The 124,074-nt window shown below is 47.5% G+C and overlaps 1 protein-coding gene and 2 long non-coding RNA genes across 3 annotated transcripts; 2 read left to right on the top strand and 1 right to left on the bottom strand.

Annotated features, from left to right (window-relative positions):
* The first annotated feature begins 3,930 nt into the window (after positions 1 to 3,930).
* Positions 3,931 to 100,452, top strand: LOC144120381 (potassium channel subfamily K member 18-like). Its single transcript, XM_077652734.1, has 4 exons — positions 3,931 to 4,127; positions 67,524 to 67,627; positions 69,792 to 70,099; positions 98,208 to 100,452. The coding sequence occupies exons 1-4, from the start codon at positions 3,931 to 3,933 to the stop codon at positions 98,619 to 98,621; spliced, it is 1,023 nt and encodes a 340-aa protein (XP_077508860.1). The 3' UTR covers positions 98,622 to 100,452.
* On the top strand, positions 80,091 to 90,823 carry LOC144122184 (uncharacterized). Its single transcript, XR_013312834.1, has 4 exons — positions 80,091 to 83,781; positions 83,845 to 83,948; positions 85,694 to 85,816; positions 90,695 to 90,823. It is a non-coding gene; the product is annotated as an uncharacterized LOC144122184 (long non-coding RNA).
* Positions 87,477 to 88,758, bottom strand: LOC144122183 (uncharacterized). The gene is made up of 3 exons (XR_013312833.1): positions 88,373 to 88,758; positions 87,903 to 88,268; positions 87,477 to 87,630 (listed from the first exon to the last, which is right to left on the bottom strand). It is a non-coding gene; the product is annotated as an uncharacterized LOC144122183 (long non-coding RNA).
* Positions 100,453 to 124,074: the final 23,622 nt, after the last annotated feature.

Raw genomic sequence — 124,074 nt, 5'->3', positions numbered from 1 at the left:
ACATAACACTATAAAACACAGAGAAATACATGAACATAAATTTAATTGAATAATCAGCAGCGATAAAAGAGCGTAAATGTTGTTTTGAAAAAATAACGCAATGGTTGCTTATTATGGTCTTGCAGTGAAATGAAAGCCTGTTTTCGAAAGGTGGTTTTATATGTTATATGAGTGGAAACTTGTTGCTGACGTAATCCTATTTTGGCAACTTGTTCCATAAATGTGACGTTACAGATGAAAATGATTCGTAGTTTGTTCTGATGCTGGGTACAGTCAAATTTGTGGTAGATATTTTTCGCATTGAGCACTTGCTGGTGCTGTTTGCTATTATTACTGAAGGACAAGCAGTGACATTGTGGATGGTCTTGTGAAGTATTTCTAATACACAGTACTTTATAAGAATGTTCAAAGGTGGCACACTGAGTAAAGGACAAGCAGATTTAACTGATGCTTGCCTGTTGAGGAATAAGATTATCCGAAGAGCAGTGTTCTGAGCGACTTCTATGGGGCAAAGGGTGCCATGATATGTTAAACCGTAAACGCTTATTGCATATGTAATATGAGAGTGAATGAAGGTATCGTAGAGGGTGAAAAGGGGTTTCGTGGCAAACAGGTAGCGTAGTTTGCAACGAAGTGGAATTTTTCGATAGATACTTAAAGTTATTTCTTGAACCTGTTTGTGGCACTGAAGTTTGCTGTCCAAGTATACTCTTAAAAACTTTTTGTGGTTAACACTTTCTAGCCTGTATGTTGCAAACCACACGCTTGCATTACTAGCTAGGGGTGTATTTTTTGTTGCAAAAATAATATATTTACTTTTGTAGGTTGGCTAATAGATAGTTCTGTTCTGACCAGGTTGAAAGCTCAGCTAAGATATCATGTACTTTAGTGTAGAGATCTTGTTCATTATTGGCTGTTACAAAAAATGTTAGTGTCCTCTGCGTATAAGATACAGTCTTCCGATAAGAAGGTTTACAGATCGTTGATATAACATAAAAAGAGGACACCATAGTTGGTTGCCAATTTTGAACACTGATTGTTGTTCACGCTGACATATTGCGCGCGATTCAGTCAATAGTTTTTATTAGTTTTAACGGTGCGCCTCGAATTCTGCAGTTATTTACTGATTAATATGTCATGATTGAGCAAATCAGACGCTTTGGTCGAATCTGTAAATATGCTCATGGTGAGTAACCTTTTTTCTCAGATATCTTGCTTTATTTTCTCGACTATATATACTAAGCAGCATTAACACCTCTTTTTGGGCTAGTTCGTGCATACTTGATTTAGAGAAAAACTAGCGCCAAACCTTGCACACCACAAGAAAAGTGTGGCCTCTACCCTTTGCGAAATTTTCTGAACAAAGGTTATCAATCATTAGATAATCTTTTGTCGAGGGGGGGGGGGGGGGGGTTAAAGGTTTTCAGGTATGTGGGCAATTTTTAGTGCTTTTAAAAAGCAGACGTCCTTCGCCTACCCCTCTACAGTAGGTGAAGTTTTAAATGCTTTTGACAAACATGGACTTGGGCTCACTTTTACCCATGAGCTACAGAGGTGGGCAACCTCATGAGGTTTCAACCTCACGCGGTCGACCTCAACCTCATGGCGTGAGATGAGGTCGGCGACGGCTCGAAATTTTATGAATGAGGTCAGCAAATCAGACCTCACCCTCACGCGTGAGTTTGAGGTTGAGTGAGGTCGAAATTTGGAGGTCGAGACTTTTTGCAGTTGCCACGTCTTAATCCGACGAGTGCCGCTTCCGAAGCGGAGTTGCAGCGCATCACCGCAGTGCTCATGCAATGACGCTTGGTGTTCGGTTTCCCCTTTTTGGACAACCGGATGCCACAGTTCCCTCTTAGCTTTCGGTGCTGTGTCGTAATGTCCGTTCAGTCCGAGCCTACAGCAAGACACACCCCTCTGCTCTGGTCTTCCCGGAAGGAGTGTTACTGTCACAGCACGCCACTCTCCCTCCCTTTTGCCCCGCTGGCGTAGCACCCGGCTGCCTGCCGGTCGGCTCAAACTCCCGGGAGCGCGCAAAGCACGTAATTCACTTAAGCGAAAATAGCGCAAAAGACGAGGAGAACACGGAAAGAAAACAACAAGACCAGCGCTAACTCACAACTAAAGGTTTATTTACAGGAAGCAAGGAATATAAAGACTGCAAACAAACAAGATACCAAAGCAAACAGACGTCTAGCTACGTGGAGTTAGTGCTAGTCCTGCTGTTTTCTTTCCTTGTTGTCCTCGTCTTTTGCGCTATTTTCGCTTAAGTATGTATCACCAACTCGCCCGTCTTGCCATCGTGTTGGACGTAACTCACGTTGACCCGCGGTAGGTTTGTACGATGCCGAAAACAAATAAGTTCTGTCCAACAAGCACGCAATCAATTCGTCGCAGCGCGGATGACCTCAAGCAAGACTGCTTCGTGTTCATGCTTGTTGCCGGCGCTGACGTCATGGCTCCTGTTTTGCAGCCGAATAAAGGGTATACTGCTGTACATTACAAGCTGACGTAACAGAAACTGGAGCAGTCGGCACAGGAGGGAGAATGTGATTCAGGCGGTTCCTAACGAAGACACCTGCTGATTGGATTAAAAAAGCACGAAGCCAGAAAAACCTGTATAACACCGTCGAAGCTTTTGATCGGTGACTTCTCGAATCTCGCTCTAATTCTGTATATTTCCGTTCCGTAATGCAAGCAGATGCAACTATAATTTCACTTTTTTATCCTTCTGAATTACCTCTCTTTTGGTATCCGGTTCCTTGTTTCTTCTCGGAAATTCGCTTATTATGCCGAACACCGCATCACGAGGCGAACGCACCAGCATATTGGTGTTACAGCGGCGAAAAAATGCAAAACTATTATCAATGTATGGTGATGGGGTAGCTGATTCCTTTTCCTTTTTTTTTAATGAAGGTGGGGAAGAGAATTGATCACAAGCTCGCGCTGTGCTGCTGAGTCGCTGTTTCGAACCTTCTAATATGACGTTTAAAGGCGCTCTGGAACGCCTTCCGAGAAGAGCACATTAACTCATTTAATCACTGCACTGTGTTTCCATGAAACCAGAGTGAAATAATACTTTTCTACACGCAGCAGACGAGACACAATCAGGCGTCAAAGTTGGCGAGCCCTTCCCGGCGACTTTTTCATGCTCGCACTCTCCTCCGTACCCCGACGTATAAGATAGCGCAACAGCAGACAAAGACAAGAAAGAACACACACGAGCGCTAACTTGCAACAGTTTATTGCGTAAGAGAGCCTGTAGATATTGACGCCATCGCTCGGGAAGACGAACGCGCCGATCAAGAAGCGAACGAAGTGTTGAGGAAGCGCTCTCGTCCAGGGCTACGCCGCTACTGACTCTCGGTCGCTTAACGACGTTGCTGATTCTACGCCAACGCCAACGTGACATCTGGTGGAGGCGCTGGGATCGTTGTTCATGCACCGTACGCCCCCTTCAAGCCGCAGTTCAAGTCCCGGAGAAATACCTAAGGTAGACACACCAGTCCACCAGGGCAGTCGCCTATTGCAAGGCCTATCTCCCGAATTTGGACTACTCCCTTCTAATCCACCCCGAAGGGCTCCCACAATGAATGCCAACCCAGCTACAGTTCCGCCGGTTCTGCTCCACCACCAGCGTGAGCCACCGCATTTCCACGGCCAACCCCACGAGGACGCCGAAGACTGGCTGGACCAGTACGATCGGGTGGCCATCTACAATGGCTGGGGCGCTGACTGCAAGATGTGTCATGTTTATTTCGCCCTCGAAGACTACGCGAGGATCTGGTTTATCACAACGAATCTGGCCTTCGAACGTGGGATACGTTCAAATCCGAGTTTCTCCAAGTGTTCAAGGACAGCACATTACGCAAGGAGAAGGCTGACCAGCTTTTGCGTGCCCGACATCAACTCCCCAATGAGAGTGTGACGATGTACGTCGAAGAAATGAAGCGACTCTTCCGACGTGTGGACCCAAGCATATCGGAGGAGAGGAAGGTAAGCTTCCTGATGAAAGGGGTTAAGGAGGAGCTGTTCGCCGGCCTGGTTCGAAGTCCTCCAGTGACTGGAACTGACTTCATAAAGGAGGCGAGCTCCATCGAGAAGTCTCTTGACATGAAGGCCCGACAGTACGACCGCCCAAAAGCATCGATGCACACGGCCACTGTGGAGGGAGGCACGATGAACTCGGCAGAATCTCTACGTGAGATAATTCGATCCATTGTGCGCGAAGAACTTTCAGGTTGCCACACTTGCTGATGTTGTTCGCGAGGAGGTGCAACACGCTTTAAGCACGAGCACACCACTACCTCTCCCAGACCCGGTACAGCCGCAGCACCCTGATCTCAGCTACTCCGCCGTCACACGTCGTTTTATTCCGTCCCAGCCGACCCACGTTACGATGCACCTGCCTCCGCCGCTATGCGGAGTCAACCTCTCCTGCCGAATTCTCCACAGCGCCTAGGACGACGCAGAACGGATATCTGGAGAGCACCAGACAATCAGCCGCTGTGCTACCATTGCGGTGAGGCTGGACATGTTTGGCGCCGCTGCCCATACAAGGAGATGGGTCTTCGAGGATTCCCCGTCGGCTGTCCTCGTCCGACGTGTGGAGAACGACCGCAGGAGATCGCGGACATCTCGCAAGCGGGCTCAGCACAGCGTCGCTTCTCTCGATCACCATCTCCTCGTCGCTACACTTTTCCAAGACGAGACCAGTCTCGGAGTTCCCTCAGGGGAAACTAGATGCAGCAGCCTCTGGAGGTGCGGCTGCTCAACGACAAAATGTGCAAGATCCTCCATCGCCGCAAGACAGTTCCAGTTCACACACAACGCCGAATTCCCTAGCCGTACCGACGACTCATCAAACTGCCTAAAGACAAGCCGATGTCCTCACGTACCCCTCCGTGGCCACGACGCCTTTCCTCAATGCCGGACTCCTTCGACGCACTGCAGCCGAGACCGAATGCCTCGACATCCTCAAAGTAAGACGCTAGCAACCGCCGACTTAGAGATTTCGGTCGATGACGCCGATGTAACCGCGCTGGAGGATACTGGCGCCGATTATTGTGCTCAGTGGAAAATTTGCGGCGGCACTGAAAAAGGTCACAACCGCATGGGACGGCCCACAGAATCGTACTGCAGGGGGCCATTTGATCACGCCAACGGGAACATGCACGTCGCGGGTAACCGTGCAAGGCCAGACATTTCTGGCAACGTTCGTAGTGCTAGCCGAGTGCTCTCGGGACGTCATCCTCGGCATGGGCTTTCTGACTGAAAACGGTGCCGTCACTGATCTGCAATCGCAGTCCGTCAAATTCTTGACCGAGAAGGCCATATCCGTCGATGGTGTTCTCCCAGCGGCGCTGCACATTTTAGACGAACACGTGATCGTGCCTCCACGTTCCAGTGTAATGATAACCGTCGGCTCAAAGAACATACGGCAAATTGAGGGTGTCGTGGAAAGCAAGGAATTGTTGCTTCTGAACAGAGGACTTTCCGTCGCCAGGGCGGTTGTCTTCCTCGAAGATAGCAAGGTGAACGTTCTTCTCACAAATTTCAGCAACGAACACCAGCACCTTAACAAGGGGACGACTGTGGCATATATTGACGCTCTTAGTGAAACTAGGTGGGTGCACAGTTTAACGACTGCTTCAACGACTGAGCCTGATATACCTCCTGGTGTTCAGTACGACATTAACCCAACCCTGCCGCTCGAGCAGCGCGACAAAGTGCGCGAACTGCTCGATCGCTACCGTGGTGCCTTCGCGTCGTCGTCACGCGTCGGGCGGACGCATCTTGCGAAACATCGCATAATTACTGATGAAAATGTTCCACCACTCCGGCAGTCACCTTATCGAGTGTCCACTAAAGAACGTGAGGATATCAGAAATGCTCGCCAACGACGTTATTCGACCTTGGATGGATGGATGGATGGATGGTCTTCCTCTATCATGTTAAGGACTACATAGGACAAACCACTGGATGCATTAACATTCGCTTGTGTGAGCACCTCACTTCTCTCTCAGATTCCACATATTCGCACCTAAAATATCGTTGTCGCCATTTGGGAAAGAAGTAAAGAAAAGAAAAAGTGCCGCCGCTTGGTTACAAAAACGAATGTTTTGTTTTGCCACCGGGATAAGACGACAGGGGAAATAAAGGAGGCTTATTTCATCAGAAAGAAGCAGTCACGGTGTGTCACCCAGCCTTCCTTGTTTTCGGTTGATAAAAAGTTCTAATTTCTAGGTAATTCTTGACTTTTTTTGACTTGGAGTAATCAGGTGCGGTGGGAGGGGGGAAAGGGTAGGGTTTTGATGGGACTTCACCACACGTCAGATGCGTGCCGATTGCTTCACTTTCTTGATTTTGCTTGTCAAAATGCTCAGTGCTCTGTCGTGTCACGTGATTTTCATGTATAAATATTTGATCATCTCAATAAAAAATTTGTTGCGAGTCAGCGCTCGTCTGTGTGGTCTTTTTGCTTTTGTCCTTCGTCTAATTCGCGCTGTACCACTCACAATGAATTGTTACCAACTCGCCCAGCTATCCGTCCTTCTTTACTGTAAACTATTTTCCTTCGCGAGCTCGTAAGATCCAGTCCTTTGTCATGTCGTCTAAAACCAGATAAAACGACCTGCACAGTTTGTGAGTAGGTCAGGGGTGATTCTTTGGTCCATATAATTAAAAAAATTGGCAGTGGCTTAGCTCGGATATGCCAGGATATACGTAACGAAAGGTACGTTTCCCCGGCTGAGCTTGTGGTCATTGCATGTTAAGCAATGAGAGATATTGGGCTCCATCTCGGCGGCTATGCGCCGTCTATTATGCTCGGCACGGTGCACATGTCGAGAGGTGCAATCAGATGACCGCCCGCAGTGCGAACGTGTGTGCCAGCCCATGGCGTGACAACCTTTTTAAGAATGGTGGCGAGCTGGCTGCTTAGAATCCAATAGCACCAGTATTCAATAACGCTCGAACGTGACGACCATCGAGTTTCACGGGTATGTCTAAGGAAAGCCGCTCGCGCGTTGGAGGCTCCGGAGGCGATGATCGGACACAGGCGTCGTTGTCTGCAGGCTTTGCCACCGGTAATTCGTCGGCGTTGCGTGTGCGTTGTAATAGCGTCAGTGCGCCGGAGGGATCGGAGAGCGCGGGCGTCGTAATCGTCGATGCACCGTCATGTGTCAGCGTCGATGTGTTGGAGCGAGCGGGGACTGCAGACCTCGTTACGGTCGAAGCGCCGTTATGTCGAGGGAGTGTCGTTGTGTCGGAGTAAGGACTTTGGAACCGTCGAGGCGTCGTCATGTCGTGTCCGTGTCGATGGGGGGTCCCCCGCACAACGATGTCCAGCGAGCCCACCCGTTAAGGTCGCTGGCTGCAGTTTTTCCGCTGTGGGCTGGGCGACCGGCCCTGCGCCGCCCAGGAAAAACTCACGGTAGATGGTAAAGGACGACCCCTGGGCGATGGGGATCGAGCCTGCTGCCGACGAGACTGAAGCCAACGTTGGTCTTCAAAGAACTCCGCGACGACCCGGGGTCGTTCGCCATTGCGGGGTTGAGGAGAATCGGTGGGAAACCCTTCGAGGCCCAGACGGTGGTAGGGGCAGCGCCAGTACAGGTGACCCGGTTCACCGCACTGAAAGCATAGTGGACGTCGGTCAGGTGTGCGCCACACGTCGGCTTTGCGCGCGGGCGGTCGGGGAGCTTCCACATACTGCAACACGAGTTTAGGCGGCCTCGGCACTTCAGCAGGAGCCGGAACGAAGGACGCCGAAGCCGGAGGAGGGCACCGCAGGTCTTCGGTGTAGGTGAGACGACGGTCATGCGAGACAGGAGGGGGGGGGGGGGGGGGGGGGCTTATTGGCAGGAAAGGACGGCCGGAGCGCTTGCTGCACCTCCTTGCGGACAAAGGTCGCTATGATGCTGGGAGCCGTTGCAGGTGCCCCCGTACACCTGCCGGAGTTCGTCGCGCACAATCGAACGGATGAGATCGCGTAACAGTGAGGCGTCGGTGCCGTGGGATGGTAACTCGGCGGAAACGGAGGCGGCGGACACGGGTCGATCGTACGCGGACGCTCTTTGCTGAAGAACCCTTTCAGGCGTGGAAGATTCAGAGTGAAACTCGGCGACAGTCCTCGGAGGGCTGCGGACAAGGCCACAAAATAGCTGCTCTTTGACGCCACGCATGAGATGGCGCAGCTTTTTGTCCTCGGACATTGCAGGGTCTGCGCGCCTCTTCAGGCGCGTCATGTCCTCTACATACGCTGCAATGTTTTTATTTGGGAGCTGAATGCGAGATTGCAAAGCGCGTTCTGCCCGTTCGCGACGATCCGAGCTGCCGTATGTTTCTAGGAGACGACGCCGGAACTCACTCCAAGAGGACAACTGGTCTTCACGGTTTTCAAATCGTATCCGAGAACCGTCGTCTAGGCTGAAGAAGACGTTTCTGAGCTGGGCGGCGTCATCCCACTGGTTGAACGCGCCAACTCGCTCGTAGTGCTGCAACCAGTCTTCCGCGTCTTCAAGGATGTCGCCATGGAAGGACTTCGGGATGCGGTGGTTCTGCAGAGTGAAGTAGGGTGTGGCCGTCCCAGGCAATGGGGTGGCGCCGAGTGTTTCTGTGGAACTACCCGATGGTGCAGGCTCGGGTGGTAAGCCTCGGATCGGATGACTAGCACGGTGAGCGGTGTCTCGACGGGTGTAGGGCTGGAGCTCCGGCTAACCTTTGGGGTACGGGACATGAGATTGATCCCATATCCACCAGATTTCTCACGGTGACAAGAGAGGTAGCTTCGCAGCTCGCCAGCACGTCCTTCACGAGGGGAAACGGCGAACTTCAACGCCCTTCAATCCGAGCGCCACCAGCGTAAACGTCTTTTTGCCTGAGCGCCACCTGGCAATATGTGTGTGTGTGTGTGTGTGTGTGTGTGTGTGTGTGTGTGTGTGTGTGTGTGTGTGTGTGTGTGTGTGTGTGTGTGTGTGTGTGTGTGTGTGTGTGTGTGTGTGTGTGTGTGTGTGTGTGTGTGTGTGTGTGTGTGTGTGTTAAGCGTTATGCGCCTGCGCTCACCGGGTTTCAAGACTTTATAACAATGAGCCTTTCCTAATAAAAATTCAGTTGATAGCTAGCTATATAGCTATCGCTTCGTTTGTGTGCGTGTTTCTTGCTTAGTCCTGGTTTCTTCGCGCTGTTAAAACTGCTAAACATACACAAGCTCGCCTATTTTTCGGTTTCATTGGAGCTAGAATTGTTTCGCACATACTGCAGCACTAAATAGATGGTCTCTTCTCATACTCGTGTATGCGCAAATGAATGCCTTCGCTGAACGGTGCTTATTGATATCATTTGCTGAGGAATATACTTACTTTTCCTGCCGCTCAAAAGGAGATATGTTTTGTTACGTGCGACCGATGCACTAATAGGCAGGTTCTTTGCTGCATTACACAAGCGGAGAAAGTTCTCATTTTTCCCGCAGGCTCTTCGACTCTCTGTCCGTGGAGGCGGAGTAAAGAGCAGCGCGTGAGAGAGCAGCAGCCGATGGGCTCTCTATAAGAGGGTACTGCACAGCTCAAGGTGTACATGAGCTTGTCTCGCGTCCAGAGGAAAGGTATTTATTTGACATGGATGTAGAGTGTGCTTTTCGCTCCTACAGACGGGTGTAATCACTTTCTGCATTCCTACAATGCGGACCCTTTCATATTGGAGCTGTGCGTACGTGCCATGGCAACTCGAAGCTCATGGAAAGCTCCCCAAAGTGTCCAATGAGCAGACAGCGGCGGACAGTTGAGCGTAGGGAATTGTGCCGACGTAAGCTACCTACGACTCCTCTGTCTGCTGACGGCGCCGAAAGAGTCTCGAGCGGCCTCAGCATTTCGGCGGCGGCCTTTTGAGCGGCCCAAGAGAAGGAGGGAGCTCGAATTTGCGCCGCAAGCACGAGTCGATCTTGTTAGCTGCACCCTCGGGGAGGGCTTCTGAAATCGTGCGTGTTCTGGCGAAGGTCATGTCTGGCGGAGAACGCATCGTCCTAGAGCTCTCCTGGCTTCAGTAGGGACCTTCAGGTTGGTAGGGAATCGCGTCAAACGTTCTTCGTGGTGAGCAAAACGAAAATCATTATTGCACAGCGATTCATGTTAAGAGATGTTTGGAAGACGGAAGCAGTTTCCTCAAAGCAGAGAGCACCTGAGGAGCACATGACGGAAATAATCTCTGCTCTGATGAGAGGAGCACCACATATAGTAAGTGATCACATTCACCTCATATCTCAGTCACACGACAGGAAGCGAATGCTGTAAGAACTTTCACGCTTCTTTGCACTTAATGGTGGCACTCAACTGCGCCTGTGTTGTCGTGCTTGTTCCTGTTATCCTGTCGTGTCTAATTCGCGCAGTACTAACCTTTTCTCGGCAGTAAAATGGCTGAACTTTCTGCCGTTAAAAGCGAATCGTGTGGTCTAAACGCAGAGCTTACGTTCCACAGTGTTTTTTTTTGGGTAGGTATGAAACAGCATTCGAACCCTGCAGGGTTGTTCTCTTTCGAGACCCCGTCAGCTAAGTGAGGCGCGGTACAGCAGCTCTGGACGCCCTGTGCCCCCCTCCGGTCGCGTCCCGGATGGGTTCCTTGGTGCTGCGCTACGCGTACCTCGGCACCATTATAGGTGGCTCAGTGACTCTCGCAATCAAAACCACTCACTCGCACTCATGTCCACTCACAACCACTCTATCACATGTGACTCCTGGTCGCTCGCAGTCACAAACACTCACTCACACTCTGACATCCACTCGCTCACACTCACGTCCGCTCACTCTCAGGAACCACAACCATTGCCCATGTCCACTTACATTCACTCACTGTTTCCGTGTCTGCTGAGAACAGAGGGGATGAGCGATTTTCTGCCATGGCCGACTGCGCTCGTGGCTTCCCTGGCACACCTTGGTCGCAGCGAAGTGGTGGTGAGCCGCGCGGCCAATTTTTCTTTCTTTAGCCAATTTTCACTGTTTCGATTCACTAAGGAAGTGGTAACTTACCACGCACCTTCCATGTCCCGAACGGATGTTACCCACGTATGCTCCCGCGCTTGCTGCTGAGACGATGAGCGCCCGTTTAGCTTCAGACAAGATGCTTAGACACGTTTTTCATCGTTCGGTGCCTATGTAACAATGAAGATTTTCCTTGACACTTGCCTTGGACGGTGTCAAAGTGCCAATTTTAGGTTTTCCTTGACAATAAGGTGACTGTGCGTCTGCATTAACACATTGGAGACAAGTGGGGACTATGGATACTTTTCGCGATGTGGAAAAGGGAGAGTGTTTCTGAATAGATCCAGTGAGGTCGTCACCAAAAGGGAAATGGCTGGAATGGGCGCCAGGTACCGATTTGCCCCGAGGAAAAAGGATCCAAAGGGGAGTAGCCATTATCAATCCCTTTGCAACAGCATCCTGGGCTTACTTTTGGGCGCAGTTATGGCTAAAGAAATAAAAGTTAAAGAAATTAAGCTAGAGCAGGTACGCGTGACAGACCTGCGGACATGCCTGCCATGCAGTACGTTGTCTGCGCTGCACATAATCCCTGTCTGAACGAGGGTTTAGAAACCAACATGATATTTTCGCTTGAGATCGGTACGTGGGGAGACCACATTCGCGTCAGAGTGGGAATACGGGGTGTTGACGCTGCACCTACTTATTGTCCCGTAGTCCGCTGCGTCGTTGGCCGATGAGACGTCGTTCGTGGAAAAATGCTTTATGAAGCTAACTTGTGAGCCACTTTGCAGTGCATGCCATTCTGAAATGGTGGGACGTTTCTGGGAAATAGCCCCATGCAGAAGTTCTCACAAGAAATCCTACTATGCGGTTCAAAGGATTCCTCATGCTATCCAGATATCAATGCGGGCAGAATTGCTGAAATCGGAATGCGCAGTCGGAAGTTATTCCACTGATAGTATTGAAAACACAAAGATAAACAACTGAATTTCGCAAGCCCATTCCACTCGCCCAGACCCGAAGATTGGGACCCACAAATAATAGCCACGCCTTGCACACATGCAGTGGAAGCTTGTATGCAGTTGTTGACTTGCCAAAACAGTCCTCAGCAGCCGAAATTACCGGGGGCGTACTATTTCCGCGTACATAATGCTGAAGGGAGCCTTTTCATAACCCTAAAGATAAAAACGATTTTTTGGACTCTGGGAAAATCGTGGGGACTAAAACCTCAACTCTTTCTTGTTCCACGAGCACAGTCCAGCGTCGAACATGCTAACACCCTTCGACCTGTCTATGAACAGCTCCGTCCATTCCTTTCCCCCCCCCCCCCCCTCCCTCACACACACCTCCCTCCGCCTTCAGTGTCCTGTTTTCTTCTCGCCGCAGTTTCCGTTGGTATGTCCGTAGAACGGTTTTTTTTCTTCGCTGCCTTCTCGGCATCAGCGGTTTGAACAGCAGCACTCGCTTGCACTACGGCGAAATAAAACTGTCGCCCATGGCTTGATTCTAATTAGCTTTCATTCCCTTGTACTGCTTTTATTTTGTAGCTTTTTCTCGCGCGAAAGGTGACAGTACTCAGAGACATTATATTTTAGATTCCTTTCTCTGGCATAAAGGAATTTCCAAGTCTGAACTGTACGTCCAACCGATCAAAAAGGGTGCTACCAATTTGGCTGCTACTTCATATCCACTGCGAAAAAATGTCGATACGTTTCGTCACCATCGGCACGAAACAGTCATTTCTAGAGCAGATCAAAACATTAAATATTACCACTGCGGCTATCTTCTTGGAGTCAAGGCATCACCGTGTCTGATGCTGTGCATACAAAAAAATAAACGCCACATGCTTGATTTGCGACGTGGTGCTTCTTCAAGTAAATGATAGAAACAAGAACCTTTGGCGTTACAGAAAAGCGCGCTTGGTTTTCAGGTTGTTTCCGGGTTTGAGCCGAGCTTGTGCAAGAGCCGGGCCAATTGGGTCGGGTTTTTGTCGTGGGTCCGTTCCAATAAAAGAAATTACGGCGGCCAGAGCAGAGCTCTATAATGCACACACCAAGGCACAGAAAAAACCTAAGCGTCATTTGCAGTACTCGAGATTCCACTTTACGCTAGTTATTGGCGAAAAGCGGACAATCGTTGTTTCAGCAGCAAGTGTCGGAACTCTGCGTATAAGAGCTCAAGCCGTGTAAGAGGCGTGACGAGAGACATCTACCTTTCTAGCAGTGACAAAAATTCAATCAAGGGATCTGAAAACTCGTAATGGCTCACTGCTCCCGCGAAGGGCCTGCGCGCATGCCAACGGTGAACTAATAAGGCGAGCAGCAACTGCAGATTCCCTTTCCCGCACCAGCGGAATCCTGTACTTCGGTCGTCCAAAGACACCAGCACAATGCCTAATGCTGCCTCGATCACCCTCGGTATAGTGAATATTTTCCCCTCAGCTGTCAGCAACATGAAAGTAGGTAAGCGGAGACCGTCGTCGCGAAACACTCAAACTTCGCTGTCGCGTCCACTCGCCACTCACGTCCGCTCACATCTACTCATGTACAGGTCCTTGATAGACTTTGTTGATAGACCGGAAGCGGGCACAGTGAGTGAGGGAACAAACGCGGGTTAATGACATCCTAGTAGAAATCAAGAGGAAGAAATGGGCTTGGGCTTGGGCAGGGCATGTAATGCGAAGGCAAGATAAAAGCTGGTCCTTAAGGGTTACGGAGTGGATTCCAAGAGAAGGCAAGCGTAGCAAGGGGCGGCAGAAGGTTAGATGGGCGGATGAGGTGAAGTTTCCGGGGAGAAGGTGGCCCTGTTGCCACAGCACAGGTTTAAATGGAGAAATATGGGAGAGGCATTTGCCCTGCAGTGGGCGTAGTCAGGCTGATGATGATGGCGACGTCCTTTCGTGTCAGTCCGGCTCTTGAAGCAGGCTGGCTGAAGTGTTGTGATTTTAAACTATGTGTCAGTGATTATATTGCAGCTTTTCGTGCCTCTCTGAACCTAATCGCTAACTCTATATACGCCACAGCCATTATTCTGCATTAAGACTGAAACCGAAATAGCACTAAGAAAAAAAAAGAGATTCACATAAATTCTTTCTCTAAGTGTCGTCGTGTGCAACTTGTATTAGTACATCCGATAATTGTGTCGTTTGGTAGATTTCATCAGTATTTAAGAGTTTGGCTCATATAAGGCTCTGGCGGCCCTCCTCTCGGCGCCACCCCGGTGCGGCGACCACGTCGCCGCGTGATCAACGGCCGCGCCTTATCGCGTCGCGGGCCCATCGACCGGCGGCGGCCCGATCGATGCCGCTGCTGCCGACGCGCGCTCCGTCCGACGCAAACTCCGGCGGGAAACAGTGGCCTCCTCCGACCAAGTAATAATTACCAAGGTGGAGCACCCACGTGATACGTCCTTCTCCGCGGGGGTGTCGGACCGCAACTGAAGAGATGTTTTTCACTGGAGCTGACATTATTTTATAACGATAGCTATACTAGATTTCATTTCATTTTAGAGCCAATGGGATGAGAGAAGGGGAGTGGTGGAAAAGAAATGAGGGACACATTCAGAAAACTTAGGAAACTTAATGCACTGTACAAAATACATACCGTTAGAAAGAACCCGAATATACGATGTTAGCGCGAATATGTTGGCTGTCATTAATATTCACGAGGTCCCCGGGAAGGTTTGTTCGATTCCTGTGCGGTACGGGCGTGAATGATTGAGCAAGAATTTCTGTTCTTGATGATCCAATCGCAACATTATGAGCAAGGTCGATAAGATTCTATATGTATAGAAGGCAATGCATGAGATTAGGGCGCAGTGTGGGATGATGGTAAAATTTGTGACGAAGGCTGAGCCAGAAAATTTTTCAACGTAATGAGAAGGATATAATATCGGGTCCGGATTTCATGTTAGTTGTACTGGCTGCCCTGTCGTATTTTGATAGAATAAAGCGAACAAAATTATTTCGAATAAGTTCAAGTTAACTCATTAGTTTATCATGATCAGAATCCCAAACCGGTGTAAACAGGACTAACGGTGCTAGCACATGATAATTCATGGTTAACCCCAAACGAAACCGCCCGTGATTTTTTTTTTGCTTGCATGTCTACGCCCTACTCAAAAGGTTAGCGCAAATTACCTACCATGCCTGCCAGAAATTTAGTTCATAAAATCAGGCGCGCGATTACGCGGTCACATGTCTTACCAGGGACAGAAATAAACCAAGAGATGCTGTTGTTAATTGGAGAGCAGTAAAACTTTTTCTTTTTTAGCACATCGCACAGTGCAAGGCGGAGCGAGCTATGATTCAGACCAAATGGTTAAAATGTTGCATTTGCATGGTAATTAAGACTACAGCGGTCGCCTTTGCCGACCACAATGCGGCACTGCTTTCCTATACCGCAGTTCCAGAGAAAACAGAATATAGAAAGAAGTTATGACTGTACTGAACCCCAGTGTGAATAAAAAATTTCCACACCAAGCCTACAACAGGCTTTGATTTGACAGTGGAATTTTGCAAAAGCATTTTTTGGCACTGCAGAAAATTCTGTGAAACCTCACTGATCTGAAATCGAACTTTGTTCCGGCAAATAAGGCCTATAACTTGGAATTCAACAGCCGTACTAGGTATAATTTCTACGTGTTTTACTGTACAGTCTGGTCATCCGACAGACTCGGGGCTGATAATGAAAATGTTTACTGCGGTACCATGGTTCCCGTTAGACTGGCAGCCACCCACACGGCCCGCCCTGTGGCCCCTTGTTATCGCACATACTGGGCGTTTCACCGAATACTTTACACAATTAAAAAAAAAGGTTTTCGAGTTAGAAGCGGACCAAGAATTATGCCATGTGGTGGGCCAGAACACGCATCGTAGAACGAAGAGTTAAAGCCATTATCGTTAACAAACTCAGAGCAGTTAGAAAACATTTCCTGCTTGGGCCAAGCATTGGCCTGTAGTATTCTGAAATAAATAAATAAATAAATAAATAAATAAATAAATAAATAAATAAATAAATAAATAAATAAATAAATAAATAAATAAATCCATTTGAGTGTGTTGTGTGGTGTATGTTTTCCCTTTGTCATCGTGTGTTAAGCGCGCAGTTATTTTTCAAAGATCATGAAAAACTAGTTGGTCAAAAAATTTTACTCCATTTCAGTAATTTCAGATCTATTCTTGGATGGTTTAATTTGTGATGCAGTAGTTTATGGCAAACCTTTTCAAATCCTTTGACGAAGTCGAAAAATAGATAGTCAGCATTGGATGCGCGATCCAGAATACGGTGCAATGCGTGTGTGAATGATATGAGTTGGGTCTCACGGGGGTACAATTTGGGGAATGCATGTAGTGCCGGTGCGAAAAATGAGTTACATTCAAGAAATTCAAAGAGGTTAGAAAATATAATATGCTCCAGCATTTTCCGGCTAGTACTTGTAAGTGAAATAGGGCGGTAATTGTAAGGCGGAGTTTTAATACCAGTTTTTTAGATGGAAACCGCGTTCCCGACTTTCCACTCAACGGGGAGAGTTGATGTGTCATTTGATTGCTGAAGAATTAAGTTAGACTTATAGAACTAAAATTTCATGTGTTTTTCAAGAACTTCGAGTTAATAACGTAAAAGCTTGCTGAGTAATGAAAGTTGAGATCGTTGATAAGTTTCGCAATGCCTACCGCATCTACTTTTATCGAAGACATAAAAACATAGATTTACGGCCGTATAGATGGCAGCAATTCATGAGTAGTGTTGATATTTATTAAGTTAATCGCTTATCAGGGCAATCTTACAACCAGCCAAGTGATCAGGCAGGCTTTCGTAAAGCATATTCCACAAGAGACCAAATTCACACTATCAATCTGATGTTAGCGAAATGCGCAGAATATAACCAACCCCTATATATAGCCTTCATTGAGTAGAAGAAAGCATTTGACTCAGTGCAAACCTCGGCAGTCATGCAGGCATTGCGGAGTCAGGGTGTAGAAGAGTCTTATGTCAAAACACTGAAAGATATTGTCGACGACATTCTCCCTTCCTGCTCGACTAAACATAAGCTGACCATCGCCTATCATCCCAAGCCAACGGCCTCACAGAGCGCCTCAGCCGCACTCTCACGGATATGCTCCCCGCACCATCGGGACTGGGATGTCGCCCTTCCATATGTGACTTTCGCCTACAACTCTTCCTTTCATGACACTGCCCGGTTACTCACCGTTCTATCTTTTGTACGGCCGTGAGCCCCAATTACCATTGGACACGCTGGTTCCGACATCTCCTTCATCGCCTTCTGAATATGCACACCACGCAATTGCCCGGGCCAACCATCTTAAAAACCGGAACCACCCGTGAAATTTTCCATTCTAGGGGTTGTATGCCAGACTCTAAGGACCGCTCAGATATTATTGCTAAAAACAGAGCTAAACCTTTAGCGTACGTTTTGAGAAAGAAACTTTAAATATCGCCTGGACCTGGCGTTCTTTTTTTTTTTTTTTTTTACTGGGGTTCAAGATGGCAAAGCAGATTTAGAATATCCTCTCTAGTTATGTTGACATTCATTGCGCTGGTACAAATTTGAGCGATATCCCTAATTTGCCCACGTTTACAAAATACGCTTTGAAATTAGTTATTGAAGCGATTCGATATTTCGTTTTTATCGGTGATAGCGCGGTCGCTAAAACTATTTTATCAAGCTTGTGATTTATCTTTACGGGAAGAAATTTCTCAATTTCCGGGGATTTTCGGCGACAGAACGACCGAGAGTTTCGTTAAAGTATTTTTCTCTGCTTTCACGCAGTTTTGTGGCAAGGGTTGACTTAAGTTGCTGAATAATTGCGGTGTTGTTGGTTTTGTGTCTACGGCAACGCTTAATTTTACGCTTGAAGTGGATTATCTGTCTACTAATGCAATTGCTCGTAATGTTGACCATTTTTCATTTTTTAAGCATGAAGTTCCGTATAGAGAAACTGCAAATAGGGCGGAAATTTCTCCAACGCGTATAAAAATTGTCTGAATCGAATGTGTAGAATGAATTTTGTAAATAATAAGTAATGCTATAGCATATTCAGCTAAAGCGAAGTTTTTTACAGTGACGTATTTCGGAGGGTTTGGTTTAGAAAGTTTTGGAAGAAGGAAACTGAAAAATACTAACTTGTGCTCTGATATTCCATCATGTACCTGAGTGCTATTGTTCTGTATGCTATTGGAACAAAAAAACTAAGTCTAGAATAGACTGCCCGGTTGGACTTATGCGTGAAGATAAGATGACTGTCTGGGTAAGGTCGAAGGCGAAAAGCATATCCAACAAGCTCTCTGCACTTATAGCGTCACAAGTTCCAACAGCTATTGTGTTAACAAGAAAACTCAAACAGCGCTAGACAACTGGACCAGAGAGAGGAGGAGACAAACATGGCGCTAAACTTACAACTGGTTGTAAGTTCAGTGGCGTCTCTGTTTCCTCCTCTTTCTGGTCCAGTGTCTAGCGCTGTTTGAGTTTTCTTGTCACCATGGAACACCAACTCGCCCAATCCGCCGTCCTTTTGCAGCTATTGTGTCCCAGTCGAGGGGCTGGAGAATAAATCGCCAGCGATTACAAGACTCCTTTTTTAAAAGTACTTGAGCTATCATGCACACGGTACACAAAATCTGGTTGAGCTCCAGGTGATCTGTATACTCCCTACAATGATGACACAATTTCCCAAGAAATCGATTTCACAAATGACACTTTCGTGGTTGTCACCAATTATAGGCATCATGCGTGAAGGAATACTGCTTTTTACAAGCATAGCGGCACTCCTTGAACCTCGGTCCTTGCGTTAGCAAGCATACGGAGGCGGGAAGACAGAGTTATCGGGAATGTCTGAGTGCAGCCACGTTTCGCTTATAAGAGCGATATGCAGGTCCTAAAATAAGGTATGTTCGACGTGCTCTTGTTTATTACATACGCTTTGTGCATTTAGACAGATTACACGAAGAAATTTATTGACAGAATTGTCGGAGTTTTGATGACTTCAATTTGGCCCTGCATTTTCTTGGCCGTGTTTAAAGCCATCTCTGAAGTCTCCTGAGACCACCGAGGTTCCGGTTTCTACACGACACAGAGGGGGACAGAGCTGTGTGCCCCTGTGCGTCGTTGTTCTTGCATTTTTGAACTTTTCACTATGAACGTTCACCAACTCGCTCAATTTTCTGTCTTGTTCCGGTCTCTGTATGATGTATGCATTATTAAGAAGACACAGGTGTATGCCATAGTGAACGGTAATTTTCTAACGGATTTTTGGGACACTTGAAAAAGTTGAGGACCGGAACCACAGGTGAAACAGGAGCCAGGCGAAGCGGTCGCGGCGCAGCTCACGAGATTTTCACTCATCCTGTTTGCCGTCGACTCGCACTGAGCAGGCAGTCGAGGGAGCACAAATGACACATATTACACTGCCCCTTTCCCGACGACTAAGGCACCGAAACGTGTGTTGAGCGCTAAGAGTTGGAACACGTGCTCCTAGCTGTCACAGTACGCTCTGAGGCGTACCACACGCGCCCACCCCAACTTATCTGCCCGCGTCTGTCGCCTCTTTCGATTCGAACACCGCGCCGCTCCGTTGCTGCCGCGGTTTCCGCCTGCGTTGGCGCCGCGCCGTACAGGAGGCCGTCTGTGGGAATGAGGCCTTACAACTGGCAGCACCCCGCAGTTTAAGCCGCCTGTTGGGCTAAGCACCTCGTACGGCGCAAAGTAACGTTTCTGGAGTTTCTCGCTAAGACCGCAGTGCCGAACTGCAGTCCACACCCGCACTCGATCACCAGTATGGCAATGAACGTCACGATGCCCCAGGTTGTACCTGCGTGCACAGACGCGCTGGTGGGCTTGTATGCGAAGTTGTGCCAGCTATTCGTCTTCGTCCGCGTGCTGAGCGGTGAGCTGAGCATCGGCGTGAGTGTAGACGTCTGGCTGGTGGGGCAGCACAGCGCCGAGCATGGTAATCACTTCCCGGCCTTGCACCAGGCAGAAACCATGAAAATCCGGTGGTTTCTTGAATCGCGGTGTTGTGCACAGAAGTAACGAACGGTGACACTTGTGCTTTGTGCTTGATGTCGGCCAACATAGAGCTCAGTCTGCCAAGGTCTTGTTCAGGCGCTCGGTGAGCCCGCTTGTTTGCTGGTGTGTGCGGTACTTTTGCGGTGGGCGGTGTGGCTTAAGCTCAAAATCTCTGACATAAGTTGGGATGTAAATACGGCACCACGGTGAGTGTTGAGGACCTCTGGGGCACCGTGTCGGAGAGGGATTGACTGGACGAAAAACTAGATCGCATCCGTAGCTGTTGAAGAGAGCAAAGCTTGCGATTTGGCATAGCGCCTGAGGTCGACGGCCGCGAGAGCGATCCATCGGTTCCCTGATTGCGACGGAAAGAAATGTCCGAGCAGATCCATACCGATTTGGTGGAACGGAGTGGGCAGTCGCATGATGGGGTGAAGACGTCCTGCACGGGCGGAGTCTTTCCGTTTCTGACACTCGCGGCAGGTTCGGTGTAATGGCGAACGGTCTTCGGGCGTGTTCGCAAGAGCATGTTCGCACGGTGTGAGACGCATGGCAAACAACACTGAGCAATAAGCTCGAAAAAAATTCAAAAAAGGGCTGCAAGGTTCGTCCTACGTTGATACTCCAGAGGTGATAGCTGTACTGACATGAAAAGCGAATTAGAGTGGGAAAGTCTTTCTGCTCGAAGAAGAAAATTGCGCCTTAAACTGCTGTATCAAATATTTCATGATAAAACCGGCATTCAAAAGGAAAAATATTTACACAGGCCCGATTATGTCTCTTCTCGTATTGATCGCTGCTTTAAGATTTTGGAATACCGTACCAGAACTAATATGAATGCAAATTCATTTTTGTACGTTCTATCAGTGAATGGAATCGCCTTTCAGGTCAGCAAGTGTGCTGTAAGAATGAAGGTGTGTTTTTTTTTATCATTGTAACCCCCCCACTGTAGCGCCCTCGAGATGAGGTCATCTTGAGCGGCTTCTGTTATTTCCTCGCGTAGATCAGCGCGCACAACAAGAAGCCATCACCTGGGTCTCGAGGCAAAGTGCTTGTAAAGAACGTTATCTCGAGGGCGTAAAGCAGGTAGTACGCGCACAAAGAGACGTGGAACCACGCCTCCTTGACACCCCAAATGTGAGATCTCGTCGCGGAGTTCCAGGTCAAGTTGCTGTCGCGGCGCCATATATACACGGTACTTAGAACATCCCAGGAAGACGTCTTTGTCATCGTCCATGTCTGTAGGTGAGGATTCGACGGGAGAGGAAGTCGGCATCATTGCGGCTGCGACCAGAAGTATAGACGATGGTAGAGTCCACCTCTTGCAGCCGAGGGGCCCTCCATTACTGAGCCGACACAGTGAGTCGTGGTCTGTGACCGTGTGGAACAGGCGTCCGTACAAGTAGTGTCTCAACTTTGTAAGCGGACGAGATGTCCGTGGAACGTGCTTGAAAAAATGACTTCGTCAAGGTAGACAAGGCATTTTTGCCATCTTGTAGCCGGTCAGCACGGTGTCCGCAGCGCGCTAAAAGCTTGCTGGTGCAGTACGTAGTTTGAAAGGCATCACCTTAAACTCATAGAGTCCATCCGGGTGATGAAAGTGGAATTCTCTCTGTCGTGCTTATCGACTTCTATTGAAGATGGATGGTAGAAAAGTGCACGCCGCAAGCGCGTCATCGATGCGCGGCAGAAGATGGGCGTCCCTCTTCTAACTCTGTTGAGGCACCGATAGTTAAAACAAAGAGTTCCATCTTTTTTTCTTCACCAGCACCACCGCAGCAGCCCTGTGAGAGGGTTGAAGAGACTTGACGCGCCTGAAGCCCCGCAGGCCGATGATAATGATCTCTTTCGGTTGCCAGGCCGGGCTTGATGTTGGTCGCCTCCGAAATAAACCCGGCGACAGTTGTCGGCAGATCCCGATCAGGCCGCCGAAAATATCGGTCTTTACTCTCCGCATGCGAACGCGCGCCTGCTTGTCCTCGGCGGTCCGGGGACGGCTCGGGCACCAACGTCAGAACTAGCGACCGTCTGCAGAAGGTCCTCTGCGCGTTCACGTCGATGCTGGATTCCGCAGTCATCACACATGTTAACTAGCGCATGTGCACAGACACGGACAGAGAGAGATGGAACAGGACGCACGCTAGACTTGCAGCTGAATATTTACTGACCGAAGGAAGTATTCCTTTTTTCCACTTGTTCCGCTGGTGCCACCTATCAGCTTCTATCGCGCCATATGAAGAGAATACAATGAAAAAAAAAAACAACAACAGAAAGAATAGGTGACAGTGAAAAAACTATGCCAGATAGAAGTACGCACGGGAAAGGCGGTGAAATATAGCTTGTGAGATGCCCGCAGGCATCTACCAGAAAAAGACATGAATAAACAGGAACCACGCTGGAGATCTAAAGGCCATAAATGCAGTGCGATAGTGGAAATAAATGACGTACATCGCGCGCATGAGAACTAAAATTTAAAAATTAAAAACACCGTAGAAAGTAAAAGACACCTGGAAGGGCACCAGAAAAGCGGCATTGCAACTGAGTAAAAAGCGCCAGAATGCAGATAAAAGGAGGTGTATCAAAAGCCATAGAGAAACGTGTCAAAGAAAGGGGAAGTGCGAAGAAAGATAAAAGATGAAGAAGGCTTTAAAAGAGGCTTAAAATGACTTTACAGAACCTTATGCAATAATGGAAATAAAACCACGCATTGTCTTATATATTAAAAAAGGTACGCGGGTGGATACTAAAAATCCACTTGTCATACATTAAACTAAGTGATTCTCTAAATAATGTCTTTCTTAGATTGTGAGGGCGGCAGAAGGCATGCTCACGCATTTTCCTTCGGCATTTGGCATATGAAAGACCTCAAGGATTTCCCTACCCTCTTGCGTGCTTAGTCTTCCTAGTGCCGCCGTTTCTTTCCATACAGAAGGAATTCGTTACATCTCAGAGATTGCCCCCTGAATAATGTCCCGGATTCTCCCGATAAAAAAATGCGCACTCTTCTTTTCCATGAGACGAAAGTTATTTGCAGGCATAGGGAAAAAACAAGGGAACTTTGTGAGGCATATCACATCCACGTGAATGGTGAAACATGTGTAAGCACAGCTTCGGTGCTTCTGCATGATTGTGAGATTAAGTATCTCGATTCCCATGATTAGATGTGTTTTCGGAAAAGCATGCATCCTGGTTGTTTTTTGGAGTGTATAAATACCTGTGTTTTTTCCAATAAACCTCAGTTGTTCGTAACAGCGCTTGTCCGTCTCCTTTCTTCGTACGTGTACGTCGTCGCCGCGCTGTTTTTTTACCTCGTCCATGATGCACCAACTCGCTCAGTTGTCGGTTCTTCTGCCTTCCATATTGGTACGCATGCTGGCTTGTGTGGGCACAGGTCACAATGTTCGGCCTCGTGTCCTTCTGTGGCAACGGCTGAAACCTTCAGCTGGTGCTCCTGCAGTCGTTCGCTCAGGCAACGGCCAGTCTGTCCCACGTAACGAGTGCAGCAGGGCAAGGAGATGTTGTAGACAACGCACTTTTGACACTTGACAGTTCTATTACGGTGTTTCTAAGTGCAGGCACTGTTATTTCTTTCTCCTTCTTTGATGGTACGGGCTAATCAGCCCAGTTGGTGGGGCGCCATTACCACCGAGACGCGTTTTAAGAGCGGGAGCTCTTAATCATCACGTTTCTCGATTTCTTGGGGTCTGCTACCACCTCCCTTTGACAGTGCCTCTTTGCTGGGCTAGTTGGTGTAACACTGTGTAACAAAAGTAAAAACCGCTAATTTTTACACAAACCACACAGAAAGACGACACAGGACAGCGCCCGGCCTGTCTGGTCTTTCTGTGTGGTTTGTATAAGAACTAGCGCTGTTTTTACTTTTGTTACACAATACCACCTCCCTTCGGCGTGAAATTTTCAAACCCCGAGGAATTCAAGGTGGCGGCCCCTATAGTAAATCCAAGATGTTAAATTCGCATTTCGATTGGTGAGCTTCATTTTAATCTAATTGATATCAATTTTGGTAAACCAAACAGCTAACACTCGTTATTTCAACGTCTTCCAGACGATGGCGGCGTCTTTTTTCTCCACCATCTTCTTGAGCCGGTGAGACAATCCGTGTTTGTACGGAAAAGCTGCTCGCCTTATGTTCACTTCGGACCTAACATCGTCACTTGGGAGATCTCTCTTGTAGACATCTTTTGTGAGGCCCTCGGCTACGTATGCTATAGCACATCCAACGGGTAACCAGACCTACCCATCCGTGCCACCTGCTCATCAAGGCTGCAATAGATTTTGTAAGGGCACGTCTTTTTGAGAGTATATACCTCGCATACAGTTCCTTACCATGCATTTTTAAAATAATTTTGAGTGGGCAGAATGGTAGAGTAAACTTTCTTTTTTGGATCTGGGCCGATGCATCCAGTGTACGTGAGCTTCAAGCAGCAAAAAGACATCAATCGAGGAATTGCAGCGCGCCATCAATGGGAAGCTCATACGTGAACTTCAGCCCCACAGTCCCTTCGCAAAACACGTTGAGGACTCGCTCGACTACCTACACTTCAGTTTCTTCTCTACTCTACATTATCAGAAAATCGTCAACGTATCTACACACCTTGATGAAACGAAATCCTTGTTCCGCAGATCTTATCAAGGCAGCTTTCGTTTGTAATCGCCCCGACAGGGATGCCGTAGGCCTTCCTGGCAAAAATTTTTCCTTTGAATGACCAGACCGATTTCCACTGGTGTTCGTGCTTTCGTTGAACTGCCATTTCGAGCAGTTTTGTAGCGATAGCTACAGTACGGTAGCATTTCGATCCTTCAGCGTGGCAGTGGCGGCGCCGCCACCCTGTGGCTGCGCCGCCACGCTGTCACGTGGTTGGTCACGTGGTGCGGAGCAGCTGCCGGTGCCGTGGCTGATCACGTGGTTCATCACGTGGTTGGTCACGTGACCAAGTTCCACTCGGCCAGCTGTAGCTATCGCGTCACTCCAGGTTTAACCAAAAGCTAAATCACCGCCAATTTTTTTTACTGTTGCACAGAGATGTTCATTGACAAAAAAAAAATAGTTTCATCGTTCAGGTCGAGATAATCGTTTGTAAGGTGTGTCTTTTTGGTCTTTATTGGAACACGTGTTGCGCGTGACCTGAATAGCACAACGATGCTTTTGTTCATTATGAAAAATCCAGGCGCTAACAAACAACGACACAGAGGGGACACAGCGTTTTTGTTATCGTCTTCACGTGTGGGCACGCGATGGCATATATGCGTGTGCGACTCTTGAATTGGTTGCTTAACCAAGCCTTGGATTTCAAGGTTTGCTCTTCTAGAGTACTGCTCGGAAATAACCATGCGGTTTTCAAGGTCTTGTGTCTTATATCCATGCTCAAGTCTTTAGGGCGAAGGAGTTCATTTCGGGTTCTGTAATGGTTTCATCATGAATACCTTCTTCTTAAAACTAGAGAACAGGAAGTGAATCTGGAATTGCCCCAAAGGTAAGAAGAGACTTGTGGGGTTGGTAACGAACCCGTGCCGAAGTGTTGAGTGGCACTTAGCCCACATATCGCGGGTTCGGGACAGAGCAAGATGAGGGCATAATCAGCGTTCGCCGCGCGGCTGCGCTCTCGCTCCGAAGGAAGGAAGGCGCAGTTATTATAGAGCACAAGTGTTTATTACACAGGAAGCTGCATTACACAACACTTCGCTAATCCCCAGACCTCAGTAAAAACCCATGGCCCAGCCGCAGCACCCGAAAGCGGGCCCGCGGAGCCGCGCGCGCAATGCAAAGACTACATACGCGCGTGACGGCACAGCCAAGGGCGACAGCATGCCGCACGGCCAACCAGAGGGTTAAATCGCGCGCGGCACAACACGAGGGAGGATGGGGAATGCGCGGAGCACATCTTGATGACGCAGGTCGCACGTCGATGGCTCAACGCGCGTCGATGGCTCAACCCGAGTAGGTGGCGGTCTCCCCGTTCATTTCCCGCTCGGGCCTCTCGCCGAAACAACACCCCCCGGTTGTCACTGGGAGTGACCCAATGGGGACGCGAGGTAGAAGCGGGAAGAACGGAAGGGAGGGTGATTTACAGCGGTTCTTCAACAGAGCTTCCCTTGGAAAGGAGGACAACCAGCGCGGCCGCCTGCATTCCGCTCGCGGACACCCCACGGGGGGTCTCTAACGAGCAAACGGCAGCAGCGGGCGCGCACTCCGATCACTCAAGAGGCAAGGTGCGTAGATTTCGCCTCCCGGGGGCCCCGGCCTTTGCCGCGGGACCAAGAGCGCGGGTGGTGTAACCTTGCGCACCTAGTATGTACGCTTGAGTTCAGGCCTGAGCCTCCGGAGTCCCGTCGCCCGCCTGTGCGGCGCTCCGGATTCGGGAGGGCCTGATTTGGCTGGTTCTCCGTCATCGCCGCCCATTGCCGGTGACGACGCGCGTTGAGCCATCGACGTGCGACCTGCGTCGTCAAGATGTGCTCCGCGCATTCCCCATCCTCCCTCGTGTTGTGTCGCGCGCGATTTAACCCTCTGGTTGGCCGTGCGGCATGCGCTCGCCCTTGGCTGTGCCGTCACGCGCGTATGTAGTCTTTGCATTGCGCGCGCGGCTCCGCGGGCCCGCTTTCGTGTGCTGCGGCTGGGCCATGGGTTTTTACTGAGGTCTGGGGATTAGTGCAGTGTTGTGTAATGCAGCTTCCTGTGTAATAAACACTTGTGCTCTATAATAACTGCGCCTTCCTTCGGAGCGAGAGCGCAGCCGCGCGGCGAACGCTGGTTATGCCCTCATCTTGCTCTGTCCCGAACCCGCGATATGTGGGCGAAGTGCCACTCCACACTTCCGCACGGGTTCGTTACCAACCCCACAGACTGAAAACGAAATCGACTTAATACCATGCGCTCAACCTGGCGTCGTTCAGAACGTGGACGTCCTCGGAAAGGTGCGGTGTAGCGAACACGGAATGCTAAGGTCTCGATTTAGCTTAGACATGAAAAGGGGGCGGAAGAAGGTAATGAAAAGGAAGTTCATTAACGTGTTCGCGGTAAGAGTTAAAATAGAGGAAATCGGAATATCGCTGCAGAACAGATATTCAGCTTTTACCGAGGAAGACGATCTTAATGTTAGTGCAATTAACGATAATATGACGCTATCATTACGGAGTGCGCACCAGAAGTAGGCGGTAGGACGGTTTGATAGGATACCAGCAAGCTATCTCGGGAGACAAAAGATCTGATTAAGAAACTTCAAAGCATGAGGGTATCTAACCCTGCAGACAGGATGGAACTAGCAGAGCTATCGAAGTTAATATAACGGATGTCCCAGCTAATTGAGCCAAGGGTTAAAAAATCAATTAGTAGAGGCAGACGAGTGAAACCAGTTGCATATTGGTGACAGCCATCTTGCGCACCACAGGCAATTTTTTGTTTCGCACATAATTAATAACTTCGTTAATTTTAATTATCTAATTAGTAAATGTTGACCTTATACAGTAAAGTGCATTTGAATAGTTGTCGAGCACCTTCTGAAACCCCCATTCCATCATTTACAATAAGGAAATCCTCACATGCGTCTTTTTTTCCCAGCTCCGAAGAAAGCTCGCGAAATACAAAATAACCCACGTGATTGACGCACTTGCGCGCCACGATCGTGCTGCTTTCAAGCGTGATATGAGCAAACTAAATCGCCTGCAGCGTGGCCTCCGCGATCAGCTCCGGCGGCGCGCCGTTGCTGCGGCCGTCCTATTCGCACGGAAAGAGCGTAATCGGAGAAAGTGGTGTGACTGCTCCTCTCGCCGCACCGTGGCGCGCGCAACCCAAAGCACGCTTTCCCTGATGCGGACGGGCGCAGAGGACGAAAACGCAGTTTTCGCAGTCTCTGTGCGACGCGCACTAAAAAATTATCGCACAGCACAAGTAGCTGACTGGCGCAATTAGGCAATTGCTTTTTAAAATTATGACGCAGACTTAGGACCGGGGTGAGGCAGATCGTCATGAGAGCGTTCGTTTCACAACACGCAGGCAATTTTCTTCCATTTTCCAATTTTCTGACTGCCATCTGTCATTTCCCCGTCTAGAAGAAGGCTTCTCACGTTTTTTTATAATATGGCACTGGTCAAAGGACAAGAATAGGCTTCTTTCTGGATCACATGGATGACTGACCACTGGCTTGAGGGAGCCATTGCCCAGGTGGCGCATCATTGTGACATTAATCTTGTGGTTATCCGTGATGACGTAGAGGCCACACTTTACAACTTAAGCGATCACTTCTTTTGTCAGCTGATACAGGAGCTTGCCACTTAATCGGTTAGTGAAGAAAACGTCGCAAGGAATTTTGTACGACGTGGACAGGCCTTTTGCAACGAAACACAGCACCTTGTTGGCAAGCACGATGTTGTTTACATTCTCTCCTGTCCCAGCGTCTTCTCTCACAGTTTGCTGACCAAAAAGCAGTCCATTTTACGATCGTACATGTATTTGAAGCTTATAGCCATTTCATCCACAATAATTGAGGAAAACCGCACTTGCTCTTTCAGCTGTCCCACCTCTTGCTTTAGGCGTCCTTTCATTAATGGTGTGATCCCACTTTCACTGTTGGATTTGCCAACATAGCGAAGTAGCGTGATTTTTGAAGGCAATTTCAACAGTCCTCTGTTGCGTATTGAATGGTATGCCTTAGGGGACAAGTAGTACAAAACTACACATTCCTGGACAAAGTCTGGAGACCACACGGGCCGTTGCCTTGACGCATTGGCGATCTCTACCGCTAGGCAGTCTTCTAAGCAGAACTGGGCTGTGCCGACCTTGTCCAAGCACTTTCTCAACGCCGAGTGGAGAGTGTGGTTTTCAAAACCACTGAGCTTCTTTTTTGGGCGGCTGTTTTCTCGTTGCAGTCTCCCGATAGCATCTGCTTTCCTGAACAATTGCACTCTCATTCGGTTTATATTCCTTGAATCCGACTGCTTGCGCGGAAGAAGGTCATCGGTAGTTTGCGTTTTGCAATCAACTGCCTCACTAGACTGCTGTAATTCACCGACTGCATCTTGTGCACTTGGTTTCTCATATCGTGCACCTTTAGCACTTGCTTCTTCATCTCCTAACAAGGGTGCATGAATCAGGCTATCTTCATACACTACAGGAAACGAGCAGGCAGAAGTTGCCGAATGGCCTATGCTTTTTTCGCGACCACAGACTGAACCAGCAGCTTCATCAGGGCCGCTCGATAAATTTGATTCCCTTTCTTGGTTTGGAGTCAAATTCTGCGTCAATCGCTCCAACTTACGTCTTTTTTTTTGTGGCTGTTGTGGCTGCATGTAGCTTGGGTAACCCGCGAACACGCTCGGAACAGCATCCCGTTTCAGGCGCCGCAGCTTTGTGGACCCCAAAGTATATTCCGAATCTAAAAAGTGAAGGCTGCAGACGACACTGCTAGCAGACTTGTCATTTGGGACAAAATCTTTTCTTGATATGACCTTCGGCCATGCTCGGCGGCGATCATCATTCGCGGAAAATTCGTGAAAACTTATTCCAAGATTTTTTTTTCTGTCAGAGTGGCAGAAAGGTACGCAGCAGTACATTTATCTGAAAAAGACAGAAGCAGATAGGATTCTGGTGCGAAGCTCATGACAGAGAACCAATGCAGTTTTCATCACACAGCAAATAATTTAATTGCGGGATCACATTAGCTACACGAAACCACTCGAACCTACCAGGAACACATGCAACATAACAAAACAAAGCCCACTAAAACAGCATGCAAAAGCAATCCGTAACTGCTTAACAACGTACCTCGACTTTGTAGCTGCAAGAAGGAGTCGAAAGAAATTGACTTCGTATTCACTGTTCTTCTGCGTGAAAACGTGCCAACAGGGTTGATGTCGCCGCTGAAATCGCAGGCAGTGCCGGCCAGGCGAGCGCCGCTTGAGCCTTGGACTGAGGTCGCCACCTCGCGGCGTGTTACGGAGTTAGCATAAATTACACTTCTCCGCTGCGCTACGCGCCGAATGGGACGGCCGGAGCTGATCGCGGAGGCCACGCCTGCAGCCTTGACTCGACTTCACTGACGCAGACGAGAAGCCAGCGCCAAGATATCGGCCTGCCGCTGCTGCGGGGCCGTGGAGTGGCATTGTTGTAGTGAGGGGAACCACTGCGCGTGCGCAGCCGTCATCCGGTAAACCGGTATACGTCTTCGTTATGCTAAAAAGGCCTAATGATAAGCGTCACATTAAGAGGCCGGAAGCGGACTGAGTGGGTGAGGGGACAAACATCCTAGTCGAAGTCGAGAGGAAGAAATGGGCTTGGGCAAGATAAGATAACCGCTGGTCTTTAGGAGTAACAGAGTAGATTCCAAGAGAACGCAAGCGTAGCCGGGGGAGCCGGAAGGTTAATTGGGCGGATGAGATTAAGAAGTTTGCCTGCACAGGGTGGGCGCAGCTGGCAAAGGACAGGATTAATTGGAGAGACATGGGAGAGGCCTTTGCCGTGCAGTAGGTGCAGTCAGGATGATGATGGTGGTGAATGGTTCCATCACCAAAGTCAATGATTTGGCCTTAGTCTGTGTTCGGTCCGTTGGTGGCGAATTTCATTTCGCAAATTCCTTTCTGTCGTATAAGCGTATCTTCTTGGGCCAGTTGGTGCATGGTACGAGGTAGAGAAACCAGCGGAACAGGACACAAGAAAAGGAAGCGTCGTCCAGCGTCGTCCTTGTGATTTCCTTTTCTCCGCAGCCCCTGGGGAGCAGCTGCCACAGTCTATGGTTATGTTTGCCAGAGTACATTTAGCTCCACTGTCCTCTACCTTGTGCTGATTGTATATACCCAATATTTCTGACGAAAAGTAGGTGTTCGTTTGTGCATTCCTCCAGGCCATTTCTTTTTTTGGTGAGAGCGATTTGTCTGGGGGTGGTAATTTCATTCTATTCAGTCTGTAGCCTTCCGTGATTTCTAGGTATGTGCTTCTCTTTGGTTTTTGCATGCTCGTTGCTCCATCGTTGCCCGGAGGTAAGTTGCTCGGGCAATGATGTGCGCTGCTTCGGTCCCTCTGACGTTTTGATGGGCCGGTGCCCATATTAATGTCCTGGTTCTCTCCCTATCCAGACCTATCATGATGCGTTCTGCCTCCTTAGAGATACGGCCTTTGCTGTAGCTGCATAGTACTGTTTTGCTGTCGCTGATTATCTCTCTTGCGCGAGTTCCTCGACAGGCTAGCGCTGCTACACCTTCTTCTTCTGCGATTGAGATGTTTTGCGTGTTTATCGATGTGACTGCCCTCCCCGTCTACAACCGCCGCTACGGCAGCTCCGTCCTTGCCTACTGGGACATCCACGTAGGCGACGTCTGCTGGCATTTGCTTTAATCTTTTTTCCTGGGCTCTGGCCCTTTTATTTCCGTCTTTCCTTATTAAATTCTGGGTGCATGTTTTTTGCCATTGGGGGGATCCTGAGTAGCTCCCGCCGTCTAGAGTCCAGGCTGACTTTCTTGTTTTCTCCGACCGGTGCTAGGTCTACCATCCTTAGAATGGTTCTGACTGCTTCGGTGCCAGTCAGCCTCTCCATCTGTACTGTTCTTACTCCTCTAATTTCTGTCCGTCTATTATGGACTCCTAACTCCTCTAGTCTTTGAGTTGATGTTTGCAGCGGGACTTTGAGTCCCTTCTTGGTACAGTCTCTGATTATTACGCCTGGTTTTTGAATTTCTACCAGCGTGAGTTTCATATATGTGGCGACGTAGCTAATTCTGCTCACTACGAAGGCTTGCATGATCCGGAGAATGTTGCTCTCCTTCATGTCATGCCCCTTGAGCGAAATTCTTCTGACTATAGCTGCGACCCTCTTGGTTCCCGCTTCTAGTTTCTTTAGGGTGTATGTGTTTTTCCCTCTTTCCAGAATGAAGAAGCCTAGTATCCTGATTCCACTGACTTTCGGAACCTCCCGTCCACCCACTGTTGTGCTAATCGGCAGGCGTGGGGCGCAGCTCCCTTTGTCGTATATTAGGAGTTCTTACTTGAGTGTTTAGTGCTCTATTCCTCTTTTTTTTTTTTGGCGTATTCGACGAAAGAATTCATATTGGATAACTTTGAGAACAGACGTATAGTATTAGATGCTTTTCTTGACTTCAGCAAGGCTTTTGACCATCAAATAGTACGCCAAAAACTTTACTACGGGATTCGTGGTAAGGTTTCGTCACTATTAACATCGTATCTACAGCCCCGCACACAATTTGTTGATATAAATGGACACTTCTCACATGTTAAAGCGGTGACTACAGGCGTTCCCCAAAATAGTATTCTTGGTCCGTTTCTTTTTACGTTATATATTGCCACGTGGCGCTGAGGCAAAATAGACGATGACGCTGGTGGCGCGCGGATGGAAGGACGTTGAAGTTCGCCGTCTCTCCCACGGAAGGACATGGTGCCGAGCCCTCTCTTGCCGGGTCCCTGTCTTGTCACCAAAACACCGTGAAAAATCTGGTGGAGGTGGGATTGATCTCATGTCCCGATCCCAACGGTTAGCCGGCGCCCCAGTCCTATACCCGTCAAGACGCCCGTCCACCGTGCTCGCCGCCGGATTAGAGGCTTACCACCTGAGCCTGATCCATCGGGTATGTCCTCGGAACAACTTGGCGCCGCCTCAATGCCTGCCGCGACCACCCCAATGCCTGGGGCGCCCACACCCTACTTCACGCTCCAGAACCCCCGCATCCCGAAATCCTTCCACGGCGACATCGTTGAGGACGTGGAGGTAGTGGTTGCAGCACTACGAGCGAGTTGCCGCGTTCAACAACTGGGATGACGCCGCCCAGCTCAGGAACGTCTACTTCAGTCTAGACGACGGCGCTCGGACCTGGCTTGAAAACTGTGAAGACCACTTGTCCTCTTGGAGTGAGTTCCGGCGTCGTCTCCTAGAAACATGCGGCAGAACGGGCAGAACGCGCTCTGCAATCTCGCGTTCAGCTTCCAAATGAAAACGTTGCAGCGTATGTAGAGGACATGACGCGACTCTTCAGACGCGCGGACCCTGCAATGTCCGAAGGCAAAAAGCTACGCCATCTCATGCGTGGCGTCAAGGAGCAACTTTTTGCTGGCCTTGTCCGCAGCCCTCCGAAGACTGTCGCCGAGTTTCTCGCTGAGTATTCCACGATTGGGAGGGTTTTCAGCAAAGAGCGTCCGCGTATCGACCCGTGTCCGCCGCTTCCGTTTCCGGCGAGTAACCATTCCACGGCACCGACGCCTCCCTGCTACGTGATCTCATACGTTCGATTGTGCGCGACGAACTCCGCTATGTTGTGCCCGGACAACCAGCCCGGATTCCACATCTACAAGATGCAAAATTTCTCCTGCGAACGCCCTTGGTGCCCCGCCGCGGTGGCTCAGTGGTTAGGGCGCTCGACTACTGATCCGGAGTTCCCGGGTTCGAACCCGACCGCGGCGGCTGCGTTTTTATGGAGGAAAAACGCTAAGGCGCCCGTGTGCTGTGCGATGTCAGTGCACGTTAAAGATCCCCAGGTGGTCGAAATTATTCCGGAGCCCTCCACTACGGAACCTATTATCCTTTCTTCTTTCACTCCCTCCTTTATCCCTTCCCTTACGGCGCGGTTCAGGTGTCCAACGATATATGAGACAGATACTGCGCCATTTCCTTTCCCCAAAAACCAATTATTATTATTATTATTATTAACGCCCTTGGACAAGCCTGGTGTTGCGCCGCAAGGCAACAGCGCCCGAACGCTTCCTTGACAAGCAAAGATGCTGCGCCGCCAGGCAGCGGCGGCGTATGGAGAAGCATCTGCGTATGGAGAAGCGACATGCCCAAACGTGCAGCAAATTGCTAGACAGCGAGGCGCCGGTTCCCCCTTCCCTCTGGAAGTCACCGCGTGCGGTTGGACCTCTCGGACGGCTGTCAAGTGCTGGCTTTTTATTGGTCCGTTTGAGTTGGTCCTTTCCTACCAATGAGGCTCGTCCATCCCCTCCTCCTTTCTCGCCTGACCGTCGTCTCACCTACGCCGAAGCCCTGCGGTGCCCTCCTCCGGCTTCGGTCGTTCCGGCTCCTGCTGAAGTGCCGGGGCCGCCTGCACCCGTGCTGCAGTGCGTGGAAGCTCCACGACCGTCCGCGCGCAATACCGACGTGTGGCGCACACCCGACCGACGCCCCCTATGCTTTCTCTGCGGCGAACCAGGTCATCTGTATCGGCACTGCCCCTACCGCCGTCTGGGCCTCGAAGGCTTCCCCGCGGATTCTCCTCGACCCCGTTATGGCGAACGACCCCGGGCCGTCGCGGATTTCCTTGAAGACCAACGTTGGCTTCAGTCTCGTAGCCAGCAGGCTCGATCCCCATCGCCCAGGGGTCGTCCTTCACCATCTGTCGCGAGTTTTTCCCGGGCGGCGCAAGGCCTGTCGCCCAGCCCACGGCGGGAAAACTGCAGCCAGCGACCTTAGGGGATGGGCTCGCTGGACATCGTTGTGCGGGGGACCACCCATCGACGTAAACACGACATGCCGACGCCTCGACGGTTCCGAAGTCCTCGATCACCGTTCGCTCCGACACAGCGATGCTCCCTCGACATAACCACGCTTCGACGGTTTCGAGGTCCGCAGTACCCTCTCGCTTCGACACATCGAGACTGATACATGCGGCGCCTGGACGATTACGACGCCCGCGCTCTCCGATCCCTCCGACGCACTGACGCCATCAGAAAGCACACGCCACGCCGACGAATTCCCGGTGGCAAAGCCTGCAGACAACGACGCCTGTGCCCGATCATCCCCTTCGGAGCTTCCAACTCGCGAGCGGCCTTCCTTAGACATACCTGTGATACTGGATAGTCGCCACGTTCGAGCGTTGTTAGATACTGGTGCTGATTATTCGATTCTAAGCAGCCAACTCGCCACCATTCTCAAAAAGGTACTCACGCCATGGGCTGGCACACACATTCGCACTGCGGGCGGCCATCTGACTTCACCTCTCGGCATGTGCACCGCCCGAGTTCAAATAAGGGGGTCCACAGTTGTCTGCTTTCTTGTTCTTAATAACTGTTCGCGCGACTTCATTTTAGGTGTCGATTTTCTGCGTGAATATCGGGCGATAACAAGGTCATGTTTTCAACTCAGAATGCTATCGCCCTCAAGAATGCACCGCGACCAAGCCAGACGCTTCGAGTTTCTACGGACACTGTCACCCTGCCGCCTCGAACCAGCGCCTTCATTGCGGTTGAGTGCGAATCATTTCAGGGCGGTGACGCCATCGCCGAAACCAGCCTTTCATTACTGCTGACGTAAGGCGTGTGCGTGGCCCGCAGTCTTATCCATCTTAATAGTGGCCAGTCACAGGTACTTGCTACCAATTTTACGCATGAGCATCGGCATCTTTTTCGCGGCACTTCCGTAGCCTTTGTCGAACGCATCTCCGATGTTTCCGAGTGCTTCTCTTCAGAACCAGTGCAGCCTCCTTTCTCCCTCGAGAGCCTCGATGTCAACTCCGCGTTCCCATACAAAAATGTCCTATGGCCGGCTATAGAATTTTGGCCCAAATAGCTATAGACCTTTCCTATTTCTGTCTATAGCTGTCTATACAGGCTGATATATTTTTCTATAGAGAGCTTAAGACAATTGTATGGTTCTAAAGCTATAGCTTTAGTGGCATAGATTTTTCAATAGCTGGCAATAAGCACCTCTATGGGTGCTTATAGACGTTCATAAAAGGCCATAGACGGACATAGCTTTTTCCATAGACGCCCATAGGACTTTTTTGTATGGGTTGTCAAACAGCCAACGGGAGCAGCTGTTTGCAGTATTGCTCAAATTCAGAGAGTGTTTCGCCTCCTTGTCGAAAGTGCGTCAAACTATACCTTAGCCAAGCAGCACATCGTGACGTACGATGTCGTACACCCAATCCGTCAACACGTACATGTACCTCTATCGCGTATCTTTTACAGAGCGCGAAGTCATTAAGTCTCAAGTTATGGAGATGTCCGAAGATGACGTTATCCAGCCTTCCAACAGCCCATGGTCCTCACCGGTCGTCCTCGTTAAAAAGTAAGACGGCACTCGCGTTTTTGCGTCGATTACTGGAAGCTGAACGCAGTCACGAAGAAGGATGTTTACCCATTGCCACGTATTGACGACTCTCTAGGCCGCCTTCAGAGCGGTCTTCGTCCATCGACCTAAAAAGTGGCTACTGGCAAATTGAGTTCGATGAACGCGATCGTGAGAAGACGCCCTTTGTCACTCCCGACGGCCTTTATGAATTTAAATTTCTACCTTTCGGTCTTTGTTCGGTGCCTGACACCTTTCAGCGTATGATGGACACTGCCCTTGCCGGACTTAAGTGGCAGTGTTGCTTTGTCTATATCGACGACGCAGTGGTTTTCGCCGACTCGTTTAGTCAACATTTTTGAACGCCTGCGTACGGCCCTCGAAGCCATTCTCTCAGCTAAGCAGGCATTAAATCCCGAAAAGTGCCACTTCGGTTACCAAGAGCTGAAATTTATTTGTCATGTCGTTAGTGCCGCCGCCGTGAAGCCCGACCCCGATAAGCTTGCAGCGGTTGCGGAATTTCCAACCCCACGTGACAGGAAAGCTGTTCGCCGTTTTGTAGGGTTCTGCAGTTACTAACAAGAATAAAAGCGCAATAACACGACACAAAGAAGGAGGAAACCGACAGGACAGGCGCTAACTTGCAACACTTTACTGTCTTCATAAACCACCGCGTATATATCAACCACAGGGGGGGGGGGTAAAGATAGATAGGGGGGATCACAGTTGAAAGCACGTGCGTAGAAAACTCGAATGGCATAACAAGAACAGGAGATTCCGCAGATACTATGCCATATCTAAAAACTGACATTCTTTTTTATACATCCCGATCGACGGGGTGCTAACACATGCACTCCCACTCTTACATATTCTGTGCGCTTCTATCAATTCGCGTGCGATCGTGTCTTTACTTTTGCAGATTACACTTGTTTCCAGAAGTTTTGCTCCACATGCCTTCTTTCTTCTTTCTTCTTTCCAGCAATCCTTACAGTGAATCGGTCGATTTGACCCGGTCCCATTCTTTAATGACAGACTGTGTTCTCTCAAACGGTCATTAATACATCGCCCCGCCTGTTTTAGCTTCTGAATCTGGGCGTAAAAGCTTTCCTGCGCTTTGTGGCAACACGACTTCTTTAGAGAGGATTCCAGGCACATCGTGGCGACGGCGCGCTTTACCGTTTTCGAATGCGTAGATCCGTACGGCAACAGTTCCTTGCGGGCACGGGGGCAATACTTCCAGCATGCGCTTTCGTCAGTAATGGTGATGTCAATATCTAAAAACTGCAAGCTATTTCCCTTCGGAAGCTCATAGGTAAAATCTAAGCATCCAGCGTGATTTTTAAAATCAGCCAAAACTTCTTCCACGACCCGCTGGTAGGACAAAGATGATTGTTTCCTTAATACAATTAAAAAGTCGTCAACGTACCTAAAACTCTTCAAAACACTGCCGTCAACAAAAGCACCTGCCAAGGCTTTGTCAATACCCGCAAGAAAAATGTTGCACAGTACGGGTGCCACACACGAACCAATACATATTCCGTTCTTCTGCAAATAGACCCGATCCTGGAACGAGACAGTCGTGGATCCCAAATAAAATTCTAAAAGTGTCAGGAAGTTATCTACTGAAATGCCCGCGGAATTTTGGAAGGTAATTGGGCCATTTTCCGCAATGCAGAGCGAAACAGCCGCCAGCAATTCTGGTTGTGGAACGGAGTAAAAATGATCAACAACGTCAACTGAAAAGATATATCCGACGAACTCGTTGTTACTCAAAAATTCACTAATATCAAGGCTGTTCCTTACAAAGAACGGATCATCTACTACCAAGGTTTTGAGCTGTTTCAAAAGATAGCGGCTAACCAGGTTCTGCCAGGTGCCTCTTTCACTGACTATGCACCTAAAAGGGAGAAGTTCTTTATGGGTTTTGGCGGTAAAAAATACATCCAAATTATTACTCTTGCAGTCACGAACACCGTTTGCGAGCTTAATCAAACCCAGCTCCTGACACAAAGAAAAGGCTTGACTTTTTACCTTCCCTGGTTTCAGTTTTGTCGCCTTGAAATTTCGGCGAATGGCCTCATTCGCTTTTTCACCGAACATGCCCGCCGGCATGGCGACGAACCCTCCATCTTTGTCGGCCTGCATGAGCCGAAGGTCATTGTTCCGGAAAAAATTCACAACACGCTTCGTTGGCGATCGAGGACGGCGTCCGGCGTTGGGAACGGTCCTGATGAGGCTATCAACACCATCCAAGAGGCATCTTTCTTTGTCCTCTTCATCGGCTTTGTTGGCCAAACTTCTATTCACGGAGAGGAGCTCATGCTGCGAGATCTTGGGCTCTAGGCTGTACTTTGGACCTTTCGTGAGTATCCCCCCCTGTGGTTGATATATACGCGGTGGTTTATGAAGACAGTAAAGTGTTGCAAGTTAGCGCCTGTCCTGTCGGTTTCCTCCTTCTTTGTGTCGTGTTATTGCGCTTTTATTCTTGTTAGCTATGAACCAACATGCCCCGGAGAGTGTTTTTCTGCAGTTACTATCGCCGTTTTATGGAAAATTTCGCTGACCTCGCAGAGCTGCGAACTTTCCTCACCCACGGTGCGACACCATTTTGTTTGGACCCACGAGCAAGACGTGGCTTTCGCCGAGCTACGCCTGCGTCTTCGAATGCCTCCCGGTCTTGCCCATTTTGATGAGAGGTGTGACTATGAAATACACACTGACACCACCAACAGCCTCAGCACGCTTGTCGTGGAGCGAGTCAGGATTGCGTTGAACGAGTCATCGCTTATGCAAGCCGGACCCTGGCGCGCGCAGAGATATATTCCACGACAGAAAAAGAATGCCTCGCTATTATGTGGGCCGCTGCAAAATTTCGCCCCTGTCCTTATGGGCGCCCTTTCAAAGTGGTCACTGACAACCACTCCTTGTGTTGGTTCGCCAACCTGCGTGACCCATCTGGACGCCTAGCGCGATGGAGCCTTCACCCGCAGGAGTTTGACCTCACCATTGTCTATAAGTCCGGACATAAGCATGAAGACGCCGACACCCTCTCTCGTGTGCCTGCCGAACTCGCAACACCCGACACGGACGACGACATCATTTTCCTTGGGACTATCCATTCTTCTGATTTGTCAATCCAGCAGCGCGCCGATCCAATGTTACGACCCCTCATCGATTATCTGGAAGGTCAGCCAGCCACCGTTCCTAAATGTTTTTCTCGACACCTGTCGTTGTTTTCCTTGCAACGAGGCGGACATAAGAAGAACCCTGGTTCCAGTTCGCGGGCGTACTTCCTCGTCGTGCCGACATTTCAAGAGGAAATCCTTTCTGCGTGCCACGACGAACCAACCTCTGGCCACTTGCGATACTCTCGCACGCTTTCCAGAATACGCCAGCTATTCTACTGGCCCAAACTTTCCACTGTTGTTAAACGTTATGTGCAGAGCTGTCAGCAGTGTCAGCGCCGTAAGGCCCCTGCCGCCAAGCCTCCGGGGCTCCTCCAACCTATTGCACCACCACGTGCCTTATTCGATCAGGTCGGCATGGACCTTCTAGGCCCTTTCCCTTTGTCCTCGGGTGGCAACCGGTACATCATCATTGCCGCAGACTACCTCACTCGATACGCCGAGGCCAAAGCCTTACCTCGTGGCACAGCGTCCGAGGTTGCGGATTTCTTCATGAATCAGATCGTACTTCGGCACGGCGCCCCGACAGTCTGAGGGACCTCCTTTACTTCCCAGCTGATGGCCGAAATTTTTCAGCTAAGCGGTACGACCCACCGTAAAACTACTCCTTACCACCCGCCGGCAAATGGGCTGACAGAGCGGCTTAATAAGACCGTGGCGGACATGCTGCGATGTACGTCGATGTGCAACACAGGATTTGGGACATGATCATACCGTATGTGACCTTAGCCTATAACACAGCAGTTCATGAGACGACCCGTTTCACACCGTTCCGCCTCCTCTGCGGCAGGGAGGTTCAGACGATGCTCGACGCAATGGGCCCTTGCGCAACTGTTGACCAACTTTCTGGTGGCGCTGAGATGTTTGCCCACGAAGCCGAGCAGGCTCGTCAGCTAGCACGTATTCACATCACACAGCAACGAGATGATGACTCACGCCGATACAACCCCCGGCACAGACAACTCTTCTATAATCTCGGCGACCAGGTTAGCGTATGGATAACTGTTCGACGGTGAGGCTTGTCCGAAAAACTCTTTTGCCGCTATTTCGGTCCTTATAAGGTCTTGCGGCGCATCAGCGACGTTAATTACGAGGTACTACCGGACGCTCCACATTCACAGCAGAGAAGCCGTCGACTACCCCGTCCAGAGATCGTCCATGTTCTACGCATGAAGCCGTATTTTGCACGGTGACCCCCCAGATACTTCGAGCCTTTCTTGTATGCTTGAGTGTGTTTGTGTGTGCTTGTGTTCAAGAGGGGAGGAATGCCAGGTGGCGCTGAGGCAAAAAAGACGTTGACGCTGGTGGCGCGCGGATTGAAGGACGTTGAAGTTCGCCGACTCTCCCGCCGAAGTGCGTGCTGCCGAGCCCTCTCTTGCAGAGTTCCTGTCTTGTCACCAGCACCGTGACAATATTAACATTTTGCGCATAGGTGAACCTGACAAATACATATTATATGCAGATAATATAGCAATGTTCTTTTCGGGAAGCAAAGGCTCAGACTTAAGTACTCGTGCGAATGGCACCCTTTCGCAAATAAACAACTGGGCATGTAACAACTATTTAAAGTTAAATACCAATAAGTCTAAAGCAGTTATATTTCACACCCGAAACACGAATATTGAACTCCCTCCCCTCCTGCTCAACGATAATGTACTGGAAGTTGTACCCTGTTATAAAACTTTAGGAGTTTACTATGAGATTACTATGAGATTATGAGATTACTTCGGTTACACCTGATTATGAGGTGCTCTCAGTTTGTAGCAATAAGAACCTCTTCACTGTTGTGTATCGCCCCCCGAATGGTTGTGTTGAGAACTTTTTTCACTATATGGAGCATGTTTTTCAATTTGCCACTGAATATAATTACACTGTATATATAGGTGGTGATTTCAATGTCGATATGCATGAAAATACACCCAGAAAGTCACGACTATCATTACTAATGGAATCATATTGTCTTGTAAACGTTGTGGCATTACCTACACGCATAACACCCACTACGGCAACACTTCTTGATTTGCTGATTACAAATAACGCAACAAATGTGCTCTCAACCGGGGTTATTAATTATGCTATTAGTGACCACCTGCCTGTTTACATCGTATGTAATAGTGTGCCTGTATTAAAATCAACCTGTAAACAAACAAATGTAAAAATACAGCAGATCACCCCAACCACGTTAGAAACATTTCGACGCAAAATAATGAACGTCAACTGGGCACCAGTTTTTGCTGCATTGACTGCTGACATAGCGTTTAGTTGTTTTCTGAAGATATTCGCTTGTATATATCGTAACAGTTTTCCGTACAAAGATGTAAAGAAACCAAAACGAGCTCGTAAACCCTGGATTACCTCGCATATTCTTCGAATGATTGCCAGGAAAAATTCCCTCTATCAGAAATTCTTACAAAGTCGCAGTCCAGAATCGTGGGCAACGTTCAAGAGGTACCGAAACAAACTGAACTTAACTTTAAGAAAAGCGAGGAATGCATTTCACCTTAACATGTTCGCTGGTCTGACCGATCAAAAGAAAGTTTGGAATAGGTTGAATCGAGTCTTGAACCCTAACTCTACAAATACAATTGACAGTATTACAATGGAAGGCATTAGTTATAGTGGACTCGCACTCGCAAATAAGTTTAATAGCTATTTCAGTGGACTTGTTGATAGTGAACACAACAATATGGCATTGGATTACATTACGAATCATACAAGTAACAGTATTTTTATAACATGTGACGAAAATGAGGTGCTTAATATATATAAAGGCATGAACAATACAAACAGTGAAGATGCTTTTGGACTGAAAATGAAACCTGTTATGTACGTCTTGGACATTATCTGCCCAATTTTAACTTATATTTATAACTTGTCTTTGACTACCGGCATTTTCCCTTCGGACATGAAAATAGCAAAAGTAGTTGTTCTTTATAAAGGTGGTTCGAAAAACGAGCTTGGTAATTATAGACCAGTGTCTATATTGCCTATTTTTTCTAAGGGCTTGGAAAAAACAATACATTTACGACTTTCCAATTTTCTTGAAAAATACAACGTGATAACTCCAAGACAGTTTGGATTTAGACCTAAGTCCTCTACTGAAATGGCTCTCTTGAAGCAAAAAGAAATAATCTTAAATAACTTTGAATGTAAACAAATAACCCTTGGAATATACATAGATTTCTCCAAAGCCTTCGATAGGATTCATCACGAAACTCTTCTTCTTAAACTTTCTGCATACGGTGTCCGGAACAAAGCACTATCTCTTATCACCAGCTATTTAACTGACCGATATCAGTACGTTTCTATAGATAATCATCGCTCTACTTACAATAAAATAAAGCATGGTGCACCTCAAGGTGCACCATGGTATCCTTGTCCCTTATTATTTAATGTATATATTAATGATTTAGTACAGATTGACTCCGAAACAGAATACGTAATTTACGCTGACGACACTACTTTATTTCTGACCGGCACCAACGCGAATGATATAGTAGAAAAGGCTAATAGCGTGTTGGGAAAACTTAACTCATGGTCTGAAAAGAATTCCCTACTAATAAACACACGGAAAACGAAGGCGATATTTTTTAGAGCTAAAAATGTCAAATGGGCTGTACATACAGATTTAGTATTGGGTGGTAATATAATAGAAATAACTAATGTTGTAAAAACACTTGGCGTTCACTTCAATGAATTTATGTTATGGGACTACCACATCGAGCAAATAGAGAGTAAGCTAGCTCGCGTTGTCGGCATACTCAGAAGGTTAAAGTGCATGATACCTACTAGGACAAAACTTGTTATTTACCATGCCCTCTTTCACTCTCATGTTAAATATTGTCATTTGGTTTGGGGTACAACGACGCAAACTAATATTCAAAAGGTTTTGACATTACAAAAAAATGCAGTCAGAGCAATTGCGGGTGCCACATACTTAGCACATACGAGTGCTCTATTTGCAAAATACCGCATTATGGATGCAAGGGTTATTCATCAGTACCGTGTAATTCAGCAGTACAAATCTCAGGTACATAGTGATAGCACATTTTTTTCTGACCTTGCGAATCTACGGGAAAATACCGCTGTTCACAACACAAGACTACGAATATTGGTATGTACCTTGTCCACGCACAAATTACGGTTTTCAAACACTCAGGTATGTGTTGCCATCTTTCCTTAATAGAAATGCTTTCACTAATAAATCCATTCTTTCCGTTTCATATAACGCTGTCAGAAATATGTTCTTACAAAACAATGAATCATATCCAACGGTAAAATAAACTAAGTATCCATGTGCTGTGATTAAACTATCATTTGCGTGTGTGTAACAGTACCGAGACTATTCTGGTGATCTGTTATGAAGATATTGTACATATTTGTTATTTCATGCATTCTCTTGTTATTGTTTTACTGCTGCCTGTCATCGCCGTGCCAAGCCGCTACGGGAGATGGGAGCTTTGTCAAGCCGCGTGCGCGGCTTTTTTTTCCTTTCTCCTCAGCCATTGTACATGACTGAAATAAATGCAAAATGAAATGAAAACATGTCATGTGATAGACACATTGAACATTTGTCCGGTAAATTATCTAGCACCATCGGCCTTATACGTCGCTACTGCCCGACTTTCCCAACATCCGTTTATACCCTCCTCTTTAAATCGCTCTTCATATCTTTAACTATGGCATCCTAGTGTGGGCCACTACAACTACAGAAAACATGCACAAGTTGGTAGTCTTCCAAAAACGTGTCATTAGAATTATAAGTAAATGCCATACTAATATCCGACACCTGACTTATTCAGAAACTGAACGTTACTCGCGTGGACTCCATGTATGGCTTTAGGTTATGCAAATGTTACAGGTCAAACGTCATAAACAACATCCGAACCCTGGGTGAATTAGCCGAATTAATAGAAACATATTTTCACACCCCACACGTCATCCTGAATTCTGGAAAGTTGCCAAATGCCGTACCGGTTATGGAAAACAGATGCTAAAGTCTGCTTTGCCAACTACCATAAATCAGCTACTACAAAATGACATAGATGTTACGAGATTGTCCATGAAAAAGTTGCGCGATATCTTTTACTTAGATAACGCATGTGTTTTCCACTTGTACTTATTTTATTATCTGGTCATGTTTGTTCTGTATCTTTTTTTTTGCACAAACTACAGTAAGCGTTTTTTGTTTTGATTTTTCTTATAATGTAAACATTGTGTCTACGAGTGGCTCATATATGCTGTGCAATCTTCTATTGCCCTCTCTGTGTATTTTTATCGATGTATATACTCATGTTGTGCAACGTAATATTTTCCACCCCTGCTGTAGAAGAATGGTTGCACTGGCCTAGTCAAGCCTTTCTGGCTTTTTGCCTATGCACCCGACATCACCTGATGTTGAATAAAGATCAAATAAAATCAAATTATGTCTGCCGCCTCTTGTAATTTAGACCTTGCCATAAAGGTGGAAAATTCACTAACCCATTGATTGATATCATCTGCATAGATGCTGTTGTTCAAGTTCTCTATTTCGTCTAGCAGTTTTGGGAGACTCCTCATTGCTATGTTAAACAAGACGGGGGACAGTACTGTCCCGTGCGGGGTGCGTGCTGCTCCTATCGTGATTGGTTCTGATCTTATGTCTTGGAATTTTAGAGTTAGTTCCCTGTCGTCCAAGAAGTTCTTGAGCTATCTGTAGGCATTCTTGCCCAGGCCTGCCTCCCGGATACTCTTCGTAACGGCTTTATGTTTCTCATTGTCGAAGGCCTTTTTTAGCTCTAGTCCTAAAATGACCCTCGCGTTCCCTTTGTGACCTTTGATGATATCGTTTTCCAGTCTTAGCATGGCATCCTGTGTGCTGAGACCTGGGCGAAAACCCACCATCCCGTCTGGCCATTTTCTTTGTTCTTCCATATGTCTGGAAAGCCTGTTGAGCACGACGTGCTCCATGGCCTTCCCGACACAGGATGTAGGTGATATTGGTCTCAAGTTGTCTAGGCTCACGGGTTTACCTGGTTTCGGTATGAAGACAACCTCCGCCCGTTTCCAGGATATCGGCGTTTTCCCGGTTTGTCGTCTAAATTTCTAAGTGTTTTGTTATCGATTCGATCTGGTCCTGCCCTGAGTTGGTTTTCAGGTTGCATAGGACTGCCCTGACCTCGGCCTCTTTGAAGGGTTCATCAAGCTCTATGTTCTCGCTCCCATAGTTTTCTTCTGCTTTTTTTTTTTTTTGGGGGGGGGGGGGCACTGACTGATGTATGTCTCTGCACAGCTCTTCGTCTGTGCCTTTGAAAATATGCCTGGCTTTAGCTCGTCTAATGTTGGCTTCTCCTTTGGTTGACGCTGAGTCAAGCATGTGCCGCGGAATGTTCCATTTTTGTGCTGCCCCCATGCTACCGTTCATTTCGTCGCATGCTGTTAACCAATTTTCTTCCTCTAAGTCCCCTGGTGTATCTTTCCATCTCTGTGCATAATTCTGCCCATTAGCTTACTGTGTTTCTGCGCTGTTTATTCTCTTTTCCTCCAGCTCCTTCTTTTTGTGAGGAGGCGGGAGTCTGAAATACGGGATGCTTTTTTGTCCTGAACTTCCACGGTTGTGGCTTCTATGGGCTCCATTTAGACGAGTTAACTGCTGGGCTAGTTGGTGATCATACATACTAAAAAGATTTTTGCGCCAAAACAACACACACAAGAAAGACGGCGACACCACGGGCGCTCACTTCAACTATTTTGAAAACAGTTGAAGTGAGCGCCCGTGGTGTCGTCGTCTAAAACAGTTGAAAACGAGATTAAAAACAGTTGAAGTGAGCACGCGTGGTGTCGTCTTCGTTCTTGTGTTTATTGTTTTGGCGCGAAAATCGTTTTAGTATCTATGGGCTCCCTTCACGGTTCCGTCCAGGTCTCAATACAGCTGATGCTTTTTGTGCAATCGGATTGCCTGAGTGTTCTGAACAGGTGCCATTCTTGTATTTCAGGGTTTTTTTTTTTATCTTCCTTAGCCTGCAACCTCTACCCAGCGTTGAGCTGATTATGTAGTGATCGCTTCCTAGGTTTTCCCGGGTGTTAGTCCACCTGGTTCCGCCTATGTTCATAGTTATTGTCAGGTCCGGAGAGGTTTCTAAGCTCCCTGAATGTTTGCCCCTGGTGAAGGAGTGCGGGTCGTTATGTAGGGTAAATCCTCGGCTTTGAATGGCGTTCCATAGTTTTTTCCCTTTGGGTCTAGAGTCTGGATAGCCCCATTCCTCGTGTCTCGGGTTGAAGTCTCCCACTATTACTTCTGGGTCCTTATCTGCGATCTTGCTAGCTGTTTTGAAAAGGGGCCCAAAGGCTCCGTTGTCCCAGAGGCAGATGTATATATCGCCGCGAGTCTTTGCAGTGTTTGTTCCTATACGCCGCGCATTAAAAACTGAATTTTCTTTTCCTCGGTCATCCCGGGGTCGGCGCGGCGAAAGAGGCGCTTCATTTCTTCCACGTACCCGCGGACGGGCTAATTTGGAAGCTGGATCGGAAGCTGGCTCATTCGGAAGCCCGAACTCAGGCTCCTCTCCCTGGAGACGTCGGCTGGCTCGCTGAGCTGCTGGCTCGTCCTCGGGTGCGAAGCGCAGAGGGCTGGCGACACGACTTGAAGGGGGCGTCCGGAACATGGAAGTACCCAGCACCTCCGCCAGATCCCACCGATCCTCTCCAGAGCCCACAGATCCTCGCGCATTTTGATGTAACCCCTGATACTGAAGTTCATACCGACGCAAGGAGCGTGGACCTAGGCGCCGTCCTCGTTCAAAGAAGCGACGGGCTGGAGAAAGTCATCGCATACGCTAGCCGTTCCCTTTCCAAGGCCGAGGCTAACTATTCGACGACTGAGAAGCAGTGCCTTGCCTTCATCTGGGCTACGTCGAAATTCCGCCTCTACCTGTACAGACGACCGTTCAAGGTAGTCAGCGGTCACCACGCGCTGTGTTGGCTTGCCAATTTGAAGGACCCCTCTCCCCGCCTAGCTCGATGGAGTCTGCGCCTCCAGGTGTTTGGCATCACCGTCGTTTGCAAGTCCGGACGCAAGCACTCACGAGCCCCTGTAGATGCGCCGCCGCCGGACGACGATGAGGACGCCTTTCTGGGACTCATCAGCTCCAGCTCTTTTGCCCACCAGCAACGCTTGGACCCCGACCTAAAACGCCTCACCGAGTACTTGGAAGGCAAAGTTTCTTCACCCCCCGCCTCATTCAAGCGAGGATTTTCTTCCTTCTGTGTACAGAAAGATGTCCTCGTGAAGCATAGCTTCGCAGCGAACAAAGTAGCCTAACTTTTTGTTGTATCTGCTTGTCTCCGCGAAGATATTCTACAGGCTTCACACGACGAGCCGACAGCTGGACATCTCGGGTTTACTCGCACCCTCCGCCGCATTCAAGACAAGTATTACTGGCCCCGACTGTCTGCCGATGTCGCACATTATGTGAAAACCTGCCGAGGTTTTCAGCGATGAAAGACCCCTGCCACCCGACCAGCAGGATTTCTCAACCCCATTGAACCCCCTTCAAGGCCCTTTTAGCAGATCGGCAATGGACTTGCTTGGTCCTTTCCCAAAGTCAACGTCTGGAAATAAGTGGATCATCATAGCGACCGACTGCCTGACACGCTAAGCCGAGGCAAAAGCCCTACCAAACGGAACAGCAGCAGAAGTCGAGAAATTTTGCGCGGAGTGCATTCTTCTGCGACACGGCGCCCCCGATGTGCTCATCACGGACAGAGGAACATAATTCACGGCGGAACTAGCGCAAGCCATTCTACGTTACAGCCAAACCAGCCACCGGAGTACAACTGCATACCATCCGCAGACCAACTGACTGACCGAGTGCCTGAACAAAACCATCGCCGATATGCTCGCCATGTATGTGGATGCCGAACACAAGACCTGGGACGCCATCCCGCCTTACGTCGTCTTTGCCTACAATGCCGCTGTGCAGGAGACCACTTAGATGACGCCTTTTAGGCTCGTCCATGGCTGGGAGGCAACGACCACGCTAGACGCCATGCTGCCCAACGTTACCGAAGAAGAGAACATCGACTTCGCCGCCTACCTTCAACGCGCAGAAGCTCGAAGGCTTGCCCGATTACGGATCAAAGATCAGCAGCAGACCGACGCCAGACGCTACAACCTACGAAGACGCAACGCGGAATACAAGCCAGGGGACCAAGTCTGGGTTTGGACGCCCATTCACCTCCGTGGAATGAGTGAAAAGGTTTCGCGCCGCTATTTCGGCCCTTACAAGGTTCTTCGTCGGCTAGGTGAGCTGGATTATGAAGTCATTTCTTACGCATTGACTGCATCCCAGCGACGCCGCGTACGACCAGAAGTTGTCCATGTCGTCCGTCTGAAGCCCTATTATGCACGCTAAAGAACGCTGCATTTCCATACTCTGTTTATTTCGCACGATCCGTCTTATCTGTTGCTAGTCGCATTATTAGTTTCATTGCATCGAGTCGATGCTTCTCTGAGAGGGGAGTAATGCCGCGAATCTTTGCAGTGTTTGTTCCTTCTTCAAATCTGCCGGCACGCCGGTTTATAGCTTTGTTTGCGTCGCAAGACGCGACTTGATTTCTCTCGATTGATCGCAGCCAGGCAGAGCTGATTCTACGCTGTTGCGGAATGTTGTAGTAATTTTGCACGCTTTATCTCGAAAGTTCGCTGTCAGCTTTGAATTGGGCACGGCCGACAACGGCGGGCTTTCGGTTCGACGACCGCCGAGCACGCTTGTTGCTACGCAGCCGCCTTGTGGTTCAGTCCATTGCGGGCGCAAGTCAGCTCAAATAAAGAGTTTTGTTTAGACACCATTTTCGCAGCCTTTCTGCTCTCCGGAGTGCAGTCACCACTTCGTGACAATATTGAGTACGAAGAGGCTTTTTGTGTCTTCTGCGATCGAAGGTTGTGACGTCAGTCCAACTGAGAACCAATCTGTGAGGACGTATTCGATGTGTTGGACGGTTCGAGATGTTAGAGAGCACTGCATAGACTGCATTGGATGAATGCGAGAGCATTAGTGTCTGCCGCGACGGTGGCGGCTCCTGGTCGACTTTGGTAGCTCTTGTCCATATGACGTCATATTGAATGTTCCAGAACTATTTGAAAACCTGCATATCATCCCAATTCTCAGGCACCGACATTCAGGGGCTGTTTTTTGCTTTAATTGGGCATAAGCGTGACGTCATTAGACGCATGTGATGACGTCACACCCCTGCGACGTCACACGTTGGCGCTAATTAGTCCATTCATTAGCGTGGTTAATAACATTTGTTAATTACACTTCCTTATCAGTACCATTAATTAACCACATTAATTGGTGCGATTAACCGGTGTTATCATTTCTACTGGCTAATTAGTCACTAGTTAATGACTAATACCAATGACTGATAACTAATGAGTGACTCGACATTCCTTAATCACTAACTTTATATAATTTACCACTGCACTCTTGCTTCCACGTTTTGCCGACACTTCCGGTGCCGACATAGCCTAGTGATGCTTTTGTATTAATAAAAGCCATGCTCGGGTTGTCCGCGCCTCGGTCATTGAAGCGGTTTGAATTGGCTCTCAGACACATTACAATATTGGCAGCCGCAGAGCTTACTTCCCAGTAGTCCGTTGTTTATAGAATCTCTGTTCATTTTTCACGCCGCGGAAGTCTTTCTAAAAACCAATCTGCGTGTGTCTGGCGTGGGCAGCAACGCCGGCACCTCCTTGCGGAGCGGCGGCGTGCCCGCGGGGTCGTGCAAATGCAAAGCGTCCGTGGCAGGGGGCGCTTTCGCAGGAAACCGTCAAGGAGGCGCCCCGTCGCGCGAGGGAGGCGCAGGATTGGGCCACGCACCGCACTGAACAGGGGAGGCAAGGAAGTGGACGGCGGGGATGGCGCGCGGCTTCGTGCGCGCAGGGCGCAGCTTCCGCCGTGCAGCCGCCTTGTGTAGTTTGGCGACGCGCAATATCGAAGGAGGCGGCCTTGCGCTCGCCTCGACACGTCACCGGGCCGTCAATAAATCTTAGGTGCCCGGCTACGCACTCATTAATCAATGACACGGGAGCCCGCGCTGGGCCACGAATATCTGCAGGCGTCTAGCGTTTGTTCTTCGCTGCCACCTCGGCTCCCTCCCGCCGTGTCAGTGGCGCGACAGAGGCTGAGAACGTATGCGTGTCTCAAAGGTGCGAAGATGGGTTGGTGAGCGCGGCTCTTTCAATAGCACTCGGCTATTTAGGGAGGAGCGATTTCCATGGGAGACGAGATGTCAAGCTTAGGGCGGATGCTAAGGATAAAGGTAGACGAAAGATATACCTTAATTAAAGACAAAAATCTTGTTTTTAAACTTTAAAAAGATCTCATTTTTATCAGTTTATAAGTGCAAAAAATGGCATATGCATGGTTCCTGCACTGCTCTTGTTCTCACTGAGATATCGTTAGTTCAGATTGACAAGCTTGTTGCAGCGTGCTTGACCATAGAATATAGCGTTCGTGTTTTATATATGTTGATGATTTTATTGTTTCTGTTAAATGTCGACAAGGGTTGCGAGCTAACCACCAGATCTTTCAAGGGTTATGGAGCGTGCGGAGTACATACATACCCGCGCTCTCGAAGAGCCTGCTACCCTTCCTGTCGGCCCAGTCTCAGTTATGCGCGGGATAGCAAAAATTTGCATGGGAGCCGCTCTGTACAGGACTTGCGTACACAGAACCCAAGCCAGCTTTGATGCGCGCAGTTCACCATGTTTACCACTGCAGGCTACCCGATTATCTTACCGAGCGTAGCAGAGTTAATACTAGCTGAGAGCAGAATTCAGAAGGTTGCCCGGACTGAATAATAACATCGCGTGCATACCGTAAGTTCACAAAGTGTCGCACCAAGTGAAAAAAGAACAGTGGCTTAGCTTGGCTATGCCAGGATGTATGTAGCGAAAGCAGGTGTGAAACTCCCCGGTTGGCCTTGTTCACATATTCCACAACGTATGAAGCACTCGCATAAATGTCCAGTTGACCTGTCGGTCCATGGTTGATTTCAGCACCGAGGCTATCCAAGTATTGAAGGGGTCGCGTCACTCTTACGCCTATACTCCAGGCTAACGGCACGTTGTTCTTCGGTTTGTTGAGCCTGCCGCTGAAGTCTCTTGGTCGCATTCCCTCGTTCATCACGGGCCGTCCTCAGTGAAGCAGGACTCAGGTCTCTCCTCCGGCTGCTGTCTCTGCTGCTAGCGGTCGAGACACCGGACGTTAAACGTGCCCGTCTCGCGGCGGCATCTTCAAGGGGGCGTTTAGCCAGTCGTTCGGCGCGCTGTTTGTTTCCTGGGCGATTCGTTTCATCTCGTTTCGCTGTCGATTCCAGGCCTCCTCCAGCTTATCAGAATTGTCACTGTCCATACTGTCGCTTCAACCGTGGTTGCGGCGCACGCCAGCTCTCCTTTTCATTCCTCTGACATCTTATCACGCATGCGACGCAGCTGTCGGAGCGAGCAGAGGCGAGCGCAACGACGAGGAACGGGGTGCTCGTCCTACAAACGGCGGCGACGGCCAGCGGCGCGGTGTGACGTCATGCCAGATGACGCGGCGAGCCCGCGAAGCACAGTAACCTTCCGCGGCGAGGCGCGCGTTGTGACGTCACGTGCCTCGATGGAGTACCGCCACGGCGAAATCGCGAGTTTGCGGCCAATAAAGCTTTCGCTTTAAAAGACTGTGAGCAAAAGCGGCGAGAAGCTCCATTTTTCCGCCAGGAATAAGTTGGGAAGGCTGTGGAAGAGAGTGAACCAACAAATTCGAAAGAATCGTGTCAGAAGAAGCACCGAAAGAAACTTGTCAACAGTTGTGGTGTTGTTCACAAGATTCTTAAAGAAGGGAATTGCGCTAAAAAAGACATGGACGAGAAAAGACAAGGACGGGCGCAAACTCGCGACTGATTTTATTCAGAAAGAACACAAATATATATATACCTAGATTCTTATCCAATCATTGCCTAAGCGCACATGCCAGGAACGTTTTCTCTTTCTTATACAAATTGATACTAGCATCGCTTACGCATTCATCACCTGACTTATCAATGAAAAAAGCCTCTGCGAGTTCACGTGCTACCTGGTTACGACTGCGTCTTAAGATTTTTGTTCTAGCCAGCAAAGGCTGGCATGCTTTATCAGGCGTAGCCAAAGGGCATGCGCCGCAATGTAAGGGCAAATTTGACCCTTTTCCGTTAACGATAGAAAGCTTATGTTCCCTTAGTCGTTCATTTATACAACGGCCCGTCTGGCCGATGTAAACTTTTCCACATGTCAGGGGAATTTCATACACAGCCCCGACAGAACACCTGACAAACTGGGTGGCGTGACGTTTCGTGCAGTCTCGCACGCATTCCTCGCCGGAGACAATCCGGGGGCACAAAGAGGCCAACTTGCGCGGGGCAGAAAATACCACCGGCACACCGTAGCGATTGGCTACATTCTTTAGGTTGTGGGACACCCTATGAATATAGGGGACAACCGCCGGTCTGGTCTTCGGTTGACCGCCACCTTCTTGAGGTGTTCTAAGTTTCAAGCTTTGCAGAATTGACATCTGAGCTAGTTGGTTTTTCATTTTCAAAAATTATAAAGCACTTAGGACAACAGACAAGAGAGACCAAACCACACAAGCGCTTACTCGCAACTGCGCGTTTATTCGAGAAACACACAAAAGGAAGAACAATCACAAACAAAACAAAAGCCATCGCGCAGGCGTGACAGGAAAAGTGCTCATACAGGTGCGTCAAGATAACAAAACTCTCTTTCATGCAAAACCACCATAGGGTCGGCAACACACGTGTGCTGATTCTTACGGATGTGATAGGCCTCTGAAATCTCTCTGGTTAGCTGATTAGGGTGTCGGAACAAGATTTTAGTTTGGTCAAGCAAAGGCTTGCAGCCGCTGCATTTTGAACAGTGCTTAGCGAGATTAGATGAAGGCGACTTATTCAATGACAAAAAATGCTCTTGCAAGCGCACATTAAGGCAGCGGCCCGTTTGACCGATATAGGTCCGGCCACAAGAAAAGGGAATGTGATACACCACTCCTTTTGAACATCTGACATAGCGGTTCTTGTGATTCACAGTGCAGCACCGCTTTCGTTTATCACATACACCGCTGCTAGAGCGCGCAGCAACCTTCGCACAAACACTACTAACTTTCTGAGGGGCAGAGAAGAGAACATTAACACCATATCTGTTACCCACGTTTTTTAGTTGATGAGAAAACCGATGAACATAAGGTATGACTGCAATATTTTTTCTTTTTCTCCTCAGAACCCTTCAAAAGTGACCTATTGAACTCTTTTACTTTTTTCAGCACCTTGCTAGAAGCTAGAAACAGCACGTCCTCTGGAAATTCAGGCAATCTTAGTCTGTTCACTTGCTCGCAGAAACTTTCCTTCATTTCGTGGGGGCACGACTTGAGCAAAGACGATCCTAGGCAGGATACAGCAATGCCGCACTTCACAATTTTTGAGTAATTTGATTGATAATTTAAGAGTGGTTTATCAGACCTCGGAGAATACCTCCAGCACACATGATCCTGCACGAAATGAAGTTTTGTGTCAAGGAACTGCAGGCAATCGTTTGTAGGAGTTTCAAAGGTGAACTGTAATCCACGCCCATATTCTTTAAAAATCTTAATAATGTCCACCGCCCTCCTTGTAAATTCATGTCGGTCAACAAACACCAGATAATCATCGACATACCTGAAAATCTTTTTTGCAAGGCCACTCTGATTCTTTTCAATATAAGAGTCAACTCGAGACAGGAAGATATCACTGAGGACGGGCGCTACTTTGGATCCGATACAAACACCTGTCTTTTGAATAAACAAATGCCCATTCCAGTCCACAAAAGTAGAAGCCAGATAAAACGACAGCACTTCTAAAAACGAAGGAACAGAAATACCACAGGCATTGACAAAGCATTGTTCATCATTATCCTCGGTAATGCAATCACTAACAAATTTCATCAGTGTGTCATGTGGCAGCGAGTAGAAGAGGTCCTTAACATCAATACTAAATGCAGACGCTCCTTTTGGATTATGATTCTTAAGGTAGTCGACAACAGCCAAAGAATTTGGCGTCTGATATGGGTCCGCTAAGGTAAGGCCTTTTAGGTGCTTTTGCAGGAAGCATGAAACTGCATGTTGCCAAGTCGACCGCTCAGTGACAATAGCACGGAAGGGTATGTCGTCCTTATGCGTTTTGGCTGAAAAGAAGACTTCGAGCCTTAGGCCTTCAGCCTTTTTAACGCTAGAGCGCAAATTCTCTAGGTTTAAACGCGACAAGAGTTTCAGAGCATTTTCCTTGACCTTTGTAGCTTCGACTTTAACAGGTCTAAAATGTGCTTCCATTGCAGGTGACCACATGATTTCTGCAGGGCTTCTTTCAGGCACAGCATAACAATGGCGCGTTTAACCGTCTTAGAATGAGCAGACTCAAATGGCAACAGGTCTTTCCGGGCTCGTGGTGAGTATGTCAAAAGAGACAGTGTAACCTAACATGACATAGAAAACCTGTTCTTTTCTATACCGCACGATGACCTATTTTGTGCAGTTAGGTCTTGCATCGACGAAAATGGTGTAGTAGATTTTCAGAATACTAGTGGCCTAACCGTGGACAGTTTCATGAAGCTACTAGAATTTTATCTTGAGTCCACTTTTGTAACTTTTGACAACCATTTTCATGTTCAACGTCAGGGCATTTGCATCGGGTCTTGTGTGGCACCGGTACTGGCTAACATTTTCTTGGCCAGCATTGATCGTGATCTGGTGTGTTATTTGGACGACAAGATAGTTCTGAGAGTTTTTAGATACATGGACGATTATTTGGTGATTTTTAAGAAGCAACCCGGTTTGACGCACACGGTTACCGTGCAAGAGACCTTATCTGTCTTTAAACGACACGGGAGGGGTCTAACCTTCACCCACGAATTACCTGAACAAGATAGATTGCAGTTTTTTAGATATTAACATCACTTTAACACCAGGTCACACGTGTTGGATATACTCACCACGAGCCCGGAAAGACCTGTTGCCATTTGAGTCTGCTCATTCTAAGACGGTTAAACGCGCCATTGTTATGCTGTGCCTGAAAGAAGCCCTGCAGAAATCATGTGGTCACCTGGTAAAGGACAGCCTCAACAATCAGATTGGCAGGTTACAGAAAGCTGGTTTTCCCATTTCCGTTGTGGTTGCTGTGTCAGAGAAGCTTCTGCGAAGCTTGAAACTTAGAACACCTCAAGAAGGTGGCGGTCAACCGAAGACCAGACCGGCGGTTGTCCCCTATATTCATAGGGTGTCCCACAACCTTAAGAATGTAGCCAATCGCTACGGTGTGCCGGTGGTATTTTCTGCCCCGCGCAAGTTGGCCTCTTTGTGCCCCCGGATTGTCTCCGGCGAGGAATGCGTGCGAGACTGCACGAAACGTCACGCCACCCAGTTTGTCAGGTGTTCTGTCGGGGCTGTGTATGAAATTCCCCTGACATGTGGAAAAGTTTACATCGGCCAGACGGGCCGTTGTATAAATGAACGACTAAGGGAACACAAGCTTTCTATGGTTAACGGAAAAGGGTCAAATTTGCCCTTACATTGCGGCGCATGCCCTTTGGCTACGCCTGATAAAGCATGCCAGCCTTTGCTGGCTAGAACAAAAATCTTAAGGCGCAGTCGTAACCAGGTAGCACGTGAACTCGCAGAGGCCTTTTTCATTGATAAGTCAGGTGATGAATGCGTAAGCGATTCTAGTATCAATTTGTATAAGAAAGAGAAAACGTTCCTGGCATGTGCGCTTAGGCAATGATTGGATAAGAATCTAAGTATATATATATATATTTGTGTTCTTTCTGAATAAAATCAGTCGCGAGTTTGCGCCCGTCCTTGTCTTTTCTCGTCCATGTCTTTTTTAGCGCAATTCCCTTCTTTAAGGATGTACGACCGACTCGCCCAACAAAGTGCTCTCCTGATTCACAAGATTCCACTGTCATGCGGCCATCGGGGAGACCGGATGGTGTATCAATGAGCGACTGCGCGAACACGCGAAAGACAAAGAAAATCATTCACTTCAAAATAACATAGTCATTCATTCCGCTGTTTACAATGACTCTGAGGCGTTTTGGACCAGACCACCATCATAGCCATATATAGAGATCAGACCTCATGCCTAATCTCAAAGGCCTTTCACATACACTAATAAGGTGACCCAATCTGTCTGCGTGTGTCCCGTGAGAGATTCTGGCGCCAAATCACGCAGAAATCTTCTTCCACGAACGAATTCATACTAGACGCTGAATGTGTGCGTAATGAGGCTGTTGTTAATAATTAATAATTGGTTTTGGGAGAAAGGAAATAGCGCAGTATCTGTCTCATATATCGTTGGACGCCTGAAGCGCGCCGTAGATAGGTAGATAAAGAGGAGGAGGGAAAGGCAGGGATGTTAACCAGAAAGGGGTTCCGGTTGGCTACCCTGCACTGGGGAAGAGGGATTAGGGGACTAAAAGGAGGAAGAGAGAAGGGAAAAACGGCATAACACACACACGCACAACGCTTTCACAATTTGTCACTCAATCCAGTCGCTCTCAAGTAGGCAAAGAGTGCCTTGTATGCCTTGAGGGCAGTCGACTGCTGCGGCCACGGTTTTTCCTCCATAAAAACGCAGCCGCCGCGGTCGGGTTCGAACCCGGGAACTCCGGATCAGTAGTCGAGCGCCCTAACCACTGATCCACCGCGGAGGGTTGAGGCTGTTGTTTGTTTTGCGTTCCAGAAATTCTTTCAGTCGGTATTCACGGAGGACAATGGTTGTCTGCCCAACTTTTCTGCAGCACTCCCTGCCATTCCTGGTAATGTAATTTCAGACTAGCGTTTTTAAATTGGTTTCGAACCTTGACGTTGAAAAATCACCAGGTCCCGATAACATACCAAACACTTTTTTGAAACGCTATGCGGAGTGGTGCGCATTATACTTGACAGTAATATTCACCAGATCTCTATATGGGGGTTCTTTACCGGATGACTGGAGGACAGCCGCGAATAAACCTCTGCACAAAACCGAAAAGAAAGCCCACATCTGGAATTACCGACCTATATCTCTAACGTCGGCATCATGTAAAATTTTAGAACATGTAATTCATAAACATATATTAGGTTTCTTGGAAGAGCACAGAGTACTTATCGATTTTCAGCATGATTCCAGACGTGGGTTTTCTACAACTACACAATCGATTTTCAGCATGATTCCAGACGTGGGTTTTCTACAACTGCACAGTTAGCTGAAGCTGTGCATGACTTTGCTCAGTCAGGGAATCAGGGAAAGTAAACAGACGCATTATTCATGGATATCCGCAAAGCATTTGATAAGGTATCACATAACAAACTAATTCATAAATTAAGTTATTATATTAAAAACGACCGTGTACTTACATGGATTACAGCTTGCCTCTCGAACAGGTGTCAATTCGTCACTCTAAATATTTCTTCTAGCAGTGTCCGGCTTATGTCTGGCGTCCCCCTGGGGATCCGTTATGGGACCACTCTTATTTCTATTGTTTAATATTGACATTATGAAAGATAATTCAGTCCTCGTGAAACTGTACGCGGATGACCGTATTTTTGTATCAAGTGGTTCCTTCAGTTGGCTACCAGGTGCGTCTAAATAATGACCTAGCGAAGGTGATTGCATGGCTCAACAAATGGCAGATGTGCATTAATTTTGAAAAAAAAAACCGTCTTTATGAAAATTACACACAAGAATATACCTCTTGATTTTGTGCACTGTACTAACAACATATCATTATTAGTGGTGACAGGGTATAAATATTTGGGCCTATGGATTACTAACAACCTTCCGTGGTGAAAACACATAGACGCTGTCGTAGCAAATTCAATGCGGAAACTTTTTCTTGAGTCACTCACTAAAGTCATCCCCACCTAGTGTTCGTCTGCTGGCGTACAATTCCCTCATTCGTCCGTTACTAGAATATGTTGTAATCATCTGGGATCCTTTCACGATAACAAACATTTAGAAATCAGAACGAATACAGCATAAATTAGTTAGATTTGTTTTTAACTCGTATGGCCGTGCATCTGTGAGAGAGCTCGTGAGGCGAACTGGTTACCCCCAGTCGTTGAGCGCAATCGTGTTTGCAGATTGAATTTTGTCTTGCAGCTTATGAAAGGTCATTATAAAGTTAATACTTCTAATTATTTTGCTTACTTCTCAGATGATAACACGAGACAAAGGCATGCACTAACGATAACCCCTTTAAACGCGCGAAATAAGTGCTTTAAACATTCTTTTTTTTTTCAGGACAATTACTGAATTGAATAAACTTAATAGCGAGACTGTTAATCATAATTATTTTCTGATGTCTGAAAAGTGCCTGCAACTGTTATGAATTTGAGTGTGTTTATATGCTTGTATTTTGTTTGTTTTTTCCCACCCTGCTATGATCTGTACGGAATCGCAGTATCTATAAATAATAAAAGTAATTCTTTCTGTGCCACCATCAAGATCCTTTCTGGCAGCAACGGCTGCATCTGTTTCAGCTTGCACAGCTAGTGCTAGCCGCTCAACGTCACCTCCTGATGCTCCCCAGGCCCCACCCTAACATCTCTGTTCCTAGCATTGCATGTCGCACTGACATCTGCACAACAGATGTCGGAATGTCGCGCCCTACGCAGAAGCGCCGTGCTTCCTCGTCACTATCTAATTCTAGTTCTCCAGAGATGAAAGCTACAAAAGGACTACCCAAAATTGTTCCCAATGTTGATATCTTTAGACAGGTGGTTTCTGCCTCTTCAGTTGGTCAATAATCATGGAAAGTGTTGCAATGGAAATGCCGCTCCGTATTTTCTTCTCTTCCATATCTAGAACTGCTTATTCACAAACACAACCCTGATATTGTGATTTTACAAGAAACGTGTTCATCACCTTATAAATCATTTTCAGTGGGAAACTTTCGAGTTTTCAGGTCAGATCGAAATGTTGGCGGGGGAGGTGGATTGGTAACCATTCTATCTATACATATATGTCATCAGGCATCTAAGAAATTTCTTCTCTCTGACTGTGAGCTTTTAGCTATCAAAATTTTATTTCCACATTGTGCCGATATTACACTTAATAATGTCTATTTTTCGTTAGGTGTACACAGGACAGACGGTTTAGAGAGCTTGGTGAGTGGCACAAGCAGTTTGATCATCGCAGGAGATTTTAATTTTCACCATAGTGACTGGGGAAGTCGTACTGATTCTTTTCTGATCGTGGCTCTCTGCAAATGCTGTACGATGCTGCAATTCCAGAGAAAGAACCTTTATGCGAGGGGTTGCTCGCTCAGCCATTGACAACATTATCAGCAGGTAGGCAAGAGGTGACTGATTGGCCCACAGACGATTCGGGTACATCTAGGGACCACTTTCCTATAACTTTCACTATCCGGTCATCTCCGCTCGAAAATAGTTGTGTAATCCATAAAGTTGTCAGCCACAATATTTATAAAAATATGATGTCCGCCTCACTTATTGTCTCTATAGTTAGTACAAGCCGGGATGACAGAGCTCAGCAGACGGTTTCATTTTTGCAAAATGTACTGGGCCACTCAATATTCACTTTGCCTGCAGCAACCTCTAATAAACAGCTGTCCTCTTGGTGGACAGCAGAATGTGAGAAGGCCTATCGTCGCAGAAAAGCGGCCTACAAGAGGCTATCCTGCAACCAGAGTCCAGCTGATTGGTTAAATTACAATTTCTTCTCTGCATCTTTCAAAATAACATTTGCAAGAACCAAGGAGAAGTATAACCAAAATTTGAACACATCTTTCAGATCCTCGTAATCGGAAGGCCCTCTATACATGCATGGAACGTAGAAAGAGTTCTGCAGTCCCTCACCTCACTACTTCAAATGTGTTATCACCGCAAAAGGCTCAGGAAACTCTAGAGCGTAGTGCTCAGGGATTGGCGTTACGTTTCCAGACGCAGGGAAACGTCCGTTTGTGCACAATCTCACCCTCTTCGGATTATCCCGATGTTGACGCATCAGAGCTCCTCTTATACCCCTGTCACACGGGCACTCTAAAGGCACTTTGAACTAATGCTCCTTTACGCTCCCAAAGGAGCACTACTTCAAGGGAGTTCGTCCGTGCTACACGGTCGCGGAACGACCTTCGCAAGAACTTTTTAGCGCCCTCATCGGCGAAAAGCGTTATTTAAATTGCAAACCTCACTGCACATATAAATACATAAATGTCACATTTTTTTAGTAAATTAGTTTTATAACCGTATTATGTTAAAGCTAGAGTCACTAAATAAAGACTTAGAGTACCATCACTGCAGCACGGCGGTAAGCAGGGGCGGCCATTTTGTTGTTTATCATTGTTGCCAGATTGCCGCTTCGGCGACCTCGCCGCTAACTTTGGCCCGGCCATTTTGTAAACAACGCTGTTAGCCACCCTGCGCTGCGGCGGGGATCGTAGCCGTACGGCATGGAAAGCGGAAAGCGCATGAAGCGTTTTCCATCATTCTGCGAGTTGAAACAGCCAACAACGCAGCAAAACGGCATCCTCGTATGCTCTTGTGCAGTTGAAATGCTGCGAGGCGCGGAATCCCTGGTCACTGAGTCGGTCACCGGCAGCACTCGCAGCACTAGGACTACCACAGTTGCCCGACTGAAAACGCATAAGCCACAAAATGGCAGCCCCCATGAACCGTCGCAGTGTAAACAAATATCACGTGATGCAAACTGACCAATGATCGTGGCGGCGGCACAGAACAATAAGAGAAAAGAGTGCCGGTACTCTAAGTCTTTATTTAGTGACTCTAGTTAAAGCAATGCACTTTTAACTGCAATAATGACATGATTTTCCAAGTACAGAGCATAACATCACAGTGCTGGCCACACTGAGCCCAAATGGCTCGTATATCTGGAACGAGAGTATGGCGTGGTGAGACTGCCACAAAACAAATGATCTTATATTTTAAAACACCACTAATCTTATGAAGTGAATTTATAAAATGAAAATTTAACGTTTCTTTTCTCAATTTATTTATGCTGTTAACTCGCTGGGAGAGAGAGTACTCCCTTGAAGCCTCAAAGGACGAACTCGAGCTGCCTTGTTTCGAAGCTCCTTTGAGCTAGGTGTCCTTTGGCGCGTCCGTGTGGCAGCGCGCGTTCGTCCTTAGAGTAATGGAGCATTAGTTCAAAGTACCTTTACAGTGTCCGTGTGACAAGGTATTAGTCCTGGCAATGTGTCAGTAAAGTTGTAAGGGTCTCTTTGCAGGCCTTACTAGGTTCTTTAGCTTCGCACCAGAGGTGCCCTACCGCCAGAGACGGTTGCTTGATATGATGATCGAAGGCTTTTTTTCGCACCAGGGGTGCCCCGTCATGGACGGTATTGCGGTGAATCAGGATGCAGGTATTAAGGGGGGTATGACTTGACTGTTTTATATACAAATATTTACATTGCAAGCAAGGTGATACACAAGAAACAATTTAAAACGGCAAAAAAAGTTTAACAACAAAAAGGTGGAACTGGCTAACACTAGGGGAGGCCCCTACTCGGCATAGCCAAAGATACATTACATCTGACCTTAGCCCAGAACCCTTTTTCAGGGCTCCGGGCCCTGGTTTTAAAGGCCTGAAGGCCCGGCCCATATTCTGTAGCGTCCAATCACGTTAAAATATAAACGTTATTGGTATAAACGGCCATACACCTGTTTAGGTGTTTGGCCGGCCCTCCAGTGTCCGTGGGGCATATAACCATTTCCCTATGTTAAACAACACAAAAAATGGACATCAAATTCCTTCCAAAAAAAAAAAAAGAAAAACCCATTTTCTCAAAAGGCGCCACAACCCTTGGTCCGCAGGGTTGCCTGCCCGCTCGGTCCCGACATTCCCAGGGGGATTAGCAATTGGTTCCGTCGAAGCTCGTCAACCCGGGCGCCGTTCCGCAATTAGAGCCGTCATCGGACTCCGGCGGCGTGCTTCCGCTTTGTGCGCCTGCCCGCTCGGTCCTGACTTTCCCGGGGGGATTAGCGTTCTCGATGAGCATACGCGGCTTAAATTCCACGCCGATACCCGATGGTTGGGGTTCTCAAATCTGGCCGCCGCTGTCCATCAGTCATTCCCATTGCTCCCCTCCTTGACAAGACTACTATTTTTCAAGGTTTTCCCACGAGATGTTCGTCGCAAGGTCGCGTCGCGTCTGGTGTCTGTCAAGACGACGGGGGCCTCCAGCGTGAAACAGCTCGGAATGCGAGCATTAAGCGCGCGGCCGTCGCGGTCAGGTGTGCTTGACCCAAACACGTGCGCTTCTTTTCAGCGCGTTCCACCGCCGCCCGTTCGCGAGGTGAGGGGTGTTCGAAGACCGGGCGACCAGTCCTAATGGCCCCGCGAATCATCGATCCCTTACAGTGCCCTCTTGCAGCTTCTGGACAAGATGTTGTCACTGTCGGTATGATTAAAATTATAGCCCAGGATTTTACAAGCGACTTCTTAAATATGGTCAATGCTTCGTTTGAAAATGCACGTATTAAGCATTTGGAAGATAGCGAAAATTATTTTACTGACGAAAGATGCAGGGAAAGGATACGTCTTAGATAATGTTCGGCCAACTGCGCTAAATTCAAATTTACTCAAAATAATAGAAAGAATAGTGCACAGTCGCCTCACAAAACATGTTCATGACGTCAACGGTCGCAGCTCAGCCTAGATTGGCTTTCGTCGTGGATGCTCTATGGTCCGCGCATGTGGATCTAGAGAGTAGAGTCCGGCTCTCGCTACGTAAAAGGGAAGTTTCAGCTTTGGTGACTCTTGGTGTAGCAAAGGCCTATGACAGTGTAGAACATACTATTTTACTTAAAGACTTGCTCAGTTACATCTTCCAACCTACATTTATGCGAGGGTATCTGAATTTCTGAAGGACAGGTACTTTTACTGCCCAGAGGGAACCCTATGTTCTAATACATATTATCATTCAAGAGGTGTGCCGCAAGGATCGGTGCTATCCCCGCTTCTTTTTAATATTTTGGTCAGTGGCATCTCCATTCGTCCTGATATAACAGTTTTTGTGTTTACAGATGACAGCTTTTTTCGCCTCGGCCAGGGATATCTATTCCCTTTACCAGATTCGGAAGGGATATTTGGATGCTCTTGGAGTATGGTTGCACGGTATTAATATATCCCTGAATGTTGGCAAATTTGGCGTTTTGGTATTTTCTCGACACATTATTGCACATTTGCAGACACTGGAAACTCGAAGAAAGCTTTTGCGACTCAAAATTCTTTTTTTGTTGAAAAATAAGTTATCAATGAGCCCGGACGCTTACTTAAAACCGCTGGTGACGCGATTAACGAGACATCGTCACGCCCAGTCCTTAACACCTTATCGTGCCCGAACAAACTTGTACAAATATTTTTATTTTCCCCTAACAATAACTGAGTGGAACCAGCTTCCTTTGAGTGGACTGATAAGCACTGAGAGCATTGCCAATTTTTTCTAAAGACTTTTGAATGTTGTACGTCCGGTTCTGGCGAAGAAAAAAAATTGGTGTTCAATTTACCTATTTTTTGTTCGAATCATGCATGTGTTGTCTTTGGCTTGTTTAGCTTTTAATTTGTGTGCTAAATTTTATCATGCCTTGTATCTCTTTCTATTGCCCCTCCTGCCCGGGCCTACCAAGGCTGGCAGTATTGAATAAATGAAAAAATAAATAAATGAAAATAAATGAAACTTCATTACTCTATCACTCTAACCAGATTCCACAAGTGGAGCCCGTTAAATATCTAGGTGCTACTTATCACCCAGCATTAGATTGGAGCCTTCATATAAAGAACAATGTGTTCAATTGAGAGCGCTCTGTAGGCTGGCTGACAAGAATTGCCAAAAATAAAAGTTTGGGATGCGCCGCAACACATTATTGTTACTATACAAGGCCCATGTAAGACCTGTATTTGAGTTTGGTGGCATCCTGTTTTCTGGTAGCGCAAACTACAAGATTCAGCCCTTAATCTTACTGGAAAGGCGCACTCTACATTACTACCGTGGCCTCAAAAAATCTTTTTCAAACGCCCTGCTTTATCTGGAAGCCCATATCCCTGAGCTAAATTCCCGCTTTCAAATACTGACGGTGCGAAGTTTCCTCAGGTTGTTGGACCCGGTGACTGATGTCAGTACTCCTATTTTTGTGTATCAGCCGGCCTTATTGCTTTATCGTTGGTCACGGTATTCCATTGGTTCCTGTTTTCAAATCAGGTAACTGAGACTCTCCACTCAACTATCGCCCCATTTCCCTGACTAGCATCCCTTGTAAACTCATCGAACACGTCATCTACTCCCAGATAATGCAGCATCTAGACTGTATAAATTTTTTCACTCCATCCCAACATGGATTTAGAAAAGGCTTAGCGAGCGAGACAGAGCTTGCCATCTTTCTTCACGATCTTCATTCCAACTTTGATGCTAACTTACAAACGGACTCCATTTTTTAGACTTTGCCAAAGCATATTCGATAAGGTACCTCATCAAAGTCTAGTCTTAAAACTTTTCAGACTAAACTTGCGTCGAGAAAATATTGCATGGTTAAAAGAATTCCTCACACGTCGTTCACAGTCCGTTACTATTAACAACCATTCCTCTAACCGTCTACCGATAACATAGGGCGTTCATCGGGGAACTGTCCTCGGCCCCCTCCTATTCTTAATTTATACTAATGATCTGCCACAAAATTTATCATGTCATGGCCGTCTGCTCGCCGACAATTGCGTTATTTATGCCCCAATTACTAATGACGCTGATCAAGAATCCTTGCCGGACAATCTTAACCGCGTTCAATCATTGTGCAATCACTGGTTGATGACACTTAATCCCAATAAGTGCAACTTATGTCTTGTCATCGTCGTCGCAACCAGAATTTATTTACTTATAAGATTTCTGATTCTCCTGTCGAACTTGTCCCGTCCTATACTTACCTCGGCATCACTATCAGCTATGACTTATCATGACGCGAGCACGTAACGAAGTTAATATCTGCGAATAAAAAACTAGGCTTTCTTAAACGTCATCTTCACGGCGCCGGCCCCTCAAAATGTAAAGCTATATACTTGCCGATAAATCATTAATCAGGCCAAAACTTGAATATGCATCCGCCATCTGGAATCCACAGCAAGCATCCTGATTGATTCATTAGAAGCCGTGCAAAACAGAGCCGCCCGTTTCATTCACCGCTCATACTCATCCTGTATTAGTGTTTCATCTCTCAAGCTACAGTCCCAATTATACAGTCTTTCCCTCCGCCGCTGTATTTCTAGCCTGTGCCTATTTCACAGATTTTATTATTCCCCGCTCAAACAGCAGCCATACATCTGCACACCGCCATCACGCACGTCTCACCGCGTTGGTCATCCGCTCAAAAGTTTCACACCAACGTGCGCGTACGACTATATTTTCCAAGTCATTTTTCCTCCGAACAGCAAGCGACTCGAACGACCTCCCCCATGAAATCGCAGCCATCGCCTGCCCATCAACCTTCCTAGAGAAAGTTGCGTTCCACCTGTCATCATGAAAAAAATGTTTTGCTTTCTCATGTTAACCCCACCTCTTATGTAAAACCCCTTTACAGGGGGTCTTTAAGGAAATAAATATGAAATGAAATTAAATATAACAAATTATGTTAACGAAGAACTTCAACACCGATTGGTGTTGATGTCGGTTCTTTGCAGTGGGTTGATGACACGCCGGCAGCAGTGGAATTCCATTTTGACCACATCTTCCCATCTCCTGCGAAACACATGCCCGCAAACATTTTAAACGGTCTTCTCTGTGATCGCATACAGGAATACCTCCATCGTACGGTGCTTTCTACCGATGCCTCTGTCAGCTGCCAAAAAGCTGCAGTTGGCATCTTTTCGCAGGATTTGGCATGGAGCTATTCTGTCCGCATCCCAGATTATATTCCTATATTCTTTGAAGAATTTTTGAATCTTGGAATAGACATGCACAAAATTCCATGTCATGTGTCACACGTTATTATTTTCTCTGATTGCTTGTCAGTTTTAGTCTACCTTGAAACTTCGCAAAAAGATTTTATGAGCCGTTTCCCTTTTATTTTTTTGTCCCATGCACTTTGAAGCAGGTCCGTTTTGTCTAGGTCCCTGGCCATGCAGGTATTCATTCAAATTATGAGGCTGATTACTTAGCAAGGTTGGCTCTTGACGTTCCGGTGTCACATCCCGTCCCGAATTTTAGTCTGCTGGTAATTTCCAGGTTTCAGCGGTACCAACACATATCAGCCAGGTTACGTGACTCCTTAATAAATACCACGGATTATCAGCAGTTCGCATATAATTGGAACGTCCGTATGTATAAAACCACGCTGTGTGAGGTATCAATGACGTGGTTGCGGAGCAGGATTCCTAGCTTGAATTAATATCTATGCTTGTGTGGGTGGACACCGACAAACCTATGTGACGCTTGCGGGGAAATTTAATCTGTAGACCATTTTCTCCTCTGCTGTTCAAGTTCGCACTTCGGAGAAAGATTTACCTGGAGGTCCCTCTCTCCAGTTAGGGCGCCCGTTATCTCTGCCAGTGTTATTATCGTTCGGTGCGAGCGCCAAAGGATTTGCATTGGGTTCAATTTGTGGGATTCTCCATGATTACATAACTGCAACTGGTAGGTTGATTTGCTGACTTTTTAAAAATTCTTCGAGCTTTTCTTTTTCCACCAGAATGCTCTCGGTTATTTTACTTTAAATATTCTTCTGTCGTTTTTATTGATCTAGTTTTCAAAATTCACGCTTGCTGCGAAATTATTGTGGTAATCTCCTATGGAAATTTCCTTGATCATGCCACTACACCTTGGCCAATCCCACCACGTGGGTATATGCCATGTTTTAAGAGGAAGAAGAAGAAGAAAATGAAGTGTCATGAAGGAAATCTATCTTATGGCGTGTTGGAGTTACTGAAGACGTGCTGATGCACGTGTCAATTGATTTTGCGATGTAATACACGTTTTATTTAGATTGCACTTGAATTGATTATGGTTTGCAAAAAGAACAGTGGTGATCTCAGATTTTAGCGCACATCGTTTGCGTTTTCCTAGCCGGTCACATTCCTGGCATTGGTGAGAGGGGTTAGAGCGGTTTTTGTTAAATGAATTTTTATGCTCCTGAAGGCGTATGTTTAGGCTGCGGCCGGTTTGGCCGATATAAGCATGACCGCAGGCCGTCGGAACTTTGTAGACTACATTTTTACAGCATTCAACATATTTGTTAACATGCTTGCTTGCTTGCTGTTCCTGACAGGAAAAATGAAAAGGAAAGTGCACGGGCCTGCCCGGTGCCTCAGCTTCACTGGCTCAAGCTGAGCCACAATCGCTGCCACGTGTTGAAACTAGGAGAGTTGAAAGGTAGGAGAGCAAAGATTGAAAGAAAAGAGGTATTTGTTAACATGCTTGAGGCCACATACTTTTCTGACGGAACGTTCCGGCTATTGCGTCCACACAGAGGGCATAGATTGGCGGGGGCGGAGAGAAAGACGTCAACATCATAGCGTCCACCTACTTTTTTGAGCCAATGTGATGTTCTGTGAATGTACGGGATTACAGCAACCTTTGACGCTTGCGCCCACTGGGACCTGATAGAACTTGCAAGCCTATCGCATAGGGCCGCTTCAGGGATCCCCGATGCTCTCAGAATGTTCATGAAAAGCTTGTTGAGCATTGTGCTGGTTGCACCATGTTTAGGGGTTTTTGACTGCGCCAAAGAGTAACTCATCAACGGTTTTGAGCTTCTGGGCGCGAAACACCAGCAGACATGGTCAGGCAGAAAGCGCAAGTTTAGAAATTGTGGAAACCTGTTTCCCCCCTCCATTTCGATGCGGCCCATCTTCATCGTCGGCCGCTGCATCCGCGGAGTGGGAGTGGGGCGGAAGGCTGTTTCCCCCGCCGTATTTACACAAAATAAAAACTGAACCTTTTGCTGTTTTGGAGCTTCCAAATTGTAGGAAAGTCCAGAGCTATTTTCTTAGAACACATTTTTAATTTCACCAAAGCGCCTATTGAAGTTGTCTGTTTTTGTGAATACCAAAAAGTTGTCTCCATGTCTATACGAAAGTGAGGTTCGCTTGGGTTTGCTTTTATATTTCTTTCATTACGGCTCAGAAAAATGTCGCAAAGAGTGGAGGCAACCGTGAAGCCAGTACGTACACCAGAACTTTGAAAATAGAACTTAATGCACCAATCTAAAAAGGATTACCGCAAATAATTAAAAAGACAGTAATTCAGCGACGTGTCACAATTGTATCTAAAACTGATTTCATCATTATTCTCAACGATGCAGCGCTGGACGCATTCCAGCAGGGCATTGTGTGGGAGAGAATAAAATACGTCTTCAGTGTCTATGCTAAAGGCGAGACATCCACCAGGGTTTTGATCATTTAGGAACTGTACAACGTGCTCCGAATTCCGCTCAAGAAAGGGGTCATTCCATTTCAGAGAGGAAAGATGCAGCTGAAGGTAGCTGGACGCAGTGTGCTGCCAAGTTCTGCGCTCAAAGACGATGCCGCGAAAAGGTTTTTTTTTTATTTGTGAGTCTTAACAATGAAAAAAATTTCCGCTTTTTTCCGCTCGTTAACCATGAATATGTACCAACTGGCCCAACTTGTCACGTTAAGGCAATCTGTTGACTTTATTTAACAACGGAAGAACGCACGATCATCATCATCATCAGCCTGACTACCCCCACTGCAGGGCAAAGGCTTCTTCCATGTCTCCAATTAACCCTGTCATTTGCCTGCTGCGCCCACTCTATGCCTGCAAACTTCCAAATCTCATTCGCCCACCTAACCTTCTCCCGCCCCCTGCTGCGCTTGCCTTCTCTCGGAATCCACTCCGTTACCCTTAAGGACGAGCGGTTATCTTGCCTTCGCAGTACATGCCCTGCCGAAGCCATTTCTTGCTCTTGATTTCGACTAGGATGTCATTTACACGCGTTTGTTCCCTCACCCACTCTGCCCGCTTCCGGTCTCTTAACGTTACATCTATCATTTTCCTTTCCATGGCTCGCTGTGTTGTCCTTAACTTAAGCTGAACCCTTTTTGTTAGCCTCCACGTTTCTGCCCCGTAGGTGAGTACCGGTAAGATACAGCTGTTGTACACTTTTCTTTTGATGGATATAACACTTAATAAGTGCATTTTAAAACTCCTGTGCGCAAGGTCTTGTTCGTTATAAAATCGCATGAAATGTGTGTCCTTACTTTTGCATGTTTTACGCATGACAATAAAAAGGTTATTTTGCGAATGTGCATGTAACTGAGTAGCCCTTTTGCGCATCGAATAAATGAGCTCTCAGCGGGCTCCAATTACACTCCACGCGTGGAGCACACTTGTCTGGTGCATGTATAAAGAAAAGAACGCCGACCAAAAGTTCTTGTTAAAACGAAGACGTTTCGGCTTCCATACGGAAGCCTTGATCACTGGGCGGAAAGCCAGACGAGCTTTTGTCAGACTTTAGACTTCACTTGGCTGGTGCAGTTTTTCGTCGGCCTCACGGCTACTTGTGTTGCGTGCGCAGGGTACGGGAACATAGCGCCGCGCACCAACTGGGGCAAGATCGTGACCATCCTGTACGCCATCGTGGGCATCCCGCTCATGCTACTCTACCTGACCAACATCGGCGACATCCTGGCCAAGGCCTTCCGCTACGTGTACGGCAAGCTGTGCACGTGCCGGCCCAGCGGGGCACAGCGCCGCCGCCGGCCACCTCTGCAGGCAAACCACCTGCAGCGAAACTCGGTAGCCGAAAACTACCGCGTCCACCACATCGTTTCTTCGCACAACGCCATCGACGGACAGGAGAAGCTGCGCGCATGCGACGAGCAGGTAAAGGGCATCCTATTGTGCTCACTAAATATCCTCATGACGTGAACAGCCCACACACAGTGGGACGGAGAAAGAGAACCAACGCAGTGCTGACTATCAAATGAAGTATTTATTCCCGCAACAACGAATGTAAATACACAGATCACGCGAAAATAATTGAGAGCGTCGGGGTCAAGGATAAAACAACCAAACCAGATGTTCAGTATAAAATCATTGCAATGATTATGCTTCCCCCACAAGTGACAGTTCGGTGTCCAACAGTGCAATTGAAAGTGTTCTGACACACGAATACCCCAGGTTTTCAATCTTCAGAGCCTCGGTGATTTCTCGCATGCATTTGTGACGATAACTTGTAACCACTGCGGTATCTGGCGGAAGAGGCCTCAACAAGTCAAAGGCTGCCTGCCAGCCTCTAATCCGCCGGCGCATGACTCCTTATCTTCCCAGGCCTGCGGGTCTGGGGCGGGGAGGGAGGCGCCCTTTTTCTGAAGGAAATAAAAGTTGTTTCAATCAATCATGGCGGTCCCACTTGTGGGGTTCTAATTCGAGAGATAAATACTTTATTTTTTATTTTTATTTAGTAATACTGCAGGCCAATACTTTGGCCCAAGCAGGAGGGGCATATCACAAACAAGAAAACACAGAAAAGCGTATACAATGCAACATGAAATGAGCATAATGCACTAAAAGAAGCACAAATGATAACGTCAACATCGCTAACTTGCACAAAAATGATTTTGCAATGCAGCCATGAAGTCGTTAGACCGAAATACACTAATGGGAAGTGAATTCGAATCGTTCACCGTTCGAGGGAAAAAACTGTACTTGTAAGCGTTTGTTTTCGCGAAGATCGGTGCAAGCAAATACTCATGACTGTGTCGTGTTCTCCTCGTAGAAGCTCGACATACGGAAGCTGGTAGCGTCATATTATTTTTTCCAGAAAGAATGTTGTGTAGTAGTACAAGACGATTAATTTTTCTGCGTATTTTGAGTCTCTGTATTCTATTTTGTAACATTATTGAGGACGGCGAATCCTTCCTGGCATATTTCCCGTAAATAAATCTCACTGCTTTTCTCTCTGTACTCGCTCAAGTTCTTTTGTGTCTTTCATGGTATGCGGGTCCCAGAGTTCGGAAGCATATTCTAACTTTGATCTCACTATTGCATTGTAGGCTAACATTTTAGTCCTTACAGGCGCGTTTTTAAGCTTTCTTTTTATGAACCACAATTTTTTTAGCGCAGCTGAGCAAACATCCGAGATATGAGTTGACCATGTAAGCTTATTGTTGAGGGTAACGCCAAGGTATTTGTATTTGTCGACTTCGAGGACAGTTCTATTTCCAAGTTGGTACGGAAAAATGCTAGCAGATTTTTTTCTTGTTACGCGTAAAAGTAGTTTTTTCCGCATTGAGCTCCATTCCCCAATGGAACACCAGTCAGTGATTTCAGCAAGGCATCTTTGCAACACATAATGATCATCATAGGACACAATTTCCTTGAAGATAACACAATCATCCGCGTATAACCGAATGGACACATTACCAGGAATAACATCAATCAAGTCATTAACATAAATTAAAAATAACAATGGTCCTAGCACACTGCCCTGAGGGACTCCTGAGGTGACCTGACGAGCACTGGAAGTACAATTCCTAATATCAACAAACTGTTCTCTGTTTTTGAGATAAGCACATATCCACTGTATGATACCAAATGGGAGTCCAATTTTATCTAATTTATGTAATAGCTTTGCATGGGGAACTTTATCAGAAGCTTTGCTGAAGTCCAGAAAGAGCACATCTATTTGTCCAGATAAATCAAGTATGCGGGATAGCTCATGTACGGTTGTTACGAGTTGAGTTACAGTGGAGAGTCCTTTCCTGAAACCATGCTGAAAAGGTGATAGTATGCTATGATCTTTCAAAAACTCTTGTATAAAACCAGCGACAATATGTTCCAATAGCTTACAACACGAGCTAGTAATAGATATAGGACGGTAATTTGAAACAGTTTGGCGGTCTCCTTTCTTGTGTACCTGCACAACACGTGCTTTACTCCAGACTGGTGGTATTGCACCTAACTTTAAGGATAACTGAGAAAGATTAGAAATGAATTCAGATAATTGCTCAGAATATCGCCTCAAGAAAGCATTAGGAATGTTATCGGGCCCAGCTGACTTCTTAGTATTTATATTGAATCGCGGCTGACACAGTTCAAACCCGCCAGACCCCACCCCGTGATCGCGTACGCTACCTAGCGCACGGCGACTACGGCGGGCCTTCCTCTGAGGGAACAAAGGAAGGACACTTTGACTCATACAAAAAGTGTTTACTGCTACAACAGCAATAACGCCAGCTAGCAACAAAATACGCTAAGGAATCAAGGTCGCCCGACTCACCAGCAAGGTTACGAGCGAATGTTCGCCCACGCTAGGGCAAGGGATACTCCGAAGGCCGAACGGGACGAGATGCGGGAGAACGTTCCTCCTCACAAGGCCTCGCCCCGCTGGCGGAGAGCGGAGCGCTTCGGCGACACGTCCGCACGCAGCAAGCGTCCCAGCCCAAGGGTCTCCTCTCTCCCGCGCGCGCAGTACTCACGCCGTCGGTGGCGCTCGTGTCGCTGCGACACCGGCGCCCTTCCTTATTAGTTGAAGTAACTAAAGCAAAAACAGCTCCAAAGATGAGGACAAGGAAATAATACAACAGGACCAGCGCTTAAATATGTATCACCAACTCGCCCGTCTTGCCATCGCAAGGTAACTAACTAGTGTAGTCACGAAGCGTGCCCATCCTCGAGGCGGGGCGAGGCTTCTGCAGTGTGCATCGCGGGAAAGCAAAGGGACTGCAGGGCGCGTCCCCACACACTATTGTGGCGCGCACTGTTTTTTTCTCCTTTTTTGCTTCTTCACAATCTTGCCAGTGAATGCGAGTTGGCCAGATTTAGCTTGTGAACCTCTGTAACGATGTTCTTTTAGTCTTTCATTAAGACACCGTCTAGTCAGCCCTACATATTGCCCACCGCAAGACAGCGGAAGGGAATCAACAACAGCCTGATCACAGGCGACGAAGCGCTATTGGTGCTTCGTGGTGCACTCAGCGTGCTTGCCATTTTCGCTGTGTACTGCTCGGCACAAGCCGGCTAGACAAACAGGGGCCGAGAACACTACATCGACGCCTACTTTTTTTTCACTTTTTTCAGGTTGTGTTCATGGCGTGTAGATAGTCACCGAAACACGTTTGCGACACGTGCCCGATTCGATGTCGTCGTGCGTTCCTGCACTAGGTATGCTCTTCCTTAGGGCAGAGTCAGCCACAGACGTCAGAAGTTAATGCAGGTAACCAGCCAAGAGCAGCTTTTTCACCCGTTCTGTGAAGCTTAAGTCCTATCTATGACAGCAAGAATTAGGTACGGAGCGTTTGAAGCATGGCGGCATGGTACCTGTTTTTACTAGGTTTGAATGGCTTGATCCATACGGGAGCGGCGGCTTATTACCGCGGGAATTTCAGGCCAACAAACACGTGCAGGATGAAGTACAGGCCAAGGTCTAGAAATCTGATGCGGTTAAAAACAAGAAATTCGTGAGTGATCCAACTGAGGTGATGCAGTCAGAAAAAATTAACAAAATAAGGGAAACTTCAGCTGGAATTTCGTTCTAGCGGAGTCAATAAACACAAGGTAATATCAACAGTTCTAAATGTCCTTACAGCGTTTGCTGCCTGCAGAGAGTCGTTGAGACACGGTCACATTTGCCTAGATAGATATCATTGAGTATGAGTGCAACATAGGAGCGAATACAAATGCCATTGTTTTGGATAAAAATTGCTGAGCTAAAGGTAAACAGAGGGCAAGTGATCCTGGTTTCCCGACATCCCGGAAGCGTTTTGAAAGGCAAGCAGGCTTTGTCGGTCGATGCATTCACTGACACTCGTTAGCAGTTCGTCGTTATGAATCGAATAGAACATATATTTAACGTTGATGGAAGAGGCATATTTGACAAGAATTATGTTGCTTGCGCGCAATTTCTTACCTGGAAAAGATCGTCCTCAGACATTAGGGCTAGCTGCCTTTGAATAAATTCAGCGAGGCACTTCTGCCAAGTACCCCGTTCATACACAATTGCGTCTAACTGGCAGTAACTCTTACGTATCCTGGCAGAGAAAAAAAGTTGGGACAAAGATTGGTGTTATCCGCAATGTCTTCAGCGTGCTTCGTAAGGTAATCATTACGTAGCTTTTTTTTCATGGCTTTTTTTTTCTTCTGTAAGGACACATTTCTGCGCTCTTTGAACACAGTACATACAGCATAGCATGCTTTTGACAGGAAATAGTGTTCACGCATTACAACGAACCATGCCTCGATCTTCATCCGACTGTAACGAGTACAGGCAATTACACGTCAGAAAGTTAGTTTTTGGCCCCGCGGCGGTGGCTCAGTGGTTAGGGCGCTCGACTACTGATCCGGTGTTCCCGGGTTCGAACCCGACCGCGGCGGCTGCGTTTTTATGGAGGAAAAACGCTAAGGCGCCCGTGTGCTGTGCGGTGTCAGTGCACGTTAAAGATCCCCAGGTGGTCGAAATTATTCCGGAGCCCTCCACTACGGCACCTCTTCTTCCTTTCTTCTTTCACTCCCTCCTTTATCCCTTCCCTTACGGCGCGGTTCAGGTGTCTAAAGATATATGAGACAGATAATGCGCCATTTCCTTTCCCCCCAAACCAATTATTATTAAAGCTAGTTTTTGCGGGAGGTCGCTGTAGAGCTTTTCTACGCTTTCATGCAGCACGCCATTAAAGGACCACCGATGACATAAGAGTGGCCAAAATTGGTGCCAAAATCGGTCCTTCATTTCCGTTTGGGCAAATTACTACATTTACTAGAAGAAATTCGGAGGTCGTGGGTTCGAATCTCACCGTCGGCATGTGGTTGTATTTTTGTTGTGGTTTTATTAATCTCCCGTTGACAAAAACTACAAAATAAAAAAGACATTCCCTCTGCTCCTTGGTTTCGGTGACAATTGACTTCCCGTCATTCAAAAAAAAAAAAAAAAATCCGCGCGTCGATGGAATTGCATAACGAGGCCTGGGGTGCGGCCTGATCTCGGTGACCAGAACCGACAACGCAATCCCTCACCAGAACAGGACTTGGCTACCCTGATGTAGTACTTGGCCACAACCTTCTATGATCGAACCAATAAACCCTCGGCCCTCAGTCCCCAGCGGCTGCGGAGCAACTGACCACGGAGGGGGTCAGACTTGTGACGCAGCGGAGGGTGCTAAGACTTTCTGGCTTCTGACAGGCCGCCCGTGGAATCTGAACCTGGCAACGTTTAACACTAGAACTTTATCCAGTGAGGCTAGCCTAGCAGTGCTGTTCGAGGAACTAGCTGGAATTAAATGGGATGTCATGGGGCTTAGTGAAGTTAGAAGGACAGGTGAGGCGTATACAGTACTAAAGGATGGACACATACTGCGCTATCGCAGGTTAGAGGATAGACGAGAACTAGGTGTGGGATTCCTCATTCATCAGGATATAGCTGGCAACGTAGAGGAGTTCTATAGTATTAACGAGAGGGCAGCAGCTATTGTAATTAGGCTGAATAGGAGGTACAAGCAGAAAGTGGTGCAGGCCTACGCGTCTACGTGCATCCATGATGACCAGAGCGTTGAAAGTTTCTATGAGGACGTATAATCGCCATGAATAAAGTAAAATAACAGTACACTGTACTGATGGTCGACTTCAATGCGAAGGTAGGCAACAAGCAGGCTGGCGACCACGCGGTAGGTGACTATGGGATATTTTCTAGAAATAGCAGGGGAGAGTTGTTAGTCGAATTCGCAGATAAAAATAATTTACGGATCATGAATACCTTCTTCCGCAAACGAGAAAACAGGAAGTGGACCTGGAAGAGCCCCAATGGTGAGATTGAAATGAAATCGACTTCATACTATGCGCTAAACCTGGCATCGTTCAGGATGTGGCTGTCCTCGGAAAGGTACGTTGTAGCGACCACAGAATGGTAATGTCTCGAATTAGCATAGAATTGAAGAGGGAACGGAAGAAGCTAGTGAAGAGGAAGTCCATTAACGAGTTAGCCGTAAGAGGGAAAGTACAGGAATTTAGGATAGCTCTGCAAAACAGATACTCGGCTTTAACTGAGGAAGACGATCTTGGTGTTCATACAATGAACGATAATCTGACAGCAATTATTACGGAGTGCGCAGTAGAAGTAGGCGGTAGGACAGTTCGACAGGATACCGGAAACCTATCTCAGGTGACGAAAGATCCGATTAAGAAACGCCAAAGCATGAAGGCGTCTAACCCTACCGACAGAATAGAACTGACAGAGCTATCGAAGTTTATAAATAAGCGCAAGCTAGCCGACATAAGGAACTTTAACATGGAGAGAATCGATCATGCTCTAAAGAACGGAGGTAGCCTGAAAGCAATGGAGAGAAAACTAGGCATAGGTAAAAACCAGATGTATGCGGCAAGGAACAAGCAGGGCAATGTCATAAGCAATATGGATACGATAGTTAACGTAGCCGAAGAGTTCTACAAAAATCTGTATAGTAGCCAATGTAATCAGAGCGTTAATGAGAAAGACAGTGTACAGCAATGCGTCATCCCGCCAGTAACGAAAGAGCAAGTAAAGAAAGCCTTAGGAGCAATGGAAAGAGGGAAGCAGCTGGGGAGGATCAGGTAACAGCAGATCTATTGAAAGATGGTGGGAACATCCTGCTAGAAAAACTATCCACCCTGTATACGCAATGCCTTATAACCTCGACCGTACCAGAAGCTTCGAAGAATTCAAACATTATCTTAATTCATAAGAAGGGAGGCACCAAGGACTTGAGAAATTACAGACTGATCAGCTTACTATCTGCTGCCTACAAAGCATTTACGACAGTAATCGCTATAGAGTCAGGGCAACCTTAGACTTTAATCAACCAAATAAATGATCAGGCAGGCTTTCGTAAAGGATGTTCCACAATAGATCATATTCACACCATCAATCAGGTGGTAGAGAAATGCACAGAATATAACCAACCTCTATGTATAGCCTTCATTGATTACGAGAAAGCATTCGACTCAGTGGTAACCTCAGCAGTCATACAGGCATTGCGTAATCGGGGGGTAGAAGAGCCTTATGTCAAAATACTGATATATATATATATATATATATATATATATATATATATATATATATATATATATATATATATATATATATATATATATTTATATATTATATATATATATATATATATATATATATATATATATATATATATATATATATATATATATATATATATATATATATATATATATATATATATATATATATAGCAACCGCACAGCTACTACAGTCCTCCGTAAAGTCAGCAATAAAATTGCAATAAGGAAAGGCGTCAAGCGAGGAGGCACGATCTCGCCAATGCTCTTCCCCGCCTGTTTACAGGAGGCATTCCGAGGCATGAATTGGGAGCAGTTGGGAATAAGAGTAAATGGAGAATTCATAAATAATCTGCGATTCGCTGATGATATTGCCTTGCTGAGTCACTCTGGAGGTGAACTGCAAATCATGATCAATGAGGTAGACTGGCAGAGCAGAACGCTGGGTCTAAAAATTAGCATGCAGAAAACCAAGGTAATGTTCAACAGTCAAGCAAGAGAACAGCAGTTCACAATTGGCAGCAAGAGCTTGGAAGTTGTATAGGAATACATCTACTTAGGGCAGGTAGTGACAGCTGATCCGGATCAGAATGGGATGGATAAGAATGAAGGATAAGAATGGGGCGGAGCGCATATGGCAGGTTCTCTCAGATAATGAGTGGAAGTTTACCAATTTCCCTCAAGTGAAAAGTGTACAACCGCTGTATCTTACCAGTACTCACCTACGGGGCAGAAACGTGGAGGCTAACGAAAAGAGTTCAGCTTAAGTTAAGAACGACGCAGCGAGCCATGGAAAAAAAATGTAGGTGTAACGTTAAGAGACCGGAAGCGGGCAGAATTGGTGAGGGAAGAAACGCGTGTTAATGGCATCCTAGTCGAAATCAAGAGGAAGAAATGGATGGGCTTGGACAGGGCATGTAATGCGAAGGCAAGATAACCGCTGGTCCTTAAGCGTAACGGAGTGGAATCCAAGAGAAAGTAAGCGTAGCAGGGGGCGGCAGAAGGTTAGGTGGGCGGATGAGATTAAAAAGTTTGTGGGCATACCGTGGCTGCAGCTGGCAAATGACAGGGTTAATTGGAGAGACATGGGAGAGGCCTTTGCCCTGCAGTGGGTGTAGTAAAGCTGCTGCTGCTGCTGCTGCTGATGATGATGATGATGATTCACCTGGAACGCTGTACGACGAACGGTCGCTTGAAATTTTTGTGCGAATGTGATCGGGAATACTGCCACCATACTGAGGTCAACCAGTGATGCCATCGCTGAGATTTCATACACAGCTTCATGGAGTGGGGTTTGGGGTATGTTAGCAAAATTGCTCTTTCATCGCCTACCGGCTCTCTCTTAGCCACCGCGGTGGCTCAGTGGTCATGGCGCTCGGCTGCTGACCCGAAAGACGCGGGTACGATTCCCGCCGCGGCGGTCGAATTTAGATGGAGGCGAAATTCTAGAGGCCCGCGTACTGTGCGATTTCAGTGCACGTTAAAGAACCCCAGGTGGTCGAAATTTCCGAAGCCCTTCACTACGGCGTCCCTCATAGCGTGAGTCGCTTTGGGACGGTAAACCTCCATAAACCATCTACCGGCTCTCCTCCCCTCCCTCATTTCCTGCCGCCAGGTTTACTCCATCACAGGTCGTGAAATACATAGCTTATCGTGCGTAATGTGACATATCCTAGAGTATGCTATCCTGCGGAGCGCTCAGGGTCTTGTTGTTTCCTTCTATCAAGAGAACAGCTTCAGATTTTTAGGGCACGAGCATATTTATGGTACGCTGGATGCATTCGGTTCCAACCTTTCTTCCTGATTCTCCATTAAAGAGATGTACAAGGATATTTCCAGCACTCTGTTCCTCGATGGCCGGGAAAGTACAGTATTTGATGTACTTGATTCCATGTTGCCTCCTTGAAGTTTTAAATGCTATTCCTGAGTACTTCTCCTTGTCTGGGGCTGCTCTTAATTGCTCGAGGAGTCATTACTTTTTTGTGGGGTCTCCCCAGACTTGTATCGCATCTGTGGTACGTTTGCAGCAGTGCGCACAAATCCGAATTTTAGGTGTGACCTACGACTGCGCTGGAATATGGAATGGAGTGTGGTCTTCATCGTAGGGGGCATTACACTTCGCGTGCGAAGAGTGCAGACATTTGACCTGCCTCTGCTTGAGAGGCGCTCCCTTGTTCAGTCCTTCATGCTGGGTGCCTTCTGGTACCTTTGCACATTGTTAAACTACCCCTCCTTGTCATAAGGCAAGTGTAGACTACAGTTTCTTTTCCCGTCAGGCGGAACCGAGCTTTTTCTTGGACAACCACGGGAGAGGGGAGGTTTTGCCTTCCCAAATTGTGTCCTCGCTGTTAGCTTTGAACAATATTTAGCGTACCCTGCTGGGGGACACATCTCTGGCGCGAACCCTGATGCGGTACCTTTTGGAGATTTTCTATCGACAAATCCTACAAACTAGTCTATAGACAATCCATATATTTGTGGCCATACACATTTAGTTTACCTTTGTCTATAGACAAATGTCAACTGAAAGTAGATAGGTCAATAGAGAGTATACACACAAAGGTCTAATGCAGTCTATAGACGATGTATAGACTTGTGGCCATACACATCCTATAGACTTCGGTCTATAGACCATCTGTAGACAAATGTCTACTGGTTTGGTTTATGAGGGTTTAACGTCCCAAAGCGACTCAGGCTATGAGGGACGCCGTAGTGAAGGGCTCCGGAAATATCGACCACCTGGGGTTCTTTAACGTGCGCTGACATCGCACAGTATACGGGCCTCTGGAATTTCGCCTCCATCGAAATTCGACCGCCGCGGCCGGGATCGAACCCGCGTCTTTCGGGCCAGCAGCCAAGCACCATAACCACTCAGCCACCGCGGCGGCTTCACAAATGTCTACTGATAATAGACACAAGTGTGTAGATTGTCTATAGACGATCAGATGTCTATAGACAAGTCTACTTGTATAGTAGGCGTAGGTCTATATACTGTCTATATTCATTCCATAGGTATGTTGACTGCAACGCTATAGACCTTTGTCTATAGACCTCTGTCTACTGAACTTTTAGTAGACCATTGTTTGTAGACGGTCTATAGACAGTCTACAACCGTTGAAAAAGGTCACCACACGGTCTCCAGAAAAGACGTGACGATCAATATACTTACAAATTTAGTTTATTTCCAAGCTATTCAGGGTGGGAATATATGCGATACATGCACCATAATAATGCGCCACATTGAAATAAATGCTGAAAGTAACGGTCCGACTAGTTTCCTCAGAAGCATTCTTGCGACCCGTTGTCTGCAGTCAGTCACCCGGGCTTATTAGCCTGTACAGCGCAAGGGAAAAGTAATATAAGAGGAGCTGAAAAAACAATATCCCACTCCACCTCTACACATGTGCTTTGCAACGCAAGGCATATCCTGGCTATCCCATTCTAGAAAGAGCAGTAAAGAAGTGGTTTTCACATGCTGGTACCCTAACCCAACGCTGCTATAAAACTCAACGAAAGCAACGAACACGCTCAAAGTAGTAACTATTGCATTGAAAGAAACAACGTCTTCATCAAAAGGCGCAGCCGTGACAATAATACAGCGCAAGCTGAATTGCACTCGTGGCGCAAATAAGCGCCAAGTTACTGTGGCGTTTTCGTAATATAGCAGTCTGAGATCAGAAACACACACTCTGCCTCTCGCACAAATGCTTTTGGAGAAATTTGTGCACGCGTGGGCAGGGTTCATGCGCGAGCCTCTCGGAGTAAAATGCATGCCATCTCTTGTCGACGCCACCTTTACTCAGCTTTCAAAATGAAGAGCTCGCACGCCAGCGGCGGCCAACGGCTCGGATAACAGGTATCGACGAATCCATACGTGTGCAACGAAAAGGGGAGACGGGATTCGGCTCGTAGGTTCCTCAAGGTGTTTGTATACACCCTCGCCATTCGCGCCCGCAACGACTTTTATTCAACCCTCACTCTATTAACACTCCTCCAGCGCCACTTGACTACAGCTTTGACAAGCGTCCCGTGCTCCTGTCTATAGTGTTACAAAAATCTTTGGTGAAACGTCGCTGTCCACGATGCGCACCGAGCGAGCGTCTACACCTAACAAGCAATGCACTCCTCTCAATGAACAGCACTCCATGGTCTGGACGGGCCATAACACAAAGATTAAAAAGTAGATATAATCCACCTCAGAACTTGAGCGTGCGTTTCCGGAGATGCAAAGTAAATCGAGCTCACAGGGCGCTAGCCACAGTTTCATTTTGGCTGTCATTCACGGGCTAAGCGATATTTATGGCCGTGCATCTATTTTTCCAACACGAAAAAGCCAGTAGACAGCTCGCGGGCAGTGGCTTACCGCCAAGGGTTTTACATCGATTGCCATTCCGCGCGTTCGGAAAGACATAGCGGCACAGACATAAGCAGCGTTCATCGAGAACCCGGTGGCTTCTGCTGCTTATAACGCCGCTTACAAACAAGGATAGGAAGTTTGTCGCTGCGCACATAATCTGCTTTGTACACACAGCTCTGCTTAGAGTGTTTAAGGAGACCAAATGAGTAAAAAATAATCGTGTAGACTTAGCGTAAGTTGACGATGAAGTTCAGTTCCGATGGAACTTAATCCACGAGAGAACACGCCGACGACACCGACACATTCACGCACACAGTTGCTTGCAGTCCAAATGATTTTCCGCCGTCTCGCTGTAAAATGGCTAAAACGTGAAACAGAAACCCATTTCACGGTCGTACCGTTACTATTTGCACTCTTGCCTTATGTAGCTTGATCTGGCATCCACGACCACAAAGGTAAACTGGTTTAAAGCTTAAATTTTCCACTCGCGCATTAAAAACCTTATTGGTTTCTCGAAACCAAAACCGAAACCTGACTTCTTTGTCCATATGTGCCGCATGTCCCATCGAGTAGCATGCGTGCACGCTTTTCAAATAATAATTAAAAAGCTGCATAGCATAACGTCTTTTTTTGAGTGTGCTCGTGTATGGAAAACTGCTCTGGACAACAGCGTGTCATCGCCTTCGAAGCAACAAGTGTATGGCGAAGAATGAAAGATACCAGGTTTATGATTGTTGCGTCGCAGCACTTTTTCATGCGAATGCAAATATAAATGGCAGATGTTAATCGCGCAGAGGTTTATGATGTTTGAGACTTTTCTAACGGTGTTTTTAAGAAATGGGCACATCCTTATATTCTCACACCCTTCATTTCCCCTTTATTTACTGGAAGTTTTAAAGAATAATGTAGAAGCACTGATGAAATGCTTCCGAATTAAGCGCGCTGGACAAAAACGATAGAAAGAATGAATGGTATTATCTCGAGCGATTCCTTTATGGAGAGCGTGTCCGTTTGATGTAGTGCGGGCACCCTTGCTTCAGAAATGGCTGCCTTTCCTCGCTGTACCTGTTAGCATTAAAAATTATTGCATTGCACTCACAATATACGTTATGGTTTAACGAAAGGGAGCTTTTCAAGGCTTTTAAAAACAGTATACAGTAGGGCGTTGCAATGTCCTCACACAACATATTTTTAATTCCCGAAATAGCGAACGAGGTTGACGACCAGCCATAGTCGCGGCCACCCAATGTAGTTTGGTTTGTGGAGGTTTTAAGTCCCAAAGCAACACAGGCTATGAGAGACGCCGTAGTGAAGGGCTCCGGAAATTTCGACCGCCTGGGGTTCTTTAACGTACACTCACATCGCACAGTACATGGGCCTCTACAATTTCGCCTCCATCGAGATTCTACCACTGCGGCCGGGATCGAACCCGCGTCTTTCGGGTCAGCAGCCGAGCGCCATAACCATTGAGCCACCGTGGCGGCGCTACCTGGGGCAGGATCCAGCGGCGGTTCCTTTGGAGAGCCGTTCTTTTGCGGGATGACGTCAAATTGACGTAGGCGAGGGCGGGGACAGCAGGTCAGGAGGAAGAGGCGAAAGACACCGGCCAATCGGCGTGTGTGCCAGCTTGCGGAAGTGCATGTCACGACTGTTCGGGGGCCATATACTAGTTAATAATTTGCGTCAAGAATGAAACAAATATATGAACATACATGTTTTAATACATGTTATTTAATAACAAGTTGTACTACGTGTGAAAGGTCTCAGTTAACAACTAATGCAGTTTCCTTGGCTCACGTTTTCTTTTTTGCCGCTAGATGGTGTCGCATGTGCGCAATGTGGCGTCGTCTGCCTGCTTTCCGTGCGTCATTTTGATTGCAGCGTATCTAAAGTACCGGAATGGCTCAAGCGGACCATCGGTCTCCTGCAGGACCTCATGCTTCGCCACAGCAGCGCCTTATCCTAGTCGAATTCATGGAGAGGCATCCTTGTCTAGTGAAAGGATCTTCGGTGTTAAAACCGCAGATAACGAATGCTATTAAGGCGCTGTTGTAGCGTGAGCTCGCCGCAGCTTTGAACGCTGAGGGAAGTTCTGGAGAATGGAAGTTTATAACTCTCGCCACGACGCAGCCGTCATGACCGGCGAACACAGGTAAGCTCTATGATCCAGTACGTGCCTCTGCTGTTGTGTAACAAGCGGCTTGTTTACTCATAGGGGCACTGGCGGCGGCTGTTTGTCCGGGCTACGGGGCCACATCCTCGTCGGCCCTCGTCGGCCGCTTAAGCGCCGTAGGTGTGTGCGGCTGGTTTTTTGACGAGGTATGTTCGACAAAAACTGCATGTTTCCTGATATCGATCTAGGCTGATTAGAAGTGATTGCAAGGCCGTTGCATGCTGAGCCCGGTGGCGACATGTGTTCACTATTTGATTAGCACGGCCAAAGTAGACAAGTTTAGTCGTAATTTTCTGAGATCCTAAGAAATCTGTATGCATAAAAACAAATATAAGACAGACGTGAGCACATCAATTTTCGATATATAAAAACATGATTAGTCCACCCTTTAATTATGCCTGCTGTGAACAAAGCCCGGCCGTAAGACAATGCATATATACAGCGGCACAAATTTTTTAATAGACTATCGAGGTCAACATGTATTAAGTGCCTCTGAATACATAATTAACAGCATCAATTTTCTGTTCTGACTGCACAAAAAAGTTCCTTGCTAGAAGGTCTGCGATTTACATTAAGTGACATGTTTATAAAATGCCAAATAGATTATCTGCTCAAAATGTCCTCGCAAATACGGCTTCAGTGCATTACAGTGTCCGATTGCGAATGTTCGTGGACATCCAGTGAATTTGTCTGGTTCTGAGATATAATCTGTCTGTTTCATTTATTTTTTGCTTTGCTGCAACACTCATGTGACTAGTTGAGATTATTTATGTCGAGAGCAAAATCACATTACCGATATTCATTGCGGTCATCTTATGCGTTCAGGTTATCAGTCCACTATCTTCCGCTGCGCAGTCGCTGGGTGGGGAACACTTCATATCCCCGCGCACTTCCCCATCAGTTGCTGAGGCGCAGCCTGTGGTGTGCAGAGCACAGCCTGCTGCCCCAAGTCACGCCCCCTCGGCGGCATTCCCTGTCCCAACATACAGTGTTGTGCGTTTTTTTTTTTATCGTGAACACTTTAAAAAATTTCACCGCCTCAACCGCTGGCTCATTTGCCGTGAAACTGCACATAGAGCATGCGTATTATGGTAACTTTTGTATCGTAGCAAGTTTCACAACGGTGCTTACTTAGTTGAGCCGTGCATGATGCGAAAACGTAATCGTCTACGTAGAGATCGGCAACCAAAACCCGCAGACGACGCTTTTTCGCTGAAGGGCGGCAGTGGCGCCATCTGTGTTGGGCAGTGGAAACCGTCACGACAAGGCCGCCGAGGCGAGCATTGCAAACAATATTCTTTAAAAGGTAAAGCCTCGTTAAATCATTTGTTCTGATATTTTTCCGCTTAATTAGTCGAAAATTTTGTAAGCGCTTCAGTAGAAGCAGACGAAACGACAGGAACGGCATATTCAAACGGCCCGCGCTCCTTGCAACGCTCTCCTCGACGGCCTTGTGACGCTTTGCGCTACCGCAAACAGATGGCGCCACTGCCGCCCTTCAGCGAAAAAGCATCGTCTGCGGGTTTTGGTTGCCGATCTATACGTAGACGATTATGTTTTCGCATCATGCACGGCTCAACTAAGTAAGTACCGTTGTCAAACTTCCTACGATACAAAAGTTACCATAATACGCAAGCTCTGTGTGCAGTTTCACTGCAAATGAGCCAGCGGTTGAGGCGGGGAAACTTTTGAAAGTCTTCACGATAAAAACGCACAATACTGTATATCTGTTGGGGAAATGCCAGGGACGAGTGGCTTGTCACGTAAGTTCAACCATGTGCATGACTTGTTACTAGTGGTTACAAGCTTCCATACTGCACGTCATTGTGTACACTGCCATGCGTTGAGATCTACACTGCAGCAATTGAGTACAGCAAGAATGTCTTTTCAGTGTATATTCTTAGGTTCAGGCCAGCAGGAGCGGCACACACCAGCATGCAGGCCTGCTGCAGAAGATTTTCTTTCCAGCATAGCAGCTGGATATGAGAAGTTCTTGGAGTTGGCTTCCGAGACTGTACGTACACGTTTTCCTCTTTACAACATTCTTGTTAGCAATGAAGAAGAATGCAAGGCCAGAAGGTGCTTAGCCAGGTGATGATGTTTTGCACTGGACTTAGCTCGCAGAATCGTTCACAAAACACAATAAATAAAGAGTTATCGAGGAGCATCGGCCTGGCTGCAGCTTGGCACATGCTGCAGATCACTATGTTCACCAACATCAACAGCACGTGGACTCGGAATGCACCCATTTGCTTCTTTGCGATATCAGCACATGTTAGAGAGCCTCGCAGAGTTTATTTTAACGCACAGCCATCTAGTACGGCATACCTAGCTCGTGTAACTCTGAGTAGTTAAGCCGTACAGATTAAATGAAAGGCTGGTCCAACAAAAGAAAACTTGACAAACACATGCTAACACCCACCTGAACAAAAAGCCTGTTTGTTCTTACTTCCCGCTTTATTTTGCTCTTGTGTTCTCGCAGTTATGATGACTAACAATTAGGCATTTTACCTTATATGTCAATGTGCAAGTTGTCTGTTATGTATGGCTGTTTTTTGTATGTGTCGAAAAATAGTGGTTTCCTAAAATACAGAGCACAACTGCACAATTGCATTGCTCCTCTTACCTCCTCCCCAAGGCATTAATTAAGGGAACTTACACATCAACGGGCCACGTTCCACTCAATAGGACACATGTTCAATGTGTTAGCTACCGGGCAATTAGGTTATCTGGCAGTGACTTAATTCACTTATAAAAGCTTTACTTATAAAAGAGAATTTTAGAAGTAGGAAAAGAGGGAGATGAAAGAGAAACAGTGCAAGCTGTGCTTGTGACGGACAACTTCCAGCAGGAGTGAGCTCTCTTAAAGAGCTTTTCCCTGTAAAAAAAGAAAAGCAATGTCTTTATGCGGTAAATGTAATGTTTAGCTAGTGCTCACTGCGTTTTTTTACAATTGGCCTTTTCTTTGTGAGTTGCAGTGTTCAAGATTTTAAACACGCTTGCGGTTAGTACATAGAAGTGTTGCACTGGAATAAGTAAGTACGTATGCAAAAGGCAGTTGATTCTTGCATAGGATGATTGATGTATTTCAATTTGGGACAGACATCATGGTCTGGAGAATAGCATGCAACCCATCCCAGGTGAAAATTTCCTGCTGGGAATCTGCTGGTCCCAACACTGCTGGGATTTTGGCAGATTCCCAGCAGCTGCTGGGACCAGCAGGAGCTGCTGGGACCAGCAGGCGTTGCTGGGACCAGCAGGCGTTGCTGGGACCAGCAGGCGTTGCTGGGACCAGCAGTTGTTGCTGGGACCAGCAGTTGTTGCTGGGACCAGCAGGCGCTGCTGGGACCAGCAGGTGTTAGTGGGGCCAGCAGGCATTGAAATGAGCTTTGACCTCTCAAAATGTGTGAAAGAATAAGATCAGTAGAAACGAGGCAAATACCACCAACACAGAGCTGTATGGTATTGGTGTCACTTCTATTGTTCTAGTTCCTTCACGCAGAATTCGATGAACCCAAGCTAAACCAACGTGCCAGTTCTGCTCATCCGAGACTGCCGAGCAAACACAGCTCATTGGACACAGGTTCCCACTTGCTGCTTTGACGCGTACTAATGCATTACATGTTCTCGACAGCAGGAGAGGGCAAGAATATCTACTTGTCTTGTGCAGTTTAGCATGTTTATTGTCATGTGAATGGACCGTTCACTGCATATCCTTCCTCTTGAATTTTACGACATCTTGAATCTTCTCGCTGAGGATCCTGTTGATGTTTTTTACGACGGGGTCCACGTCCACGCCCTTTTGTAGACCCCAGTGCTCGGCCGTGGCTGCAAAAAAGTATTTACAACAGTTAATAAGGTGCTGCAGAGAAAGCTGCCATATGAAAGGAAGGAGGGGTGTGACACAGTAGGACCCAGCAGGTGATTGCAAGGGCATAGTGCACATAACTCCCAACATGCTATAATAACTAAATAAGTTTAGCCAACTCGCTTCTTGGCCTATAAATAATTATCATTCACGGTTTCAGATTTAATCTGTGACGTTTACAGGTGTCTGATAATTATAAGGCAGCTTACAGCTAAGCAGGCGTACTACTTACCACTTGGCGGCTGTTGCGGCTTTGAGCTGCCAGTGTTTTGCTTCTGGCATCGTCCATGTTTTTTTTTTTAGTATGGTCTCATACTCTGCTTTTTTGGATGCCGGCAGAGTTCGCTCTTGCTTCTAAAGAACGAAAAAACTAAAAACAGGATGTGCTGCAACAAGCATACACTACAACACATCGCAGGTTAAATTTCACGAGATTGCACAATGAAACAAGATATAACACTGCACAATGCAAGCACACCTTCTTTTGGGCTGCTGTTTCCTCTTCATATGTCTCACTTGAAGAATCATGCGAATCTGGAATTTTTGGCATCGCAAGTCTTTTTTTTTCCCATCCTTTCCTGGATTTCTTTCTCCGACTCTGCAGTGAGAAGTTCAGACATACACACACACATATATATTATAGTAACCCAGTTCGCGTGGCAAAATCTCATGCAATTAAGGTGCACAAAACTGAGCCATTACCTCCTAGAATCAGGACTTGGGCGCTGTAGTGACCGCTGTCCTTTCCGTCCAGCGGATCTCTCCAGAACGCGGTATACACAGACCGCGTATTGAAGTCTGTTGTTTTTCGGGTTGGAATTAGTAATATCCTTTGTAGGAAGCACGTACAACTTCTTATCTATATCGTGCACGAACCTGACAACGGCAAACATCGCACGTGTCTGCGGAGCGTGATGCACACCAAGGATCACTAATAACTCTGCAAGCGCAGATCAGCCGCAGATTAATTAACTGAATAAGTTCGGATTAGCGAAGTAATTTAAAAAGCTAAAAGCCGCCACAGTATGATAGAACAGAGAAACTGGGATCGATACTCGTCCGTGCCCTCCGAGAAAACAGAAAAAAGGTAAACGGGTACCCAATGTTGCTATCTCCAAATATCGACGCGACCAACTTCGGACAAGAAAAAAGGTAGTCAGTAAGCAAGTTTTTCAAAACTGGCTTAAAACAAAACAATTGATACACAGTTACTTATTAAGTTTTAGTGGCATGTTCATGTAATTAAATGTGCTAATTTACTCGTAAATCGGTTCAAAGAGCTCTTGAAGGATAGCCACATCGGCATTTTCACCAGTTCAGGTTGTCTAAATCCAATCCAAATCCAACTAGACGCTTCGTTCAACTCGACGACTGTAGTGCAGTGAACTAGTATATTTTCTGTAACTGTAGGGCCTCCTGCAAAATAGGCTAGGACAATTAGAGTTTTTTTTTCGTAAGGGCCGCCCGATACAAAGAGAAAGCCACATATCCAAATCCTGCAGAAGCAACAGCAATCCCCGCCTAGGGCTTCTCTTCGGTCGACGTTCAAGTGCTATTCGGATGGTGGCCGTGGTATTATTGTCACAGTGAGCTGAAAGAATAGGCCGTAGGAATAAGCGGTACCGGCGTTGTCTTGACCCAGGCAGCGATGCTGGTCTTCCGAGTTCCACCAGAAGTTATCTTCGGATGTCTGCGCGCCCACCGTCTCCAGCTGAAGGGCCTACGCGGTAATCGTCGCCAGTCCAAGGGGATACGCACCCGACGTCAAAGGAAAAAAAAAAAAAGGAAAAAAAAAAAAAAAAACAAAAAGAAGAAAAAAAAAAAAAAGGATCTCCGCGGCCGCCACCATCGCCAGCGCAAGGATCTACATGCTCAGCTTCGCCAGAGCAAGGACCTACGCGGTCACGTTCACCAGCGCAGACATCACCACAGGCCACGCATCATGATGGGGATGATTATGGCAGCAGCTATAATTGGTCAGGTCCTACGGAAACTCCTACATCGTCTAGCGATCACACGCAACTGCCTGACTTTTCCGAGCACCCTGAGACGTCAGATCAGACGCAATGCAGTGATTTAACTGTTGAGGACTTACTTGCACTGACTGTGAATTTTGCCATGGAGTATGGATTGTCTTAGAAGGCAATCGAAGCGCTTCAGACTGATATTATATATTCTTGATAGGCATGATCTTCGATCGACGAAGTATGGTTTTAAGAAAAGCGTTGGAGTTGGAATTCACAAGGCGAAGTTCCACTTTTACTGCTCGCCGTGCATGAAGCCTGTCGCAGAAGCTTGTCACTGTGGTGTTTTTTTATTTAGTTACACCTGTCTCCCAATAAATACACAAGTTTCAAGCGCTGAAGCAGTTGCCAAATGGCTGTTAATACACACCTTCCGAATGAAACTAGTCATGTCTAGTTGGATTCCAACTAGCTAGGTCATCTGGTCCAATACAAGCCAGGTTGAATTCCCAGCTGATCAGCTTTTCTCGAGGCAAGTAAATATTAATCTCAATATAAAGCCTGTTTCTTCTCTACTGAGACCAGTAGAACCCTTCTGACGACCGGCTACTTGATTTTAAAAGCAACCATATGTTTCAGTTGACCGAGTACAAAACCAGCAGGTTTACTGCTGGGACCAGTTGATCGAGTACAAAACCAGTAAGGTTGCTGCTGGGACCAATCCGCCAACACAAAACCAACAAGTGGTGCTGCTGGGACCAGCAGGCTCAGACATCAAAACCAAAAAGGTTGCTGCTGGGACCAGTTCCCAACACAAAACCAGCAAGTGGTGCTGCTGGGACCAGCAGGTTCAGACCAAAACCAGCAAGTGGGCTGCTGGGACCAGCAGGCCCAGACCGAAACCAGCAAAGTTGCTGCTGGGACCAGTACAAACCAGCAGATTCCCAGCAGGAAATTTTCACCTGGGATGTATTAGCAAACTTTTGCACAATTTGTCTTGCATATATATGACTGTGAGCTAATATGCTGGTCCATGATATCGACATCCTTTTGTAAACAGGAGCTACAGCAGCTCAAAGGTGTTGTGGCAACGGTCGCCACAAGCTCACGCCAACTGGTCGAGACCGCCGTGGGCCAATCTGCTGCCCTGCAACGCTTGGCTGCCGCAGCAGAGGCTGAGTGCCAGGCATGCCAGGCCGCTGTGCTGGAATGGAAGACAGCAATTGCAGAGCAGCAGCTGAGCAGCGCGGTTGCATCCCATGCACGTCTTGTTTCTGCAGTTGAGCGGCAAGAGATTATAAACCAGCTGATAGTGCAGCAACTACAGCGGCTTGTCGCAGTTTAGTGATGATGTTGCACCTCCGGGAAGGCAGCATCTGTAGTTTAGCATCACATTATGAGTTTAGTTTCTTATTTAATTTTTATTATGCTATAATATCCAAGAGAAAGTTGGTACAAATATTTGTTATATATATTTAGTCAAGAGTCGCTACCTCATTATTTTACATTATCATATGTTAGTACCCTCATTTTACTTTAGTATAATACTCCTATTGACTGTGATAACTTCCTAGTAGTGTTTTGGCAATTCATTCATTTTATTTAACTGCATCTTTTCACTTTATAATGTTTACCCAGCCCAAGACACTGCAATTATTTTGTACTGATGTGTATTTACGAAGAGTATCTGTTCATTTTTTTTACACACTCAAGAGTTCATTCGTGTACAGTTCAATAATTTTTGGTTGTGTAATGAACATTGATTGTATTTATTTCATTTTACTCTACTGCTACCTAGTGATACACTTTTATAATTCCATTATGATGCCCACCCAGAATGATTACTTTCTGTTCATTTTACTTACCATACAATTGTGCCTTGTTATACAACCCCCATTAATATGCCTTACTTTATTTGCCTTATTTGAGCTAATATGCAACTATGTATCCCAGAAATTATCGGTGTTATCCTATACTGGTTCTGTGTTTAAGAGAATCCCCCAAAGTGGAATATATTTGCAATAAGAGAGTAATCGCTCATTAGCATCCCCCAAGGGCGTCCATATGCCTACAAAGGAATGTTATACAGCTTGCAGATCAGCTTTGTAGTTAAGTAAAAAATCTGTACTGGTCCAGGGTTCGAACACAGGACCACCACTTGTCCCGGGGAGCTGCTCTACTAACTGAGTGATAAGTGATGTGTACCCAAGATCATATAATACTAGCAACGATGAACTTTTATATGTGCATTAGTACAATTTACAGGCATGGCAATAAAGTCAAACCGGGGCTTGAGTTGCAGTACATGGCAATTGAGTCACGAAATCATGTAAATGAAACTTTTCTTACATTTCTTTTGAAGAGCTAGAAAACCTCTCATCTGGCTGTTTAAGTGGAAGAGGCACATTTATTTGTTTATTCAGATACCTAGAATATTCTTGTGGGCATTATTGTAGGGGTGGGGGCAAAGAAACAGCTTTAGAGCAGATAACATTAGGCATGTTTACCATATTTGGAATCCACCTTGGGCAAATGCAAGCTGCTTACATAGATGTAGAGCTCGCCCACGCGTATAAGAAATGAAATTCTTGGGTTCAGACACATTTCAGTATAACAGGTACAGGAAATCTCAAAGAAAAACATGGCACCCCAATACAGCGCTCCACAATCGACCTCATGGGGGAATGGGCGTGGTTATACCGCCCTTCAGGCGTTTGTAGACCGGGATGCCCCGCCACTGGAGTCATTAGCCATGGCTCTAGTGGGTAGAAAGAAAAAAGGGGCATGCTCAATATCTGCGGTGGTCTGTGTCACATAAAGACTCACCAAGCAGAAACTCCATGGGACCAAGCAGCCCCTCCTCAGAGATCCGACGGCGAAGCATAGAGTACTTCCAGCCAAATGAGTTTTACGTGGCTGGAGCCTGGTCGACGCGGGTCAATGGCCAGGATGTTGTTATTGGCATCGGAGACCTGCAAAATGTTGCAAATGTAGCATGAAGATCGACACATGCAGGAGATAATTACTACCTCCGAAAAACGGCCTATAATGTCCACTGCAATTTACATATAATGCAGTGTACTGTTAGGTCGCTCTTGTGAAGCAATCTTAATTGGCCGCTCATTCAAAGCTTCCCGTGCAATGCTGTAAAGAGGTGATAACTGTTTTAATAGCAAATGTTGCATGCACTAGCCTTCATGAGCGTACATTGACACAGATATTTCCAATACTAAATTAATTAGATCACCCTCTTTGCGTGTTCTCTGGTTTATAGCTGCAGACAGCATATTCTTATGCAGAATGAAACACACGAATGTAAAGATTCTTGTGGTATTTAATCGATATTGAGAGATTCATGCATAATAATTAGTATAAATGATTTCTTTCGCCGCTATAGGTGGTGATAGGTTATAAACATATGCGCTAAATTCGTAGCACAGTATATGTTTGCTATCATTCTCTGCTAGCAACTTTCTGCTTACGTGCGCAAACAATGGGAACTTAAAGCATTCGTACGCATGCCGTCCACGCGGGCTGTTGCTACTTGTGAATCTCGAATACCATTTGGTACGCATGTATGGATGCAGACGTGAACAGCACTTACAAGCTTCGTGTTGAGGGCATAGTAGCCTTTCCTGGTCATGAAAGCTTGAGTTTCACCCGGGTTGAGGCCCTTCGGTGCGCTGAGAGCAATCGGCGTCCCGTCGTCGCAGCCGACAACCCCAGGGATCCCACCGCGCTCCAAGAAGTCGGCCACGGCTTGCTCCCTCTCGGCTGTAGTCGAAGGAAAGGACACCCACCCGTTGCGCTTGCCAACGCGGGTGATGCCCTCGGGCACAGCGTGAAGGCTGCGGCTGACTGAGGATTGCGGGAGCCGAATGGTGACCTCGCTACTGGTAGAAGCCTGGAAGCTCCCTGTCGCAAAGAAACGTGCAAATGCCATTTTCCCGAAACGCGATTTCTAGCTCCAGGTTCTTCAAAGGCAGCTTGCAGGGTGCTGCAATATGTTTACGCGGTCACCTCATTCGTTAAAATTGAAGTATACTTTGGACAAATTAATTTCGTATTTACGAAAGCACATTTTAAATATATTGCCAACATGCAAATGCTATTTTTCCGAAAAGCGATTTATAGCTCCAGGTTTTTCAACGGAAGCTTGCAGTGTGCTACATGATTACGCTGTCAGCTCATTCGTTAGAAATGAAGTATACTTTGCACGAATTAATTTTGTATTTATAAAAGCACATTTTAAATACATTGCCAAAGTGCAAATGCCATTTTCCCGAAACGCGATTTCTAGCTCCAGGTTGTTCAACTGAAGCTTACAGTGCGCTACATGCTTATGCTGTCAGCTCATTCGTAAGAAATGAAGTATAATTTGCACGAATTAATTTTGTATTTACAAAAGCACATTTTAAATATATTGCCAACATGCAAATTCCATTTTCCCGAAACGCGATTTCTAGCTCCAGGCTGTTCAACGGGAGCTTGCAGTTTGATACAATATGTTTACGCTGTCAGCTCATTCGTTAGAAATGAAGTATACTTTGCACGAATTAATTTTGTATTTACGAAAGCACATTTTAAATACATTGCCAAAATGCAAATGCCACTTTCCCGAAACGCGATTTCTAGTCTAGGTTGTTCAACGGAAACTTGCAGTGTGCTACATGCTTACGCTGTCAGCTCATTCGTTAGAAATGAAGTATAATTTGCACGAATTAATTTTGTATTTACAAAAGCACATTTTAAATATATTGCCAACATGCAAATTCCATTTTACCGAAACGCGATTTCTAGCTCCAGGCTGTTCAACGGGAGCTTGCAGTTTGCTACAGTATGTTTACGCTGTCAGCTCATTCGTTAGAAATGAAGTATACTTTGCACGAATTAATTTCGTATTTACGAAAGCACATTTTAAATACATTGCCAAAATGCAAATGCCATTTTCCCGAAACGCGATTTCTAGTCTAGGTTGTTCAACGGAAACTTGCAGTGTGCTACATGCTTACGCTGTCAGCTCATTCGTTAGAAATGAAGTATAATTTGCACGAATTAATTTTGTATTTACAAAAGCACATTTTAAATATATTGCCAACATGCAAATTCCATTTTCCCGAAACGCGATTTCTAGCTCCAGGTTGTTCAACGGGAGCTTGCAGTTTGCTACAATATGTTTACGCAGTTAGCTCAGTCTATAGAATTAGGCCGCCGCGGTGGCTGAGTGGTTATGGCGCTCGGCTGCTGGCCCGAAAGACGCGGGTTCGATCCCGGCCGCGGCTGTCCAATTTCGATGGAGGCGAAATTCTAGAGGCCCGTGTGCTGTGCGATGTCAGTGCACGTTAAAGAACCCCAGGTGGTCGAAATTTCCGGAGCCCTCCACTACGGCGTTCCTCATAGCCTTAGTCGCTTTGGGGCGTTAAACACCCATAAGCCATAAGCCAAGTCATTCGTTAGAATTGAGGTATGCTTTGGCTACTGTACAGATTTGTGTACAACCCTTCGGCTACTTTATCTTATTCATACTGCTAATCACATTGCATATATCTGGTTTTTACCTGTGAGGCCTAGTTTCCTCTTCATCGCTTTCAGGCTACCTCCGTGCTTTAGAGCATGCTCGATTCCCTCTATATTAAACTTCTTTATGTCGGCTACCTTCCGTTTATTTATTAACTTCTCTAGCTCTGTCAGTTCTATTCTGTCGGTAGGGTTAGACGCCTTCATGCTTTGGCGTTTCTTAATCAGATCTTTCGTCACCTGAGATAGCTTGCCGGTATCCTGCAGAACTGTCCTAGTGCCTCCTTCTACTACGCAGTCCGTAATGATAGCTGTCAGATTATCGTTCACTGCATGAACATCCAGATCGTCGTCCTCGGTTAAAGCCGAATATCTGTTCTGCAGCGATATCCTGTATTTTGCCTCTTACCTGTTCATTTCCCTCTCCTGTGCTTTCCATGTCACCGCTAACAAGTCAATGAACTTCCTCTTCACTAGCTTTTTTTTTCCGTTCCGTCTTCAAGTCTAAGCTAATTCGAGACCTTACCATGCTTTGGTCGCTACAGCGCACCTTACCGAGGACGGCCATATCCTGAACGATGCCAGGTTGAGCGCATAGTATGAAGTCTTTCATTTTTATTCTCACCATTGGGGCTGTTGCAGGTCCACTTCCCGTTTTCTCACTTGCGGAAGAAGGTAGTCATGATCCGTAAATTATTTCTTATTTTCGAATTCGACTAATAACTCTCCCCTGCTATTCCTAGAACCTATCCCCTAGTCGCCTACCGCGTGGTCGCCAGCCTGCTTGTTGCCAACTTTCGCTTTGAAGTCGCCCATTGGTACAGCGTAGTGTGATTTCACTTTATTCATTGCCGATTCCACGTCTTCATAAAAGCTTTCAACGGCGTGGTCATCATGGATGCAGGTAGACGCGTAGGCCTGCACCACTTTCAGCTTGTACCTCCCTCCTACTGAGCCTAATTACAATAGCCGCTACCCTGTCGTTAATACTATAGAACTCCTCTACGTTGCCAGCTATATCCTGATTAATGAGTAATCCCACACCTAGTTCTCGTCTATCCGCTAATCCGCGATAGCGCAGTATGTGTCCGTACTTTAGTACTGTATACGCCTCACTTGTCCTCCTAAGTTTAATGAGCCCTATGACATCCCATTTAATTCCCGCTAGCTCCTCGAACAGCACTGCTATGCTAGCCTCACTAGATAAAGTTCAAGCGTAAAACGTTGCCAGGTTCAGATTCCAATGACGGCCTGTCCGGAGCCAGAAATTTTTAGCACCCTCTGCTGCGTCATAGGTCTGACAGGCCGCCTTGGTCAGTTGCTGCGCAGCCTCTGGGGACTGAGGGCCGAGGGTTAATTGGTTTGCTCATAGAAGGTTGTGGCCAAGTACTACACCAGGGTGGCCAAATCCTGTTCTGGTGAGGGAGTGCGTTGTCGCTTCTGGTCACTGATATCAGGCCGCACCCCTGGCCTGGTTATGCAATTCCCTGTAAACTGCTTCTTACCTGTAAACTGCAGGAAACGCTAGCGATTATGACAAGATGTGAACTGCTGACGAACCATGGTCCCGTCCAACGTGCTGCAGTTATTTAACGTTGACCCAGGTTGCGGGTCGGCCGTTGGCACAGGCGCAGAAGCCACCGATAGGTGCACGATCCCTCAGGGGGGTGAATCAGGTGGGTCGCGTGTCCGCGGTTACGGCCAAGAACAGCTGGTGCCGGGAACTTGGGTCGATAAAATGCTGGATTTCTTAGCTGCAAGGTGCACGATATGCTAGCGATTGTGTCAAGATTTGCGTTGCTGCCGAGAGGGGCAATTAGAAATTTTAATCATCAACGTGAAGATGCAATCGGAGCGAACCTGCCATGCGTCGTATATCTTATTTTTTCCAACTGTTAAACCTTGGTTAATGTCAGTCTATACTTACTGATAAACGCAGCCCTTGTAAATTTATACTTCAGTATTGTGTAAAAAGCGCTTTTGGGTTAGTGTATACGCAGTTCTTCTGTTGTCTTTTTGTTTCTAGCTTGTGCTTATTTTGATTTTTTAATGCGGTTGGCGCGGCCTTATCAGACAGTGTATGCTCTTTGCTTGATCAACTCGGACAATTTATTTATTCTAAAATAGGCATGCAATCAATCGCTAAACTTGTTTGTATGTCTTTGATGTGGAGCTCCGGAAGCTTCATGAGGTTACCATATTCTAATGAAACCTACACGATATGTTCTTCTCCCATTCTTGGTTTGTTCCACCAGATTAGACAGCCATGCCATTCATTCCCGCTCGCATCGATTTTAAAGTCTGCCATTTCCGTGGCCTCAGTTGAGGTGATTTCTACAAGAAATTGGGGGCAACACTTAAGCCCCGCCTTAAGAGTAAGACGTGATATCCTCATGGGTTAATTCCCATGTATGCGGAAGGTCGTTGTCTACATTCATAGATCGCTGGGAGACTTCGTACCTTTCCTGATGCAGTGGTGCAGTGGTTAATCGATGCGCCACTGTCCTGCGATGGCAGGTGCTCTCAGGGGTGGGCCTTGTGCGGCCCAGGTTGCTCTCCCCGAGCGACCAATCATTAATTTAACTGCCACATGCCACGGTGGCCAGTTTACTCACTATCCGATGGCAGGTTGTGAAGACGTCACGTGGCCTAGGGGCCCCCCTGCCAGAGCCACGCTCGTAATTTTTCGCTGAAAACCTCAACACCGGCTTTTCGGGGGAAGAGGACTGTTAAGGCTGTCGCGTTCGCACTGTATTTTCTACTTCGCAGATATGCCCCGCTGCTCGGTTTCCTAACAAAAATGTAGGCCTGTATTAGGTTGTGCCCGGATTTTGTGCAAGGATTCAGCGTTTTTAGTCACTACTGCCAATAAACGCATTTCTGTTGATCTGTGTGACGTCATTGCTGCGCCATGCGAAGGATCGACCCTTGCCGGTCTGCTGTTCTCGCAGATTTAAAATTGTTCCTCTCGGTATGTTCGTGATCGGTTTGTTGTGGTGGAGAAAGAAAGAATGCTTTGTGTAAGTGCTGCCCTTTAATGCTTGCGTTTCTCGCAGGTACGCATAGAAAACCTGGCCACTGGCGATGACGAGATGTACGAGGACGGCGCCAGCAAGCCCCGCGTGTCGGTGCCCATCACGCTGTGCTTCGTGATAATGATCGGCTACATCTCGGGAGGCGCCGTCATCTTTTCCCTCTGGGAGGGGTGGGAGTTCTTAGACGGCTCCTACTTCTGTTTTGTCACGCTCAGCACCATCGGCTTCGGGGACCTGGTGCCCGGGGACACCGTGGTGTCGGACAGTGGCTCCCAGGAGAAGCTGGTCATCTGTTCCCTCTACCTGCTGGTCGGAATGGCTCTCATAGCCATGTGCTTCAATCTCATGCAGGAGGAGGTCATCTACAAAGTGAGAAACTGTGGCAAGCGCATAGGCATTATCAAGGACGCCGACGACGACGAGGATTTCTCTTGAGGAGGCTTCCCCGCTTCTGCACTGCATTAAGAAGGCTCCTCTTAGCCTTTATAATGGTGCAAAAAATCGGCCTGCCGGTGTTTCTGGTGGAGAGCTAGCAAGACCAAGTGTTCCAGCCGAATCCAAAATGTAGCATTAAAATATCGCCAACATTTCCGCCGTAGCCGGGTTCCCATTGTGCCAAGCTGTGCTCAACTACGCGGACTATGCAGCGGGCTTGCTTGCAGAAGCATTCTGCGTTTTTGTACGATCGCTCCTACCTCCTGCGCCCTAAGCACTTTTCAATCCACTTATCCAAACATCTTGAACGGAGCCGATGGTCTCAACGGCAAGCCTTTTCATCGACCGCTTTTTGTGTTTGAGAATTTCATGATTTTGCACCCAATTATTTGCGCTAGCTTCCGGTGCATCATGATATTGCGTCCACAGCCGTTGCGTTATAACATCTGTGGGACAAACGTGTCGCCCTTTGCGAATCCAACGCATCATGCGACCACTTAAGACAAACGCTGTTTGCACAGACAAGGATCGATTCTGCTATTAGTTTGGCAAGACGACTCGAGGCGACGTGTTCCAAACTTCTCGTGCAATGTCATGTTGCGAAAGGGCGAGTTGGCAGCAGAAGACGGCTCTGCTTCCCAAAAATGCCACGTGAAAGAAGGTATCATCTGCTGCCATGACGCCTCCGTCCATGACAGCTCTGTGTGCCCGGAAAACTGCGACTTGCCTGCGCGCATGTGGCCGTGCACAGCAGTCGCGTGCGTGTCAGTGAGCACATGCGCATTGGGCGCTGCTTTTGTGATACAACGACGGCCACTGTGTCCGGAAGACTGCGCCTCCAGCGTGCCCCGGTGGGCTCAGTGCCGCTCAAGTGGAACTTTTCTTCGTATACGGCCTCCGGTGTATCGCGCTGGCCGACTTTGCCACTGTGTCTAATTTCCCAGTTGCTCCTTCCCAAGAATGTGGCACAGAAATGGTGGTTTGTCCTATATGTATACCGCAATGGATACCGTATACGAAGGCCTTTACAGGGCGAAAGTAATCTGGTTCCTCGATTCCGTTGTATGGTTCATCCTTGTCGCATGGAATTCGTTACGTGTTTATAGGTTTCATGTTTGTAGAACTTTTGCCAGTGGCAATGTGTTACTGAGATTTTCTTTTGCGCGGCACTTTTTGAAGTGTGCGCATGTGTCGTTTCATATCGTCGCAGAGTTGTATCGTAAGCCCCAGAGAGGGAAAGTTCAGTACTTATAAGTCGTTAGAGCTACTGTGCCGTATGTGTTTCTGACTCCCTAAAAAAAATATCATAAGCTCAGATTATTCCTCTGTAGAGACCACGGGAAGTTACTTTGTACTGTTCTTTAAAAGACGTGCACTTTCAAGCACCGAAAAGTGGTAATTTACTGTTCGTGCTCTGATTGAAGTGCAGCCAAAATGCCTCGAGGGAAGTGCAAAATGTTTACTGCATTTGAAACCGCAGGGCTAATGGTTAATAATGGCTGCAAGGACATTTACTGGCGACTGCACTGCCTCTGTTAACTCCTTGCACAGTCTGTCATTGATGAAGCATGTTTTGGCGTGGAAAGAGGAAAATTCATATAAAACTCTACTTTTATAGCTTGTGCCAACAGCTTTGTTTTGTTGTATTTTTAGGACTGTTCTGCTTTCCAAACATTTGGTTTTGTGCACTCATTCCCATCCCATTGAGCGCGTTTTTTCTACCTCTTTTTTTTTCGCTAAAGGAAGAGCTCAACTGAAGCACATTATCATGGTTTTGAACGCCGGAAGAAGTACTCAGAGCTAAATATAAACTGTTTAATTCAGGAGATTATTATGTGTTTTCTCCGTACTCTCTTTAATGGATGCAACTTTTCTGTCTCAAAAGCAACTCCTAGGGAGGTTGCCACATATTGTGCTTGCGGTGAGTCACGCACACAGAGATGGTTTGCATGCCCAGACACCGTTAATTGTTTTGGGGTAGCTGTTCAGGTGTAGCAGGATGTGCCCGCGACTTAGCATGACAAGCTCAGCTGTAACCCATTACATTACAAAGGATGGTGGCCGTTCAGTGCGTAGCTTTTGCCGTCCGCATGGTCTAGGTAAAGGTTAACAGAAACTTACCGAACTGTTACGCGTGTCGTGCTTACATGCAACACAGAAGGCCGCTCAAGGTAGGAAGCATTCATTCGCACTGATCAGCCGGCTTACTGTGCATGACAGATACAGGGTGAGGGGAAAAAGGAACGAAGTAATGCATGTTTGCAGCAGTCCGATAAGCTGGTGCGCTTACATCTGAAACGCAAATAGAAAGCTTTATATAGCAGAGAGACAATAGAAAACATATTGACTTCGCATATCCTTGTCAGACCCGTGCAGTTCAGCCTGTCCGCGTTAATACAAATAGATATATCAAGCCTTGTCACTCCAATGAATGTACACACAAAATCTGGCAGCTGTAGCTGCAATTGGTCCTCCATTATGTGTTTTCTCCATGCGGTCTGCTGCTGTCCTGTGGGCCCACATAAGCACGCAACAATATTTTATAGTTTATATTTAGTTGAGTACATGCATGATAGAATGCGTACTTAAATGAAAATAATTAATAAACCTTATGGAAAAGCACGAGAGTTGTGAGCTCCTAGAGCGCTGGGAACAGAAATTTGGTTTAGACAAATCAACGAACTTTGGATGATGCTCAGAGCGTGTCTAATGTTTCACACTTGTTGAAAAGCTGTCTACATGGAAACACAGTGAGTGCTCTGACTTCCAGTGGCACTTAGGCAGCGGCATTGATGCGTTTTAAATAATTCCGTAAAAGACAAATGTGCATTGTATTTTATGCAGGGTCTGACGAGGATATAATTACAGTTGAAGTTGAGAGGCAGCAATACGCAGAGAGAGAGAGAGAGATCTGGAAACAGCGGTTCACTAAAACACAAAAAATAAACAAATTCTTCACCGGGCACTGCGAAATTTCGCGTGACGACCGGATGGTCACGAAAGTGGCAGTCCCAAACACTGGCGCGTGCTTCCTCACTGGTTTGCTTGCAGGGCGACGGTGGTGTTGCGAATGTAAGAGGGGGTTTATTAAGAGGGCTCGATGCCAGGGATCAAATTAGGACATCCAGCGCGCTGTGCCCTGAACCAAGCAAGGCACGTATACGTCCCACATGGCTGAATTTCGTCACCGCAAACACTCGCTGAGCAAAAAGGGAGCCATCTTGGCGACTCAAGCAGAAGATGGTTGGGTCATAATACGGCTTCAGGCGGTGAGCGTGAACATTCTCACGCCCGTGACTGCGAAAATTGGTCGAAGGTATGGCGCGCTCGACGACGGAGTTTACAGGTGAGGTTTGCTCAACCACACAGTACGGGCCTTGTTGCTTGGACAGCAAATTCTGGAACAAATCCGGATGTGCTGCAGGAACCCACATTCAAACAAGAGAGCCGGTTTTAAAGGGGGTGACTGTGTCTAGATTTTCGGTTTGGGCTTGTTCATGTAGCTGGAGTTCCATTGTGAGCGATCGGGCAAGGCACCAACATTTTTCAGCGTGCTTTGCCGCCTGTGAATCTGGAGCACATTCGGTCCCATCAGGGTCGTATAACACGATCGTATCCAACGTAGACGATGGCTTACCTCCATGTAGAAGGAAGAACGGTGAAAATCCGGTAGTGGGCTGCAAGGTCGGGAACCACATCGCCCCAGTTTGTGTGGTCAGATGCAGTGTATAGACCTCCTGCATGTTTGTAAACAAACGAGGTGGCGCTGCAGTCGCTAGTGAGCTCGTGGTAGGCAAAAAGCCAGGGAGTGTCGTCGCGGAGAGGTGTTGAGCGCAGGTTTTCAAGGCTTGTAGGCGCGTTTTCAGTTTCTGCGAATCACAGCAATGGTTGATGTTTACAGCTTAGTAATTTCTTGAAGTGCACCAGCTCGCGTTGGCCACGTGCGGCGTATTCAGAGAAATAGTTCGCCACTGTGTATTTTATATATGGTTAGTAGTAAACATAAAGCGTTTCTGGCGTTGATTTCTACGCTAGGCATTAAAAAAAAATACGAACTTTTTGACACTCTGCTCTAGCCAGAATGATTTTACTTCGGGACAGTAGTGAAAGGATGTGCTGGCGTTCTTTCGGCGGAGCAGACGTGCGCTCACCGTCTGCTGACATACGTAGGAGTCGTGCTGTGCGAAAAGTGGGGACAGCGTCGTGTCCCCATTCTCCTCTAGCTGTCCCGCTTAAGCGCGGTTTTTATCCGCAGGATCACGCACCAGCCAGGCCGACTTCTCCCCTTGTTAAACTGGTCGATTTGGTGAAAATTTTTGATTTCTGGAATTATTTTCTTTCTTAGCCCTGGGGTGTTCTGTTTCGTGACGAAAAATTATAGAAAAATATTCAGTAGAAATTTATAAAGTACGCTTTCGAGATGCGTGGTCGACGAAAATTGTGAGGTAATTTCTTTGAGGCTTTCTTTGAGTTCAGGGCCGCCTTTCTTTGACCAAAGCGCAAGCGAAGAGGCCAAAAACGAGGAAATAAAAGTTAAGGTTCGTTTTCTGACCTTTCACATTTTCTGTGATTGGCATCACTCGCACCTTAATAATTTCGTAACGCACGAAAATAGAATTATTCTGTTTGTCGCGAACGATTCCTGAGACGTTGAGGAGTGCAATTTATTTCTCGATTTTTTTTCCTACACGTGCAGTATTATGTTCGTTATTTTTGTAAGAAACGTTTTCACGTAACTATGCATGCATATAAGTACATGATCATCTAAAAAAAGAATAGCGTCATATGCAGGACAGGGCTTTGTGAACATGCTGGCATAAAAAATTTACGCACTTTCTACTCAATTATTTAAGACCTTGAGGTGACTTTACAAGGGTGTTAATTATAATTACCCAAGAACTGCACCAGGTACAGCTAAAATAAAATGCATTACCGAATCTAGCGTAGCAGTTTCATATTTGCACCAAATTTAGTTTCATATCACGTACTTAAATAATGAAAACACTTTTCATTGCCGCCCCCCCCCCCCCCTCAATCTCGACACGTCTGCTAGTAGCACGCCTGCGGCTGCTTTTTTACAAACAAGCTTCGCGGTCATGGACTGCATCATGAAACATGACACATGCACGATGCAATGAAAAAGCATGTGGCTTTTAGCACACTTAAGGTGCGCTATTCTAAGCACGCCAACGTGACCGCGCATGAACTTACCAGATTTCTTTCTACTCGAATCAAAGAATTACGTCTGTCATATTAAGAAACACTTTAAAGTAAATATCAAATGCCATGAAACGTGCCATTAAAACATGCTGTGCTATTAACAAAAGAACGCATTCCTTGGGGGCGAGTGAACCTGCCGGCGTGGGCACCGTGCACACCGGCTCAAGGTGATAAATGCGTGCGCAGCTACATACGTGCTTTTTTTTTCCTTGCGCAGTTATAAGCGTACTATGCTGATTTTCAGGTGAATGAACGCAGTAACTTACATGCCATTAAGTACATTGAGTGGCAGTGCCGATCGACTCCCAGACTTCGCGCTTTAGTACCGCGGCCCATTCCCAGTTAGCCAGTTTACTAATGCGGTATTTATCGCGAGAAGCCTATCGGGGCTAATTTAAATTTCCTTTTATGCTACTACGTGGATCGAACAGTGACGCAGCTGATCAATACATGCTGCTTCTGCAGTGCGCAGGCATGACGCAGCCGCCAGTAGCAGCAGCAGCTGCGGTAGGCACCGGCTGAAGGTAGCTGTTTTGCCTACCATGCGAAAATCGCTGCTGACATCAGCGCCACCGCATCTTCGTGACGTCGCGGGGTGAAGGAGGTCCATACATATGCCAATCAGCGTGCAGTTGAACCGCTGGGTGAGAGCGTTGGTTTGCAGATGATAAGCAGTGTTGTGCGGTGGATAGTCTGACAGTTTTTGAGCAGTGGTTCACCAACTTAGGTCAGCAATACGCCCCCTCTGTCGCTGAACAGTTTCCGCGGCGCGTTGGGACATGAGACAAGGTGGCGCCAGATGAAACACGCCTCATCAGCGGCTGCGGTGTTTCGCATAGCTGCTCAGGTGGTAAACAGCCACAATTGTCCAGCGATTGCCGGCGACGGTGTAGGGAAAGGGTCCATACATGTCAATGCGGATGTCGCCAGAGGCAGCGTAGGAGAGAAGAACGGCGAGCACGAGGCTTGCGACATTGACGATCGGTACAGGAGCGAACGTATTTCTGAATGGAGTACATGCCGCATCAGTAGAACCTGCGGCAAAGCCGCTCGTAAGTCCTAAATACACTGGCATGAGCGCAAATTGAAGGCTGGTGTGGTGAAATTAAGGAACGTACTTCGTAAAAGACGTAGCCACAAGTAACCATTTTCGCCTGTCGGGGAGTTAGCTGCGGTGCTATAGAAGGTTATCCCGGATGGCGAAACGTGGTGCTTGTCGGCGCAGGGCTCGTGGTGCAGATTGAGGCAAAGGCTGAGACAGGCCGAGAAGGGAGGCGATCCAGATATAACTGTTTGGACATGAGTCGGAAGCTCCATGAGTCCGGATTTAAAGGTGCTGTTTAAGGAATGAAAACGGGTTTTATAATGTGACACGAAATTTCTTCGCAGTCACCTGGTATATTCTGTTGTTATATCGACCCGCCACAGTTAAGAACCCTTCTGAAACGCAGTACTCCCAAACGCGTATTCACGATTCTAATTTCTATTTTTCATCTGTTAACGCTCATGATAATGCTGTACGGCCCGATTTTCAAGGTCAAAGGCGTCCTATTCCTGATTTACAAATTGACGAATAAGGTGCTCTAAATCAATCATTACATCTAGACACCAAGAAAAGTCAGGACGCAGATTGTACCCCTAACGAGTTCTTGTACAGGTACGCTCATTCGGGGCTCTAAATACCTGAAGAATATTTTCAATCATGTATTAGTAGCGGATGTTTTCCCTCTGATTGGAAGAGAGCAAAAATTATACTGGTGCATTAGGGCGTAAATACATCCCTTGACAAATATCATCTGATGTCTCTCACTACTTCAGCTTCGAAATTACTCGAACGCATTATATCCAAGCACCCATCTCAATCAGCACAGTAAATTTTTTCGCTAGGGTCCTTTTCCTTGCACCAAGGATGCGCCGTCCGAGACAGTTTCGTAAAGGGAAGCCTAGTCGCACCTGAGGTGCTTTGTCGGTGACGGGGAAATGACGACTAGCGATGGCGGTTAACGAGCAAATGAACTTAAATTTAATACATATTTACAGAAAACAGCATATTTACAAAAACAGCGTATTTAAATAGAGTGGCAAACAAGATGGAACTGGCTAACAGGGAAATCTTCCCTCCTCGGCATAGCCCAATATGCAAAGCATCTAAACCTAGCCCAGAACGACCGGATTGGGCTCCCGGGCTCGGTTTTAAACTCTCGGTAGTCACTCTCACACTTAGGAAGTATCCAATAGCAGCTAGAACTCAACATGATTGGTGGCTTGCTGCGAGCTGCCCCCTTCACCTTTGGCCATATTAACAACTCTTCCCCAAAACAGAAAATCCGAAAAAAGTTATCAAATTATTTCCAAAAAATTGGAGGACGCTTAAGATTCGTCATTAAGAGCGAGCCGCGATTGCGTGTTGCAGCGTTGTCAAGGGGTCCACGGAACTAATAATAATAATAATAATAATAATAATAATAATAATAATAATAATTGGTTTTTGGGGAAAGGAAACGGCATAGTATCTGTCTCACATATCGGCGGACGCCTGAACCGCGCCGTAAGTCAAGGGATAAAGGAGGGAGTGAAAGAAGAAAGGAAGAAACAGGTGCCGTAGTGGAGGGCTTCGGAATAATTTCGACCACCTGGGGATCTTTAACGTGCACTGATATCGCACAGCACACGGGCGCCTTATACCCCTGTCACACGGGCATTTCGAGGGCCCTCGAACCGATAGTCGATCGACTCAAAGGCGATCGAGCGCTGCTACACGGGCAGTTTCAATGGCGATCGAGTCAATAGCCTATCGAGTCAACGGAGCAGCGCGGAACCCCATCGAGATTTCGAGGGCCTTCGAGCGCTGCCCAAGGTTGCTAGCGTTGCTTCGAGCGGCGCCAAGCGCACTTTCGTACACGACACATTCATGATACAAAAGCATGAACAAACATTATTCGCCTAGACTTTAATGCAAACAGTGTGTACAATAATTCTAAAATTGCATCAGACTGGTTTTAAGCGCATTAATTTGGCGTTGCGGTGTTTGCGTTGTTTGCGTACATTGCGTTGACAACATGGCGGCGCCCTGCCCGCCCGCTTCGCAGAGAGATAACTTCGTCGTTAATTCCTCAAAGCAATATCGTGTTCTAAGCTGTTTTATTCGCCTTCCATTTGCCCATTCTTACCCTCGCATAAAGTTTCAAAAGACAAATAGCTTTTGTTTTCAGATATCAAGGCGACTTCCCATGTGTTACGCCTAACGAAGCAGCGCTCCGACGCAGTTGGACTGGCTTGGTTCTGACTCGTCTTGTATTAGAGTGGCTACAGCAGTGTCTGCATCTGTCCGTCGCGTACGTGCAATTAAAAGGGTTTAAAAAGACATGCGCGTATGCGTGTAAGCATTTCGTATACATTTATCAAATATTTTTATTTTGTAAAATCTAAAGTAGCGATTGTGGCGCCACACAAACGTAGCGTGAGACACGAGAACCATTTCAATGGCCATTCAGATTTGCCGTGTAGCAGCGACACAACTCCTTCGAGTTCGATGGTGATTGAGAATCTCGAAGACCCTCGACTCGATCGGCATTGAAACTGGCCGTGTGACAGGGGTAAGCTGCGTTGTTCCTCCATAAAAACGCAGCCGCCGCGGTCGGGTTCGAACCCGGGAACTCCGGATCAGTAGTCGAGCGCCCTAACACTGAACGCCATCGTCCGTTCGGCGCGACGCGTGGCCTGTTCGACAATTTAAGGAAAGGACGCCTGTCTCGTAGATCTCGGTGGACACCCGAACCGGGCCGTAAGAGAAGGAAAATGAAATGGAAATTAGATTAGATTTAAGGGAAGGATATAACGGGTTTTATTCATTAATGCTTCTGGGATTTTTCGCTCATGGCCAACACCGCCGACGACGACGCCGGCTTTTCTGCGACACGGGGCCCTTAACGCTGTCGCGCTAAACTGCGATGCACAGAGCGATCTCCGCAAAAGCGATCGGATCTCCGAATCGCGCGTCCCCCCCCCCCCCCCCCCCAAACCACGATAGTGCATGCCACACCCCCTCTAAAGGTAAAACAAAAACACAAACATTCAGGGGGGGGGGGGGCAATTTGTAGACCAAAAGTGCGGTAAGGCGAAAGCCTTTAGCGCGGTGTTGCTTCTTGTGTCGCCGATGTGTGGGGAAGATTTTATTAAAGACTGACTACAAAGAGTGTTTAGGCGGCATCCTTCCAGATCGGCGTTCAGGATGCGTCTGAGTTGGGACGCGACAGCGTGTTGCAGCCTTGCCAAGGAGTCCACGGAACGCCACCGCCCGTTCGGCGCGACGCCTTGTCCGTTGGACAATTTAAGGAAAGGAAGTGACGCCTGTCTCACATAGCTCGGTGGACACCCGAACCGCGCCGTAAGGGAAGGAAAATTATATGAAAATTGGTTTGACTATGGCTATGACTAATGACTATGACTAATGGCCATGACTATGGCTAATGACTTGTTATGACTAATGCCTATAACTATGACTAATGATTACGACTAGTGATCTTGGTTATGACTAATGATGTGACGTATGACTGGTCATATTAATGACTGCGACTAGTGATCTTGGTTATGACTAATCACTGTGACGAATGACTGGTCATGACTAATGACTACGACTAGTGACTGGTTATGACTATGACCATTTAGTTATAAATGGTTGAAGAGCACGACATCGGAAGGACAAATGTGATGGCCGCGGTTATGAGCCATTAAACGATTTCGCCTTATAAAAACTAGACGGAAGCGTAGTCCGTTTCCGCAGGTGTCAATCCGGCGCCTCCCTAGAACAACCAGCTATGACCCCGCGTGCGCTTCCCACGCTTGAGACATTCCAAGGAGTCCGAAAGGCACCGTCATGCAGTCTCCCCTTGGAAGAGGAAGGAGGGCGTTCTTTGTTGCGCCCCGCTGCTGCCAGGGGCTTCAGGTTTCATTGAAGGGAACATGGCCAGCCGAGGGGAGCTGTCATGTTTACAGGCGCAAAGGCAATGGCCCTAAACCGTTGACAGTATGCCGCAGGATGATCCCTGTCACTGGCCACCCTTCCTACATGGGCAGATATGTCGAAGGAATGCCGTATTTCTTCCCCCCCCCCCCATCCCACGCACCTGATGCTCGCTCATCGACCCCTATAAGCATGATATCCTATTTCGGACTCACCGAAAAGCACTCTCAACAGTAACCGAATTCATAGAAGTAGTTTATGACCTCGCAGAAACAATGAATTCATTTGGCCAAATACACATTATATACCTTGTCTTTACGAATGCATTTGATGAAGTGTCGGCCAAATGTTTAGGGGAATCCGCCAAGGTGGAGTAGATTTGTAATAAGGACGAGGACGAATTTTTCTTTAATTACGAAGTTTCTGAGAAAGCTGTATAGCTCTCTTTTGTAGCCGTATTTCTGCGCTCGGGTGGATGTCAATGAGTAATCGCTGCCTTATTGATAAAGTGTCGCAGGAGAAATTGTTACATAAGGTTAACGCAGTCTCTACAAATCAAAAGCTCAAAAACTTGTTTTTCTCGTATGCATCGTCTCATCAACAATATATAATGGTTGGAGGTTTTCAGTCTCAAATTATTCCCGTCTCTTTTGGGGTCCACTCCAATTTTAATGCGAAAGCATTTCTTGCCTCATCAGTGCGTGGAAAGGATGTGCCGCGCTTTCACCAATCCATAGCGAAACCACGATCTAATTCATAGCCATCCGACAAGGTAATCCAAAATCTATTAAGGCACAAACTACGAATGAAGAAAAGAAGATTGAGAACTAGGCGGGAACCGAACCGGCGCCTGAGGCGTGCGAGACGGGGACGATTCCACTGCGTCACAACGGTTTGACGTTTGCAGCTGAACAAAAGCACGTATTGTTAATGCAGGGTTGTCTCAGAAACCTATCTTCAACATATGTACTGAGGCGTACATGATTAATCAAAAGCTGGCAAATTCGTGATGTCGCAATTAACCGAGTACAAAAGTACGCTTCCGGTAAATTCACTTTTTCCTTGGCGTGTCGTAGCGCCATCATGCGTCACCCACTGAAACCCTCTCTCGCAATGTACGACGCTGGCCCAGCAGTTCGCGCGCGCAGTAATGCAGCGGACGCAATTCGGGCACTTTGCCATACCCCACGACGCAAGTTCAGATGACGGACGGCGAAAATCTCGAATTTCCAGCACGTGGGGATACTGATGCACACCTCATAATTTACCGGAGCCCTCTGCCACGCCAACTCTTTCTTCCTTTCTTCTTTCAGTTTATCCTTTATCCTTTCCCTTACGGCACGGTTCAGGTGTCTATCGAGATTTCAGACACATATTGCGCCACTTCGTTTCCTCAAAAACTAATCTCAGTTTTAATAGACCGTCGGCTTTCATTGAATTCATTGGCGTCGGCGCCCGCAACGTTATAGACCTTTGATTTTGAGGAAAAGAAAGGCGTATAACCGGCTCCCTGGGTCATCGGACACCTGAGTCGCGCTTTGAGGTACGGTTTATGGTTTAGAGGAGTTGAACGTCCCGAAGCGACTGAGGCAATGAGGGACGCCGTAGTGAAGGGCTCTGGAAATTTCGACCACCTCTGGTTCTTTAACGTGCACTGACACCGCAGAGTAAACGGGTCTCCAGAATTTCACCTCCACCGAAATTCGACTGTCCTGGCTGGGATCGAACCCGCGTCTTTCGGGTCAGCAGCCGAGCGCCAGGTAAGTGGCGGTGGTGAGCACCTGCAAAAAACCGTGCTTTCGCACGATATTTCGCGCTTAGCAATGCTAAACCGCCAGCAATTTTTTTAGATTTGGTTTGGTTTATGGGGTTTAACGTCCCAAAGCGACTCAGGCTATGAGGGACGCCGTAGTGAAGGGCTCCGGAATTTTCGACCGCCTGGGGTTCTTTAACGTGCACTGACATCGCACAGCACACGGGCCTCTAGAATTTCGCCTCCATCGAAATTCGACCACCGCGGCCGGGATCGAACCCGCGTATTTCGGGCTGGTAGCCGAGCGCCATAACCACTCAGCCACCGCGGCGGCTAGCAAATTTTTTAATTTTTATTATTGATCTGTAGAGCAACAGTCAGTTCCCATTACAAGTTTTTGCTGACGACTGCGTATTGTGCAGTAAAATAAGTACAAGTGATGATTTACAATGAATTAAATTCACACCTACAAACAATATTAAAATTGTTCGACGACTGGTAGATAGCGTTAAACTTGAAAAATCGGTGTTCATGTCGGGAACTTGAAAGAAAAATTTTCCTAAATTTAATTATCAAATTAATGGGTTCGCAATTGAGCGAGACGACCGATATAAATACCTAGGCGTAACATTTATACCAGACGCACTTTTGAATACCCCCATTGAAAAATTCTCGAAAGCTTCGAAATCACTGTGGCACCTATGCACGCACCAGTGCAATTTCGGACGTACGTAAAGTGCCTCGTACACAAAACACTCATTAGACTGGTAACTAAGTACGCTAGAACAGTATTGGATCCGCACACCGCAACCAATAGCCTCAAACTTAATAGTATACTGCGACTTCTTGTAAGGTTAATCTATAATAAATACAGCCGCATCCATTCTTCAACATCCAAACAAGCTCAATTACCGATGCTAATAGCGAGGAAAAGGTATAAAAGATTGAAAATCTTTTACCGCTTTTTTCACAATTTTTTCAAAATAAACAAATCAAATTGCATTGAAATCAAAACGAATGAAACATCAAGGCATCGCCATAGTAAGTTCATCCAGTTAACCACCATGCTGAATGATTGTTTTAAGTTCAGTCACTTTCCTCGAAGCTGCAGAGATTGGAGCGCTCTTCGAGATTCTTGTCTTTTGTCGTCATTAACTTAATGCTTAATTCATTTACATAAGTTTGCGTATGCACTAACTAAAAGAGGCAAAGTTATTTTGCGGTTACTATTGTCTTTGTTTATGATGTATAATGTGATGCATTTTGTTTTGTTCATGTGTGTATCTAGAGGCTATTCTCTATTAGCACTTTTATACCTGTGTTTCAAGTGTCCGTTCTTGCACTACTAAAGTTATTGTTGATCTTCGACCGTTTTCTTTACCACTGTTGAAACCCCTTTTGGGGCTGGCAATATTAATTAATGAAAATGAGGCTGAGAGAATGAAGACAGATAACTTCCTAGGATGAAGGTTTGGTTTATGGGAGTTTAACGTCCCAAAGCGACTCAGGCTATGAGAGACGCCGTAGTGAAAGGCTCCGGAAATTTCTACCACCTGGGGTTCTTTTACCCGCACTGACATCGCACAGTACACAGGCATCTCTAATGTCGCCTCCATCGACATTCGACCGCTGCGGCCGCCGCGATCGAACCCCCGTCTTTCGGGCCAGCAGCCGACCGCCATAAGCGCTGAGCCACCGCGGTTACCCTAGGATGAAGGATCAGAGGAGCTTGTCGTGGGCGGGATAGGAGAGCGGGGCAGAGCATCTGCGTCGGGATGCCTGCGGCTTCAAGAAACCAAGCTTCACCAACTAGCCCCACAACGTGTTCTGTTAAGGGGTAGATAACATGGCCATCAAATTCTTGGAGCCGCAAAGCCAACTGAGCCAGGCGGCCGGAGGGATCCTTCTGTGATTATCACCAGCACAACGCGTAACGATCCGTGACGACGTCGAACGGTCGGCCGTACATGCAGGGGCAAATTTTGAGAAGGGCACATTTTTCGGTGAAGTTGTAGTAGTTGGCCTCCGCTCTCGTAAGAGTTCGACTGGCATATGAGACGAAGATGTTCCAATGAATCCTTCTATCAAGGGATGGCCGCATTGGGCTGGGCGGTTGCCCGTCGCGAGCGGTGAGTGATGATGGCACGCTGGCCGGTGATCGAATATACGGCGGTTAGCGGTACGAAGAGCCTTCAGGTCTGCGTCCACTCGTCTGGCGACACGTTGCCGGTTTGGGCAGCAATTCCAACTTCTAAAGACAAAACTAATTTATTAAAGACGGGATTGAAACGGAAGGCAGTGTGGACAAGGCAGTAAAAATAAAAAGGGTTGTTTAAAGCGACTGAGACTCGGCGCGCTCCTCTAACGTCTTTGTTTGCAGCGGCTTTTAAAGGGGCCCCAAAACACATTTACAGTGCATTGTTTTGCCTGTTGGTTGCATAGAATGAGTTATAGAGACTAGCCAGATTAGGCAGGACATCACTGAACTAAAGGCCGCCAACATAGACGCGAAGAACAGAATGCGCCGAAACAACCTGCTCTTTTTCGGCTTAGATGATAGCGACAAAGAATCGTGGACTGAATCGGAGGAAAAAGTTATTGCGCTGTGCAAAGAAAAACTAGATTTGAATCTAGAACCAAGCGCAATAGAACGCGCCCACCGCATTGGTCAATTCTCAACGGAAAAAAAGCGACCAATAATAGTTAAAATGAATCACTACAAGGCAAAAGAAAGCGTGCTTGCATGTGGTCGTAAATTGAAAGAAACACCTTACATTATCCGAGAAGACTTCGAATTCGCCACTCGACTCGCTCGCTCCAAATTGGTTCAATTCATTAAGCCCCGAGGGTGTAGCTTTAAGCTTCGATACGATAAACTTATCGTTGGCGAGAAATATTACACCTACGATCATGCCTCTGATACCATAACAGAAACAGATACGAACACCAAGCCCGCGGCAAAGATAAATGGAGCACAGGACAATACACAGCAGGCCTCAGAGCAAGCCAAGTGACACTCTACTGAACTGCATGAACCGATTCCGCCAAGCAATCGTCATTCACCCGCACTCATCAACATCGCTTTTACTAATATACGGAGTATTCTACCTAAACGCCATCAGGTTCACAGTTTCATTGAAGTCACAGACGCCGATATGGTCATACTCACAGAAACTTGGCTGCACCCAGAGATAGAAGACCACGAATTGTTCCCTTCAGACTTCCATTTCACCACATACCGCAAAGATCGCACTAACCGAAAAGGGGGAGTAGTTCTAATAGCCGTTCGTAACACTCTGCAGTCCTCGATTATCCGGCATGATAATATCCTAGAAATGATCTGGGTATGCCTTCACAACGCCTCCGGAAAGCTAGTGTTCGGTGTCTGCTATAGACCCCCAGACAGTCACGTATCATTCCCCGATTCCCTACGCCATGAATTAACGATTATGAGGAATGAGTATCCCAAAGCACCCATATTTCTGTTTGGTGATTTCAATTACCCACAAATTAACTGGTCATTGCTCTCGACACTAAGTTCAACACCTGCAAACGAACAGAAACTTTTTCTAGAACTAACCCTTGACTTTAACCTTCAGCAAGTGATAACAAGTCCAACGAGAGGAGACAACATCCTAGATCTTTTGCTCACAAGTCACCCGGACGACGTAAAATCCATTACTGTCCTTCCTGGATTAAGCGAACACAACCTTGTTCACATCTCTATGACGCTACCTTTAAAGAAGAAATCACCAACCAGCAAACTGATAAAACACTACAAAAGGGCTGATTTTGATGCTATGAACAATGATCTTGAAAAATTTTTCGACAACTTTCGTTGCACCTATCTAAATCGCACACCTAACTCGAACTGGAATTTGTACAAAGACACCCAACTACATTTGGAATGTAAGCACGTTCCAACACTACTTATTAAATCAGATACCAAGAATCAATGGTTTAACAAACGCCTCAAGTCTCTCCTTGGCAAAAAGAAGCGCCTGTATCGAACAGCTAAACTTCAAAATAGTCACTTAGCATGGGAAAAATATCGCTTGTGCGCCTAACAGTATACCACAGAACTGACAAGTGCTAAAGATAAGTTTTACTCTCAAGATTTACTATCAATCCTTCACTCTAACCCCAACTAATTCTGGCGCATGCTATCTAATAAACCACAAGATCGCCATGTACAACTCCTAGATGCTGATGGAGAACCAATCCAAAGCGATGACTGTGCGACCGCGCTCAACAATTACTTTACGTCAGTTTTTTCCGCTGCTAACGTTACTGCTAATGAACACATTCCAGAAATCTCACTCTCAGAAATGCCTAAAATCGAAATTAACCCTGATGGTGTTTCACAGCTTATTGCCTCACTGAAAATATCTACATCTGCCGGCTGCGATCAAATTAACAGTAAGCTACTAAAAAATACCATTTCATTGTCTAGCCAGGTACTGCATCTAAGTTTTACGCAATCCTTAGATACCGGGGTTGTCCCTGACGATTGGAAAAAAGCTCAAACTACACCCATATTTAAAGCGGATGACCGCACGTGCCCCAACAACTATCGTCCCATTTCCCTCACTAGTATACCGTCTAAACTACTTGAGCACATTATTTTTTCCAATCTTATGACCCACCTAGAATCAATGAACTTTTTCTATCCGAATCAACACGGCTTCCGGAAGCAGCTGTCATGTGAGACCCAGCTCGCCGAATTCACCCACGACATTCTACAATACTTAGATAACCTTGTCCAGATCGACGCTATCTTTCTCGACTTTTCAAAAGCATTTGATCGTGTTTCCCATAATCTTCTTCTTTTTAAGTTGTCATCGCTCGGCATTCCACAAACTTTGCTCTCCTGGCTAGAGCAGTTCCTTAAAGGACGTAAGCAGTTCACCTGTGTTAATAACTGTCGCTCAGCTTTTTCCGACGTAACATCCGGCGTACCTCAAGGTGCAGGCTTATCACCTCTTTTATTACTCATCTACATCAATGACCTACCGATCAACATAAAATCAACGCTACGTTTATTCGCAGATGACTGCGTAATTTAGAGCCCCATCCACGGCGCTAGCGCCATTGCCGCTCTTCAACAGGATCTAACCACTATCTCAGCGTGGTGTGACAAATGGCACATGCCTCTTAATCTAAATAAATGCCAATCCATATCATTCTCTCGCAAAAACACAGTTATTGATAACACTTACAACATAAAATCGGTCGCCGTCACGAGAACATCATCTTATAAATACCTAGGAGTACACATCACATCATCGCTGTCATGGACAACACACATTCAGACCATCTGTTCCAAAGCATCACGCACACTTGGTTTTCTCCGGCGCAATCTAAAATCTGCATCACCTGAAGTAAAAAAGTTGGCATACATAACATTCGTACGTCCTAAATTGGAGTACGCGTCATCTGTCTGGCATCCATCACAATCGCATCTCATCTCAGACCTTGAAGCCATTCAAAATCGCGCCGCCCGTTTTATTACATCGCAGTACTCAAGAAATACCAGCGTAACATTACTAAAACGATCCCTCGGCCTTCAAACACTAGCAACTCGCCGTGTTATTTCCCGTCTATGCCTCTTTCACTCTTTCTTTTATCGCTCACCAAGACATTTGTTGCTGCAGCCACCCCCACGTACGTCATCCCGCCTAAACCACAGTAACCCAATCGCACGCATCAAAACCCGCACCTCCGCAATGAGCAGTTCATTTTTTCCCGACGCCCTAGTGCTCTGGAATGGCCTTCCCGACAACGTAATAACATGCTCCGATCGCCGCCTTTTCCGCGAGAAACTGGCTAATCACTTCTCATAAACATATTCATACTGCGACACCGAAGTGCCAACTGCTCCTTGTTTTCTTTTTGTATGTTTATTTCTTGCTTTTAGTTTGTATATTATTGTACACTTTTTTGGTACCCCGTGTATTTTTCCCCCTTTCTTTCTTTTGTGTTCTCTGCTGCTACCCTCCAACCTGTATGTACGCCCCCCCCCCCCCTTATGTAATGCCTTCGGGCCTTTAAGGGACAAATAAATGAAATGAAATGAAATTAGCAATTTTCGTACCGAGTATACTGCGGTTTTTAGTATTTTAATTAGCTCGCAAAAACAAATTCGTGGCGCTGACGGTGTCACCATACAGTGGCGGTGTTTAGCAGCGGATATGACATCACTTAGTGGGAGTTGGATGATTGGAAAAAGAGTAGATATACTGCAAATTGTGTTACTAACTAGAGATACGTTTTGTCAAGTTTTTCTGTTTTATATTACATTAACAAAGCCAACTTGTTTGCCTTAGATGAAAGCACTGTGAAGCAAATAAAACAAAAATACACCACCAGAGGCTCTGGCTACTTTTCGCATCGAAAGACTTTGTGCCTCTCTGTAAACATCCTACGACCTATCACTCAACACTTATGGCTACTCTCTGTATATCTGCGAGCGGCTTTGCGGGATCGATCCGATCGAGCCATTGCGCTCTATAAGCGTACGTTTCACATTTAGCAGGGAGTGCGCATCGTCAGCTTGTGGAGGATCACCGGGCGGCGGCGCGCCACGTTCCCGTCAACAGCGCGCGCTCCTTGCTCGCCGTGACCACGGCGTCTTGCTCCGTGGCCGTGACCAACAAGCGCGCTAGGAGCGACGGGCGATGGCAGGCAGTAAGCAGTAGGGCTACGCGCTATGCTAAATGTGTCTGATATCTCGCGCTCGAGTTGGGATCTATAAGGGAACATCACTAATCAGTGTTCCCTTCTGCGCCCTCGACGTGACGATGAAGCATCGCTGGGCGTTCACATGGTTGTTGTAACCATGCAAACGGCGCTGCCAGCCTTGGCATGAACGAGTTACAGAGAACAGGCAACCATGGAGTGCAAACTTCCGCCACGTGCTCAGATAGGCTGTTTTGATTGGTCGCACAGTGTGTCGTCATTGGGAGAGTGAGATGGGAATGGGAAGCTGCGCGAAAATCGAGTTGAGGGCAACATTTTGTTTGCTTGTATTTTTGAAATTTCTTCTTTGAATAACTCTCGTTCTTATGCATCGATTCTCGTAATTCTTTTTGAGTCAGCATCTCTGGGACATAGAGAATTCATTTTAAGTGTAACCGGCATCTGTTCGAGCAGCGTTTTGCAGCCCCTTTAAACCCTCCGATAATTGGGCACACCTTTAGTAAAGCAGCTCTCGCCTAATTTGAACCAATAGCAGAGCAATGGCACCGTATGTACAAGTGAGCCCAGTGAGCCCAGGGCTCACTAGAGCCCGACTCAGTGGACCCCGTACCACCTGGAACGCGTACGCAGCTCGCTGCATGTGCATTCCATCGAGGCGCCACGCATCAGATTTGCCGTCTCCGCTGACAGCAAAGGAATTTCTTCAGCGGGAAAAGGTCGTCGGCCCCCTGCGAATCTGCCAAGACAGTTCGGGGTTCTCCTCCCGCTTTCCCAAGGCTTTGGGCAGCGTCCGGAATGCGCGATGCACTTTCGCCGTTTTACCCCTCGTGCACGGCCGGTCCACAGAGGATGAGCCGGTACCGGAGCCGAAAGGATTAGCGCGGGTAGCTGTCATCGAGGCACCCTAAGCGCGGAATATGGCGGAGTGCAAGACGCACTCTGGCACGGGTCGGCCCTGTATTGCACTGCCTCTGGGATCGGCCCGGGACCTATTAAATAGCGCGCGCCTTTTCTTTATATCTTTCCTTTCCTCTCCTATCCTTTAAGTCTCCTACTTTCAGCACGCGCAGTGAGCGTGGCTCGGCTTGAGCCAGTAGGCAGGCCGGTGCACTTTCCTTTAATTCTTTCTTCCTGTCAGCAACAGTAGCAGCAGCGTGGGCGTCACGCCCCAGTAAATTCCCTATACTTCCCACGGAGATAACCGCTCCCAGGACAATATGCGGGGGGGGGGGGGGGGACGACCCGTCAGCGTAGGGGCTTCTGACATAACAGACGACTTATTCGTTTACCTCGTCCTTGCGTTGAATGAGCACTGCGCCGAGGCCGACACCGCTGGCATCTGTGTGCACATCAGTGGTAGCATTGGGGTCAAAATGGCGTAGTATGGGCGGAGTGGTGAGAAGAGCTCGCAGAGAGAAGGCTTTGTCAAACTAGTAAGACAAGCCAGAAATTGCGGGATCAGTGTCGAGAAGTCTGGTCAAGGGCGCAGCGATGGACGCGAAATTCCGGGCGTAGCGACGGAAATAAGAACAGAAGCCAACAAAAGTGCTTTCATTCACACAGCGCGAAAACGAACACGGATAAGAGGGGAGACACCACTGTGGGAGTTCTTACCAGGCCATTGAGCTTCCTTTGAGGTCTCGGCCGCGAATTCCGAGCTCCCGGTGCAGATCATGCGCGGCCGTTGTCACGGCGGCACAGCGGAAATGTCAATAAAGTCACACACGGAACAGGACGCTTCGCCCGTGGCCCAAACGTTTATTGGGTTCTCCCAAAATAGCTGCAGCTGCTTGATGTGCGACCCTTGCCGTGTGGCTTGGTCATGCGGCTGACGGGGCAAGATGGCGACAACATGGAGGGAAGGTGCGAAGAGTTCGTCAAGCCGCCTACTAGCAGCTTTTTTTTTCGTGGTCCTCCATCTGTTATGTGCATGATGGAAATGAAGATTTGATTTGATTTACCTGACGTCTTCTCGCTGTGGCGGCCGCTGTCGTCTCCTTCGGCCACGGCCGGTACCCGCCGATCTTGGCGCACTTGCACGTTGTCACTTTCGGCCAACCAGCGACCCCTTCGGCGGCGCCTGGCGGTGCGCGCTTGTGCCTGGTTTGGGGAAGGGGGCTGCGCAGCGCTCTCGAGCCAATCTTCTGGTGGCTCGCACCTGGGGAAGGAGGAAAGCGTCCGTTTCCTGCGTCTCCACGGCGCGCCTCGCCGGCCAGCGAAGGATACGGCATTCCGAAATTCCCACTGCCCTCCTCCCCAAAGACCGAACGTCTCCTCAGTTCAGGGGACGGTAGACTGCAATGGTCTCATTAAAGTCTATTGTTTGCCGCTACAAATCTCCCAGCACATCGAGGTCGATTACCATCGCCCCGATGTCATCGTGCTCTTGGGGTGGTGTTCCTGGGGAGGGTGGCGTGGCTAGAGGCTCGTTCCCCGGCCCGGCCTGTGCGACCAGGGCTCGGGGCTACATGCGGATGGGGCGATCTCACCCGAAGCAACCTGGCCGCGGACACAGGGACGAGGGACATCCGGGCCCGCACCACCTCGGCGTCGAGGATCGCCTCCCTCCAGGTACGGCTGGTGGTAGCCGGAGGCAACGTGGGCGCACCGTTTGACCGGTGAACCCCTGCCCTCCAGTGAGTACGTGGCTGCCGGATTCGGTGGCATCACGGCGGCTGCGTGCGCCGTCAGGAGGTCCTGGATGGTGCCGCCGCGAAAAATGCTGGGGACCCGCTCCCGCGCCAGGCCCGCCTCCACTCGCAGCTGGCCATCCCACAGCGCCACGCTCACATAGGAGCGGGGTGGCGCCGGCCTTGGGTCCAAGAGGCGACGGACCGACGACGGGATCCGGCTGTCCCGGCCGGAGCGGGTCCTGGGTGCCCGGCTGCCTGATCCGGGGGGTGAGGCAGCCGCTCCGCGGCCTCCGTGCTGCCGCGGTCGCGGCTGTCGTCCTGTGTGGGGCCGCGACGCCGGCTGGTCGGGTCTTCTTCCTCGCCATTGTCGTCGAGCCCTTGCCGCCGGTGGTCCACGTGACCGCTCCAGCGGTGTTTCTTGAGGTGACTGCGTGGTGGTTGCGTGGGAGTTGGAAGTGAGCGTCGCGGTCACTGTGAGCTGACGACCGTCATCCGCAGTGTCCTCTGGCAAACGCATTCACGCTCCCCATGGGCTCTTCCGTTTGCTTCTAATCCCGGCGTAACTTGCCATTTGGTCAAGTCACGCTTCGTCCGAGGAGCAGTGGTTGTCGACGTCATCGCGCGGCCCCATCCTGGGAATTTTGAACTCCTTTGACGTCCTTGCGACATTGGTCGTCCCTGGCGCCGGTGGATGCAATCTCCCGGGCTCCCTCCGTCCTTCGTCCGCGAATTCGCCTCCGGCATGGCGCGGGCCACCTTCGCCCAGTGAGTCCCCTTTTAGCAGTGCTTTCGCTTGCTGCAGGTATTGTGTAGGAATGCGTTCAGGTCAGAGCCCTTTCCCCGCGATATCGCGTGACCGGACTCCCCTCTCCACGGCAACTTCCCTTTGGAAGTACCTTTTTAGTTCCCTAGCTACGTGGATGGGCCCGGTGAGTCGAGCCGTGTTCGGATTCATCAGATTGTAATTCAATTTCGAGAGATTCTCAGCAACGGTGAATGGGCCGACCCATTTGGGCGCGAGGCTTCCCGCAAATCCTGTGCTCGCAAAGCTGAGCGCGTAGTTGCGTTTGAGAGCCCAACTCCCACTTGAAATTCCAAGTCCTGATGCACTCGATCAGAGGCCGCCTTCTGGCTCGCCCTGGCTCTCGCGCGATTGCGGCTGGCCACCTTCACTGCGTTTTCTATGCGTTCTCGCACACGCCGCGCGTAGTCGGCAGCTGCTGTCTCGGCTGGAGCAGCATCCCTCCTTTTGGCAAGGATAGTTTCCTTGGCGTTTTTAACTCTCTCCCTAACATCAGTAAAGTCGGCGTGATGCTCGTAGAGTGGTTTTCGCTCGTTCGCAGTGCGAAGGTGATGGCGTCGAAAAGCTCGTCCCAGTCGCTGTGCGTCCGGGCGTATGCCCAGAGCAATGGTTTCACATTGCGATTGCGACGCTCTGTCACATTGGACTGCGGATGATAGCACGTCGTTTTCTGCTGCCGTACTCCCATTGCTGCGCACGCGTCACGGAAAACCTTTGACGTGAAGTACGATGCATTGCCGGTGATCAACCGGTCGGGGAATCCAAAACGGCAGAATAATCCTGAGATTCTCGCCAGGATCCCCTTCGTAGTGGGTTTCCGCAGCGGTTGAGTTCAGCGATCTGGCTGAAGTGGCAAGTGACCACTAGCACAAATCTGTCACCTCTTTTGCTGCGCGGCAGCGCCAGTCCTGTCCACTTCTTCGTTTGTCATTGTCTTTTCGCGCTGCATTCTTTAACCACGATCAGGTGGCACGCTTTGGTCCCATGGCTTTCTGCTCACGATCGGCTGGTGGCCTCCGCCCTCTCGAATTTCTCTCCTGGCAGACATGACAGGTATGTACAGTACTCACGGATTGAAATAGGACATTCGGAGCGCGTGGCCGTCGCTTCATGGAGCGCCGCCCGTAGACGCTCATGGAACCAAGGTGGTGCATTGTGGTATGGCGTGAGAGGGAGAACATCTACAAAGCAGAATTGTTCCTTCCAGTAGCCAATCAGCCGGCCTGTGGTTTACCACATGCCTGCGTGGCACTGCAAGGCTAGCGCTCCGAATGTCCTATTTCAATCCGTGAGTACTGTACGTACTTACGTACTTCAACCTTCATTCCAGTTCAGGTAGCGAACCGACATAGTTTCTTCCATGTCTTTGACGCACTCCCATGGCCGTCCGGATCGTGGTAATGCTGCATTACGGCTTGCCTCAGCTGGTGCGGGATGACGGTTTTGATGCCCTCGTTTGGGTCCTCTTTGCCTGGCGCGTATTTCAACAAAGCTCCGAAGTCATCAAGCAGGAAACTCTCGAGGTCACCAGTAGCACTGCAAGCTGCACTAGAGCTTGAGCCCACGAAATTGGTTGTTGGGTAAAAGAAATGGCGCAGTATCTGTCTCACATATCGGCGGACGCCTGAACCGCGCCGTAAGGGAAGGAATAAAGGAGGGACTGAAAGAGCAAAGGAAGGAAGAGGTGCCGTAGTGATGGGCTGGGGATCTTTATCGTGCACTGACATCGCACAGCACACGGGCGTCTTTGCGTTTCGCCTCCGTCGAAACGCGGCCGCCGCGGTCGGGTTTGAACCCGGGTACTCTGGATCAGTAGCGGAGCACCCTAACGACTGAGCCACCGCGGCGCGTACGCCTACCGTGTTATCGGCGATTTCCGAGCACCCTTTGACTGGATTCGTCGGGCGGTCTGTCTTTTCACTGAGAGCGGCGACCAACCTCCGACAGTACTAGTATTCCTGCTGAGCTTTGATAAGCTCTCCTCTGCTGAATGCTCTCTCGATGGGAACCATCACAGCAACGAGATGCGCGTGCAATCGAGGGAGATTTTAAGAGCGTCAACTCTTACTCATCACGCTTCGAGATTTCGTTAGGGTCTGGTACCGATGGATGGATGGATGGATGGATGGATGGATGGATGGATGGATGGATGGATGGATGGATGGATGGATGGATGGATGGATGGATGGGTGTGTGGGTGGATGGATGGATGGATGGATGGATGGATGGATGGATGGATGGATGGATGGATGGATGGATGGATGGATGGATGGATGGATGGATGGATGGATGGATGGATGGATGGATGGATGGATGGATGGATGGATGGATGGATGGATGGATGGATGGATGGATGGATGGATGGATGGATGGATGGATGGATGGATGGATGGATGGATGGATGGATGGATGGATGGATGGATGGATGGATGGATGGATGGATGGATGGATGGATGGATGGATGGATGGATGGATGGATGGATGGATGGATGGATGGATGGATGGATGGATGGATGGATGGATGGATGGATGGATGGATGGATGGATGGATGGATGGATGGATGGATGGATGGATGGATGGATGGATGGATGGATGGATGGATGGATGGATGGATGGATGGATGGATGGATGGATGGATGGATGGATGGATGGATGGATGGATGGATGGATGGATGGATGGATGGATGGATGGATGGATGGATGGATGGATGGATGGATGGATGGATGGATGGATGGATGGATGGATGGATGGATGGATGGATGGATGGATGGATGGATGGATGGATGGATGGATGGATGGATGGATGGATGGATGGATGGATGGATGGATGGATGGATGGATGGATGGATGGATGGATGGATGGATGGATGGATGGATGGATGGATGGATGGATGGATGGATGGATGGATGGATGGATGGATGGATGGATGGATGGATGGATGGATGGATGGATGGATGGATGGATGGATGGATGGATGGATGGATGGATGGATGGATGGATGGATGGATGGATGGATGGATGGATGGATGGATGGATGGATGGATGGATGGATGGATGGATGGATGGATGGATGGATGGATGGATGGATGGATGGATGGATGGATGGATGGATGGATGGATGGATGGATGGATGGATGGATGGATGGATGGATGGATGGATGGATGGATGGATGGATGGATGGATGGATGGATGGATGGATGGATGGATGGATGGATGGATGGATGGATGGATGGATGGATGGATGGATGGATGGATGGATGGATGGATGGATGGATGGATGGATGGATGGATGGATGGATGGATGGATGGATGGATGGATGGATGGATGGATGGATGGATGGATGGATGGATGGATGGATGGATGGATGGATGGATGGAT

Source organism: Amblyomma americanum, chromosome 2 (genome assembly GCF_052857255.1).
Source record: "Amblyomma americanum isolate KBUSLIRL-KWMA chromosome 2, ASM5285725v1, whole genome shotgun sequence".
NCBI classification, from domain to species: domain Eukaryota; kingdom Metazoa; phylum Arthropoda; class Arachnida; order Ixodida; family Ixodidae; genus Amblyomma; species Amblyomma americanum.
Note: the sequence above shows the minus strand (reverse complement) of the source record. Positions and strands in the feature narration are given on the sequence as shown.

Excerpts from the sequence above, each read along its gene's own strand:
- LOC144120381 (XM_077652734.1), top strand. The coding sequence starts at position 3,931 with ATGTACGTCGAAGAAATGAAGCGACTCTTCCGACGTGTGGACCCAAGC. Across the intron at positions 67,628-69,791 it reads GAAACTAGGAGAGTTGAAAG|GGTACGGGAACATAGCGCCG; the intron begins GTAGGAGAGCAA and ends TTGCGTGCGCAG. Across the intron at positions 70,100-98,207 it reads TGCGCGCATGCGACGAGCAG|GTACGCATAGAAAACCTGGC; the intron begins GTAAAGGGCATC and ends CGTTTCTCGCAG.